This window comes from Dendrobates tinctorius, unplaced genomic scaffold, assembly GCF_039654945.1.
Source record: "Dendrobates tinctorius isolate UK_male_01 unplaced genomic scaffold, ASM3965494v1 ptg000196l, whole genome shotgun sequence".
Taxonomy (NCBI): domain Eukaryota; kingdom Metazoa; phylum Chordata; class Amphibia; order Anura; family Dendrobatidae; genus Dendrobates; species Dendrobates tinctorius.
Genome location: NW_027361863.1, coordinates 11,430,534 through 11,574,712, shown reverse-complemented (window position 1 = coordinate 11,574,712; position 144,179 = coordinate 11,430,534). Strand labels below are relative to the sequence as shown.

General features: G+C 46.9%; 2 protein-coding genes across 3 annotated transcripts; one reads left to right on the top strand and one right to left on the bottom strand.

Annotated features, from left to right (window-relative positions):
• Positions 1 to 45,005: 45,005 nt before the first annotated feature.
• ARMH3 (armadillo like helical domain containing 3) lies at positions 45,006 to 123,588 on the bottom strand. 2 transcript variants are annotated; one of them, XM_073552888.1, is made up of 26 exons: positions 123,431 to 123,588; positions 107,246 to 107,361; positions 96,394 to 96,450; positions 96,120 to 96,266; positions 88,311 to 88,418; positions 81,331 to 81,423; positions 79,380 to 79,454; positions 78,483 to 78,569; positions 76,275 to 76,331; positions 76,145 to 76,188; positions 75,409 to 75,469; positions 72,525 to 72,571; positions 72,346 to 72,421; positions 70,294 to 70,387; positions 70,104 to 70,205; positions 69,560 to 69,618; positions 68,690 to 68,755; positions 67,569 to 67,638; positions 67,390 to 67,450; positions 65,740 to 65,828; positions 64,792 to 64,874; positions 64,518 to 64,644; positions 64,094 to 64,169; positions 50,700 to 50,778; positions 46,652 to 46,768; positions 45,006 to 46,294 (listed from the first exon to the last, which is right to left on the bottom strand). In XM_073552888.1, exons 2-26 carry the CDS (start codon positions 107,345 to 107,347, stop codon positions 46,202 to 46,204), a joined length of 2,070 nt encoding a protein of 689 aa, XP_073408989.1. In that variant the 5' UTR covers positions 107,348 to 107,361; positions 123,431 to 123,588; the 3' UTR covers positions 45,006 to 46,201. The 2 variants fall into 2 exon arrangements, with proteins under 2 accessions (XP_073408989.1, XP_073408990.1); XM_073552889.1 differs by lacking the exon at positions 123,431 to 123,588 and adding an exon at positions 123,365 to 123,398.
• A 119-nt stretch (positions 123,589 to 123,707) lies between these two features.
• On the top strand, positions 123,708 to 133,415 carry HPS6 (HPS6 biogenesis of lysosomal organelles complex 2 subunit 3). The gene is made up of 2 exons (XM_073552887.1): positions 123,708 to 124,438; positions 129,688 to 133,415. The coding sequence occupies exons 1-2, from the start codon at positions 123,887 to 123,889 to the stop codon at positions 131,533 to 131,535; spliced, it is 2,400 nt and encodes a 799-aa protein (XP_073408988.1). The 5' UTR covers positions 123,708 to 123,886; the 3' UTR covers positions 131,536 to 133,415.
• Positions 133,416 to 144,179: the final 10,764 nt, after the last annotated feature.

Below are 144,179 nucleotides of genomic sequence, written 5' to 3'. Positions count from 1 at the left end.
CCTGTATTATACTCCAGAGCTGCACTCACTATTCTGCTGGTGTTGTCACTGTGTACATACATTACTGATCCTGAGTTACATCCTGTATTATACTCCAGAGCTGCACTCACTATTCTGCTGGTGCAGTCACTGTGTACATACATTACATTACTGATCCTGAGTTACATCCTGTATTATACCCCAGAGCTGCACTCTCTATTCTGCTGGTGCAGTCACTGTGTACATACATTACATTACTGATCCTGAGTTGCATCCTGTATTATACTCCAGAGCTGCTCTCACTATTCTGCTGGTGCAGTCACTGTGTACATACATTACAATACTGATCCTGTACTGATCCTGAGTTACATCCTGTATTATACCCCAGAGCTGAACTCTCTATTCTGCTGGTGCAGTCACTGTGTACATACATTACATTACTGATCCTGTACTGATCCTGAGTTACATCCTGTATTATACCCCAGAGCTGCACTCACTATTCTGCTGGTGCAGTCACTGTGTACATACATTACATTACTGATTCTGAGTTACATCCTGTATTATACTCCAGAGCTGCCCTCACTATTCTACTGGTGCAGTCACTGTGTACATACATTACATTACTGATCCTGTACTGATCCTGAGTTACATCCTGTATTATACTCCAGAGCTGCACTCACTATTCTGCTGGTGGAGTCACTGTGTACATACATTACATTACTGTTTCTGAGTTACATCCTGTATTATACTCCAGAGCTGCACTCACTATTCTGCTGGTGCAGTCACTGTGTACATACATTACATTACTGATCCTGAGTTACATCCTGTATTATACTCCAGAGCTGCACTCACTATTCTGCTGGTGCAGTCACTGTGTACATACATTACATTACTGATCCTGTACTGATCCTGAGTTACATCCTGTATTAAACTCCAGAGCTGCACTCACTATTCTGCTGGTGCAGTCACTGTGTACATACATTACATTACTGATCCTGAGTTACCTCCTGTATTATACTCTAGAGCTGCACTCACTATTCTGCTGGTGCAGTCACTGTGTACATACATTACATTACTGATCCTAAGTTACATCCTGTATTATACTCCAGAGCTGCACTCACTATTCTGCTGGTGCAGTCACTGTGTACATACATTACATTACTGATCCTGAGTTACATCCTGTATTATACTCCAGAGCTGCACTCACTATTCTGCTGGTGCAGTCACTGTGTACATACATTACATTACTGATCCTGAGTTACATCCTGTATTATACTCCAGAGCTGCACTCACTATTCTGCTGGTGCAGTCACTGTGTACATACATTACATTACTGATCCTGAGTTACATCCTGTATTATACCCCAGAGCTGCACTCACTATTCTGCTGGTGCAGTCACTGTGTGCATACATTACATTACTGATCCTGAGTTACATCCTGTATTATACCCCAGAGCTGCACTCACTATTCTGCTGGTGCAGTCACTGTGTACATACATTACATTACTGATTCTGAGTTACCTCCTGTATTATACTCTAGAGCTGCACTCACTATTCTGCTGGTGCAGTCACTGTGTACATACATTACATTACTGATCCTAAGTTACATCCTGTATTATACCCCAGAGCTGCACTCACTATTCTGCTGGTGCAGTCACTGTGTACATACATTACATTACTGATCCTGAGTTACATCCTGTATTATACCCCAGAGCTGCACTCACTATTCTGCTGGTGCAGTCACTGTGTACATACATTACATTACTGATTCTGAGTTACCTCCTGTATTATACTCTAGAGCTGCACTCACTATTCTGCTGGTGCAGTCACTGTGTACATACATTACATTACTGATCCTGAGTTACATCCTGTATTATACTCCAGAGCTGCACTCACTATTCAGCTGGTGCAATCACTGTGTACATACATTACAGGGGAAGAGTCTTGAGGAGATCATTTGCATATTCCCAGTGCCTTCTGGGATAAGTGAAGAGTCTCCGCGAGCTCAACGATCACTGGGTTTTGGCCGTTGCAGCTGAAAAGAGGAAATCGGAAAACCAGGGGAAGAGTCTTGAGGAGATCATTTGCATATTCCCAGTGCCTTCTGGGATAAGTGAAGAGTCTCCGCGAGCTCAACGATCACTGGGTTTTGGCCGTTGCAGCTGAAAAGAGGAAAACCGGAAAAACCGCGCGCATCTTTCATCGTTTTTAAGAAATCTCAAGATGGAAGAGGCCAGGAGCCATTTGGTGAGCTGCATTTCTTGCTACATGTTCACAGACTTACCAGTGGAAAAGCCAAACTTCACATGCCACAAATGCAAGCTTGTGTCCCTGTTGGAGGAAAAGTTGCAAAATCTCGAAGAGAGGTTAGCTACGTTGAAGATCATTAAGGAAGGTGAAGAGTTCTTGGACAGAGCAGAATTATCTCTTCATGTTACAGAAAGAGAAGAAGTTCGAAGTGCACCTGAAGAAACAGAGGAATGGAGACATGTGACCCAGAGAAGCAGGAGGATCAGGAGGCAGTCAGCACCCATACTGCTCAGAAACCAGTACCAGGCTCTCACGCAGGAAAATGATGAAGAAATACATCAGGATAAGACTTTGCCACCAAACAGCAACCTTGTACGCCTTCAGAGTCCTCCGGGATGGAGAAAGGAAAATGATGTGAAGAAGAAACGGAGAGTGGTGGTCATGGGGGATTCCCTGCTGAGAGGAACAGAGGCCGCTATCTGCAGACCGGATATAACTTCAAGAGAAATGTGCTGTCTTCCAGGTGCAAAAATTAAAGATGTGTCTGACAGGATATCAGGACTCTTCAGACCTACAGATGACTACCCATTCCTGCTACTACATGTGGGGACAAATGACACCGCAAGAAACGACCTGGAAACCATCTGCAGAGACTTTGAAGACTTAGGCAAGAAAGTGAAAGAACTGGGAGCGCAGGTGGTCTTCTCTTCCATCCTCCCAGTGGATGGCCATGGAACAAGGAGGTGGAATAAGATTCTGCAGGTGAACAACTGGCTACGTCGATGGTGCCGTCAGCAACGATTTGGATTTCTGGATCACGGAGTGAACTACTTATACGATGGACTACTTGCTAGAGATGGGATGCACCTTACGAAGACTGGAAAGCATGTATTTGGAAGTCGCCTTGCTACACTTGTAAGGAGAGCTTTAAACTAGAACAACATGGGAAGGGAAGCAAAAGACCAGAAAAAGCCATACACCTGACAAATGCTATTGAGAACTCTGCTAATAGAAGTGGAAAGGAAGAACAAAGACGAAAGAATCTAATTAATAAAAACATTGGAGAAAGAGAAACCAATCACAAACTAAAATGTTTCTATACTAATGCACAAAGCATGGGCAACAAACAAGGAGAATTGGAACTACTAACACAGGAAAAGAAATATGATGTCATTGGAATCACTGAAACTTGGTGGGACGATACACATGATTGGAATACAAGACTAGAAGGATACAACTTATTTGCAAGAAACAGACTTGATAAACGAGGAGGGGGTGTCGCATTGTATGTTAGAAACGCATATATCTGCACAGAGATTGAAGCTTCAGAGACTGGGAGTTCTGTGGAAACTGTTTGGGTAAGAATACAAGGACAGAACAATGGAAAGGACACCATTGTAGGCATTTACTACAGGCCGCCTGTGCAAGCTGAAGATATGGATGAACTCTTTATGCATCAAATGGCCAAGTTCTCCAAAAAATATGACATAGTTGTCATGGGAGATTTCAACTATCCAGACATTTGTTGGGAATCTCTCTCAGGCAAAACTAACAGGTCAAGGAAATTCTTATCCTCTCTTGCTGACAACTTTATCTTCCAAAAGGTAGGGGAGAAAACAAGGGGAACTGCTACCTTGGATCTAATCCTTATAAACAGGGAGGAAATGGTTGAGGAGGTAAAAGTGGCTGGAACCCTAGGAGGTAGCGACCATGCTATTTTAGAATTTTGGATAACTAGAGGCGGAAGACCTGTGAAGACTCAGACGTCAAGGTTAGATTTCAGAAAGGCAGATTTTAAGGGATTCAGAAAGATAATTGGAGGGATCCAATGGCTGGATATCCTTAAAGACAAAAATGTCCAGGAAGGATGGGAAATCTTGAAAAATGAAATTCTCAAAGCACAGTTGTTAACAATTCCGAAAAGAGGGAAGAATAGGAAGCATTTAAGGAAACCAGGATGGGTGAACACAGAACTTAAGCACATGCTAAAAAGGAAGAAAAAAATGTTTATAAAATGGAAAGAGGGAGGCATATCTAAAGAAGAATATAATGCTGTCTGCAGAATCTGCAGGGCACAAATCAGATTATCTAAAGCTGAAAATGAATTGAGGCTTGCAAGAGATGTCAAAAGCAATAATAAAGGATTTTGGGGATATGTCAAAAGTAAAAGAAAAGTCAAAGATGCTATAGGATTTTTACAGGATGAAAATGATGAAATGGTAAGACAGGATGTTGAGAAGGCTGAACTTTTAAATTCCTATTTTGCATCTGTTTTCTCTCAGAAAGGAAATGTAACACCAACTGTTATTCACTGTCCTATTAAGGGAATAGAAGAATCCAGGATATCTATAAACAGAAAGATAGTGAGGAAACACTTAGCTAACCTAAATGAATTCAAGTCTCCAGGTCCAAATGAATTACACCCCAGAGTACTGAAGGAGATAGCAGAAGAAATTTCTGAACCACTCTCCATAATCTTTGAAAATTCTTGGAGAACAGGAGAAGTGCCAGAAGACTGGAGAAGAGCAAATGTTGTTCCTATCTTCAAAAAGGGGAAGAAGGTGGACCCAGGCAACTATAGGCCGGTGAGTCTGACTTCTATACCAGGAAAGATCTTTGAACAAATTATTAAACAACATGTAAGTCAATACCTGGATAAGAATGAAGTGATCAAACAGAGTCAGCATGGGATTGTAACTAATAAGTCATGTCAGACTAACTTAATTTCCTTCTATGACGGTATCACTGATTGGGTGGATCAAGGAAATGCTGTAGATATAGTATATCTTGACTTCAGCAAAGCATTTGACAAAGTCTCTCATACAATCCTTATTGAAAAAATGACTAAGTATGGAATGGACAAGGCAACTGTTAGGTGGATTCATAGCTGGCTTAGTGATCGGACCCAAAGAGTGGTCGTAAATGGCTGCACATCCAGTTGGAAGAATGTCTCAAGTGGGGTACCACAGGGCTCTGTCCTGGGCCCTGTATTGTTCAACATCTTTATCAACGATTTAGATGAAGGAATTGAGGGTAAACTGATTAAATTTGCTGATGACACAAAGCTAGGAGGGATAGCTAATACTAGAGAAGAGAGAGAGAGGATTCAAAAAGATTTAAATAAACTGGAGAAGTGGGCAGTAACTAGCAGAATGGTTTTTAACAGGGAGAAATGCAAAGTACTACATCTGGGCAATAAAAATGAAAAAAGCATATATAGAATGGGAGGAATAGGGCTAAGTGACAGCACATGTGAAAAAGACTTGGGTATACTAATAGATCACAGACTGAATATGAGTCAACAGTGTGATGCAGCAGCAAAAAAGGCAAATGCAGTTCTAGGATGTATTAACAGAAGCATACAGTCTAGATCACGTGAAGTCATTATTTCCCTCTACTCCTCTTTGGTCAGACCTCATCTGGAATATTGTGTCCAGTTTTGGGCACCACATTTTAAAAAAGACATCAACAAACTGGAGCAAGTTCAGAAAAGAGCGACCAGAATGGTGACCGGTCTGCAAACCCTGTCTTATGAGGAAAGGTTGCAGGATTTGGGAATGTTTAGTTTGCAAAAGAGAAGACTGAGAGGAGACTTAATTGCTGTCTACAAATATCTAAAGGGCTGTCACATTGTAGAAGGATCAACTTTATTCTCATTTGCACAAGGAAAGACTAGAAGCAATGGGATGAAACTGAATGGGAGGAGACACAGATTAGATATTAGAAAAAACTTTTTGACAGTTAGAGTGATCAATGAGTGGAACAGGCTGCCATGAGAAGTGGTGAGTTCTCCTTCAATGGAAGTCTTCAAACAGAGGCTGGACAGACATCTGACTGGGATGATTTAGCGAATCCTGCTTTGAGCAGGGGGTTGGACCAGATGGCCCAGGAGGTCCCTTCCAACTCTATGATTCTATACATTACTGATCCTAAGTTACATCCTGTATTATACTGCAGAGCTGCACTCACTATTCTGCTGGTGCAGTCACTGTGTACATACATTACATTACTGATCCTGAGTTACATCCTGTATTATACCCCAGAGCTGCACTCACTATTCTGCTGGTGCAGTCACTGTGTACATACATTACATTACTGATTCTGAGTTACCTCCTGTATTATACTCTAGAGCTGCACTCACTATTCTGCTGGTGCAGTCACTGTGTACATACATTACATTACTGATTCTGAGTTACCTCCTGTATTATACTCCAGAGCTGCACTCACTATTCTGCTAGTGCAGTCACTGTGTACATACATTGCATTACTGATCCTGAGTTACATCCTGTATTATACTCCAGAGCTGCACTCACTATTCTGCTGGTGCAGTCACTGTGTACATACATTGCATTACTGATCCTGAGTTACATCCTGTATTATACTCCAGAGCTGCACTCACTATTCTGCTGGTGCAGTCACTGTGTACATACATTACATTACTGATCCTGAGTTACATCCGGTATTATACTCCAGAGCTGCACTCACTATTCTGCTGGTGCAGTCACTGTGTACGCACATTACATTATAGGCACACTTGGTATGCTCATGGCGCAGCGCACTGCAGGGACATTATAATAACATTTAGAGCCATGCCAGCTGCACGGATTAGGAGTAGTTATTGACCCACATTGCGGGTGATTAGAATGCCAGTATAAATGGCTATCACTGCCATCTGGTAAAGAGATTTCCATGGGTTGATGCGGGATTACATAATTTATGAGATCAAATGCTCTTAATCGCTCTGGCTGATCCCCGCTTTTGTTCCTCTTTTGCAGTGCAGGGGGGAGCACATTGGGAGAATGAAGTTTTTGGTTTCCCATGAGAGGTCTACTCTAAGGTTACTGTAATTATCGTTAATTATGCATCGTGTTTGCGTCCTCGGCCTCGTATGTTACTATGTGATACTGTACAATCCAGATCAGAGGCAAAATAATACACAATACAAACACTCAGCTGCGGAGCAGTTAGGACACCTTTGACAGGACGAGAAAGGGGCAGAGATGCAGGATAATTTTTTTTACAGATGTAGCAGAGCTGAATGCGTAATTATCGAGTTTGTTACGAATTTCCCCAAAACTTGGGATTCTGGAAAATCTGAAAGTTCTGGAATTCGATTTTCATGAATCCATCAAAGCGGCAGCTAGATGGCTACAATTATAGAAAGGGTTAAAACAATTCAATACATTATACTCGTCTTTCCTTATCCCCATCTGTCTTACACCTTTGCTTCTGCTGCTGCACCTCTCCAGTCTTCAGTGCTCATCATCAGATCTTCCTGCAGTGAAACCAGTGATTGGTTGCAAAGGGTCCCATATGGGGCCACAAATGTCATTGATCGCGATGATATGCATGCCCCCCACTACTATACAGCCGTATCAGGCCAATCACAGGCCTTGGCGCCGGAAAACCCAGTGATCAGCTCGGAGGACGGGGATCTGCTGTGACAAAGGTGTTGTAAAAACAGGTGAGGGTCTAATAATGGTGATGAGTATAATGGCATATCACAACGTACCTCATTGTCAGTCAATAGGGGGCTACTGATGGCCAGATCTCATTGCTGGATTGGGTCTTTTTAATAATATAGGTCTTCCTGGCTAAATATATAATCTCAGTTTTTATTAATTCTGCCACATTTATTTGGATCACTTAGTGAGTCAAATGCAAGCTGGGAGCTCCTACTACTGGTGGCTGCCGACATACACTTTATCTTCTGTAATTTACCATAAATATGTATTATTATTTTTTTTACCAAGTGAAAATGCCGCTGTTCTCCTGAATCCGGCATTGTTTTTCTTTTGTTTCTGCGCCTCTCCGTTCCTGAGATATGGTCCTTTTCTTCCCTGTATATAAATCTAGTCTTTTTAGCCAACTGGGTGTGGTGCTTTAGAGTCCGCCCACGAGGAAGTGCTGTGGACCACGCCCATTTGCATAACAAGAATAGATTTATATATAGGGAAATTGGGGCCATATCTCAGGAACGTCAAGCCGCAGGAACAAAAGAAAGACAATGCCGGATTCAGGAGAAAATCAGCATTTACACCAGGCAATGCATATATATATATATATATTTATTTATTGCAAGTGATAGATTCTCATTACCTCATGTGTTTTAGTGAATGGAAGCAGTGACTGGAAGCAGTGAATGGAAGCAGAGGCTTTGGAACGCTGCAGCATAAAAAAAAAAAATTCAGCATTTATTTCTATTAATTTCAGACCTATATAGATTACATGAAAATGATGTAGATACACTTCCCAATCCTTGACTACCATCATTAACCTCATGAATGCACTACATCTAAATGACCCTCAAGAGAGGAAAGATTAACTCCTATATCAGTGTGGAGCACCATGAACACTACAGATCTCACCTGAAATCTTAAACAAGTATGAACCACCACATGCTAATAATACATGTCACCAAATAAGTAGGATTTATCATAGAATTTAATGTCTGCAAAATGGCATCTTGGGTCCACAGAAGGATTCATTGAATATAAAAGTCTTTACACTTTGCATATTGCCTTTCAGGCGAAGCTGGGCAACACATTTTTCTTAAAATCCCTGGAGATTGGGGTATTTAAAAAAAATTCAGTATATTCCTGCTGCCACCATTAGAGGGAGCTCAACGCAAAAAGATTTTTCCACTTCAGCTCCCCCTAGTGGTGGCAGGGAGTAGATAAAATTTTAAAGTTTTGCATTAGGACAAAGCGATATATAATAATTGATAAATATTAACTAACTTGGTTGACCTAAATAAACAGTAAATATTTTTTTTCTTCCCCAGACATTTTGGTGAAGTCAAGGGGATCCAGCGTTTTTCGTATCTAACGTGCCTGGTTTTCTTTGGAAGCGTGCCGCGCATTATTTCTAGCGGTCTTGAGGATAAACATGGCTGTAAACGTTGCATCCTGTAGACAGATTCCACTTTCTGCACCATCCTCCACCTCCCCCGATCCTGTCATGTATTCCACACAAGATTGCTTTCCATCTGTCACCAATTCCACACACCATCGCCCGCCGCAAACCTTGTGTAATATCACCGCCATCTGTCACCGAGGCTGTCTGATGCTACTTCATGACTCTTGCTGGTGGCAGCAGCTGCCGGCTTCATCCTTACAAGACGACGACACATTGCTAAAATACGACTAAGATGGATAAACGAGTAGAAAACACCAGATTATGATGTACAGGACGTATAGCGACGATATTACCTTTACCAGTTTCTTGGTGATTTACGGCAGCTAGTGTACGTGAAGAATGCGAAAACCGCGCTTCAATATGTCATTTCTAGGCTGCGATATCATCGCTTGAAGTTACAGGCCCGAAGCCTGAGGCTGCAGTACTGAGGCTTCCGGATGACATCACTCCGCCTCCTGGGCTCTGCTCCGTGCTGTGTTGTCATGGAGACCTTGACAGTCTATAGCCATGTTGTCACTACATAACGGTGTCATGTTCCTGATACGACATGCGGATAGACTACGGATCAGCCGTAATAAAGTCCAATGTCTGTCTGTCGTGCCAGATGCTGCGCTCAGGGCCTTCATACAAAACATTCATCCTCACAGACCCCCAAATCCAGCCTCCTTTCACCAGACCCATGGTGCTTGCAGTCCTCTGGGGGGTGTCTTGTTCTGTCTGTTGGGCGGGGGTCTCCTTTTCATGAAGGATGTCAGGCCCTGCTTACTCTACAGCAGGGTTCCCCAACTCCAGTCCTCAAGGCCCACCAACAGGTCATGATTTCAGGATTTCCTTTGTATTGCACAGGTGATGCAATTATCACCCGGGCAATACTAAGGAAATCCTGAAATCATGACCTCTTGGTGGGCCTTGAGGACTGGAGTTGGGGAACCCTGCTCTACAGCACCTGCCAGACCCTCGTGGTCCTGACTCAGCCAGGAGACATCTTACTGCCCCTCTGACATCGCCTTATTGGGGTATTTGGGAGTCACATCCATTGGGGGTGGGAGTCCTAAGTCCATGTTCTCACATGGGAAGTGGATGTGTGATTGTGGGCGCCATTGTACTGCGGGGGGCTGGAAGGTGGAACATCGCCCAGGGATGCAAAGTGCTACCTGGTGACCTAAAAGGCCTTCGATTGGACCCATTTCCATGATAATATGGTGGAGTCCACAGTCTACAAGAAGAGAAGCAGCAGCGAGGGGCCAACTGTGTGCCGCTCATCGGCCGCAGACATACTACACACTCGACTCCACTACATCATACACCTCCGGGGGGCTGGAAGGTGGAACATCGCCCAGGGATGCAAAGTGCTACCTGGTGACCTAAAAGGCCTTCGATTGGACCCATTTCCATGATAATATGGTGGAGTCCACAGTCTACAAGAAGAGAAGCAGCAGCGAGGGGCCATCTGTGTGCCGCTCATCGGCCGTAGACATACTACACACTCGACTCCACTACATCATACACCTCCGGCACTGCTACACCTGCTGCCTACAACACAGGTGGCACCACATCCATGGAGGTGATACACGTCCCCCCCAGCGCAGGTTTTCTGTGCATTAATAAGAATCTCAGGACCGGCTTACAGGATAAACCCACCGCTTCCATCCAAGGAAAAGGTCCGGGGAAGGGGGGGCCGCATTTCCATGGAAACCTGAAATGGCTAAAAATAAACATCGGAGGATCAGCGCTGAAGCGGGATCTCTGAATGAAGCTGCTTGAAAAAACCTGCACGGTGCGATGGACGCCAGCTTCATAAGGAAGACTTTACATATCCTGCCCATTGTAGTCAACGGAGCCGGCAACCGTCATCTAAAGGGTCCGATTTTAACCTGTTGGAAGAAATATAACTAGCAGCACCAGATGGGTCAAGTTCACGCTTATTTCCCTTCTATCAAAATAATAACGCTGCTGTTCAGCTGTACTTTTCTTACTTGAATGCATGAATTTTGGGCTAAAAAACATTTTTTTGTAATTTGGTTTCATTAAAAATTTTGCACCATTTGCCTTCTACATCCTCTGTGCTGCACTGTGTATTGCCGGCTGCAGAATGAGTTAACTAAGAATCCATCAGTGAGCTCCTTCTAACACTCTGATGGGCAGCGTCTAACTTTTTTTTTTATCCGAACTCCTCTCAGCTAATTTATGACCACAGACCACATCAAAGAGAAATGCGCAGGGAAACAAAGAGCCTGTAAAAGCAAAATGATGCAAAAATGGACAACCCCTTTAAGGATGCATTTTTTTTTTAATTTATTTTTTTTAACTGTGCCAGAAAATGACGTTATAACTTTTATTTTCGATGATCATGATGACACCAATTTATTATTTGCCGTGTTTTGAGTCACATTCTTTTTTTATGTCGTGATATTAGTTGCTGTTTTTTTGCACCCAATTCTTGAAAATGGCGCATGCGGTTCATGAAAAAAAATGTGTCTTTCTTTGTTCTATCTCGTATTGGTTTTGCGTCTTTTTAGCGCAAAAAGTCAAACGTTTAGCAAAAAATTGCACCAAAAAACTGACATTCTCAAACACCACAGAGGGGGGACCGGAGTGAAAAGCTGAGACAAATTTTGCATTTTTTTTTTTAAAGTCGGCCATAAAGAATTAGAAAAAAACATTAAGAATCACAAAGTGGAGAAAAAGGCACAAATAGAATAATGAATTGGGTGAATAAAAGGCACAAAACTAAACAAAAAAGAGGCATAAAGGCCTTAATTTGTGTTTTCTAATCTATTTTTTTGGAAAGGAAATCTGGCAGTTTTTATTATTTATTTGCAACCTATTAATAGTGTTAAAGGGGTTTTCCAGTACTGACACATGGCAAACCCCCTGATCAGCTGACACCTATGTATAAGTCATCAATATGCAAGTATCAGACAACCCCTTTAAGGCTTTTTTGCCTTTTATGTAAATAAAGCTGAAATAAAAAACTAAGGGTATGTGCACACAGTGCGGATTCTGCCGTGGATTTTTCCGCACAAATACCGCAGCTCTTGGCAGAAAACGCAGGTGGGTTTTTGCCGTGGATTTGATGCGGTTTTTCAGTGCGGATTTGTATGCATTTTTGTAAGCTAAATAAAGTTATTTAACAAAAAAAAATGATTTGTGATGTTATTTCTGTCAAACCTCCTCTTTTACATTTGTCCAACCCACCCTCCATTACACACAGATTGACAGAGAGATAGATCTATCCATATATCCATCTATAGATATATCCATAGATATTTCCATATATATATCCATAGAGTTTTCCATAGATATATCTATAGATATATAGCCATATATTTAAAAAAAAAAAAATAATAGCGTGAGCTCCCACGCAATTTTCTGGGCCGGGGGAAAGCCGACGGCCGGTGGCCAATATTTGTAGCCTGGGAAGGGGGTAATACCCATGGATCTTCCCAGGCTATGAATATCAGCCCACAGCCTTTACTGGCTATTAAAATAGCGGGACCACCCCAAAAAAAATGACATGGGGTCCCCCTATATTTTATAGGCAGAAAGGCTGTGCAGACAGCTGCGGGCCAATATTCATAGCCTAGGAAGGGGCCATGGATATTGGACCCCCCCCACTACAAATACCAGCCCGAAGCTGCCCCAGAAATGGCACATCTATATGATGTGCCAATTCTGGCACTTAGCCCCTCTCTTCCCACTCCCGTGTAGAGGTGGGATATGGGGTTAATGTCACCTTGCTCTAGGAAGGTGACATTAAGCCCGGTTAATAATGGAGAGGTGTCAATAAGACGCCTATCCATTATTAATCTTTTGAAAGGGTTGAAAAAACAAAACACACACATAAGAAAATAGTCTTTTAATGAAATAAAACACAACATGGTTTTCATATTTTTATTGTACTCTCAGATCCAAGCGACGCCCTCGGTCTCCTATAATAAAAGTAAAATAATAAACCAACCATATACTCTCTGTCCGACGCAGTCCAATTAATAACGAGGGTCCCATGACGATCTCCCCTATAGAACAGTGACATCAGGTGATGTCACTGCTCTATAGGGCCTCCCAGTGATGAACTGACAGGAGACAATGGCTCCTGCAGTCCATCACTGAGGTTACCTGAGTTCAGGCTCACTTTACAGCACTGCTGCGTGAGAATTCAGGTTAGGGTTACGGGACCTCTTTCAACGGAGGGACACACAGCAGAGGATTACCTCCGCCTGTCATTTCATTGCTGAAGCCCCTGGAGAGCCGTCACATCAGCTGATGTGGCAGCTCTCCACGGGAGATCGTCGTGGGACACTCGTTATTAATTGGACTACGGCGGAAAGGTGAGTATAGGTTGGTTTATTATTTTATTTTTATTACAGGTGATCGATGGCTTCGGGGAATTAGGTGATTGGTGAGTATGTACTCTGTTATGTGTTGTATGTATGTTCTGTATGTTACATGTTGTATGTTCTGTATGTTGGGTTTTTTTTACATTCAACACATTAGCCGAATGATGGGACTACTACTGTCCCATCATTGGCTAATGTGTCACTCATTGTCAGGGTAGCAGACATAGCCTGATGGGACTTGTAGTCCCATCGGATGATACCTGCATACAAACACACACACCACCGCAGACCCCCCCTTGCACAGCCAATGACCCCCACACAAGCCTGGCAGACCCCCCCACACAGCCGATGACCCTCGCACAAGCCCGGCAGACCCCCCCGCACAGCCGATGACCCCCGCACAGGCCCGGCAGACCCCCCCGCACAGCCGATGACCCCCGCACAGGCCCGCAAACCCCACACACAAACACACACACAGGCCCATACACGCACACAGTCTCCGCCCACACACATACACACAGTCACCGCCCACACTCTTCCCTCCTCCCGATCTGCGTTTTATCTGCAGCAAAACTGCAGATCTTTTTTAGACCTGCGGTTTTGCTGCCGAAGTGCCCGACTCAATGCAAGTCAATGGGTGCAGAAATGCTGCAGTTTCCACGCGGATTTTTCCGCAGCATGTGCACAGCGGTTTTTATTTTCCATTGCCTAACACGTACTGTACATGGCTTGCGGATCTGCAGCGGATCCGCAGAGGCAAATCCGCTGAGGATCCGCAGCCAAATCCGCACTGTGTGCACATACCCTAACGCTAACTATATAATATTACTAAAAATTAATAATAACGATTATATAATCAAAAGTTGGCAACTTTACAAACTTTCGCAGTTTTCATGACCTCAGCTTGCGGGTAGTAAATGACACCAAGGCAGCGGTTGAATCTGTGCCCTGGTACCTGGGGGTCCGAAATCCCCCTCTTAATGAACAGTATCCAATATTTTACATCCACAAGCAGCCGAGATCTTGGAAATGGTGAAGAAGCAAAAAGCACAAGGACAATTCCTTTAATATCAACGACACCGGGGGCAGGAACAGCAATCAATGGCGGGATTTTACAAGCGCAGAGACGCGACAAGATAAGAAGCCTTAATATAATGAATAATAAACTGATTTCCCCTGCTAAATTATAGACGGCGGATCTGTGGGTTGCGGCATCTATAATACATGACTACAGGTTTGTAAATAAAACAGTTCTTTGTCTCGATGGCAAAAAAAAGAGCGATAAAAAAACAAGGATAATCCATGCAGGACGCTGTGAGCGTCACCCTGCAGGTCAGGATCACAGCGGTCAGTTCCGTGCCGGGCTGACAAAGGGACATTAACTCCAGGAGAACCAAATCAGAGAGAAAGAAAATCAGTTTCTTCCCAGTAAATATCAATTTATCTCCAAGAGTTAATTGATCAATAAGATTGTGGCTGCCTGTAGTCGTCACTAGGGGGAGCTCAAGCACTAAACTGCAGACAGATAAATTATTCAATGGGAGTTGTCTTCAGAGAGCTCCCCCTTATGGAAGCTGCAGGTATTGCATCATCATCTTGCAAAGGAACTACTTCACAACTCCTAAAACTAAATAGATATAACATTTACAAATCTGGGAAAACCCAAGTGAAAGCCTGTTCTGGTATCCATACGAGTTGCTACCCAGCACTTCCAATGTGAGAGATCCTTCGCTCATGTGGTGGCAAACAATATGGGGTTAAATGGTACTGTCATGCACACACATGATGGAGTCAGCGCCCTTAATAATGTCAATCATGAAGAACTAATAATTAATAAGATCCGTACAATGTACAATTTTGCCACACAGTGCACATAAATAATGCTGCCACGCTGTATAGATAATATATACAGTGGGGAAGATAAGTATTTGATACTCTGCCGATTTTGCACGTTTTCCCAACTACAAAGAATGTAGAGGTCTGTAATTTCTATCGTAGGTACACTTCACCTGTGAGAGACAGAATCTAAAAATAAAAATCAGAAAATCACATTGTATGATTTTTACATAATTAATTTGCATTTTATTCCATGAAATAAGTATTTGATCACCGACCAACCAGCCAGAATTCTCTCTCTCACAGACCTGTTAGTTTTTTCTGCAAGAAGCCTCCTACTCTGCACTCATTACCTGGATTAACTGCACCTGCTTGAACTCGTTACCTGTATAAAAAACACCTCTCCGCACACTCAATCACACTCCAACCTCTCCACCATGGCCAAGACCAAAGAGCTGTCTAAAGACATCGGGGACAAAATTGTAGACCTGCACAAGGCTGGGATGGGCTACAGGACAATAGGTAAGTAGCTTGGTGAGAAGGTAACAACTGTTGGCACAATCATAAGAAATGGAAGAAACACAAGATGACTGTCAGTCTTCCTCAGTCTGGGGCTCCATGCAAGATCTCTCTTCGTGGGTAAGGACGATTTTGAAAAAGGTCAGGAATCAGCCCAGAACTATATTATAAAAAATTGAACGCTACAGAAAGAAAAACATCCAGCTTAAATTGCAGACGACGGACTCAGCGCTGACAAGATCGGTCTAGTGAACAAAGGACACTATAGATTGACAGAGTTCCCATTGCTTACAGTACAAGGGTCTTCCAAAAACCAAAAGAAAAAGGTCAGTGTAATTGACTACCGGTAAGCTAAAAAGGGTAAGGCCGGGATCACACTACAGCGAGATACGGCCGAGTCTCGCAGGTTAAAACCAAGCTCTGGCGCCGACACTCCGGAGCAGAGAGTGCAGCCACACAGCAATACATGGAGCTACACGCTCCGCTCCGGAGTACCGGTGCCAGAGCTTGGTTTAAACCGGCAAGACTCGGCCGTATCTCGCTGTGGTGTGACTCCGGCCTAAAGGGAATATTCATGCCATTTCTTGTGGGAGAGAAGGGAAAGGGGTATTGGTAAGATTCCTGGTGGGCGAGGAGAGGAAAGAGTATTGGTAACATTCTTGGTGGGCGAGGAGAGGAAGGGGTATTGGTAACATTCCTGGTAGGCGAGGAGAGGAAGGGGTATTGGTAACATTCCTGGTGGGCGAGGAGAGGAAGGGGTATTGGTAACATTCTTGGTGGGTGAGGAGAGGAAGGGGTATTGGTAACATTCCTGGTAGGCGAGGAGAGGAAGGGGTATTGGTAACATTCTTGGTGGGCGAGGAGAGGAAGTGGTATTGGTAACATTCTTGGTGGGCGAGGAGAGGAAGGGGTATTGATAACATTCTTGGTGGGCGAGGAGAGGAAGTGGTATTGATAACATTCTTGGTGGGCGAGGAGAGGAAAGGGTATTGGTAACATTCCTGGTGGGTGAGGATAGGAAGGGGTATTGGTAACATTCCTGGTGGGTGAGGATAGGAAGGGGTATTGATAACATTCCTGGTAGGCGAGGAGAGGAAGGGGTATTGGTAACATTCCTGGTGGGCGAGGAGAGGAAGGGGTATTGGTAACATTCTTGGTGGGTGAGGATAGGAAGGGGTATTGATAACATTCTTGGTGGGCGAGGAGAGAAAGGGGTATTGGTAACATTCCTGGTGGGCGAGGAGAGGAAGGGGTATTGGTAACATTCCTGGTGGGTGAGGATAGGAAGGGGTATTGATAACATTCTTGGTGGGCGAGGAGAGGAAGGGGTATTGGTAACATTCCTGGTGGGCGAGGAGAGGAAGGGGTATTGGTAACATTCCTGGTGGGTGAGGATAGGAAGGGGTATTGATAACATTCTTGGTGGGCGAGGAGAGAAAGGGGTATTGGTAACATTCCTGGTGGGTGAGGAGAGGAAGGGGTATTGGTAACATTCTTGGTGGGTGAGGATAGGAAGGGGTATTGATAACATTCTTGGTGGGTGAGGAGAGAAAGGGGTATTGGTAACATTCCTGGTGGGTGAGGAGAGGAAGGGGTATTGGTAACATTCTTGGTGGGTGAGGAGAGAAAGGGGTATTGGTAACATTCCTGGTGGGTGAGGATAGGAAGGGGTATTGATAACATTCTTGGTGGGTGAGGAGAGAAAGGGGTATTGGTAACATTCCTGGTGGGTGAGGAGAGGAAGGGGTATTGGTAACATTCTTGGTAGGCGAGGAGAGGAAGGGGTATTGGTAACATTCTTGGTAGGCGAGGAGAGGAAGGGGTATTGGTAACATTCCTGGTGGGTGAGGATAGGAAGGGGTATTGATAACATTCTTGGTGGGTGAGGAGAGAAAGGGGTATTGGTAACATTCCTGGTGGGTGAGGAGAGGAAGGGGTATTGGTAACATTCTTGGTGGGTGAGGAGAGAAAGGGGTATTGGTAACATTCCTGGTGGGTGAGGAGAGGAAGGGGTATTGATAACATTCTTGGTGGGCGAGGAGAGGAAGGGGTATTGGTAACATTCTTGGTGGGTGAGGATAGGAAGGGGTATTGATAACATTCTTGGTGGGCGAGGAGAGGAAGGGGTATTGGTAACATTCCTGGTGGGTGAGGATAGGAAGGGGTATTGGTAACATTCTTGGTGGGTGAGGAGAGGAAGGGGTATTGGTAACATTCCTGGTGGGTGAGGATAGGAAGGGGTATTGATAACATTCTTGGTGGGCGAGGAGAGAAAGGGGTATTGGTAACATTCCTGGTGGGTGAGGAGAGGAAGGGGTATTGGTAACATTCCTGGTGGGTGAGGATAGGAAGGGGTATTGATAACATTCCTGGTAGGCGAGGAGAGGAAGGGGTATTGGTAACATTCCTGGTAGGCGAGGAGAGGAAGGGGTATTGGTAACATTCCTGGTGGGTGAGGAGAGGAAGGGGTATTGATAACATTCTTGGTGGGCGAGGAGAGAAAGGGGTATTGGTAACATTCCTGGTGGGTGAGGAGAGGAAGGGGTATTGGTAACATTCCTGGTGGGTGAGGAGAGGAAGGGGTATTGGTAACATTCCTGGTGGGTGAGGAGAGGAAGGGGTATTGGTAACATTCCTGGTGGGTGAGGATAGGAAGGGGTATTGATAACATTCCTGGTAGGCGAGGAGAGGAAGGGGTATTGGTAACATTCCTGGTGGGTGAGGATAGGAAGGGGTATTGATAACATTCTTGGTGGGTGAGGAGAGAAAGGGGTATTGGTAACATTCCTGGTGGGTGAGGAGAGGAAGGGGTATTGATAACATTCTTGGTGGGCGAGGAGAGGAAGGGGTATTGGTAACATTCCTGGTGGGTGAGGATAGGAAGGGGTATTGATAACATTCCTGGTAGGCGAGGAGAGGAAGGGGTATTGGTAACATTCCTGGTGGGTGAGGATAGGAAGGGGTATTGGTAACATTCCTGGTGGGTGAGGAGAGGAAGGGGTATTGATAACACTCTGGGTGGGCGAGGAGAGAAAGGGGTATTGGTAACATTCCTGGTGGGTGAGGAGAGGAAGGGGTATTGATAACACTCTGGGTGGGCGAGGAGAGAAAGGGGTATTGGTAACATTCCTGGTAGGCGAGGAGAGGAAGGGGTATTGATAACATTCTTGGTGGGCGAGGAGAGAAAGGGGTATTGGTAACATTCCTGGTGGGTGAGGAGAGGAAGGGGTATTGATAACACTCTGGGTGGGCGAGGAGAGAAAGGGGTATTGGTAACATTCCTGGTGGGTGAGGAGAGGAAGGGGTATTGATAACATTCTTGGTGGGTGAGGAGAGAAAGGGGTATTGGTAACATTCCTGGTGGGTGAGGAGAGGAAGGGGTATTGATAACATTCTTGGTGGGCGAGGAGAGGAAGGGGTATTGGTAACATTCTTGGTGGGTGAGGAGAGAAAGGGGTATTGGTAACATTCCTGGTGGGTGAGGAGAGGAAGGGGTATTGATAACATTCTTGGTGGGTGAGGAGAGAAAGGGGTATTGGTAACATTCCTGGTGGGTGAGGAGAGGAAGGGGTATTGATAACATTCTTGGTGGGCGAGGAGAGGAAGGGGTATTGGTAACATTCTTGGTGGGTGAGGAGAGAAAGGGGTATTGGTAACATTCCTGGTAGGCGAGGAGAGGAAGGAGTATTGATAACATTCTTGGTGGGTGAGGAGAGAAAGGGGTATTGGTAACATTCCTGGTGGGTGAGGAGAGGAAGGGGTATTGGTAACATTCCTGGTGGGTGAGGAGAGGAAGGGGTATTGATAACATTCTTGGTGGGTGAGGAGAGAAAGGGGTATTGGTAACATTCCTGGTGGGCGAGGAGAGGAAGGGGTATTGGTAACATTCCTGGTGGGTGAGGATAGGAAGGGGTATTGATAACATTCTTGGTGGGCGAGGAGAGGAAGGGGTATTGGTAACATTCTTGGTGGGTGAGGAGAGAAAGGGGTATTGGTAACATTCCTGGTGGGTGAGGAGAGGAAGGGGTATTGATAACATTCTTGGTGGGTGAGGAGAGAAAGGGGTATTGGTAACATTCCTGGTGGGTGAGGAGAGGAAGGGGTATTGATAACATTCTTGGTGGGCGAGGAGAGGAAGGGGTATTGGTAACATTCTTGGTGGGTGAGGAGAGAAAGGGGTATTGGTAACATTCCTGGTGGGTGAGGAGAGAAAGGGGTATTGGTAACATTCCTGGTGGGTGAGGAGAGAAAGGGGTATTGGTAACATTCCTGGTGGGTGAGGAGAGAAAGGGGTATTGGTAACATTCCTGGTGGGTGAGGATAGGAAGGGGTATTGATAACATTCTTGGTGGGCGAGGAGAGGAAGGGGTATTGGTAACATTCTTGGTGGGTGAGGAGAGAAAGGGGTATTGGTAACATTCCTGGTGGGTGAGGAGAGGAAGGGGTATTGATAACATTCTTGGTGGGTGAGGAGAGAAAGGGGTATTGGTAACATTCCTGGTGGGTGAGGAGAGGAAGGGGTATTGATAACATTCTTGGTGGGCGAGGAGAGGAAGGGGTATTGGTAACATTCTTGGTGGGTGAGGAGAGAAAGGGGTATTGGTAACATTCCTGGTGGGTGAGGAGAGGAAGGAGTATTGATAACATTCTTGGTGGGTGAGGAGAGAAAGGGGTATTGGTAACATTCCTGGTGGGTGAGGAGAGGAAGGGGTATTGGTAACATTCCTGGTGGGTGAGGAGAGGAAGGGGTATTGATAACATTCTTGGTGGGTGAGGAGAGAAAGGGGTATTGGTAACATTCCTGGTGGGTGAGGATAGGAAGGGGTATTGATAACATTCTTGGTGGGCGAGGAGAGGAAGGGGTATTGGTAACATTCTTGGTGGGTGAGGAGAGAAAGGGGTATTGGTAACATTCCTGGTGGGTGAGGAGAGGAAGGAGTATTGATAACATTCTTGGTGGGTGAGGAGAGAAAGGGGTATTGGTAACATTCCTGGTGGGTGAGGAGAGGAAGGGGTATTGATAACATTCCTGGTGGGCGAGGAGAGAAAGGGGTATTGGTAACATTCCTGGTGGGTGAGGAGAGGAAGGGGTATTGATAACATTCCTGGTGGGTGAGGAGAGGAAGGGGTATTGGTAACATTCTTGGTGGGTGAGGAGAGAAAGGGGTATTGGTAACATTCCTGGTGGGTGAGGAGAGGAAGGGGTATTGATAACATTCCTGGTGGGCGAGGAGAGGAAGGGGTATTGGTAACATTCCTGGTGGGTGAGGAGAGGAAGGGGTATTGATAACATTCTTGGTGGGCGAGGAGAGGAAGGGGTATTGATAACATTCTTGGTGGGCGAGGAGAGGAAGGGATATTGATAACATTCTTGGTGGGCGAGGAGAGGAAGGGGTATTGATAACATTCTTGGTGGGTGAGGAGAGGAAGGGGTATTGGTAACATTCCTGGTGGGTGAGGAGAGGAAGGGGTATTGGTAACATTCCTGGTGGGTGAGGAGAGGAAGGGGTATTGATAACATTCTTGGTGGGTGAGGAGAGAAAGGGGTATTGGTAACATTCCTGGTGGGTGAGGAGAGGAAGGGGTATTGATAACATTCCTGGTGGGCGAGGAGAGAAAGGGGTATTGGTAACATTCCTGGTGGGTGAGGAGAGGAAGGGGTATTGATAACATTCCTGGTGGGCGAGGAGAGGAAGGGGTATTGGTAACATTCCTGGTGGGTGAGGAGAGGAAGGGGTGTTGATAACATTCTTGGTGGGCGAGGAGAGGAAGGGGTATTGATAACATTCTTGGTGGGCGAGGAGAGGAAGGGATATTGATAACATTCTTGGTGGGCGAGGAGAGGAAGGGGTATTGATAACATTCCTGGTGGGTGAGGAGAGGAAGGGGTGTTGATAACATACTTGGTGGGCGAGGAGAGGAAGGGGTATTGATAACATTCTTGGTGGGCGAGGAGAGGAAGGGGTATTGGTAACATTCTTGGTGGGCGAGGAGAGGAAGGGGTATTGGTAACATTCTTGGTGGGTGAGGAGCGGAAGGGGTATTGATAACATTCCTGGTAGGCGAGGAGAGGAAGGGGTATTGGTAACATTCTTGGTGGGCGAGGAGAGGAAGGGGTATTGGTAACATTCTTGGTGGGTGAGGAGAAGAAGGGGTATTGATAACATTCCTGGTAGGCGAGGAGAGGAAGGGGTATTGGTAACATTCCTGGTGGGTGAGGAGAGGAAGGGGTATTGGTAACATTCCTGGTGGGTGAGGAGAGGAAGGGGTATTGGTAACATTCCTGGTGGGTGAGGAGAGGAAGGGGTATTGATAACATTCTTGGTGGGTGAGGAGAGGAAGGGGTATTGGTAACATTCCTGGTGGGTGAGGAGAGGAAGGGGTATTGATAACATTCTTGGTGGGTGAGGAGAGGAAGGGGTATTGGCAACATTCCTGGTGGGTGAGGAGAGGAAGGGGTATTGGTAACATTCCTGGTGGGTGAGGAGAGGAAGGGGTATTGGTAACATTCTTGGTGGGCGAGGAGAGGAAGGGGTATTGGTAACATTCTTGGTGGGTGAGGAGAGGAAGGGGTATTGGTAACATTCCTGGTGGGTGAGGAGAGGAAGGGGTATTGGTAACATTCTTGGAGGGTGAGGAGAGGAAGGGGTGTTGGTAACATTCCTGGTGGGCGAGGAGAGGAAGGGGTATTGATAACATTCTTGGTGGGCGAGGAGAGGAAGGGGTATTGGTAACATTCCTGGTGGGTGAGGAGAGGAAGGGGTATTGATAACATTCTTGGTGGGCGAGGAGAGGAAGGGGTATTGATAACATTCTTGGTGGGCGAGGAGAGGAAGGGGTATTGATAACATTCTTGGTGGGCTAGGAGAGGAAGGGGTATTGGTAACATTCCTGGTGGGTGAGGAGAGGAAGGGGTACTGGTAACATTCTTGGTGGGCGAGGAGAGGAAGGGGCATTGGTAACATTCCTGGTGGGCGAGGAGAGGAAGGGGTATTGATAACATTCTTGGTGGGCGAGGAGAGGAAGGGGTATTGGTAACATTCTTGGTGGGTGAGGAGAGGAAGGGGTATTGATAACATTCTTGGTGGGCGAGGAGAGGAAGGGGTATTGATAACATTCTTGGTGGGCGAGGAGAGGAAGGGGTATTGGTAACATTCCTGGTGGGTGATGAGAGGAAGGGGTATTGGTAACATTCCTGGTGGGTGAGGAGAGGAAGGGGTATTGATAACATTCCTGGTGGGTGAGGATAGGAAGGGGTATTGATAACATTCTTGGTGGGCGAGGAGAGGAAGGGGTATTGGTAACATTCTTGGTGGTCGAGGAGAGGAAGGGGTATTGGTAACATTCTTGGTGGGTGAGGAGAGGAAGGGGTATTGGTAACATTCTTGGTGGGAGAGGAAGGGGTGTTGGTAACATTCCTGGCGGGCGAGGAAAGGAAGGGGTATTGGTAACATTCATGGCGGGCGAGGAGAGGAAGGGGTATTGGTAACATTCTTGGCGGGCGAGGAGAGGAAGGGGTATTGGTAACATTCCTGGCGGGCGAGGAGAGGAAGGGGTATTGGTAACATTCTTGGCGGGCGAGGAGAGGAAGGGGTATTGGTAACATTCATGGCGGGCGAGGAGAGGAAGGGGTATTGGTAACATTCCTGGTGGGCGAGGAGAGGAAGGGGTATTGGTAACATTCTTGGTGGGTGAGGAAAGGAAGGGGTATTGGTAACATTCCTGGTGGGCGAGGAGAGGAAGGGGTATTGGTAACATTCCTGGTGGGCGAGGAAAGGAAGGGGTATTGGTAACATTCCTGGTGGGAGAGGAGAGGAAGGGGTATTGGTGTATTGATAACATTCTTGGTGGGCGAGGAGAGGAAGGGGTATTGGTAACATTCCTGGCGGGCGAGGAAAGGAAGGGGTATTGGTAACATTCCTGGTGGGCGAGGAGAGGAAGGGGCATTGGTAACATTCTTGGTGGGTGAGGAAAGGAAGGGGTATTGGTAACATTCCTGGTGGGCGAGGAGAGGAAGGGGTATTGGTAACATTCCTGGTGGGCGAGGAAAGGAAGGGGTATTGGTAACATTCCTGGTGGGCGAGGAGAGGAAGGGGTATTGGTAACATTCTTGGTGGGTGAGGAGAGGAAGGGGTATTGGTGTATTGGTAACATTCTTGGTGGGCGAGGAGAGGAAGGGGTATTGGTAACATTCTTGGCGGGCGAGGAGAGGAAGGGGTATTGGTAACATTCCTGGTGGGCGAGGAAAGGAAGGGGTATTGGTAACATTCCTGGTGGGCGAGGAGAGGAAGGGGTAATGGTAACATTCCTGGTGGGCGAGGAGAGGAAGGGGTATTGGTAACATTCCTGGTGGGCGAGGAGAGGAAGGGGTATTGGTAACATTCCTGGTGGGCGAGGAGAGGAAGGGGTATTGATAACATTCTTGGCGGGCGAGGAGAGGAAGGGGTATTGGTAACATTCTTGGCGGGCGAGGAGAGGAAGGGGTATTGGTAACATTCCTGGTGGGCGAGGAAAGGAAGGGGTATTGGTAACATTCCTGGTGGGCAAGGAGAGGAAGGGGTAATGGTAACATTCCTGGTGGGCGAGGAGAGGAAGGGGTATTGGTAACATTCCTGGCGGGCGAGGAAAGGAAGGGGTATTGGTAACATTCTTGGCGGGCGAGGAGAGGAAGGGGTATTGGTAACATTCCTGGTGGGCGAGGAAAGGAAGGGGTATTGGTAACATTCCTGGTGGGCGAGGAGAGGAAGGGGTAATGGTAACATTCCTGGTGGGCGAGGAGAGGAAGGGGTATTGGTAACATTCCTGGTGGGCGAGGAGAGGAAGGGGTATTGGTAACATTCCTGGTGGGCGAGGAGAGGAAGGGGTATTGATAACATTCTTGGTGGGCGAGGAGAGGAAGGGGTATTGGTAACATTCTTGGTGGGCTAGGAGAGGAAGGGGTATTGGTAACATTCTTGGTGGGCGAGGAGAGGAAGGGGTATTGGTAACATTCTTGGTGGGCGAGGAGAGGAAGGGGTATTGGTAACATTCCTGGTGGGCGAGGAGAGGAAGGGGTATTGATAACATTCCTGGTAGGCGAGGAGAGGAAGGGGTATTGATAACATTCCTGGTGGGCGAGGAGAGGAAGGGGTGTTGGTAACATTCTTGGTGGGCGAGGAGAGGAAGGGGTGTTGGTAACATTCCTGGTGGGCGAGGAGAGGAAGGGGTATTGGTAACATTCCTGGTGGGCGAGGAGAGGAAGGGGTATTGGTAACATTCCTGGTAGGCGAGGAGAGGAAGGGGTATTGGTAACATTCCTGGTGGGCGAGGAGAGGAAGGGGTGTTGGTAACATTCTTGGTGGGCGAGGAGAGGAAGGGGTATTGGTAACATTCCTGGTGGGCGAGGAAAGGAAGGGGTATTGGTAACATTCCTGGTGGGCGAGGAGAGGAAGGGGTGTTGGTAACATTCTTGGTGGGCGAGGAGAGGAAGGGGTATTGATAACATTCTTGGTGGGCGAGGAGAGGAAGGGGTATTGGTAACATTCTTGGTGGGCGAGGAGAGGAAGGGGTATTGGTAACATTCCTGGTAGGCGAGGAGAGGAAGGGGTATTGGTAACATTCCTGATGGGCGAGGAGAGGAAGGGGTGTTGGTAACATTCTTGGTGGGCGAGGAGAGGAAGGGGTATTGGTAACATTCCTGGTAGGCGAGGAGAGGAAGGGGTATTGGTAACATTCCTGGTGGGCGAGGAGAGGAAGGGGTATTGGTAACATTCTTGGCGGGCGAGGAGAGGAAGGGGTATTGGTAACATTCATGGCGGGCGAGGAGAGGAAGGGGTATTGGTAACATTCCTGGTGGGCGAGGAGAGGAAGGGGTATTGGTAACATTCTTGGTGGGTGAGGAAAGGAAGGGGTATTGGTAACATTCCTGGTGGGCGAGGAGAGGAAGGGGTATTGGTAACATTCCTGGTGGGCGAGGAAAGGAAGGGGTATTGGTAACATTCCTGGTGGGCGAGGAGAGGAAGGGGTATTGGTGTATTGATAACATTTTTGGTGGGCGAGGAGAGGAAGGGGTATTGGTAACATTCCTGGCGGGCGAGGAAAGGAAGGGGTATTGGTAACATTCCTGGTGGGCGAGGAGAGGAAGGGGTATTGGTAACATTCCTGGTGGGCGAGGAGAGGAAGGGGTATTGGTAACATTCTTGGTGGGTGAGGAAAGGAAGGGGTATTGGTAACATTCCTGGTGGGCGAGGAGAGGAAGGGGTATTGGTAACATTCCTGGTGGGCGAGGAAAGGAAGGGGTATTGGTAACATTCCTGGTGGGCGAGGAGAGGTAGGGGTATTGGTAACATTCTTGGTGGGTGAGGAGAGGAAGGGGTATTGGTGTATTGGTAACATTCTTGGTGGGCGAGGAGAGGAAGGGGTATTGGTAACATTCTTGGCGGGCGAGGAGAGGAAGGGGTATTGGTAACATTCCTGGTGGGCGAGGAAAGGAAGGGGTATTGGTAACATTCCTGGTGGGCGAGGAGAGGAAGGGGTAATGGTAACATTCCTGGTGGGCGAGGAGAGGAAGGGGTATTGGTAACATTCCTGGTGGGCGAGGAGAGGAAGGGGTATTGATAACATTCTTGGTGGGCGAGGAGAGGAAGGGGTATTGGTAACATTCTTGGCGGGCGAGGAGAGGAAGGGGTATTGGTAACATTCCTGGTGGGCGAGGAAAGGAAGGGGTATTGGTAACATTCCTGGTGGGCAAGGAGAGGAAGGGGTAATGGTAACATTCCTGGTGGGCGAGGAGAGGAAGGGGTATTGGTAACATTCCTGGCGGGCGAGGAAAGGAAGGGGTATTGGTAACATTCTTGGCGGGCGAGGAGAGGAAGGGGTATTGGTAACATTCCTGGTGGGCGAGGAAAGGAAGGGGTATTGGTAACATTCCTGGTGGGCGAGGAGAGGAAGGGGTAATGGTAACATTCCTGGTGGGCGAGGAAAGGAAGGGGTATTGGTAACATTCCTGGTGGGCGAGGAGAGGAAGGGGTATTGGTAACATTCCTGGTGGGCGAGGAGAGGAAGGGGTATTGATAACATTCTTGGTGGGCGAGGAGAGGAAGGGGTATTGGTAACATTCCAGGTGGGCGAGGAGAGGAAGGGGTATTGGTAACATTCCTGGTGGGCGAGGAAAGGAAGGGGTATTGATAACATTCTTGGTGGGCGAGGAGAGGAAGGGGTATTGGTAACATTCTTGGTGGGCGAGGAGAGGAAGGGGTATTGGTAACATTCTTGGTGGGCTAGGAGAGGAAGGGGTATTGGTAACATTCTTGGTGGGCGAGGAGAGGAAGGGGTATTAATAACATTCTTGGTGGGCGAGGAGAGGAAGGGGTGTTGGTAACATTCTTGGTGGGCGAGGAGAGGAAGGGGTATTGGTAACATTCTTGGTGGGCGAGGAGAGGAAGGGGTATTGGTAACATTCTTGGTGGGTGAGGAGAGGAAGGGGTATTGGTAACATTCCTGGTGGGCGAGGAAAGGAAGGGGTATTGATAACATTCTTGGCGGGCGAGGAGAGGAAGGGGTATTGGTAACATTCCAGGTGGGCGAGGAGAGGAAGGGGTATTGGTAACATTCCTGGTGGGCGAGGAGAGGAAGGGGTATTGGTAACATTCTTGGTGGGCGAGGAGAGGAAGGGGTATTGATAACATTCTTGGTGGGCGAGGAGAGGAAGGGGTATTGGTAACATTCTTGGTGGGCGAGGAGAGGAAGGGGTATTGGTAACATTCCTGGTGGGCGAGGAGAGGAAGGGGTATTGGTAACATTCTTGGTGGGCGAGGAGAGGAAGGGGTATTGGTAACATTCTTGGTGGGCGAGGAGAGGAAGGGGTATTGATAACATTCTTGGTGGGCGAGGAGAGGAAGGGGTATTGGTAACATTCTTGGTGGGCGAGGAGAGGAAGGGGTATTGATAACATTCTTGGTGGGCGAGGAGAGGAAGGGGTATTGATAACATTCTTGGTGGGCGAGGAGAGGAAAGGGTATTGGTAACATTCTTGGTGGGCGAGGAGAGGAAGGGGTATTGGTAACATTCTTGGTGGGCGAGGAGAGGAAGGGGTATTGGTAACATTCTTGGTGGGCGAGGAGAGGAAAGGGTATTGGTAACATTCTTGGTGGGCGAGGAGAGGAAGGGGTATTGGTGTATTGATAACATTCTTGGTGGGCGAGGAGAGGAAGGGGTATTGATAACATTCCAGGTGGGCGAGGAGAGGAAGGGGTATTGATAACATTCTTGGTGGGTGAGGAGAGGAAGGGGTATTGGTAACATTCTTGGCGGGCGAGGAGAGGAAGGGGTATTGGTAACATTCCTGGTGGGCGAGGAAAGGAAGGGGTATTGGTAACATTCCTGGTGGGCGAGGAGAGGAAGGGGTATTGATAACATTCCTGGTGGGCGAGGAGAGGAAGGGGTATTGGTAACATTCCTGGTGGGCGAGGAGAGGAAGGGGTATTGATAACATTCTTGGTGGGCGAGGAGAGGAAGGGGTATTGATAACATTCTTGGTGGGCGAGGAGAGGAAGGGGTATTGGTAACATTCCAGGTGGGCGAGGAGAGGAAGGGGTATTGGTAACATTCCTGGTGGGCGAGGAAAGGAAGGGGTATTGATAACATTCTTGGTGGGCGAGGAGAGGAAGGGGTATTGGTAACATTCTTGGTGGGCTAGGAGAGGAAGGGGTATTGGTAACATTCTTGGTGGGCGAGGAGAGGAAGGGGTATTGATAACATTCTTGGTGGGCGAGGAGAGGAAGGGGTATTGGTAACATTCCTGGTGGGCGAGGAGAGGAAGGGGTATTTATAACATTCCTGGTAGGCGAGGAGAGGAAGGGGTATTGATAACATTCCTGGTGGGCGAGGAGAGGAAGGGGTGTTGGTAACATTCTTGGTGGGCGAGGAGAGGAAGGGGTGTTGGTAACATTCCTGGTGGGCGAGGAGAGGAAGGGGTATTGGTAACATTCCTGGTGGGCGAGGAGAGGAAGGGGTATTGGTAACATTCCTGGTAGGCGAGGAGAGGAAGGGGTATTGGTAACATTCCTGGTGGGCGAGGAGAGGAAGGGGTGTTGGTAACATTCTTGGTGGGCGAGGAGAGGAAGGGGTATTGGTAACATTCCTGGTGGGCGAGGAGAGGAAGGGGTATTGGTAACATTCCTGGTGGGCGAGGAGAGGAAGGGGTGTTGGTAACATTCTTGGTGGGCGAGGAGAGGAAGGGGTATTGATAACATTCTTGGTGGGCGAGGAGAGGAAGGGGTATTGGTAACATTCTTGGTGGGCGAGGAGAGGAAGGGGTATTGGTAACATTCCTGGTAGGCGAGGAGAGGAAGGGGTATTGGTAACATTCCTGGTGGGCGAGGAGAGGAAGGGGTGTTGGTAACATTCTTGGTGGGCGAGGAGAGGAAGGGGTATTGGTAACATTCCTGGTAGGCGAGGAGAGGAAGGGGTATTGGTAACATTCCTGGTGGGCGAGGAGAGGAAGGGGTATTGGTAACATTCTTGGTGGGCGAGGAGAGGAAGGGGTATTGGTAACATTCTTGGTGGGCGAGGAGAGGAAGGGGTATTGGTAACATTCTTGGTGGGTGAGGAGAGGAAGGGGTATTGGTAACATTCTTGGTGGGTGAGGAGAGGAAGGGGTATTGGTAACATTCCTGGTGGGCGAGGAAAGGAAGGGGTATTGATAACATTCTTGGCGGGCGAGGAGAGGAAGGGGTATTGGTAACATTCCAGGTGGGCGAGGAGAGGAAGGGGTATTGGTAACATTCCTGGTGGGCGAGGAGAGGAAGGGGTATTGGTAACATTCTTGGCGGGCGAGGAGAGGAAGGGGTATTGGTAACATTCATGGCGGGCGAGGAGAGGAAGGGGTATTGGTAACATTCCTGGTGGGCGAGGAGAGGAAGGGGTATTGGTAACATTCTTGGTTGGTGAGGAAAGGAAGGGGTATTGGTAACATTCCTGGTGGGCGAGGAGAGGAAGGGGTATTGGTAACATTCCTGGTGGGCGAGGAAAGGAAGGGGTATTGGTAACATTCCTGGTGGGCGAGGAGAGGAAGGGGTATTGGTGTATTGATAACATTCTTGGTGGGCGAGGAGAGGAAGGGGTATTGGTAACATTCCTGGCGGGCGAGGAAAGGAAGGGGTATTGGTAACATTCCTGGTGGGCGAGGAGAGGAAGGGGTATTGGTTACATTCTTGGTGGGTGAGGAAAGGAAGGGGTATTGGTAACATTCCTGGTGGGCGAGGAGAGGAAGGGGTATTGGTAACATTCCTGGTGGGCGAGGAAAGGAAGGGGTATTGGTAACATTCCTGGTGGGCGAGGAGAGGAAGGGGTATTGGTAACATTCTTGGTGGGTGAGGAGAGGAAGGGGTATTGGTGTATTGGTAACATTCTTGGTGGGCGAGGAGAGGAAGGGGTATTGGTAACATTCCTGGTGGGCGAGGAGAGGAAGGGGTATTGGTAACATTCCTGGTGGGCGAGGAGAGGAAGGGGTATTGATAACATTCTTGGTGGGCGAGGAGAGGAAGGGGTATTGGTAACATTCCTGGTGGGCGAGGAAAGGAAGGGGTATTGGTAACATTCCTGGTGGGCAAGGAGAGGAAGGGGTAATGGTAACATTCCTGGTGGGCGAGGAGAGGAAGGGGTATTGGTAACATTCTTGGCGGGCGAGGAGAGGAAGGGGTATTGGTAACATTCCTGGTGGGCGAGGAAAGGAAGGGGTATTGGTAACATTCCTGGTGGGCAAGGAGAGGAAGGGGTAATGGTAACATTCCTGGTGGGCGAGGAGAGGAAGGGGTATTGGTAACATTCCTGGCGGGCGAGGAAAGGAAGGGGTATTGGTAACATTCTTGGCGGGCGAGGAGAGGAAGGGGTATTGGTAACATTCCTGGTGGGCGAGGAAAGGAAGGGGTATTGGTAACATTCCTGGTGGGCGAGGAGAGGAAGGGGTAATGGTAACATTCCTGGTGGGCGAGGAGAGGAAGGGGTATTGGTAACATTCCTGGTGGGCGAGGAGAGGAAGGGGTATTGGTAACATTCCTGGTGGGCGAGGAGAGGAAGGGGTATTGATAACATTCTTGGTGGGCGAGGAGAGGAAGGGGTATTGGTAACATTCCAGGTGGGCGAGGAGAGGAAGGGGTATTGGTAATATTCCTGGTGGGTGAGGATAGGAAGGGGTATTGATAACATTCTTGGTGGGCTAGGAGAGGAAGGGGTATTGGTAACATTCTTGGTGGGCGAGGAGAGGAAGGGGTATTGATAACATTCTTGGTGGGCGAGGAGAGGAAGGGGTGTTGGTAACATTCCTGGTGGGCGAGGAAAGGAAGGGGTATTGGTAATATTCCTGGTGGGTGAGGATAGGAAGGGGTATTGATAACATTCTTGGTGGGCTAGGAGAGGAAGGGGTATTGGTAACATTCTTGGTGGGCGAGGAGAGGAAGGGGTATTGGTGTATTGATAACATTCTTGGTGGGCGAGGAGAGGAAGGGGTATTGGTAACATTCCTGGTGGGCGAGGAGAGGAAGGGGTATTGATAACATTCCTGGTAGGCGAGGAGAGGAAGGGGTATTGATAACATTCCTGGTGGGCGAGGAGAGGAAGGGTTATTGGTAACATTCTTGGTGGGCGAGGAGAGGAAGGGGTGTTGGTAACATTCCTGGTGGGCGAGGAGAGGAAGGGGTATTGGTAACATTCTTGGTGGGCGAGGAGAGGAAGGGGTGTTGGTAACATTCCTGGTGGGCGAGGAGAGGAAGGGGTATTGGTAACATTCCTGGTGGGCGAGGAGAGGAAGGGGTATTGGTAACATTCCTGGTGGGCGAGGAGAGGAAGGGGTATTGGTAACATTCCTGGTGGGCGAGGAGAGGAAGGGGTGTTGGTAACATTCTTGGTGGGCGAGGAGAGGAAGGGGTGTTGGTAACATTCCTGGTGGGCGAGGAGAGGAAGGGGTATTGGTAACATTCCTGGTGGGCGAGGAGAGGAAGGGGTGTTGGTAACATTCTTGGTGGGCGAGGAGAGGAAGGGGTATTGATAACATTCTTGGTGGGCGAGGAGAGGAAGGGGTATTGGTAACATTCTTGGTGGGCGAGGAGAGGAAGGGGTATTGGTAACATTCCTGGTAGGCGAGGAGAGGAAGGGGTATTGGTAACATTCCTGGTGGGCGAGGAGAGGAAGGGGTGTTGGTAACATTCTTGGTGGGCGAGGAGAGGAAGGGGTATTGGTAACATTCTTGGTGGGCGAGGAGAGGAAGGGGTATTGGTAACATTCTTGGTGGGTGAGGAGAGGAAGGGGTATTGGTAACATTCTTGGTGGGTGAGGAGAGGAAGGGGTATTGGTAACATTCCTGGTGGGCGAGGAAAGGAAGGGGTATTGATAACATTCCAGGTGGGCGAGGAGAGGAAGGGGTATTGGTAACATTCCTGGTGGGCGATGAGAGGAAGGGGTATTGGTAACATTCTTGGTGGGCGAGGAGAGGAAGGGGTATTGATAACATTCTTGGTGGGCGAGGAGAGGAAGGGGTATTGGTAACATTCTTGGTGGGCGAGGAGAGGAAGGGGTATTGATAACATTCTTGGTGGGCGAGGAGAGGAAGGGGTATTGATAACATTCTTGGTGGGCGAGGAGAGGAAAGGGTATTGGTAACATTCTTGGTGGGCGAGGAGAGGAAGGGGTATTGGTAACATTCTTGGTGGGCGAGGAGAGGAAGGGGTATTGGTAACATTCTTGGTGGGCGAGGAGAGGAAAGGGTATTGGTAACATTCTTGGTGGGCGAGGAGAGGAAGGGGTATTGGTGTATTGATAACATTCTTGGTGGGCGAGGAGAGGAAGGGGTATTGATAACATTCCAGGTGGGCGAGGAGAGGAAGGGGTATTGATAACATTCTTGGTGGGCGAGGAGAGGAAGGGGTATTGGTAACATTCTTGGCGGGCGAGGAGAGGAAGGGGTATTGGTAACATTCCTGGTGGGCGAGGAGAGGAAGGGGTATTGGTAACATTCCTGGTGGGCGAGGAGAGGAAGGGGTATTGGTAACATTCCTGGTAGGCGAGGAGAGGAAGGGGTATTGGTAACATTCCTGGTGGGCGAGGAGAGGAAGGGGTATTGGTAACATTCCTGGTAGGCGAGGAGAGGAAGGGGTATTGGTAACATTCCTGGTGGGCGAGGAGAGGAAGGGGTGTTGGTAACATTCTTGGTGGGCGAGGAGAGGAAGGGGTGTTGGTAACATTCTTGGTGGGCGAGGAGAGGAAGGGGTATTGGTAACATTCCTGGTGGGCGAGGAGAGGAAGGGGTGTTGGTAACATTCCTGGTAGGCGAGGAGAGGAAGGGGTATTGGTAACATTCCTGGTGGGCGAGGAGAGGAAGGGGTGTTGGTAACATTCTTGGTGGGCGAGGAGAGGAAGGGGTATTGGTAACATTCTTGGTGGGTGAGGAAAGGAAGGGGTATTGATAACATTCCTGGTGGGCGAGGAGAGGAAGGGGTGTTGGTAACATTCTTGGTGGGCGAGGAGAGGAAGGGGTATTGGTAACATTCTTGGTGGGTGAGGAGAGGAAGGGGTATTGATAACATTCCTGGTGGGCGAGGAAAGGAAGGGGTATTGATAACATTCCTGGTGGGCGAGGAAAGGAAGGGGTATTGGTAACATTCCTGGTAGGCGAGGAGAGGAAGGGGTATTGATAACATTCCTGGTGGGCGAGGAGAGGAAGGGGTATTGGTAACATTCCTGGTGGGCGAGGAGAGGAAGGGGTGTTGGTAACATTCCTGGTGGGCGAGGAGAAGAAGGGGTATTGATAACATTCTTGGTGGGCGAAGAGAGGAAGGGGTATTGGTAACATTCCTGGTGGGCGAGGAGAGGAAGGGGTGTTGGTAACATTCTTGGTGGGCGAGGAGAGGAAGGGGTATTGATAACATTCTTGGTGGGCGAGGAGAGGAAGGGGTATTGGTAACATTCTTGGTGGGCGAGGAGAGGAAGGGGTATTGGTAACATTCCTGGTAGGCGAGGAGAGGAAGGGGTATTGGTAACATTCCTGATGGGCGAGGAGAGGAAGGGGTGTTGGTAACATTCTTGGTGGGCGAGGAGAGGAAGGGGTATTGGTAACATTCCTGGTAGGCGAGGAGAGGAAGGGGTATTGGTAACATTCCTGGTGGGCGAGGAGAGGAAGGGGTATTGGTAACATTCTTGGCGGGCGAGGAGAGGAAGGGGTATTGGTAACATTCATGGCGGGCGAGGAGAGGAAGGGGTATTGGTAACATTCCTGGTGGGCGAGGAGAGGAAGGGGTATTGGTAACATTCTTGGTGGGTGAGGAAAGGAAGGGGTATTGGTAACATTCCTGGTGGGCGAGGAGAGGAAGGGGTATTGGTAACATTCCTGGTGGGCGAGGAAAGGAAGGGGTATTGGTAACATTCCTGGTGGGCGAGGAGAGGAAGGGGTATTGGTGTATTGATAACATTCTTGGTGGGCGAGGAGAGGAAGGGGTATTGGTAACATTCCTGGCGGGCGAGGAAAGGAAGGGGTATTGGTAACATTCCTGGTGGGCGAGGAGAGGAAGGGGTATTGGTAACATTCCTGGTGGGCGAGGAGAGGAAGGGGTATTGGTAACATTCTTGGTGGGTGAGGAAAGGAAGGGGTATTGGTAACATTCCTGGTGGGCGAGGAGAGGAAGGGGTATTGGTAACATTCCTGGTGGGCGAGGAAAGGAAGGGGTATTGGTAACATTCCTGGTGGGCGAGGAGAGGTAGGGGTATTGGTAACATTCTTGGTGGGTGAGGAGAGGAAGGGGTATTGGTGTATTGGTAACATTCTTGGTGGGCGAGGAGAGGAAGGGGTATTGGTAACATTCTTGGCGGGCGAGGAGAGGAAGGGGTATTGGTAACATTCCTGGTGGGCGAGGAAAGGAAGGGGTATTGGTAACATTCCTGGTGGGCGAGGAGAGGAAGGGGTAATGGTAACATTCCTGGTGGGCGAGGAGAGGAAGGGGTATTGGTAACATTCCTGGTGGGCGAGGAGAGGAAGGGGTATTGATAACATTCTTGGTGGGCGAGGAGAGGAAGGGGTATTGGTAACATTCTTGGCGGGCGAGGAGAGGAAGGGGTATTGGTAACATTCCTGGTGGGCGAGGAAAGGAAGGGGTATTGGTAACATTCCTGGTGGGCAAGGAGAGGAAGGGGTAATGGTAACATTCCTGGTGGGCGAGGAGAGGAAGGGGTATTGGTAACATTCCTGGCGGGCGAGGAAAGGAAGGGGTATTGGTAACATTCTTGGCGGGCGAGGAGAGGAAGGGGTATTGGTAACATTCCTGGTGGGCGAGGAAAGGAAGGGGTATTGGTAACATTCCTGGTGGGCGAGGAGAGGAAGGGGTAATGGTAACATTCCTGGTGGGCGAGGAAAGGAAGGGGTATTGGTAACATTCCTGGTGGGCGAGGAGAGGAAGGGGTATTGGTAACATTCCTGGTGGGCGAGGAGAGGAAGGGGTATTGATAACATTCTTGGTGGGCGAGGAGAGGAAGGGGTATTGGTAACATTCCAGGTGGGCGAGGAGAGGAAGGGGTATTGGTAACATTCCTGGTGGGCGAGGAAAGGAAGGGGTATTGATAACATTCTTGGTGGGCGAGGAGAGGAAGGGGTATTGGTAACATTCTTGGTGGGCGAGGAGAGGAAGGGGTATTGGTAACATTCTTGGTGGGCTAGGAGAGGAAGGGGTATTGGTAACATTCTTGGTGGGCGAGGAGAGGAAGGGGTATTAATAACATTCTTGGTGGGCGAGGAGAGGAAGGGGTGTTGGTAACATTCTTGGTGGGCGAGGAGAGGAAGGGGTATTGGTAACATTCTTGGTGGGCGAGGAGAGGAAGGGGTATTGGTAACATTCTTGGTGGGTGAGGAGAGGAAGGGGTATTGGTAACATTCCTGGTGGGCGAGGAAAGGAAGGGGTATTGATAACATTCTTGGCGGGCGAGGAGAGGAAGGGGTATTGGTAACATTCCAGGTGGGCGAGGAGAGGAAGGGGTATTGGTAACATTCCTGGTGGGCGAGGAGAGGAAGGGGTATTGGTAACATTCTTGGTGGGCGAGGAGAGGAAGGGGTATTGAAAACATTCTTGGTGGGCGAGGAGAGGAAGGGGTATTGGTAACATTCTTGGTGGGCGAGGAGAGGAAGGGGTATTGGTAACATTCCTGGTGGGCGAGGAGAGGAAGGGGTATTGGTAACATTCTTGGTGGGCGAGGAGAGGAAGGGGTATTGGTAACATTCTTGGTGGGCGAGGAGAGGAAGGGGTATTGATAACATTCTTGGTGGGCGAGGAGAGGAAGGGGTATTGGTAACATTCTTGGTGGGCGAGGAGAGGAAGGGGTATTGATAACATTCTTGGTGGGCGAGGAGAGGAAGGGGTATTGATAACATTCTTGGTGGGCGAGGAGAGGAAAGGGTATTGGTAACATTCTTGGTGGGCGAGGAGAGGAAGGGGTATTGGTAACATTCTTGGTGGGCGAGGAGAGGAAGGGGTATTGGTAACATTCTTGGTGGGCGAGGAGAGGAAAGGGTATTGGTAACATTCTTGGTGGGCGAGGAGAGGAAGGGGTATTGGTGTATTGATAACATTCTTGGTGGGCGAGGAGAGGAAGGGGTATTGATAACATTCCAGGTGGGCGAGGAGAGGAAGGGGTATTGATAACATTCTTGGTGGGTGAGGAGAGGAAGGGGTATTGGTAACATTCTTGGCGGGCGAGGAGAGGAAGGGGTATTGGTAACATTCCTGGTGGGCGAGGAAAGGAAGGGGTATTGGTAACATTCCTGGTGGGCGAGGAGAGGAAGGGGTATTGATAACATTCCTGGTGGGCGAGGAGAGGAAGGGGTATTGGTAACATTCCTGGTGGGCGAGGAGAGGAAGGGGTATTGATAACATTCTTGGTGGGCGAGGAGAGGAAGGGGTATTGATAACATTCTTGGTGGGCGAGGAGAGGAAGGGGTATTGGTAACATTCCAGGTGGGCGAGGAGAGGAAGGGGTATTGGTAACATTCCTGGTGGGCGAGGAAAGGAAGGGGTATTGATAACATTCTTGGTGGGCGAGGAGAGGAAGGGGTATTGGTAACATTCTTGGTGGGCTAGGAGAGGAAGGGGTATTGGTAACATTCTTGGTGGGCGAGGAGAGGAAGGGGTATTGATAACATTCTTGGTGGGCGAGGAGAGGAAGGGGTATTGGTAACATTCCTGGTGGGCGAGGAGAGGAAGGGGTATTTATAACATTCCTGGTAGGCGAGGAGAGGAAGGGGTATTGATAACATTCCTGGTGGGCGAGGAGAGGAAGGGGTGTTGGTAACATTCTTGGTGGGCGAGGAGAGGAAGGGGTGTTGGTAACATTCCTGGTGGGCGAGGAGAGGAAGGGGTATTGGTAACATTCCTGGTGGGCGAGGAGAGGAAGGGGTATTGGTAACATTCCTGGTAGGCGAGGAGAGGAAGGGGTATTGGTAACATTCCTGGTGGGCGAGGAGAGGAAGGGGTGTTGGTAACATTCTTGGTGGGCGAGGAGAGGAAGGGGTATTGGTAACATTCCTGGTGGGCGAGGAGAGGAAGGGGTATTGGTAACATTCCTGGTGGGCGAGGAGAGGAAGGGGTGTTGGTAACATTCTTGGTGGGCGAGGAGAGGAAGGGGTATTGATAACATTCTTGGTGGGCGAGGAGAGGAAGGGGTATTGGTAACATTCTTGGTGGGCGAGGAGAGGAAGGGGTATTGGTAACATTCTTGGTGGGTGAGGAGAGGAAGGGGTATTGGTAACATTCCTGGTGGGCGAGGAAAGGAAGGGGTATTGATAACATTCCAGGTGGGCGAGGAGAGGAAGGGGTATTGGTAACATTCCTGGTGGGCGATGAGAGGAAGGGGTATTGGTAACATTCTTGGTGGGAGAGGAGAGGAAGGGGTATTGATAACATTCTTGGTGGGCGAGGAGAGGAAGGGGTACTGGTAACATTCTTGGTGGGCGAGGAGAGGAAGGGGTATTGGTAACATTCCTGGTGGGCGAGGAGAGGAAGGGGTATTGGTAACATTCTTGGTGGGCGAGGAGAGGAAGGGGTATTGGTAACATTCTTGGTGGGCGAGGAGAGGAAGGGGTATTGATAACATTCTTGGTGGGCGAGGAGAGGAAGGGGTATTGGTAACATTCTTGGTGGGCGAGGAGAGGAAGGGGTATTGATAACATTCTTGGTGGGCGAGGAGAGGAAGGGGTATTGATAACATTCTTGGTGGGCGAGGAGAGGAAAGGGTATTGGTAACATTCTTGGTGAGCGAGGAGAGGAAGGGGTATTGGTAACATTCTTGGTGGGCGAGGAGAGGAAGGGGTATTGGTAACATTCTTGGTGGGCGAGGAGAGGAAAGGGTATTGGTAACATTCTTGGTGGGCGAGGAGAGGAAGGGGTATTGGTGTATTGATAACATTCTTGGTGGGCGAGGAGAGGAAGGGGTATTGATAACATTCCAGGTGGGCGAGGAGAGGAAGGGGTATTGATAACATTCTTGGTGGGCGAGGAGAGGAAGGGGTATTGGTAACATTCTTGGCGGGCGAGGAGAGGAAGGGGTATTGGTAACATTCCTGGTGGGCGAGGAGAGGAAGGGGTATTGGTAACATTCCTGGTGGGCGAGGAGAGGAAGGGGTATTGGTAACATTCCTGGTAGGCGAGGAGAGGAAGGGGTATTGGTAACATTCCTGGTGGGCGAGGAGAGGAAGGGGTATTGGTAACATTCCTGGTAGGCGAGGAGAGGAAGGGGTATTGGTAACATTCCTGGTGGGCGAGGAGAGGAAGGGGTGTTGGTAACATTCTTGGTGGGCGAGGAGAGGAAGGGGTGTTGGTAACATTCTTGGTGGGCGAGGAGAGGAAGGGGTATTGGTAACATTCCTGGTGGGCGAGGAGAGGAAGGGGTGTTGGTAACATTCCTGGTAGGCGAGGAGAGGAAGGGGTATTGGTAACATTCCTGGTGGGCGAGGAGAGGAAGGGGTGTTGGTAACATTCTTGGTGGGCGAGGAGAGGAAGGGGTATTGGTAACATTCTTGGTGGGTGAGGAAAGGAAGGGGTATTGATAACATTCCTGGTGGGCGAGGAGAGGAAGGGGTGTTGGTAACATTCTTGGTGGGCGAGGAGAGGAAGGGGTATTGGTAACATTCTTGGTGGGTGAGGAGAGGAAGGGGTATTGATAACATTCCTGGTGGGCGAGGAAAGGAAGGGGTATTGATAACATTCCTGGTGGGCGAGGAAAGGAAGGGGTATTGGTAACATTCCTGGTAGGCGAGGAGAGGAAGGGGTATTGATAACATTCCTGGTGGGCGAGGAGAGGAAGGGGTATTGGTAACATTCCTGGTGGGCGAGGAGAGGAAGGGGTGTTGGTAACATTCCTGGTGGGCGAGGAGAAGAAGGGGTATTGATAACATTCTTGGTGGGCGAAGAGAGGAAGGGGTATTGATAACATTCCTGGTGGGCGAGGAAAGGAAGGGGTATTGGTAACATTCTTGGTGGGTGAGGAGAGGAAGGGGTATTGGTAACATTCTTGGTGGGCGAGGAGAGGAAGGGGTATTGGTAACATTCTTAGTGGGTGAGGAGAGGAAGGGGTATTGGTGTATTGGTAACATTCTTGGTGGGTGAGGAGAGGAAGGGGTATTGGTAACATTCCTGGTGGGCGAGGGGAGGAAGGGGTATTGGTAACATTCTTGGTGGGTGAGGAGAGGAAGGGGTGTTGGTAACATTCTTGGTGGGCGAGGAGAGGAAGGGGTGTTGGTAAAATTCTTGGTGGGCGAGGAGAGGAAGGGGTGTTGGTAACATTCTTGGTGGGTGAGGAGAGGAAGGGGTATTGGTAACATTCCTGGTGGGCGAGGAGAGGAAGGGGTATTGGTAACATTCCTGGTAGGCGAGGAGAGGAAGGGGTATTGGTAACATTCTTGGTGGGCGAGGAGAGGAAGGGGTATTGGTAACATTCTTGGTGGGTGAGGAGAGGAAGGGGTATTGATAACATTCCTGGTGGGCGAGGAAAGGAAGGGGTATTGATAACATTCCTGGTGGGCGAGGAGAGGAAGGGGTATTGGTAACATTCCTGGTGGGCGAGGAGAGGAAGGGGTGTTGGTAACATTCCTGGTGGGCGAGGAGAGGAAGGGGTATTGATAACATTCTTGGTGGGCGAAGAGAGGAAGGGGTATTGATAACATTCCTGGTGGGCGAGGAAAGGAAGGGGTATTGGTAACATTCTTGGTGGGTGAGGAGAGGAAGGGGTATTGGTAACATTCTTGGTGGGCGAGGAGAGGAAGGGGTATTGGTAACATTCTTAGTGGGTGAGGAGAGGAAGGGGTATTGGTGTATTGGTAACATTCTTGGTGGGTGAGGAGAGGAAGGGATATTGGTAACATTCCTGGTGGGCGAGGAGAGGAAGGGGTATTGGTAACATTCTTGGTGGGTGAGGAGAGGAAGGGGTGTTGGTAACATTCTTGGTGGGCGAGGAGAGGAAGGGGTGTTGGTAAAATTCTTGGTGGGCGAGGAGAGGAAGGGGTGTTGGTAACATTCTTGGTGGGTGAGGAGAGGAAGGGGTATTGGTAACATTCCTGGTGGGCGAGGAGAGGAAGGGGTATTGGTGTATTGGTAACATTCTTGGTGGGCGAGGAGAGGAAGGGGTGTTGGTAAAATTCTTGGTGGGCGAGGAGAGGAAGGGGTGTTGGTAACATTCTTGGTGGGTGAGGAGAGGAAGGGGTATTGGTAACATTCCTGGTGGTCGAGGAGAGGAAGGGGTATTGGTGTATTGGTAACATTCTTGGTGGGTGAGGAGAGGAAGGGGTGTTGGTAACATTCTTGGTGGGCGAGGAGAGGAAGGGGTGTTGGTAAAATTCTTGGTGGGCGAGGAGAGGAAGGGGTGTTGGTAACATTCTTGGTGGGCGAGGAGAGGAAGGGGTATTGGTAACATTCTTGGTGGGCGAGGAGAGGAAGGGGTGTTGGTAACATTCCTGGTGGGCGAGGAGAGGAAGGGGTGTTGGTAACATTCTTGGTGGGCGAGGAGAGGAAGGGGTGTTGGTAAAATTCTTGGTGGGCGAGGAGAGGAAGGGGTATTGGTAACATTCTTGGTGGGCGAGGAGAGGAAGGGGTATTGGTAACATTCTTGGTGGGCGAGGAGAGGAAGGGGTGTTGGTAACATTCTTGGTGGGCGAGGAGAGGAAGGGGTATTGGTAACATTCTTGGTGGGCGAGGAGAGGAAGGGGTATTGGTAACATTCTTGGTGGGCGAGGAGAGGAAGGGGTATTGGTAACATTCTTGGTGGGCGAGGAGAGGAAGGGGTATTGGTAACATTCTTGGTGGGCGAGGAGAGGAAGGGGTATTGATAATATTCTTGGTGGGCGAGGAGAGGAAGGGGTATTGATAACATTCCTGGTGGGCGAGGAAAGGAAGGGGTATTGGTAACATTCTTGGTGGGCGAGGAGAGGAAGGGGTATTGGTAACATTCTTGGTGGGCGAGGAGAGGAAGGGGTATTGGTAACATTCCTGGTGGGCGAGGAGAGGAAGGGGTATTGGTAACATTCCTGGTGGGCGAGGAGAGGAAGGGGTGTTGGTAACATTCTTGGTGGGCGAGGAGAGGAAGGGGTATTGGTAACATTCCTGGTGGGCGAGGAGAGGAAGGGGTATTGGTAACATTCCTGGTGGGCGAGGAGAGGAAGGGGTGTTGGTAACATTCTTGGTGGGCGAGGAGAGGAAGGGGTATTGGTAACATTCTTGGTGGGTGAGGAGAGGAAGGGGTATTGGTAACATTCCTGGTGGGCGAGGAGAGGAAGGGGTATTGGTAACATTCCTGGTGGGCGAGGAGAGGAAGGGGTATTGGTAACATTCTTGGTGGGCGAGGAGAGGAAGGGGTATTGGTAACATTCCAGGTGGGCTAGGAGAGGAAGGGTTATTGATAACATTCTTGGTGGGCGAGGAGAGGAAGGGGTATTGGTAACATTCCTGGTGGGCGAGGAGAGGAAGGGGTATTGGTAACATTCTTGGTGGGCGAGGAGAGGAAGGGGTATTGGTAACATTCCTGGTGGAAGAGGAGAGGAAGGGTTATTGATAACATTCTTGGTGGGCGAGGAGAGGAAGGGGTATTGGTAACATTCTTGGTGGGCGAGGAGAGGAAGGGGTATTGGTAACATTCCTGGTGGGCGAGCAGAGGAAGGGGTATTGGTAACATTCCTGGTGGGCGAGGAGAGGAAGGGGTATTGGTAACATTCCAGGTGGGCTAGGAGAGGAAGGGTTATTGATAACATTCTTGGTGGGTGAGGAGAGGAAGGGGTATTGGTAACATTCTTGGCGGGCGAGGAGAGGAAGGGGTATTGGTAACATTCCAGGTGGGCGAGGAAAGGAAGGGGTATTGATAACATTCCTGGTGGGCGAGGAGAGGAAGGGGTATTGGTAACATTCTTGGTGGGCGAGGAGAGGAAGGGGTATTGGTAACATTCTTGGTGGGCGAGGAGAGGAAGGGGTATTGATAACATTCCAGGTGGGCTAGGAGAGGAAGGGGTATTGGTAACATTCCTGGTGGGCGAGGAGAGGAAGGGGTATTGGTAACATTCTTGGTGGGAGAGGAGAGGAAGGGGTATTGATAACATTCTTGGCGGGCGAGGAGAGGAAGGGGTATTGGTAACATTCCAGGTGGGCTAGGAGAGGAAGGGGTATTGGTAACATTCCTGGTGGGCGAGGAGAGGAAGGGGTATTGGTAACATTCTTGGTGGGCGAGGAGAGGAAGGGGTATTGGTAACATTCCAGGTGGGCTAGGAGAGGAAGGGTTATTGATAACATTCTTGGTGGGCGAGGAGAGGAAGGGGTATTGGTAACATTCCTGGTGGGCGAGGAGAGGAAGGGGTATTGGTAACATTCTTGGTGGGCGAGGAGAGGAAGGGGTATTGGTAACATTCCTGGTGGAAGAGGAGAGGAAGGGTTATTGATAACATTCTTGGTGGGCGAGGAGAGGAAGGGGTATTGGTAACATTCTTGGTGGGCGAGGAGAGGAAGGGGTATTGGTAACATTCTTGGTGGGTGAGGAGAGGAAGGGGTATTGGTAACATTCCTGGTGGGCGAGGAGAGGAAGGGGTATTGATAACATTCTTGGTGGGTTAGGAGAGGAGGGGTATTGGTGTATTGGTAACATTCTTGGTGGGCGAGGAGAGGAAGGGGTATTGATAACATTCTTGGTGGGTTAGGAGAGGAAGGGGTATTGATAACATTCTTGGTGGGTTAGGAGAGGAGGGGTATTGGTGTATTGGTAACATTCTTGGTGGGCGAGGAGAGGAAGTGGTATTGATAACATTCCTGGTGGGCGAGGAGAGGAAGGGTGCAGCTCTTCAGGGCCTTGTTCTCAGGGTTGGTGGAGGTCCCAGTGGTCGGACCCCCAGCTTCTGGGAAGTCATCTTCTATCCTATGGATAAGGGGTGGATTTTTATTATTGGTAAATAAATACCCTTTAACTTTGGCCTCATAAATCCAAGAATTCTTGCTTAGATTTGTATTTTATGATTTTGAGTGGTAAATAATTCAGTAACTGTCGGGTGTAATGACTTCAATAAACTTTATGCTTTTTGTCTAAGATACTTTTAGTTTTGATAAATTTACGTAATAACCAGAGACACCGTGTGCGATCGTTTCATCGGCTGTGAGCACACTGCCCTCCGGTGGGGACTGGGCGTACAGAACTCAGGAGAACACAAATTCAAGACATGCACATAATTCTAGAATCATAATCCTAATAAGCCACCATGAACAGTGTCATGTAATGGGTCACTCCAGCATGTCTGGAGACTTCTCGTGTCATTAGCTCTACAGCTCCTTTGTGTGTTCCTGTGATTACAAACTACAAAAATAACTGAGTCTGTGGGAATCTTAATATTTGTCCCTTCACCCCGGAGAGCATTTGTGAGGTCAGACTCTGAAGGTTGGGGGAGAACATGATCACAATCTCCAGTCTAGGTGATTGGTTATGGAGCGGTCACGTTCCCCCTCCATGTCTATATGGAGCTTGTGCACTGGGCACAGTCATGAGGAACAGAAAAGGGAGAACACCAAACTGTTCCCACAAATGTGAAGCCACAATTGTCCACGTCATCTTGTGCTGAAGATTAAGATTTCCCTTTACTGGAACTAAGAAACCGAGGCCGCCCCCTGATAACAGCCCATAGCATTATCCTCCTCCACCATCTGTAGAGGGGGCACAATGCAGTCAGGGGGTAACGTCCTCCTGGAATCACCAAACCCAGACTCCTCCATCAGACGCAGATAGAGAAGTGTGATCCGTCACTGCACAGAACACGTCTCCTCCAGGGTCCAGTGATGGCGGCTTTACACCACTCCATCCGACGCTCGGCATTGTGCTTGGTGATGTACGGCTGCATGCAGCTGCTCAGCCATGAAGCTCCCAGTGGGGGTGAAGTGTTTGTGCTGCTGTTATACCATAGGAGGTCTGGACTCTGCAGTTATGGGGTCCGCAGAGCAGTGGTGACTTTTCTGCACCTCTTCTCAGCACTCGGCCCCCCGATCTGTAACATTACAGCATCTCTACTTTGTGGCTGAGTTACTGAGACTCCTTCCACCTCACAATAATATCACTCACAGGTAATGGGGGAAGAAATGTCATAAACGGACTTGTTCCCCCGGTGGCTCCACGCTGGTATCAGGAGCTCTGCACCACTGGTAGCTCTGTCACGTTAGTTTAGGGAGATGGCACGTCGGTGGGGCCGGAGGTTATACACTGGGGGTGAGGGGCTGGAGATTATATACCGAGGTTATTCATCGGGGCAAGGGATCAGATGGTATGCACCAAGGGCCGAATATTATACCGTGGGGGCCACATATTATACACGGTGGGCGTTTCATGTCACTTCGAAACTTGTTGACTGAAAACCACAAGCTTAATAATTTTCTGTGAATTGATGTCTTCAATAATCGGCAGATCAGGAGGAATCCACTTTTACAGAAACACACAACAGTTTTGGAGCAATCTCCAGGTCTTCACACTCCACTGACAGTTTGGTGGGCAGTAGCTGAGCGTGGAGCCGGCGTTGTCACAGACAGGGGGCGTCTCCGAATGTGATATGACGGGCAGACACCAAACCGCCGGCGGCGAGCCCTTCCAGCGACTCGTACTGCTTCCCGGTCACCCGACAGATAATAATTGAGATCATTAGTCAGTATAAGGTAGAAGACAAGTTGTGATTTTATTTCCACCTTCTGGAGGTCACGGTATCATCATCATCATCATCAATTACCCTGAATACAGGAAGGCAGATCTCTCCAATCACATCTCCAGGTAGCGGAAACTTCTGGAGCGAATCTTATACATGATCGATTAAATAAAAGACAGAAATTCTAGTAGTTATAACATACAGGACAGAAAGGAGTAAAAGAAACACAAAGCAATAAATTAAAACACCAAAAGTTCAGCTGGAAGACCTAACCCCCACCTGTATGGACCGACTGACCACGAGACGGCGGTGGACCGGGCGGACCAGTGCACGGCTCACGGCTGGAAACTTATTCTTTCCTGGTGGCTTCAGGCAAGTAATAGGGATGATCCCTACACTGGCTACATAGGAGGAGATGCACCACACAACGTCCATCTCTCTGGTGGTCTTTGAAGACCCTCAGACTCTTGGGTCAACGATGATGGCGCTCAGCCTAAAACGTTTTGTCTATATGACGGCAGTTTTGTACAACTTGTTAGATGGCTCCTTGAGCCCCTGCAGCGCCAACAAAGGGAATAATAGGTATTACACAGGGTCTATAGGAATTAATGGGTGGTCTGTGTAATCCAGGACAGGGCGAGAGACGCTCCACTGACTAATGGATGGAGATACAAAATAAAGGACGCCTTATCTGGTCTGTAAGGAGTTACCCCAAACTTCACACCAACTAGGAAGTTTAGAGGGGCAAAAACAAGAAAACGCCTCTGAAGTGTTCATCCGTCACCACGAGAAGGAACCTTAATACGGACCTTGGAAATAATTTACACAGAAGCACATCTTGTTTTGCCAAAGATGCGACCTTCACAGAAAATAACATTATATTAGCAGAAGGTTTTATTGGTCACAAAACATAAGGGGATGAGCTCCGTTTCACCGATCCTGCTGACGTTTCACTCTCAGTATTCCGTGGCATTGAATCTTCAACAAAAAAAGAAAAGCTTTATGGGAAAATCAAGTTCATCTTAGGACGTCTCCCCGCTTAATCTTCACATCCTCTGCGGAGCGGACGCAGGGGGAGACTTCAATACTTGCCCGTCCATAATAATCCAACGTTGTGTAGAAAAGGAGTGCTATCCGCAAGTGTCGCCCCCTGGTGGGGGATGGTGGTGGGCACTAGTCCCGGTGACTGAACATTACAGGAGGTCTCAGGAGATGGTGGAGAATTCTTTCAGTAGTGTCTCTTGGCTCAGGGTGTTTAACGAGAGGTTTCTCCGTACGTTAATGCTAATGGATCGAGCCTGGAAGATAAGGAGCGGTCACTTATGTTTTGGCTGCAGTCCTGTATAAGATTGATTTTTACATTAGATTAAAAAAAAATATCACAGAAGCCATCAGGTTACCGGCTACCTGCAGTCTGATAATGGCCGGTTACCTAGATCCATGTGCTTCTCTCCGGCTGCAGAGACCAGCCTTCCTCTACTATTGGTATAGGGAGCGCACTGTCAGTCTTCAGGAGCGCACTGTCCCCTTCGGGAGCAAGGGCAGCAGTGCACTCCTGAACACAAAGGAGGAGAACACCCCAATATGGTCCCCAAACATCATCTCATATCTCAGATTCCTGCATGTGAGGAGATGGGATAACGGGACAAACTTACCAACTCCTTAAAGAACGCGGCCTCTTTGTGCTGCTCGGAGTATCGTTCATACTGGTCGAGTCCATCCTGAAGTTTCAAGGTCAGGGTGTCGTAGTTGGAGCGTACGACTTCTAATACCTGACGGTCACATGTAGAGCGTAGAGGGAAAATGACACCAAACATTATATTATGGGATGGAAATCACCCCGCTAAAGTGCGGCTGCCATTAGATATAGTCTGCGCAAGAACATTAAAGGGATAAGCCCTCCATTACCAATGGTAACAGGAGGTCCTCGGTATCTTGGCATTCCATCTTGGTACTCTATGAAGTCCAGCCACCGGCCAGGCTTCATAGCAGACTGATTTGTACAAGGGGACAGACAATTGGAAGAACTCAAGTCCGCTAAATATTAAAGAATTAAAAAAAAAAATTATATACATGTTGTATATTTAGTAATAATAATAAATTATTAAAGAACATATATACAGTGCCTACAAGTAGTATTCAACCCCCTGCAGATTTAGCAGGTTTACACATTCGGAATTAACTTGGCATTGTGACATTTGGACTGTAGATCAGCCTGGAAGTGTGAAATGCACTGCAGCAAAAAAGAATGTTATTTCTTTGTTTAATTTTTTTTTTAAATTGTGAAAAGTTTATTCAGAGGGTCATTTATTATTCAACCCCTCAAACCACCAGAATTCTGTTTGGTTCCCCTAAAGTATTAAGAAGTATTTCAGGCACAAAGAACAATGAGCTTCACATGTTTGGATTAATTATCTCTTTTTCCAGCCTTTTCTGACTATTTAAGACCCTCCCCAAACTTGTAAACAGCACTCATACATGGTCAACATGGGAAAGACAAAGGAGCATTCCAAGGCCATCAGAGACAAGATCGTGGAGGGTCACAAGGCTGGCAAGGGGTACAAAACCCTTTCCAAGGAGTTGGGCCTACCTGTCTGCACTGTTGGGAGCATCATCCGGAAGTGGAAGGCTTATGGAACTACTGTTAGCCTTCCTCAGCCTGGACCGCCTTTGAAAGTTTCCTCCCGTGCCGAGGCCAGGCTTGTCCGAAGAGTCAAGGCTAACCCAAGGACAACAAGGAAGGAGCTCCGGGAAGATCTCATGGCAGTGGGGACATTGGTTTCAGTCAATACCATAAGTAACGTACTCCACCGCAATGGTCTCCGTTCCAGACAAGCCCGTAAGGTACCTTTACTTTCAAAGCGTCATGTCAAGGCTCGTCTACAGTTTGCTCATGATCACTTGGAGGACTCTGAGACAGACTGGTTCAAGGTTCTCTGGTCTGATGAGACCAAGATCGAGATCTTTGGTGCCAACCACACACGTGACGTTTGGAGACTGGATGGCACTGCATGCGACCCCAAGAATACCATCCCTACAGTCAAGCATGGTGGTGGCAGCATCATGCTGTGGGGCTGTTTCTCAGCCAAGGGGCCTGGCCATCTGGTCCGCATCCATGGGAAGATGGATAGCACGGCCTACCTGGAGATTTTGGCCAAGAACCTCCGCTCCTCCATCAAGGATCTTAAGATGGGTCGTCATTTCATCTTCCAACAAGACAACGACCCAAAGCACACAGCCAAGAAAACCAAGGCCTGGTTCAAGAGGCAAAAAATCAAGGTGTTGGAGTGGCCTAGTCAGTCTCCTGACCTTAACCCAATTGAAAACTTGTGGAAGGAGCTCAAGATTAAAGTCCACAGGAGACACCCAAAGAACCTAGATAACTTGGAGAAGATCTGCATGGAGGAGTGGGCCAAGATAACTCCAGAGACCTGTGCCGGCCTGATCAGGTCTTATAAAAGACGATTATTAGCTGTAATTGCAAACAAGGGTTATTCCACAAAATATTAAACCTAGGGGTTGAATAATAATTGACCCACACTTTTATGTTTAAAATTTATTAAAATTTAACTGAGCAACATAACTTTTTGGTTTGTAAGATTTATGCATCTGTTAATAAATCCTGCTCTTGTGTGAAGTTTGAAGGCTCTAACTTATTTGCATCCTATCAAACCTGCTAAATCTGCAGGGGGTTGAATACTACTTGTAGGCACTGTATATATATATATATATGTTCTATAATAATATTTTACTAAAAAAAGTGTTGATTTTTTAATAATATTTCTAGAATTATATAAATTCCTAAATAATATAGATATATATAGCGGATTTGAACATACAATTGTCTGACCCCTTGTAATATTTGTGTGTGTATATATATATATATATATATATATATATATATATATATATATATATACACATATATACACACACACACACACACATACATACAGTATCTATAGATAGATATACAGCTCTGGCAAAAATTAAGAGACCACTGCAAAATGTTCAGTTTGTCTGATTTTTCTCTTTATATTTTTGAGTAAAATGTAAATTCCTCTTTTGTTCTATAAACAACTGACATTTCTCCGAATTTCCAAGCAGTAAATTTTGTATTTATTTTCAGAAAATGAGAAATGTTTAAAATAACAAAAAAATGCAGAGTGCTTGTAGATCTCAAATAATGCTCAGAAAACAAGTTCATAATCATTTAGAAACAACAATACTAATGTGTTAACTCAGGAAGAGTTTGTGGAATAACCATGATTGTTAATCACAGCTTTCATGTGTCTGGGGTCCTTTTGTAGGTCACTTGATGTCATCCTGCGGTTGCTGAGTGACATTCGAATAAGATGACGGTCATCCCGGTCAATGGAAAGTCGTTTTCACCCTCTGCAGGTCTGTAGCTTTGTTGTCCCCAATGTCTGATGCTTGACCTTGTTGTAATGGACTGCCATCTTAGAAATTTTAAGGATGAAGGCAACATGACGCTCACTGTATCCCTCTGCTAGTAAAGCCAGAATTGAGCCCTTCTTTTCCTCACTCAAGACTTTCTTCTTTTCAACTCCTTCGGCATGGTGAAAAGTTATTTTTTCATTCCTATTACTTTTGGGATATTACTAGCACTCGTTTTGCCATCCAGCTTGTCCTATTGCAGGAGGATTGTGAAAACCACAGCAGGGTTTTTTTTATACTTTCCTTCATTAAATAAGATTTGGTTCAGGTGATCACCTAATCAGAAGCACCTGAAGTAGAATGAGGTGTACTCTGGTTGGAATTCAACTGACACTGGAATGGAATGGCTGTCAGACATGGAGAGAAGCTGATTTTTATAAAACTGTGCAGTGGTCTCTTAATTTTTGACAGAGCTGTATATATGTGTGTGTGTGTGTGTGTGTATATACACACACACACACACACACACACACACACAGTATGTATTTAAGAATAAAACTTTTTTAACACACTTTCATTTTTAGGGTATGTGCACACGGTGCGGTTTCTGCTGCGTTGTACAGTACCTTTATTTCCTATGGAAATAATAAAACGCAGTGCACATGCTGCGGATTTTTCCGTGCGGTTTTGCTGTGGTTTACAATCCGCAGCATGTCAATTCTTTAGTGCAGAAACGCTGCAGTTTCCATTATGAGGTGTAAAACTGCAGGACTTTAGTCCTGCAGATATATCTGCGGTTTTCACTACAAAAGGCAAAAAAACGTCGTGTGCACATAGCCTTAGACTTTATAGGGGACTGAACCTCAAGTTGTAATTTCTGAAATATATACAAAAAAAAAAAAGTTATGTCCACAAAAGTTTAATATGAGGAAAAATGAAGTTATTTGATGTCTACTGTTACTTATAAGGCATCATGAAAAAGTAACACTTCTGGAAAACAATACAATTAAATAATAACTATGTTGTGCATATCCCAAAATTATACCATTAAAAACTACAGTGAGACTCACAAACTCTTTCACAGATTCAAAAACAGGAGAAAAAAAAGGTCTGGGAAGGTTGGGACACAACTTTTAAACTCAATACTGTTCAACTTGTCATTATACAATAAATATATAAAAAAAAATATAGATGCTAAATCAGGAAAATCCCTTTAAGTAATTACATCCCATGTCTCCACCCCTGAGGAAGAAAGGTCCGCCTCCGCTTAGATTATGAAACCATACAAAAACAAACAAACCCTACCTGTTCCTCTGATAATTGAGAGATGTGATTCACAGCAGCGTAGGACTCTATTTTTGGGTTAAAGTGATTTATAATGGCCCTAGATAAAAAAAAAAAATATATCTATATATATATATAAAACTAATTTATATCAATACACAACGCGATATATTCTGCAGCTGAGCGCACAACAATTGGAAGGGATGTCTCCTTTACGATATCTGATTTCCATCAAGTGACAGACACGTTTTTAGCATTGGGGTAGTGCTTATATGTAACCAAGGCACTTCTGTTGCCTGAAGTTTATCATTTACTTTTTGCACCACCCCTTCAAATAAAAAAAAAAAAAATGTATGCTGCCTTCCCAGCAACAAACTGACATTGTTATCACACGTACAGCAGCATAACTAGCGCCTGATGGGCCCCAGTGCAAGATTTAGACCGGTCACGCCCAACCTGAACAAAATTATATACACATAAAGACGTCCTCCATCCTGGTGTATATGTCACCCGTTCTGTGCTGTTCTGTAATGTATAGAAGAAAACCATTATACTCACCAGGGGCGTACATAGAAGTCATGGGACTCCATAGTAGATGTATAATGCACAGCCCATAGTCATCCCTATAGTATAATGCACAGCCCATAGTCCTCCATATAGTATAATGCACAGCCCATAGTCCTCCATAAAGTATAATGCACAGCCCATAGTCCTCCATAAAGTACAATGCACAGCCCATAGTCCTCCATAAAGCATAATGCACAGCCCATAGTCCTCCATAAAGCATAATGCACAGCCCATAGTCCCCCATAAAGCATAATGCACAGCCCATAGTCCCCCATAAAGCATAATGCACAGCCCATAGTCCTCCATAAAGTATAATGCACAGCCCATAGTCCTCCATAAAGTATAATGCACAGCCCATAGTCCTCCATAAAGTATAATGCACAGCCCATAGTCCTCCATAAAGTATAATGCACAGCCCATAGTCCTCCATAAAGTACAATGCACAGCCCATAGTCCTCCATAAAGCATAATGCACAGCCCATAGTCCTCCATAAAGCATAATGCACAGCCCATAGTCCCCCATAAAGCATAATGCACAGCCCATAGTCCCCCATAAAGCATAATGCACAGCCCATAGTCCTCCATAAAGTATAATGCACAGCCCATAGTCCTCCATAAAGTATAATGCACAGCCCATAGTCCTCCATAAAGTATAATGCACAGCCCATAGTCCTCCATAAAGTATAATGCACAGCCCATAGTCCTCCATAAAGTATAATGCACAGCCCATAGTCCTCCATAAAGTATAATGCACAGCCCATAGTCCTCCATAAAGTATAATGCACAGCCCATAGTCCTCCATAAAGTATAATGCACAGCCCATAGTCCTCCATAAAGTATAATGCACAGCCCATAGTCCTCCATAAAGTATAAAGAACAGCCCATAGTCCTCCATAAAGTATAATGCACAGTCCATAGTCCTCCATAAAGTATAAAGAACAGCCCATAGTCCTCCATATAGTATAATGCACAGCCCATAGTCCTCCATATAGTATAATGCACAGCCCATAGTCCTCCATAAAGAAAAATGCACCCTCCATAGTCATCCATAAAGTATAATGCAGGGCTGTGGAGTCGGAGTCGTGGAGTCGGTGCTCATTTTGGTGGAGTCAGTATAAAATGGACCGACTCCGACTCCTAAAATATATAATAAAGTGGGTACAGTAGTTCAATGCAGAATGTGCTGAATATTTTTTCATAGGAATTTGGGAAAGTTATGAAATGTTCTATAAATGACTGTTCTATTCCTGATCTAAGGCTCCATTCACACACAGCGTTTTTCCTGCGTTTTTTGAGGATACATTTTTCAGTTCCAAAAGCAGATCAGCTTTTTAAAAAACTGCATCACCTGAAAGGTTTTTGAGCTCATAGATAATGTTTTCAATAGCAAAAGCAGATTAGAAATCTGCTCTATCTATATATCCATATCTGGCTATCCATATCATATCTGTACCAAAAAGAATGAAAGCCGGATAGCACACAGACTAACACTCCTTTTTTTTTTTACCACCAGTCAGGGACACCTCATAGCTGCCCAAAAGGACGCCCAGGACAGGCATTGCTCGTCTTCAGTAACATCAACATCAACGGATAGTTGGAATAAACAGACTGCATTCATCACATCTTCTTAAGGTGCAGGCTTTATTTTCAAGTGTAGGGGTGTGAAGTTCTGCAGCAGCTGAGGTGTGCAGTATGAAATTCTGCGGAACAGTATGAGATTCTGCCGCCCCCCCCCCAGGTTTGATCCTGGCTACGCCCATAGTGTGCATGTAGCCTGAGGATCTAGGCTTTATCTTAGCCGAGATAAGTCATAGTGTGTGTGTGTGTGTGTGTGTGTGTGTATATATATATATATATACTAGATTATGGCCCGATGCTATCGCATCGGGAGGATGCGATAGCATCACACCTCTTGCCATGTTAACCCTCAACACACACACTCCTCAACACACACTCCTCTCACCTTTCACCATCTCCACTCACTCTTTCACTCCACATACGACCCCTTCTCTCACTCCGTCTCTCAAACTCACGCCGTCATCGCCGCTGCTCCACGATCCCCGACATCTTCTTCCGCCGGCGCCATCCTGGATCCAGACGTTGTCCACGCCGGCGACATGTTCTTACGGCGACGCCATCTTGAGTATCGTGAAATCCCGCGATAGTCAAGATAGCGTCGCCGGAAGAACATGTCGCCGGCGTGGACGACGTCGGGATCCAAAATGGCGTCGGCGAAATCTCGCGAGTTTTCGCCGACGCCATTTTGGATCCCGACGTCGTCCTCGCCGGCGACATGTTCTTGCGGCGACGCCATCTTGACTATCGCGGGATTTAGCCGATCCAAAATGGCATCGCCGCAAGAACATGTCGCTGGCGTGGACGACATCGGGATCCAAAATGGCGTCGGCGTAATCTCGCGAGATTTCGCCGACGCCATCTTTTTGGATCCCGAGTCGTCCACGCCAGCGACATGTTCTTGCGGCGACGCCATCTTGAATCTCGCGGGATTTCACGAAATCCAAGATGGCGTCCCGCAAGAACATGTCGGCGGCCTGGAGAACGTCTGGATCCTGGATCGCGGCGGCGGAGGAAGATGTCGGGGCAGCGACGATGACGGTGTGAGTATGAGAAACGGAGTGAGAGAAAGGAACGTATGTGGAGTGAAAGAGTGAGTGGACGTGAGTGGAGGTGAAAGGTGAGAGGAGTGTGTGTTGAGGCGGTGTGGTGTGTTGAGGGTTAACGTGTGTGTGTGGTGACGTCACCGGTTACAACTGGACGGAATTTGTTACAACCGGAAGCTGGTTAGGGCATTTATTATTATAGATGATGAGGAAGAAGCCGTCTGTTGTTGGCGGTGATGGCGTGTAGAGGCTTCTTCAGCCAATGTAATAGATTTAGAGTTAGGGGATTCGTGTGTGAGACGACGGCGTTTATAAGCCTTAATCTTGTCAAGTCGATGCTGTTTTTCCTCAGGAGTCTCATTAGCACGGCGTTGTTTTTGTCGTAGTGCTAAAGCTGCTTTCCTTTCACTGGCATTGGCATACTGTGCATCGGTATTGAATGGTGGTATTGATAGGGCAGAAACAGATTGCTGATTAGTTATGTCAGTGAACGGCATATGGGATGAAGTGTAGCAGTAAATTGTTCCACATGCTGATGTGGAAGCATCCTGTTGTGAGTCTAATAATAATGATGAGGAAGAGGCCGTCTGTTGTCGGCGGTGACGGCGTGCAGAGGCTTCTTCAGCCAATCTTATGGATTTAGAGTTAGGGGATTCGTGTGTGAGGTGACGGCGTTTATAAGCCTTAATCTTCTCAAGGCGATGGTGTTTTTCCTCAGGAGTCTCATTAGCACAGCGTTGTTTTTGTCATAGTGCTAAAGCTGCTTTCCTTTCACTGGCATTGGCATACTTTTTGTTATGACTCATGTTGGCACAGGTAAAGGAGTCTATTTGGCAGTTATCTGGCAGTGAAGAAGGCGTCCTGGAGTATTGTAGAGTACACAGATACTAATTGACCCTGTAATTGCCCAGCAGTAGTTATGAAGTGGTAGTGGCAAATTGGCCCTGTAGTTAGACACCGGCAGAGGAGCAAGGCAGCAGTAGTTATGGCGGTAGAGGCAAATTGGCCCTGTAATTAGACACCGGCAGAGGAGCAAGGCAGCAGTAGTTATGGCGGTAGAGGCAAATTGGCCCTGTAATTAGACACCGGCAGAGGAGCAAGGCAGCAGTAGTTATGGCGGTATTGGCAAATTGGCCCTGTAATTAGACACCAGCAGAGGAGCAATGCAGCAGTAGTTATGGCGGTAGAGGCAAATTGATCCTGTAATTAGACACCGGCAGAGGAGCAAGGCAGCAGTAGTTATGGCGGTAGAGGCAAATTGGCCCTGTAAATTAGACACCGGCAGAGGAGCAAGGCAGCAGTAGTTATGGTGGTAGAGGCAAATTGGCCCTGTAATTAGACACCGGCAGAGGAGCAAGGCAGCAGTAGTTATGGCGGTAGAGGCAAATTGGCCCTGTAATTAGACACCGGCAGAGGAGCAATGCAGCAGTAGTTATGGCGGTAGAGACAAATTGGCCCTGTAATTAGACACCGGCAGAGGAGCAAGGCAGCAGTAGTTATGGCGGTATAGGCACATTGGCCCTGTAATTAGACACCAGCAGAGGAGCAAGGCAGCAGTAGTTATGGCGGTAGAGGCAAATTAGCCCTGTAATTAGACACCGGCAGAGGAGCAATGCAGCAGTAGTTATGGCGGTAGAGGCAAATTGGCCCTGTAATTAGACACCAGCAGAGGAGCAATGCAGCAGTAGTTATGGCGGTAGAGGCAAATTGGCCCTGTAATTAGACACCAGCAGAGGAGCAATGCAGCAGTAGTTATGGCGGTAGAGGCAAATTAGCCCTGTAATTAGACACCGGCAGGGGAGCAAGGCAGCAGTAGTTATGGCGGTAGAGGCAAATTGGCCCTGTAATTAGACACCAGCAGAGGAGCAATGCAGCAGTAGTTATGGCGGTAGAGGCAAATTGGCCCTGTAATTAGACGCCAGCAGAGGAGCAATGCAGCAGTAGTTATGGCGGTAGAGGCAAATTAGCCCTGTAATTAGACACCGGCAGGGGAGCAAGGCAGCAGTAGTTATGGCGGTATAGGCAAATTGGCCCTGTAATTAGACACCGGCAGAGGAGCAAGGCAGCAGTAGTTATGGCGGTAGAGGCAAATTAGCCCTGTAATTAGACACCGGCAGAGGAGCAAGGCAGCAGTAGTTATGGCGGTAGAGGCAAATTAGCCCTGTAATTAGACACCGGCAGAGGAGCAAGGCAGCAGTAGTTATGGCAGTATAGGCAAATTGGCCCTGTAATTAGACACCGGCAGAGGACAAAGGCAGTAGTTATGGCGGTATAGGCAAATTAGCCCTGTAATTAGACACCGGCAGAGGAGCAAGGCAGCAGTAGTTATGGCAGTATAGGCAAATTAGCCCTGTAATTAGACACCGGCAGAGGAGCAAGGCAGCAGTAGTTATGGCGGTAGAGGCAAATTGGCCCTGTAAATTAGACACCGGCAGAGGAGCAAGGCAGCAGTAGTTATGGCGGTAGAGGCAAATTGGCCCTGTAATTAGACACCGGCAGAGGAGCAAGGCAGCAGTAGTTATGGCGGTATAGGCAAATTGGCCCTGTAATTAGATACCAGCAGAGGAGCAATGCAGTAGTTATGGCGGTAGAGGCAAATTGGCCCTGTAATTAGACACCAGCAGAGGAGCAATGCAGCAGTAGTTATGGCGGTAGAGGCAAATTAGCCCTGTAATTAGACACCGGCAGGGGAGCAAGGCAGCAGTAGTTATGGCGGTAGAGGCAAATTGGCCCTGTAATTAGACACCAGCAGAGGAGCAATGCAGCAGTAGTTATGGCGGTAGAGGCAAATTGGCCCTGTAATTAGACGCCAGCAGAGGAGCAATGCAGCAGTAGTTATGGCGGTAGAGGCAAATTAGCCCTGTAATTAGACACCGGCAGGGGAGCAAGGCAGCAGTAGTTATGGCGGTATAGGCAAATTGGCCCTGTAATTAGACACCGGCAGAGGAGCAAGGCAGCAGTAGTTATGGCGGTAGAGGCAAATTAGCCCTGTAATTAGACACCGGCAGAGGAGCAAGGCAGCAGTAGTTATGGCGGTAGAGGCAAATTAGCCCTGTAATTAGACACCGGCAGAGGAGCAAGGCAGCAGTAGTTATGGCAGTATAGGCAAATTGGCCCTGTAATTAGACACCGGCAGAGGAGCAAGGCAGCAGTAGTTATGGCAGTACAGGCAAATTGGTCCAGTAATTAGACACCGGCAGTAAACAGGCATAGGACCAAGGCAGCAGTAGTTATGGTGGTACAGGCAATGCCAAGCGTCCGCACAGCAAGTCGGCGTGAGGTAAATGACGCAATTTCACGAATGCAAGATGGCGTCGGCGAAATCTCGCGAGATTTCGCCGACGTCGTTAACACCTCTTGCCATGTTAACCCTCAACACAACAAATGCCAGCAGCTGACTATGAGGGTGCATTATACTATATGGAGGACAATGGGCTGTGCATTATACTTTATGGATGACTATGGAGGGTGCATTATACCAGGGCTGTGGAGTCGGTAAGCCAAACCTGCGACTCCGACTCCTCAATTTCCCTTACACCGACTCAGACTCCCACATATATTGCTAATATTTAAGTGAAAAATTTTTTGTAGTACAATGTGAACATCAGACATTTAATCATTTCCATGATCCAATAATCAAGATATTTAGATAGAACATAAGATCTATTTATTGGAATACAACTTTAGAACACAAAAAACTGTAATAAATTGTAAATATGTAATACACTGTATACATGTACATGTATACGGCACAGGCCAAAGTTCGTACACACCTCATTCAAAGAGTTTTCTTTATTTTCATGACTATGAAAATTGTAGATTCATTCTGAAGGCATCAAAACTATGAATTACCACATGTGGAATTATATAATTAAAGTGTGAAACAACTGAAAATATGTCTTATATTCTAGATTCTTCAAAGTAGCCACCTTTTGCTTTGATTACTGCTTTGCACACTCTTGGCATTCTCTTGATGAGTTTCAAGAGGTAGTCACTGGAAATGGTCTTCCAACAGTCTTGAAGGAGTTCCCAGAGATGCTTAGCACTTGTTGGCCCTTTTGCCTTCACTCTGCGGTCCAGCTCACCCCAAACCATCTCGATTGGGTTTAGGTCTGGTGTGTGGAGGCCAGGTCATCTGGCGTAGCACCTCATCACTCTCCTTCTTGGTCAGATAGCCCTTACACAGCCTGGAGGTGTGTTTGAGGCCATTGTCCTGTTGAAAAATAAATGATGGTCCAACTAAACACAAACCGGATGGAATAGCATGCCGCTGCAAGATGCTGAGGTAGCCATGCTGGTTCAGTATGCCTTCAGTTTTGAATAAATCCCCAACAGTGTCACCAGCAAAGCCCCCCCACACCATCACACCTCCTCCTCCATGCTTCACGGTGGGAACCAGGCATGTAGAGTCCATCCGTTCACCTTTTCTGCGTCGCACAAAGACACGGTGGTTGGAACCAGAGATCTCAAATTTGGACTCATCAGACCAAAGCACAGATTTCCACTGGTCTAATGTCCATTCCTTGTGTTCTTTAGCCCAAACAAGTCTCTTCTGCTTGTTGCCTGTCCTTAGCAGTGGTTTCCTAGCAGCTATTTTACCATGAAGGCCTGCTGCACAAAGTCTCCTCTTCACAGTTGTTGTAGAGATGTTTCTGCTGCTAGAACTCTCTGTGGCATTGACCTGGTCTCTAATCTGAGCTGCTGTTAACCTGCGATTTCTGAGGCTAGTGACTCGGATGAACTTATCCTCCGCAGCAGAGGTGACTCTTGGTCTTCCTTTCCTGGGGCGGTCCTCATGTGAGCCAGTTTCTTTGTAGCGCTTGATGGTTTTTGCCACTGCACTTGGGGACACTTTCAAAGTTTTCCCAATTTTTCGGACTGAGTAACCTTCATTTCTTAAAGTAATGATGGCCTCTCGTTTTTCTTTACTTAGCTGCTTTTTTTCTTGCCATAATACAAATTCTAACAGTCTATTCAGTAGGACTATCAGCTGTGTATCCACCAGACTTCTGCACAACACAACTGATGGTCCCAACCCCATTTATAAGGCAAGAAACCCCACTTATTAAACCTGACAGGGCACACCTGTGAAGTGAAAACCATTTCCGGTGATTACCTCTTGAAGCTCATCAAGAGAATGCCAAGAGTGTGCAAAGCAGAAATCAAAGCAAAAGGTGGCTACTTTGAAGAACCTAGAATATAAGACATATTTTCAGTTGTTTCACACTTTTTTGTTAATTATATAATTCCACATGTGGTAATTCATAGTTTTGATGCCTTCAGAGTGAATCTACAATTTTCATAGTCATGAAAATAAAGAGAAAATAAAGAAAACACTTTGATTGAGAAGGTGTGTCCAAACATTTGGTCTTTACTGTGTGTGTGTATATGTGTGTGTGTGTATATGTATGTATATATATATATATATCTATAATAATAAATGCCCTAAGCAGCTTCCGGTTGTAACAACTTCCGTCCAGTTGTAACCGGTGACGTCACCACACACACACGCACATGTTAACCCTCAACACACCACACCGCCTCAACACACACTCCTCTCACCTTTCACCTCCACTCATGTCCACTCACTCTTTCACTCCACATACGTTCCTTTCTCTCACTCCGTTTCTCATACTCACATCGTCATCGTCGCTGCCCCGACATCTTCCTCTGCCGCCGCGATCCAGGATCCAGACGTTCTCCAGGCCGCCGACATGTTCTTGCGGGACGCCATCTTGGATGTCGTGAAGTCCCGCGAGATTCAAGATGGCGTCGCCGCAACAATATGTCGCTGGCGTGGACGACATCGGGATCCAAAAAGATGGCGTCGGCGAAATCTCGCGAGATTACGCCGACGCCATTTTGAATCCCGATGTCGCCCATGCCAGCGACATGTTGCGGCGACGCCATCTTGAATATCGCGGGACTTCACGACATCCAAGATGGCGTCCCGCAAGAATATGTTGCTGGCGTGGGCGACATCGGGATCCAAAATGGTGTCGGCGTAATCTCGCGATGGTGGTCGCTGATTGGCTGCATTGGTCATGTGACATCAAGTTACGTATCCGTCAGGAGACAGTGCCGATATCGCTGGAATGGCGCCGGTGAGGGAAGAGGGCAGCGTCGGACTGGAACACCTTGGGCCCACCAGAGAAAATCATTCTTGGGGCCCACTATGTAGCTGCATAGAGTTAAATACCAGACCACCAATTATGCGGTAAAACACGCTAATATCCGGGTATAAGGTTGTACATGTCTTAATTATGTAGCAGGAGTTGGGGTAGCCCCCTCATAGAATATAAAGCAGCCCCCCTCACATAGTATAATGCAGCCATCTCATAGAATATAATACTGCCCCCCTCATAGGGTATAATACTGCCCCCCTCATAGGGTATAATACTGCCCCCCTCATAGGGTATAATACTGCCCCCCTCATAGAATATAATACTGCCCCCCTCATAGGGTATAATACTGCCCCCCTCATAGGGAATAATACTGCCCCCCTCATAGGGAATAATACTGCCCCCCTCATAGGGTATAATACTGCCCCCCTCATAGGGTATAATGCACCCCCTCATAGGGTATAATACTGCCCCCTCATAGGGTATAATACTGCCCCCCTCATAGGGTATAATGCACCCCCTCATAGGGTATAATGCTGCCCCCTCATAGGGTATAATACTGCCCCCCTCATAGGGTATAATACTGCCCCCCTCATAGGGTATAATACTGCCCCCCTCATAGGGTATAATACTGCCCCCCTCATAGGGTATAATGCACCCCCTCATAGGGTATAATACTGCCTCCTCATAGGGTATAATACTGCCCCCCTCATAGGGTATAATACTGCCCCCCTCATAGGGTATAATACTGCCCCCCTCATAGGGAATAATGCTATATAGATATATAGATATAGAGTTAGATAGATATAGATAGAAAGATAGATGTAGAAATAGATAGATATAGAGATAGATAGTAGATAATGGATAGAAAGTAGATAATGGATAGATATAGATAGATTCATAGAGATAGATAGAGATAGATAGAGATAGATATAAAGATAGATATAGAAAGAAATATAGATAGATAGATCGATAGGTAGATAGATATAGAGATAGATAGAAAATAGATAATGGATAGATAGATATAGAGATAGATAGCTATAGATAGAAAGATATAGAGATAGATAGATATATAGAGATAGATAATAGATAGAGATAGATAATAGATAGAGATATACAGATATAATAATAATAATAATAATAATAATAATAATAATAATAATAATAATAATAATATAGACATATATAGATAGATATATAAATATATATAGATAGATGGCTATAAATAAAAATAGATATAGAGATATATATAGAGATAGATATAGAGATAATAGATATAGAGATAGATATAGAGACAGATAGATATAGAAAGATAGATATAGAGATAGATATAGAGATAATAGCTAGATATAGAGATAGATAGATATAGAGTTAGAAAGATAGAAAGATATAGAGAGAGATATAGAGATAGATAGATGGATAGATAGATAGATATAGATAATAGATAGATATAATAGATAGATATAGAGATAGAGATAGATGGATAGATCAATAGATAGATAGATAAAGAGAGAGAGAGATAGAGAGAGATAGATAGATAATGAGATATAGAGATAGATATAGAGATATAGTGTTAGATAGAAAGATAGATATAGAGATATATAGATAGAGATAGATATGGATATAGAGATAACAGATAGATATAGAGATAACAGATAGATATAGAGATAACAGATAGATATAGAGATAACAGATAGATATAGAGATAACAGATAGATATAGAGATAACAGATAGATATAGAGATAACAGATAGATATAGAGATAACAGATAGATATAGAGATAGATAGATATAGAGATAATATATAGATAGCTATAGAGAGAGATATAGAGATAGATATAGAGAGAAACAGATATAGATATAGAGATAGATAGATATAGAGATAATAGATAGATATAGAGATAGATAGATATAGATATAAAGATAGATAGAGAGAGAGATAGATATGGAGAGAGATAGATACAGAGATCGATAAATAGATAGAGAGATAGATATAGATAATAGATAGAGATAGATAGATAATAAATATAGAGATAACAGATAGATATAGAGATAGAGTAAGATAGAAAGATATAGAGATAGGTAGATATAGATAATAGAGATAGCTAGATAGATAGACATAATAGATAGATATAGATATAGATATAGAGATAGATAGAAAGATAGATATAGAGATAGATGTAGAGATAGAAAGATAGATATAGAGATAGAGCGATAGATAGATAGAGATAGATATAGATAATAGATAGAGATAAATAGATAGATAAAGATAGATAGATATAGAGATAGATATAGAAAGATAGATAGATATACAGAGAGATAGAGATAGAGATAGATAGATATAGAGAGATATAGAGAGAAATAGATATAGCGATAATAGATATATATAGAGATAGATAGATATAGAGAGAGATAGATACAGACAAAAGATATAGAGATAAATAGATAAAGATAGATATATAGATATAGAGATAGAAAGATAGATATACAGAGAGATAGATATAGAGATAGATAGAGATATATAGATAGATAGCTATAGAGAGAGATATAGAGATAGATATAGAGAGAAATAGATATAGAGATAGATAGAGATAGATATATAGATATAGATATAAAGATAGATATAGAGATAGAGCGATAGATATACAGAGAGATAGATATAGAGATAGATAGAGATATATAGATAGACAGATATAGAGAGAGATATAGAGATAGATATAGAGAGAAATAGATATAGAGATAGATAGAGATAGATATATAGATATAGATATAAAGATAGATATAGAGATAGATATAGATATAGAGATAGAGCGATAGATAGCGAGAGATATAGATATAGAGATAGATAGATACAGAGAAAAGATATAGAGATAGATAACGGATAGATAAATAGATAGATAGGTATAGAGATAGATAGATATAGATATTAGATAGAGATATATATAGATAAAGATAGATAGATATAGATGGTAGCTAGATAGATAATAAATATAGAGATAATAGATATAGAGATAGAGTAAATAGATATAGAGATAGATAGACATAATAGATAGATATAGAGATATATATAGAAAGATATAGAGATAAATAGATATAGAGATATATGTAGAGATAGAAAGATAGATATAGAGATAGATGTAGAGATAGAAAGATAGATATAAAGATAGAGCGATAGATAGAGATAGATATAGAAATAGATAGATATAGATAATAGATAGAGATAGATATAGAGATAGATAGATATAGATAATAGATAGAGATAGAAAGATAGATATATATAAGAGAGCTAGAGAGAGAGATATATAGAGATATAGATAGATAGATAGATAGATAGAGACAGATAGAGAGAGCGAGAGAGATATAAAAAACAAAACAAAACACAATACTCACCTCTCCTCCTCGCTCCCACGCTGATCCCGGCTTCAGTGTCAGGAGCTGCCCCCTCTGCCAGACACACAGCGGGTGCGCGATGTAGTGACGTCATCGCGCACTGGCTGTGAGCCAGGAGCAGAGAGGACTGAGGACGGCGCCGGCCCTGATGCAGAGCAGCTTACTGGGCTGGGGGCGGGGCCTCTGGGGGGTGGAGACTGTGAAATGATATTCACTGCTTCGCAGTGAATATTCATTTCTCTTTAGCAGCGGGGACAGGGGCTCCTGCCTCCTGACACCCGCTGCTGCTCCGCTGGCAGGGGCCCCCATAGCAGCTGCATGGTGTGCGACACACCACTGGCTGGGGGCCCCTGGAGCAGCGGGGGCCCTAGGCAACTGCTGGCCCTGTATGCCAGCAGGTGCCAGGGCCCACCAGATGCCAGGGCCCACCGGAGAATCCTCCGGTTCTCCGGTGGGCCAATCTGACGCTGGAAGAGGGTATGTTTTATTTTATCTTGGGCACTTTAGCATTTGAGAAGTCCAGTGGTGAACAAACCATTTAAATGTAAAAGACATGGAGAAGTTGAACAGCCTGGACAGCCCAACTTTGGCTGCAAGCCATGGACTGGTACAAGGCACGGGCCGCCCTCCGTCCAATAATATATTAGGCTACTAAACCTTTAACCCAAACCACGGTGATGGATTATTACAAGCAGGCAGCGGTCGGCTCCAATACCTGATATTGACCAGCGCGTGGGTGACTTTGCTGGCTGGTTCCTTCCATTGTCCTGTGTTGGTTGAAAGACGAAGCACTGAAAAAAAAAAAAGAAATACATTGATTACTCGCATCTCTGCATGCAGTCAGTGTATGAAAACTTTCTTTTATATTCCTCCAGAACATTCAGGAACAAGACGAAGGGTGCGCGGTGCAACCTGCCCAAAGCATGGGTGCCCGCAAAGGAAGAGTGCGCGGTGCTTGCAAAGGAAGCGTGCGCGGTGCTGCAACAACAGCACTATTTCAGATTTTTCCTGCAGAGCAGCACTCCTCCAACACCCACGGTGCAAGACACTTCCCCATTGACTACAATGGGAATGTACCAGCCAGATTTAATTCTCCTTTGGGCCCATGTAACTAAAGTGACCTCTGCGTCAGATCTTACCCATAGAGTAAAGGTTGTCAAATATCTGATGCATGCGAATGATCTCATAGTACAACTCGTCGTAGCTGCTGGGGGTCGGAAGGAAAGTATCCCCGTATGTGATAAACATGTTGAACAGATTCACCACCTGTGAAAGGAAAAACAACGTAAAAAAATCAGGGACAGAATGTCTGACGGTGGGGAAGAGGACTTAAAACTCGCCGAATCGAGGTTTGAAAGCAAGCCTCTGATTGGCCGCACATAAGTACAAGTCAGGACATAAATACGCACTTACCATCAAAGCCAACGTGAAGATGTTGTGTTTAGCCAGGAGAACGGTCTCATAGGACATGAGGAATTTAAGTAAATTAATCAGAGCTACAAGGAGGAACAGAAATAATAAAGTAAGACAGAGGATATGAAGACATTACTATATTTTAGCTCAAGAGATGAACTTTTACTCTTTATTCTAGGGCTAAAATGATTTAACACGGCCCTGGATACAGTCTTATGCCGCTGAAATTCACATCTCCGATATCAGAGGGACAGGAAGGCTCTCCTTATTTTATAATCTAAGCGGGGGCGGATCTCGATGTCTTGCTCAGGGGCGGAGACGTGTGGTGTAATTCCTTAAAAGGCGTTTTCCCAGTTACAGGAGACACAGGAGGGGAGCGGGAGACACAGGAGGGGAGCGGGAGACACAGGAGGGGAGCCGGAGAGACACGGGAGGGGAGCCGGAGAGACCCGGGAGGGGAGCCGGAGAGACCCGGGAGGGGAGCCGGAGAGACACGGGAGGGGAGCCGGAGAGACACGGGAGGGGAGCCGGAGAGACACGGGAGGGGAGCCGGAGAGACACGGGAGGGAAGCCGGAGAGACACGGGAGGGAAGCCGGAGAGACACGGGAGGGAAGCCGGAGAGACACGGGAGGGGAGCCGGAGAGACACGGGAGGGGAGCCGGAGAGACACGGGAGGGGAGCCGGAGAGACACGGGAGGGGAGCCGGAGAGACACGGGAGGGGAGCCGGAGAGACACAGGAGGGGAGCCGGAGAGACACAACTATCGAGATCCGCCTACAATACTAGGACTAGGCTGAGGCAGGTACTGATAGGCACCACAAGCACACGGACAGCCTATACTTAGCGCCCAGGTCATCAGTGTGAGATAGGTGAGGGTCCAGAACATAACAGAGCTGCAGACACCGCACCACTGGGTTCAGATAAACATAGACGGGGCTGCCACACACCTGCCCACAGCTCTCTCCAGGTATAATGGAGCCGCACCCGGCACTTCTTCTGGTAACACAGGTGTTTGTGGATGATCTGTATGCAGCGTCTACAATGACACAATCTGATTATTTACAATCGTTCCCCTACACATTAGTGCAGATCACCGAGAACTGATCCACCTCACAAACAAATCCCAGCATTACAGTCTCAACGTGACAAATGGCTAAGGCTAAGTGCACACGCTGCGGATTTTTTATCTGCGGAACCGCAGATAAAATGACCTGCGGATTGGCCTGCGGTTTTCCCTGCGGGTTATCACCTCTACAATGGAGGAGATGGTAAACCGCAGCAGAATCCGCAGAAAAGAATTGATATGTCAATTCTTTCTGTGGATTCAAAACCGCAGCTTTTCCGCAGTTAAAAATCCGCAGCATGTGCACAGGAGAATGTAAATCCCATAGGATAACATGCTACTGTATACTGTCTGCAGAACTGCTGCAGATCCGCAGCGGCCAAAACCGCAGCAAAAACCGCAGCGTGTGCACATAGCCTAGAAGGTGCTGGAAATAAAGCAAGAAATGTTGCAATTTTTTAATCTATTGTTTACAGATCATTGCTTAAGTTACCGTCCACCTCTGCAATCTATCAGCGGTGGCCAGTGTCCTAGGCAAGGAGCACAGCAGCGACCACAAGTTCTTTCCAATCGAGTGCTGCTCTGAAGCTGGCCTGGATTGCTGGATGCAGCCACGCTCAGCGCCCCTGCGCCACTCCAACGTTGTAGAGGCAAAGTTATCTCTGCTACCAGCAACAATCTGGAAAGCGGCTCCCCCCCAGCAAGCAGGAAGCCGAAAGACAGGGGTGGGTTGCACTCCTGAAGATTTATGTTGAGAAACACCCAGGAAGGTCCTGGGACCGTCACTGACCTGCAGAATGTGCCAAGGGTGCTTTTTCTGGCAGCCCGATAAAAAATGGATAGAGCGGCAGACAGACCCCACCAATCAATAAGTTACCACTTGTGTATAAGTGATGTCCTGCTTTTATCGGATACTACCCTTAAAGGGAATCTGTCACCCTTTTTTTGCCCTATTGGCTGCCGGCATAGACATCGGGGGCTTATCTACAGCATTCTGTAATGCTGTAGATAAGCCCCCGATGTAACCTGAAAGAGAAGTAAAACACGTTATATTATATTCACCGGGGGGTGGGCGGTCTGGTCCGACGGGTGTTGCGGTCCGGTACGGCGCCTCTCTTCTTCATGCGATGACGTCCTCTTCTCCCGTCCTGTAATGGCTCCAGCGCAGGCGCATTGCTCTGCCCTGTGGAGGGCAGAGCAGACTAGTGCAGTGCGCAGGTGCCAGACCTCTCCCGACGCCTGCGCACTGCAGGAATCTGCTCTGCCCTGTTGAGGGCAGAGCAGTGCGCTTGCGCCGGAGCCATTACAGAACGGGAGAAGAGGACGTCATCGCAAGAAGGGAGGTGCCGGACCGGACCGCCCACCCCGGTGAGTATAATATAACGTGTTTTTCTTATCTTTCAGGTTACATCGGGGGCTTATCTACAGCATTACAGAATGCTGTAGATAAGCCCCCGATGTCTATGCCGGCAGCTGAAAGGCCAAAAAAAGGTGACAGATTCCCTTTAAAGTTAACGCTGTGAGCTCAACTTACACATACAAGTCCATCGGAAACTCCTTCATCATGTGGGTGACGATGAATTCCACCATCAGGTCTACAAGGAAAAGGCAAAAGTTTTTGCAAAAAAATATATTTACATTGCTGATACTGTCAATGTTGGGGGTGAGAGTGGCCGATCCATGGTATGCAATCATGGCAATGAAGCGGCTCACCTAACACCGCGCACACCAACGGTCGGCAGGGGATGTTCTTGTCGGCGGCTTTTTTCCGATGTCTCATGGGCTGCAAGACATAAAAAAAGTAAGTGAACATGGATGAGAAAAAGAGCTGAGAAATGATCAGTCCTGTGCTGATAAAATAAAATAACAATATAATATTATTTTTATTTACTTAATGAAAAATAATAATGTATGGCTGTAATTGTACCAACGTGAAGAATCACAATTTTTTTTTTATTTTTCCATCGAGCTAGGAGCTGGGAGAGGGCTTGTTCTTTGCTTTATGACCTGTAGTTTTCATTGATGCCATTTTTGGGCACACACTGTCTTTTTCTTACTCTTTATTGCATTGTTTGAATGGGGAAGTGAAATCAGTAGAAAACTGCAAATCTGGCTTTTTTTTCTGGGATTTACTGTGTAGAGAATTTTACAGACATGATGATACTTATAGTATTGTTTTTATTATTTCGCATTTTTTGCAATCTTTTTTAGTAGTTTTCAAAACTTTTTTTTTTAGTCTCCTTAAAGAAAGCTGGGATCATTTTATCACTTATACTATTTTCTGCAATACTATAGTACTCTGGGGGCTTCGCCGCTAGGACCGCCGTGATCATGACAGTGGATGTCACGAGCTGGTAGAGCAGCGCACAGTTGATTCAATTTAGTGCCGGCCTTGGATGCGGTTTCATTTAATCCTTAAAGGTTGCAGCCAATTTTAGTATTTTTCTTCAAGGAAGCACAAGTTCTTATTTTTCCATAGACAATAGTACAGTATGTAGTTATTCATAGTTGGGCATTATTGGACAGTGTTCACACAAACAAGCAGTTTTGAAATTTATTGCTCACTAAAATTTGCAGCCGTTCCTGAGATATTAACCCCTGAGTGGCGAGTAATGCTCATTTTACTATTCTCTAACATTTGCTAACCGGTCTCTGAAAAATTCCAGACAACCCCTTTATAGTGTAGACAGCGTTTATGGAGCGCGAGAAGCAATTGGCGATGTCTATGACTTTAGGAAATGCAGTCGTTTATTCGATCATACGGCCTTCCCACGGATCCCTCCGCGTCTCACTGATGTCTTTCCTGGCGACATTTCAGAAGTGACGGCACTCACCATTTTGTGGAGGTTGACCCGGAAGTTCATGTTGTCGTCATGTAGGAAGGCGTTGGCGTACTGGTCCTGTGCAGACACAAAATGTACAGACATTTACTAGCGGCGTCCTTGGGGTGTATCTAGAAGCCTACGATGCAGTGCGGCTCTGCTGGTAGAACAAGCCCTCTTAAAGGGATTTCTCCACTTGGAGCGTTGATCCCAGATCCACAACACGAATATGGACACAATGTGATTGCTGCATTGTCCGAACCCAAGTCCGGTAATCACCAAAAGTGAACAGTGCAGTGAAAAAGGTATAAAAAATTTTTTAAAAAAAGCTGAACCGTTTTTAACAGCAGTTGTCAGAATTATGAATGCTGCTCTGGAGTATAACAAAGGCTGCATTTAACAAGGAAATGGTTTTATAATACATTCCAACCACGTGACACAACTCTGCCACCTAATGCACAAATAACTGATCTAAAAAAGGTACAATATAGTGAAAACTGGGGAGTCCACGATCAGAATAGCGGGGGTCCAAGCTGGTAGTGCAGGGAGTAGTCCATGATGGCGGAGGAGGCCGTTTCATTTAATGGGGAACCGGTCACCAGATTCCTGCTGCCCAAACCTCAGGCAGCACGAAAAGAAGCACAACTCCGCAACTATGCTGCACACCAGTACGACGGCGGCACCGAACGTATAGAGGGGTTTATTATTATTTTAGTAACTTAAAAAAGAATTCTGTACTTTGTAAAACAATAAATAAATAAATAAAATTGGGTTGCGTCATTGTTTTCGGAGAACTGTAACTATTTTTTTTTTTTGGTTATTTGTGTGTTGATGGAGCCGTGTGCAACCCTGCTATGGGGTCACAACCGAAAGGCGACTCACCTCGGCGATGCAGGTCAGGATGATGAGGCAGAGCTTCCCGCTATTGAGCCGGTGTTCATCTACAACACAACGCACAGCAGTGAGAACAGGAACACGCAAAATGGCTGCACGGGAGCGAGTACGGAAAATATTGTGCGATCGCAGAGATCCAGCTGTTATGGAACTACAAGTCCCAGGGCATGCTGGGAGTTTTAGTTTTACAGCAGCTAGTGTGCCAAATGGTGCCGACCTAGAGTGTACAGACATGTCCTTGTGTTACGGGATATTTTATGTATATGTTACTGAATAATGACAAGCGGTTTATTTCCTCCGCCACAGAGCGCTGAATGAGCGCCATACAGTGGATAGAAGCTGTGGCGCTGCGTCTATCGGACCTGCCGATAATATGATTACCGGGGGGGTCTGATGTCCTAGCACACCCAAAACAATTCTATCACTGTAATCTAACCGTGTATTAAGCTGTTGTCTGGGGAAGGCGATCTATGTTAAATGTGCACACCCCTCCCATTGTTTAAATCCACTTTCGGAGATGAGCAGCGTTCACCTTTTGTGTCTTGCATAACGATGGAGCTGTACTTCAGGAAGGTGATGAGCAGGTTACTGCTCTGGACGTCGGCGTCCAGCGGCAGCTCCACGGGACTGATGACTGCGGGGACAAGAAGGAGAGAAGAGGCTTTTATCCACAAGCTGTACATACAAGTGCTGTATATAAGAAGCAGGACCGCATACGCTACCATCCGAGGAAGGAGGAGTGGTGCCCAGTGGGGTGGTGGGCGTCGTTGGCAGAGGGGTGGTGGGCACCGTGACTAATCCCATCTCTGGATGGCTCTATATAAAAAAAAAAAACGACATTGTAAATGAAAGAAAAATGTAGATATCTGCAAAAAAAAAAAAATAATAATATAAATACAGAGAATACAGGGCAGAAAACAATGAAAGAAAGCTACTGACAAAGGTAAATAAGTCACCACTACACTAGGGGGCGCTAACTGCAGATGTGATACTGCATTCAATGGTAGCAGTTAGTGCCCCCTGATGGGGACTGTCCACTACTTTTGGCTGTGTGACTACGAGCAGCCGATGTCAGTGCATCATCATCGGAATTCTGATTCAAAATCATTCCCCGTTTTGTGTATGCAGCTCTTGTGCTCCATGTTACTCTAAGCCAGCAGCAGGCCGCCACCTGCTCACTGATAGAGCTCTCCCTCTCTCAGCTGTTGGCCACATCGGCTCATTTTGATGCCAGGCTGACCCAAAGACCCGCCTTCACTTCCTGTAGAGACAAAGACCCGCCTTCACTTCCTGAAGAGACAAAGACCCACCCTCACTTCCTGAAGAGACAAAGACCCACCCTCACTTCCTGAAGAGACAAAGACCCACCCTCACTTCCTGAAGAGACAAAGACCCACCCCCACTTCCTGTAGAGACAAAGACCCGCCCTCACTTCCTGTAGAGACAAAGACCCGCCCTCACTTCCTATAAAGACAAAGACCCACCCTCACTTCCTGAAGAGACAAAGACCCACCCTCACTTCCTCTAGACAAAGACCCACCCTCACTTCCTGTAGAGACAAAGACCCGCCCTCACTTCCTGTAGAGACAAAGACCAGCTTTCACTTCCTGTAGAGACAAAGACCCACCCTCACCTCCTGTAGACAAGGACCCACCCTCACTTCCTGCAGATGCAAAGACCCGCCCTCACTTCCTGTAAAGACATAGACCCGCCCTCACTTCCTGTAGACAAAGACCCGCCCTCACTTCCTGTAGAGACAAAGACCAGCTTTCACTTCCTGTAGAGACAAAGACCCACTCTCACTTCCTGTAGACAAAGACCCACCCTCACTTCCTGTAGAGACAAAGACATGCCCTCACTTCCTATAGAAACAAAGACCTGCCCTCACTTCCTGAAGAGACAAAGACCCACCCTCACTTCCTGTAGAGAAACAAAGACCCGCCCTCACTTCCTATAGAGACAAAGACCCACCCTCACTTCCTGGAGACAAAAACCCGCTCTCACTTCCTAGAGACAAAGACCCGCCCTCACTTCCTGAAGAGACAAAGACCCGCCCTCACTTCCTACAGAGACAAAGACCCACCCTCACTTCCTGTAGACAAAGACCCGCCCTCACTTCCTGTAGACAAAGACCCGCCCTCACTTCCTGTAGAGACAAAGACCCGACCTCACTTCCTATAGAGACAAAGACCCTCCCCCACTTCCTGTAGACAAAGACCCGCCCTCACTTCCTGTAGAGACAAAGACCCGCCCTCACTTCCTGTAGAGACAAGACCAGCTTTCACTTCCTGTAGAGACAAAGACCAGCCCCCACTTCCTGTAGAGACAAAGACCCGCCCTCACTTCCTGTAGAGACAAGACCAGCTTTCACTTCCTGTAGAGACAAAGACCAGCCCCCACTTCCTGTAGAGACAAAGACTCACCCTCACTTCCTATAGAGACAAAGACCCGTCCTTATTTCCTGTAGAGACAAAGACCCGCCCCCACTTCCTGTAGAGACAAAGACCCTCCCCCACTTCCTGTAGAGACAAAGACCCTCCCCCACTTCCTGTAGAGACAAAGACCCGCCCCCACTTCCTGTAGAGACATAGATCTGCACTCACTTACTGTAGAGAGAGACAGATCCGCAAATTTGCAATGAAAAAGATTGGTTGAATACGACCTTCAATATTTTTTTTTTTTTTTTTTTTTTTTTTTAGAGTGGTGTCCCTTTTAAAATTTAGGGATTGCCCATCACATGGATCCAATCCTGCGAGGATGTAATATTTACTGACCTGCGCCAGGACAGTGATGAAATTCCTATTCAGGTGCACAGCTTCGTAAAGTGCGAGTAGAATGGCTTCGTTAGTTCTGCACGAGAAGAAACAACATCCATTATAGAGAAAACTCTGCAGGGTAACATGAGCTGCGCTACAGCTCTGGTGGGCGACATAATAGGGAATAACAAACTTACTGCACAGAGATTTTCTCATCTGCATCAGCAATGAACATGCTGCCCACCTGTGGAGACAGAGAGAATTGCAACTGCTCAGATATGAATTTGTATCACATGGGAACACCTAACTGTGGACGAATGTCTGCATCATACACTGTAAGGATAAATATAGTGGCATGTAAAAGTTTGTGCACCCCTGGTCAAAATTACTGTGATTGTGAACAGTAAAGCAAATTGAAGATGAAATTAGTCAGTGAGCTTGTTCTAATAAGACAGGTAATAATAATAACTGTTACCCATCTTCTCTCTTTGCTGATTAATTGTCACAACTTTGAGCTCAACTTTGATGTAATCATAAATAAGCTAAAAATGAGCTCAGAAAAAGGAAGAGAATACTTATAAACTAGTGTTAACTAGCTCACTGACTCACTGCCAGTAATAGACGGCAAACGGTGCCACATATTCAATAGCACCCATTTGCAAAAGTGATTTTTAGCCACAGATACATGCTTTTAAGTTAAAACAAAAGAAAAAAAGACTTATTCCTTAAGTATTATGGAGGAGCATCGGGGCACTGAAGCAGCGGCATGGAGGAGCGGCGGGGCACTGAAGCAGTGTCATGGAGGAGTGGCGGGGCACTGAAGCAGCGGCATGGAGGAGTGGCGGGGCACTGAAGCAGCGGCATGGAGGAGTGGCGGGGCACTGAAGCAGCGGCATGGAGGAGCAGCAGGGCACTGAAGCAGCGGCATGGAGGAGCGGCAGGGCACTGAAGCAGCGTCATGGAGGAGTGGCGGGGCACTGAAGCAGCGGAATGGAGGAGTGGCGGGGCACTGAAGCAGTGTCATGGAGGAGTGGCGGGGCACTGAAGCAGCGGCATGGAGGAGTGGCGGGGCACTGAAGCAGCGGCATGGAGGAGTGGCGGGGCACTGAAGCAGCGGCATGGAGGAGTGGCGGGGCACTGAAGCAGCGGCATGGAGGAGAGGCGGGGCACTGAAGCAGCGGCATGGAGGAGGGGCGGGGCACTGAAGCAGCGGCATGGAGGAGCGGCGGGGCACTGAAGCAGCGGCATGGAGGAGCGGCGGGGCACTGAAGCAGCGTCATGGAGGAGTGGCGGGGCACTGAAGCAGCAGCATGGAGGAGAGGCGGGGCACTGAAGCAGCGGCATGGAGGAGAGGTGGGGCACTGAAGCAGCGGCATGGAGGAGCGGCGGGGCACTGAAGCAGCGGCATGGAGGAGCGGCGGGGCACTGAAGCAGCGGCATGGAGGAGCGGCGGTTCACTGGGGCAGCAGTATGGAGGAGCGGTGTTGAACTGGGGCATGGAGGAGAGTCGCGGAACTGGGTCAGCAGTATGGAGAAGCAGCGGGGTGCTGGGGCAGCAGCGCGGAGGAGCGGCGAGGCACTGGGGCAGCGGCATGGAGGAGCGGAGGGGCACTGGGGCATCAGCATGAAGGATAGGCGGGGGACTGTGACATCAGCGTGAAGGATAGGCGGGGACTGGGGCATCAGGGTAAAGGATAGGCGGGGGACTGGAGCATCAGGGTAAAGGATAGGCGGGGGACTGGAGCATCAGGGTAAAGGATAGGCGGGGGACTGGAGCATCAGGGTAAAGGATAGGCGGGGGACTGGAGCATCAAGGTAAAGGATAGGCGGGGGACTGGGGCAGCAGTGTGAAGGATAGGCGGGGGACTGGGGCATCAGCGTGAAGGATAGGCAGGGGAGTGGGGCATCAGCGTGAAGGATAGGCGGGGGACTGGGGCATCAGGGTAAAGGATAGGCGGGGGACTGGAGCATCAAGGTAAAGGATAGGCGGGGGACTGGGGCAGCAGTGTGAAGGATAGGCGGGGGACTGGGGCATCAGGGTAAAGGATAGGTGGGGGACTGGAGCATCAGGGTAAAGGATAGGTGGGGGACTGGAGCATCAGGGTAAAGGACAGGTGGGGGACTGGAGCATCAGGGTAAAGGATAGGCGGGGGACTGGAGCATCAAGGTAAAAGATAGGCGGGGGACTAGGGCAGCAGTGTGAAGGATAGGCGGGGGACTGGGGCATCAGCGTGAAGGATAGGCAGGGGAGTGGGGCATCATCGTGAAGGATAGGCAGGGGACTGGAGCATCAGGGTAAAGGATAGGCGGGGGACTGGGGCAGCAGTGTGAAGGATAAGCGGGGGACTGGGGCAGCAGTGTGAAGAATAGGCGGGGGACTGGGGCATCAGCGTGAAGGATAGGCAGGGGAGTGGGGCATCAGCGTGAAGGATAGGCGGGGGACTGGGGCATCAGGGTAAAGGATAGGCAGGGGACTGGAGCATCAAGGTAAAGGATAGGCGGGGGACTGGGGCAGCAGAGTGAAGGACAGGCGGGGGACTGGGGCATCGGCGTGAAGGATAGGCGGGGGACTGGGGCAGCAGTGTGGAGAAGCGGTCGGTAAGCAAGTGCACATGGTTTCTTTTAAAGCATGCTAGGGTCCTTTATAAAATAAAGACAGTGGATATCCCCTTTTAATAATTTCAAAGATAACTGTATCCTGTATCACCTCCTGACAACAAATTCATGGTGTAGGAACCACGGGCGGTATGAGTCGGATCCCCCTCTGTTATTGCAGCCGTTTATGAGTCACTCTGAAAGGCTGCAGCGGGGGACTATGGGTCTAGGACCCCAGCGTCTTCCCCTGGTCCTGCTCCCCCCTAAACTGGCAGGTCTACATGTGTGTGTATAGGGGGAGCGAGCTCAGGAGACATTATTCTGGCTTTCCAAATGACACAGACGGAGTACAATTCATGCTCCGCATGGTCCAGGCAGCACTAATCTGCCATCAGGTTCCTAATGAAGACATTGCGGTCGTTTTCCTTTCAGCGATAATTGACGTGATCTTAATAATCTACATTAGAAGAGTTTTGTGGTAATCACCATATTTGTCAGTGCCGAGAAGAAGCCGGTTTGGTTCTCCTCCTCCTTGTCCCTGTATTGCCTGAGGAGGAAAGAAAAAAAAACTCCACTAAGACTGCGATATAACAGGGAGCATGTGTCGTGCTGAGGGTCCTATGACACAGTGAGGGTCCTAAAACGGGCAGATTTCTGACCTTAGTGAACGTTCGGCTGCTCCTTGGTCTGTATTAAAGGGATTGCCCAGGACTGACAAACTGGTGACCCAAAGGATAGGTCATCAATATAAGACCTTTGGGGAATTGACACCCCCCACAACACCTTAACCGATCAGCTGAAATATGCTCCGAAAACGACAGTATATAATTGATTGGTAGCTTCAGTGCAGCACTAGACAGCGGCCAGTGAGTGATGTATGGGGCCCCGTACATCGTTCCTGCCCTGTACATCGGTTACATTCCTACGTATTCTCAATGTCAGTCCTGGACAACCCCTATAACTCAAACAGAAACTGCATGTGTGAGCTCAGCCTAAATCAGAAGTGCAACCAAAAGAAGATCTAATACTCCATATTGTTGGATCCAATTTTGACTTTGGCTAGAAATACAACCTAACCAAAGTACCGTAAAAAACACTGACCAGACGCACCTCTTTGAGGAGCATTTATCACATCTGGGGCGTTACTATCTACCCTTCCGCTCCTAATGCAGAGACATATCTTACGATACAGCTAAAACCTGGCGCGTTTTTGTCTACGTACGTGTTGTATTCAAATAACGCCCGGGCGATGACCAGTCCCATGCCCTGGAACGACAGTGAGCAAACAATGTATTACCCAGATACATGCCAGGAAGGGTCCTAAGTGGCACAAATAATCGGATTATACTCACATTCAAAGTCCCCTCGTCATCCACGATAGATAACTTCACAATGTACGGGTTCACAGACTGGGAGGGAAAGAACGGAGAAGGATTTTGTCCATTGTGAAGTATTCCCATCCCATAATGTCTGGGCACATTAGTAGGAGACACCATTACTTTATGATCAGTGGGTACTTCAAAAGCCTCACCATATTTTACCCCACTAAACAGCAAACTGGAGCTCGGACCCGCACCCTCAAGATCAATGTTGATCCTGGAGCTTGAATCCTCTCGCTCCGGATTGGTGGGGGTGCCGGAGATCGAACCCTCAACCTTAGGTTCGGTGAGGGTCATCCTCACCCTCAGGATTGGTGGAGTCATGGAAGTCTGGCCCTCACTCATGATTGGTGGGGGTCCTGGTGCAAAAGTTATGTTATATTTTACTAATCTGCCAGGGCATAAAAAGATTGGAATGTCTTCTTAATAGAAAAAATAAACATGGCTGTCACTGACGGTGGATTATCACAACCTGACATCCAGTAAGTGGTGGTCACTGTTATTACAATAGAACAAGGTAGAAAGACGACGTAGGCACCGCTTATCTCAAACAGTATCTACTGTAAAAAGTCTACCTTTGGCCACATGAGAACGGTCAGCCAGGTGTACACTCAGCAGCAGCTGTTTCTCTAAACAAACGTTCTCTCCCTCAAGAGAGTTGGAAAAAAAAACAAAATAATAAACAACCACAATACTCATCTGTCCGACGTGAAGGTAATCAACGCTGTCCCATGACAATTCTGATGATTTGGAGAGTAGTCATATCAGTGATGCAACCGCTCTCCCCGCCAGCCGTCTCACACTGAGACAGGAGAATAATCATGCTCCTGCAGTTTGTAGCGCTGAGCTGCCGTGAGAAAGTTCACCTGAGTTGATAGCTGATGAACCCCGGTGACCTCACTTGTGGCACCGCTTGCTGCTTCAGAAAGTTCTCACTGATTTGACAGCTCTTCAAATCATCCGAATCATCATGGGACAGTATGAATCATCTTCACGTCGGACAGGCGAGTGACACTGCTGTTTATTATTTTTCTTCAGGTGACATGGGCTTCAGTGGATTACGCGAAAAGGTGAGTATTATGGTCGTTTATTAATTTCTGCTCTTTACAGGTGATATGGGCTTCAATGGATTAGGAGGAAAGGTGAGTATAATTGTGATTTTTTATTTTTATTTCAAATAAAGCAGTTTGTGCCATTATTTTATTCTGGCTGTGTTTTTATAGACGCCTCTCCATTACTAACCTGTGGGCTTGATGTCAGCGACCATAAAATAGCCCACATTAACCCCACAACTATTAGTCCACTTCCCACCAGACCAGGGAAAGTGGGAAGAGACAGGAAAAGCGCCAATAATAGCCAATCTAATATATGCGTCTTTTGTGGGGCGCCTGCGAGCTGCTATCTTTAGGCTGGGGGGGCATATCCATGGCCCCTTACCAGCCCCCAGCTGTTTGCTTTAGCTTGATTGGTTGTCAAAAATGGGGGGGACTCCATGCCGTGTTTTTAACTAGTTGTTTAAATATTAAAAAATAAACAAAACTGCATGATACCCCTGTATTCTTGATAACCAGCCGTAATAAAGCTGACAGCTGAGGGTTGTAGCCCGCAGCTGTCTGTTTTGCTTGCACTGGGTATCAAAAATAGAAGAGATCCCACATCATTTTTTTTAATTATTTATTTATTTATAGCACAGGCGGTGGCTGATGAATACTCATCAGTGGCATCTGCTATAACTTTTATCAGCGACAGCAGGCGCAGGCTGATGGGAGTAGTACTCTCACATTAGCTGTTGCCTGTGACAGGCGGAAACCTTTTCACATCTGGTCAGAGCTACTGGCTCACGCGATCATTTGACAACATGGGAACCGCAGCTCTCAGTAATGATCTTACCGCCGATCAGAGCTGCCGGTGTTTCTCTCGCTGTCACACAGATGACAGGGTGGGAAACAGCCGATATTCGGGGTGTCAAACCTAAACAGTAATACGGACTTCCTGGAGAAGTTGGTGTTTGGGGTCCGTGCACTAACACTAGGCATTCGATATGGACCCTGAATTTTACTGTTCGGGTTCGCCAATCTCTAATTGTGAGCTCTTCAGGTGACCTGGACTAATACTGTGTTATACATTGCAGATATTCTTCTATACAGATTCGTTCTGTCAGGGGGCTGGAAAATCACGCACTTCGTATTTTCTGTAGTTCACTAGGAGTGCCAGCAATACCACAGCATCGTAGCCATGTTCACGGCGGCTGGGAGGATGGGACAGAACCTAAACAAAAGGAAAAAAGAAAAAGGATCACAATATAAAACTATAAAAATATTATAATAATTACAATACACAGACTGATCATAGAAATACAAGAACTATTGGAATTTGCCCACTGTAAACATCCTCATTGGACAAACCACATGTTTATAAGTGGCTGACAGACCCTCTGCTGCGGCTTTTTTCCCCCAAATAAGGATCTGTTGGGTTAAATGAAATCGAGAGCAATAAACCATAGGGCTAAAGTGGAGCAAAAAGATTTGAGTAGCCCGTCATCTAAAAGGGCCTTTGGAGACGTCCTTTTCCCAGCTAGCCTTTAATATATATGCATAACCAGCATAATACAATGTATGATGCTACAGAGTCATTGCCAAAAGTGCTGGCACCATTGAAATTGTTGCAGAAAATGAAGTATTTCTCCCAGAAAATGTTTGCAGTTATTCTTGTTTATTTCCTGTGTCTGTATTAGAACACCACAAAAAAAAAACTGAGTGAAAAAAATGCAAATCTGACATAATTTCACACAAAACCCCAAAAATGAGCTGGACAAAATTGCTGGCACTTTCAAACTAGATAAAAGGGGAGAAATTGACTCAATCTTTGCATTGTGTGTCTGTGTGTGCAACACTAAGCATGGAGAACAGAAAGAGGAGCCGAGAACTGTCTGAGGACTTGAGAATAAAAATTGTTGAAAAATATCAACAATGTAAGAGACGTTGATGCAGTTCTTGGCATACAACAAAGCTAAGATAAACGGAGTACAGAGCAGGGGAAACCACAGCAGACAACATTACTGTACACACGGGAACGTACCTGTAAGATTGCTTCAAATATACTATTGATCATGACGTATTCCAAAATGGTGTTCTGGCTGATGTTATCAGTGACCTGAAACACGGGAAAGGAACGTCATAATATAATAATAATATTGTAATCACCTAACTAGTGGAATTACATCAGGACCTGCTGTCTCTCATCAGGGATTCTTATATTTGATATTATAATTGCTTTATTATTCTTTGCCATTTATTATTCCAAGAAGAGTAGCGTATTGGTGGAGAAGATTTATTATTTAATGTTACGCTCCATGTCTCTACTATAACCTGGTCTTTCATAGCAGCCCCAGTTACAGGGGTAAGGAGCACTGATGGTGACCGGCCACTATCAGGGCCACTGTGAAGCTAATTACACATCGGATTATTACACAGGCGATCATGTGATTGCCAGGACGAGATGAGACAGCCGCATTATTGCATACACAGTCTTTACTGAAGCACATCTATGACTCGGCTTTGGGCGACTACTGGCTGCAAGATGGAGCTAGTGAATTAGTACTAGAAAGAGGACTGGTGGAGAAATACTGGTAGAGGGGGATTGGTAGAAGAGGAGGAGGGGAGATTGGTAGAAGAGGAGGAGGGGAGATTGGTAGAAGAGGAGGAGGGGAGACTGGTAGAAGAGGAGGAGGGGAGATTGGTAGAAGAGGAGGAGGGGAGATTGGTAGAAGAGGAGGAGGGGAGATTGGTAGAAGAGGAGGAGGGGAGATTGGTAGAAGAGGAGGAGGGGAGATTGGTAGAAGAGGAGGAGGGGAGATTGGTAGAAGAGGAGGAGGGGAGATTGGTAGAAGAGGAGGAGGGGAGATTGGTAGAAGAGGAGGAGGGGAGATTGGTAGAAGAGGAGGAGGGGAGATTGGTAGAAGAGGAGGAGGGGAGATTGGTAGAAGAGGAGGAGGGGGATTGATAGAAGAGGAGGAGGGGAGATTGGTAGAAGAGGAGGAGGGGGGATTGGTAGAAGAGGAGGAGGGGAGATTGGTAGAAGAGGAGGAGGGGAGATTGGTAGAAGAGGAGGAGGGGGGATTGGTAGAAGAGGAGGAGGGGGGATTGGTAGAAGAGGAGGAGGGGGGATTGGTAGAAGAGGAGCAGGGGGGATTGGTAGAAGAGGAGCAGGGGGGATTGGTAGAAGAGGAGGAGGGGGGATTGGTAGAAGAGGAGGAGGGGAGATTGGTAGAAGAGGAGGAGGGGAGATTGGTAGAAGAGGAGGAGGGGAGATTGGTAGAAGAGGAGGAGGGGAGATTGGTAGAAGAGGAGGAGGGGAGATTGGTAGAAGAGGAGGAGGGGAGATTGGTAGAAGAGGAGGAGGGGAGATTGGTAGAAGAGGAGGAGGGGGGATTGGTAGAAGAGGAGGAGGAGGGGGGATTGGTAGAAGAGGAGGAGGGGGGATTGGTAGAAGAGGAGGAGGGGGGATTGGTAGAAGAGGAGGAGGGGAGATTGGTAGAAGAGGAGGAGGGGAGATTGGTAGAAGAGGAGGGGAGATTGGTAGAAGAGGAGGAGGGGGGATTGGTAGAAGAGGAGGAGGGGAGATTGGTAGAAGAGGAGGAGGGGAGATTGGTAGAAGAGGAGGAGGGGGGATTGGTAGAAGAGGAGGAGGGGGATTGGTAGAAGAGGAGGAGGGGGGACTGGTAGAAGAGGAGGAGGGGAGATTGGTAGAAGAGGAGGGGGGATTGGTAGAAGAGGAGGAGGGATTGGTAGGAGGGGAACTGGTAGAAGAGGGGGACTGGTAGAAGTGCTGGATTGGTGGAAGTATTGCTTCTTCATATCCAGATCTAGTGCAGAAATGGAGGGTGCAAGATATGGATCCTCTCTTAGTATCCCTATATCATGCTTGCACCTTCAGAGACAAATAAAATACAACCCAGAGGATCAACCAAGCATGGCGCTCTTTTGCCGCTTATTAACGGACGTCATGGTCTCGCTAGAACATTACTCACAGTGACTAAGCAAAGGAGCAGCTTCAGGCAGAGACTCTTCAAGCTTTCGGAGCCCTCGCCACACATCAGGATATCCAGGCTTTCCATCAGATTCTGTGGGAAACCATTGCTGGCACGTTACAATCGTAAGACTTAATTAGTAGGAAATAAGAATAATTATTGCTATTACTATTACGCTATTTGGAAACCATACGTGTACAGTATATAGGCCTGCTCCACTGTCAATGCACAGTGTGGGTCTACAGCTTGATCAGTTTGTGGCAGGGTGGATTGATTTAAATCACGCCGATTTAAATCATGATTTAAATCACGATTTAAATCAAAAGATTTTTTTCTATTTAAATCGGATCGATTTAAATCATGATTTTAATCATGATTTAAATCACTGATTTAAATCAAAAGGTTTTTTTTTAATATAAATCACGATTAAAATGATAAGTGAGAGCAGTGTGCATGTGCGCCCATAGTTACACGGACGAAACTAGGGGCAACGATCTAACGCCAGGGTGAGGGGGGGACCCCAAAGTAAGTAAAAATCTTTTTTGTTTTACTATATGGCAATAGGTAGGTGTTTAAAAGCAGCATGTCTTAATTGTATAAACTATTAATAGCCTCCACATTTTGTTCATACTGCCCCTTTAATTCCACACTTCTAGCTTGGTTTCAGTTTTGGTTTAGTTTCTTTTTCCCTGCATTCAGTTGACATGCCCAAACTTGTTGGATAGTCAGCAGTACTTGGCTCAGGCTGTAGTAACATCAGCAGTGCTTGGCTCAGGCTGTAGTAACAATCAAACTTCATAAGTGATCTGTGTGAGCCATGGCAGCAGGTCGTAAGAGAGACCCTATTTGGGTTCATTTTGTTGAGATGCCAGCAGCAGATCTTGGAAAGAAAGGTGCAAGAGCAAAGTGCAAATACTGTCAAAAGGATATCCAAGGACTTGTTTGCCGTTTGAAATCACATTATGAAAACTGCAACCAGAAGGGAAATGAAGATGTTGATAGTGATACAACTAATGTCAATGAACCCCCACAGCTTCTTATGCACCAGGAGCCTAGTACTAGTGGTAAGTCTGGCAATTAATTTACAACCTATTTTTTTAACAGACATTTTACTGGGATGGTTAAAGTCTATGAAAAGAAAAATTTCTAGCACTGGTAGTTCTGGAGTATAGAATTTAAATTTATGTTAAGGCAATATTTCACAGAAAATTAACGCTAAAGGACATGTGCACCTTTATTTTTTTTAAGGTGCACATGTCCTCCCCCCGCAGCGCTCTTACCTCCGATCCCCGCAGCGCTGAGATCCGTGGCTTCGTTTTGACCATCCGCCTCCCGTCCTCCGGTTGCGGCCTACTCGCAGTGATCCAGCGGCGTGACGTCAGCGGGCCGCACGCTCCATTGAAATGAATGGAGGCGCGCTCGCGGACGGGCAGAACGAAGCCACGGATCCCCGCAGCGCTGACATCGGAGGTAAGAGAGCTGCGGGGGGAGGACATGTGCACACTGTGACTGGCTGCACCTTAAAAAATAAAGGTGCACATGTCCTTTAAGTAAAAATAAAGTGTGTATACGCTTATTTTTTTTTTATTGTAGGCTGCAATTCACTTTTGAAGTCTGCCAAATTGACCATTTTAAAAAAAAAACATTTTTAAAACTTTTGTGACATAATTTTTTTCAGTTGCTGAGGCTCTGATATTAGTTACCAGTATTACAGCAACCTCACCGGAAAACTTGAGTAGCATAACTTTTGAGACAGCCCTTATAGGACGAGGACCATTACATTGTTCAAAAAGTTTGTTTCAATATTTTCGTTATATTTCTTCAAATACGCAGTCGATTTATATTTTTAATTTCTGTGCTTTCAGGGTCAAATATGGCTTGTGCTGCACGTGACAATCAATATCTGGGTACAACTTCAACAAAGCAGCCCAAAAAAAAAAACTTTGCGTGCAAAGTGTAGAAAAATTCATCTTAAAGACTACGATGAGCCAGAAAGAACATTTTGATGAATTAATTGCCAAATTCATATTTGCAACCAATTCTTCTTTCCGACTAGTTGAGCACCCATTGTTTGTACAAATGATCGAAGGAATTAGACCAGGCTACAAACCACCAAGTAGATTTGATATCTCAGGAAAACATCTTCAGGCTGTATACGACATAGAAAGAGCGGCTTGTACAAAATATTTGAAAGACAAGGTTGTTAACATGAGCTTGGATGGTTGGAGCAACATCCACAACGACCCCATAATTTGCACTTGTGTCACAACAGAAGATGGTGAAACTTACCTTACAGACACAATCGACACATCTGGAAATTCACATACTGCTGAATATTTACTTGAAATTGCTAAGAACTCAATTCACCAATGCCAAGAACAGTTTGGATGTAAAGTAAGGAGCTTAGTTACTGATAACGCAAGCAATGTGGCAAAAATGCGAGCGGAACTGGCACAGGATGACACAAATGTCATTACATACGGTTGTTCTGCCCATTTGTTGCATCTTTTGGCAAAAGACCTGCATATTTTGGGTGTCAAGGAACATGTTGTAGAAATTGTTAAATATTTCCGCAATAATCATTTTGCACATGCAACCTACAAGGAAATGGGAGGACTGAAGTTGGTTCTACCACAAGATGTTAGATGGAATACCTTGGCTGACTGCTTGGAACTGTTTATTAACAACTGGTCAAAATTACTGTCCATTTGCGAAACACATCGGGATAAAATTGATGCTAATATACGAAGCAAAGTATTAAATCTTGGTGTGAAGAGAAATGCCGAGGACCTTTTGGAAAGGTTAAAGCCAATATCGATTGCGTTGGATAAAATGCAGAAAGATACTGCAACCATAGCTGATGCCACAGAAGTTTGGAAAGATTTAGAATGTTCTCTAGATCTCTTGAACCTCTCAAACAATGTAAAGGTTGCAATACAGCACCGCAAGGACCAAGCATTAAAAGAAGAACACTATTTAGCCAATATCTTGCATCCCATCTACAGAGGGAAAAAATTATCTGAGGCGGAAATCAACTCTGCAATGGAGTGGCTCGCCAATACTAACCATGACATTGTGGCAACTGTGCTGAAATTGAAGTGTGAATCTGCACCATTTCAAAAATACATGTTTGCAGATAACGTCGTTAATGAACTAAAACCACTGGACTGGTGGAAGTCGCAATCACTTGTTCTTCCAGCAAAGATAATAAATCTAGCTACTCAGCTACTGACTGCATCGGCTTCATCCGCAGGAGTAGAGAGATTGTTTTCTTCATTTGGTTTTGTGCACACAACAGTCCGAAACCGCTTAGGAACTGCTAAAGCAGGACAACTGGTTTTCCTATTAAAAGTCCTAAATAAACAGTAGGCTTAAAGGACTGATGTATTCACTGAAGATGTTTGCTTACTTCAAACGTTAGAGATAGGCTATTGTTAAAAAGTACTTACTCTCTGTAGTTCAATTCTGAGTGTTTAATAGTGCAAATAAAAATTATTAGGTTTCATAATCAACTGTTTTAATATTTTTATTTGTGTAAAACAATTAGATTTGCAAAGTTTTGCTTGTGTACAACTTGATTAAAAAATCTGATTTAAATCAAATGATTTAAATCAAAAAAATCTGATTTAAATCAAAAAAATCTGATTTTTTTGATTTTTTTAAAAAAAATCAAGATTTTTATCCACCCTGGTTTGTGGGCCCATCCATAAAAGACGTGGACCCAAATGAGAAGTGGTTTATGGAGTTTATAAACCTAAATACTGCTCAATGAACGCGGAGGAAGCACCATTGTGGTGCCAGGCCGGGTGTCCCTAAGAACAATGTCGGTGGGTTTTTTTTCCTGTAAATGCTGAACGGCCAAAAGAAAAAAAACACCTCATATTTAAAGGGAAGGTGCCGTGTTTTTTCATAATTTAATGTAAAAAAGAAAATATTATAAAAAGATATTGTCCCCTAAGCATGACTCGGTGGTGTGTATGGATTTTTTTTTTACTGTATTAATGCAGCCACTGGGGGCTGCCATCTTACCTTTCTGGCTGCTGAACGACACTTTCCATGCTCATTTACGGCAGTCCCTGGGCATAAGACATAACATTCGGTTCCCGACTCCTATCTCTATCATTGCAGCAGCAGCAGCTGTGAACTGGACACGCCTCTGTGGGCAGCTCAATTCACAGCTGTAGGTGTGGCCAGGCGCCATCTTATTAGAGCCCAGTGCTTTCCTGTTAGCTTCATTTACACTTTATTGCAAGCCCTGGATGCTGTACTGTTCCAGCATAACGGCTTGGATGTTCACTCTGCACATACCAGCTGTAGGAGAGGAACCAGGACGAGCTGCTGGAGACCGAGCTGCTCTTTCCAAAACACCCGACCAGCTGCAGCCCCTGCACTTGCAAAACATAGGAGGAGCTGCTCCCTGCTGTTTCAAAACACTTGGCCATCTGCTGGACATCTAATCCTCTCCTGTGTGATACTGACTGCAGAGCCGTGTATCTAATCCTATCCTGTGTGATACTGCCTGCTGAGCCGGGTATCTAATCCTCTCCTGTGTGATACTGTCTGCTGAGCCATGTATCTAATCCTCTCCTGTGTAATACTGACTGCTGAGCCGTGTATCTAATCCTCTCCTGTTTGATACTGTGTGCTGAGCTGTGTATCTAATCCTATCCTGTGTGATACTGTCTGCTGAGCCGTGTATCTAATCCTCTCCTGTGTGATACTGTCTGCTGAGCCGTGTATCTAACCCTCTCCTGTGTGATACTGTCTGCTGAGCCGTGTATCTAACCCTCTCCTGTGTGATACTGTCTGCTGAGCCGTGTATCTAACCCTCTCCTGTGTGATACTGTCTGCTGAGCCGTGTATCTAATCCTCTCCTGTGTGACACTGTCTGCTGAGCCATGTATCTAATCCTATCCTGTGTGATACTGTCTGCTGAGCTGTGTATCTAATGTTATCCTGTGTGATACTGACTGCTGAGCCGTGTATCTAATGCTATCCTGTGTGATACTGACTGCTGAGCCCTGTATCTAATCCTCTCCTGTGTGATACTGCGTGCTGAGCCGTGTATCTAATCCTATCCTGTGTGATACTGCCTGCTGAGCCGTGTATCTAATCCTCTCCTGTGTGATACTGTGTGCTGAGCCGTGTATCTAATCCTCTACTGTGTGATACTGACTGCTGAGCCGTGTATCTAATCCTCTCCTGTGTGATACTGACTGCTGAGCCGTGTATCTAATGCTATCCTGTGTGATACTGACTGCTGAGCCGTGTATCTAATGCTATCCTGTGTGATACTGACTGCTGAGCCGTGTATCTAATGCTATCCCGTGTGATACTGCTCTCCTGAAATACTCTGTACTGCTGTCACCCTGCTCCATATATCTCTCTCTGTGCCCCCCATAGACCAGCGCACTGCTCTCCTGAAATACTGTGTGCTGCTGTCACCCTGCTCCCAGAATCCTTGCTGCCTGCCATCCTCGGTGACCGAAGACCCCATTCCTCTCCTTAGATCCTGTCCTGGCGATGTGTGAAAGCGAGGCGACAGGGGTCTGATATATGGTGGAAGGAGCAGGGCGACAGCAGCACAGAGTATTTCAGGAGAGCAGTGTGCTGGTCTGTGGGGGGCACCCTGTTCGGTGCCAGGGATTGTACATAGTCTGACAAGATATAGAATAAACGGGCACCAACCACAATATCAATTTAGGTGGGATCACCTAGTGCATATAAATAGATTGACATGAAAACACATGAAAAGAAGAAAGTATATGCACACAAATAGGGATCACCACAAAGATATGAAAAAAGTATCAATTTTATTAATGGACACAACAAACAGACACTTTGTGGTTAAAAACAATTAAAAAGTCTGAACAACCAGACATTAATAACAAAACAAAGACAATGGGTCATTTTGATAAATAGTTAAATGCTATGGGTCCCAAGACCAACCATACAGTATAATGCCAGGTATCTGCTAGTTACCATAACCTAGGGTCTATCAAATCAATTGTTATGACAATCATGACCTTAAATCAAAAAATACCATATTATCAATAACTACTATGGTTACATAGAAATTCTACATATACCATGGACAGAAAATTGAATGCTTATCATGTTGCCAACACAAATAAACATACATTAATAAGTCCCTTTCCCTAGCATGATTAATGTATGTTTATTGTCATAACAATTGATTTGATAGACCCTAGGTTATGGTAACTAGCAGATACCTGGCATTACACTGTATGGTTGGTCTTGGGACCCATAGCATTTAACTATTTATCAAAATGACCCATTGTCTTTGTTTTGTTATCAGTGTCTGGTTGTTCAGACTTTTTAATTGTTTTTAACCACAAAGTGTCTGTTTGTTGTGTCCATTAATAAAATTGATACTTTTTTCATATCTTTGTGGTGCTCCCTATTTGTGTGCATATACTTTCTTCTTTTCATGTGTTTTCAAGGGATTGTACATAGAGCGCTGTGTTTTATACACATGGATGGACCGTCTGCTTGTCTGCTCCACAGAAATCCAGGAAACAAGTCTGCTGATTGATGGCCTGTTCTGATCCAGACTTTGCATGCAAAGACAGTCAGTAACTTTGCAGGCCCCATCAAAATGGCGACTCACTGTGTTCCTAGATGTCATCCTCTCTTTTCCCTTAGCAAACACCCAGAAGGGGAGGAGACGAGTGACACCACACCCATGTCAGCAGACTCCGCCCATAATTACTGCAGGGTAGTAATGTGAGCTAGTTGCACTAGGTTTTTGTGCCAAACTTCAGTATCTGCTCCCCCTAGTGTTAACAAGTGGAAATGCCAAACTTTTTAAAATTATTTTTCATATTTTACGAAATTAAAAACAAATGATAATATTTTTTAAGAAAATGTAAACATTAATTCTTTACATTTTTTCAAATGCTGAAAAAAATTTTTTTGGATGTCACCTTCCCTTTAAGTGTCCTTTGCCCCCCTCTCACCTTCATACGAAGCTCAGCCTTGTCAAAGCCCATCAACAGGTTAATAATATCAAAGCCAGATGTCGGCTTGTTCTTCTGATGGACACCACGAATGAGGGCACACAGCGTCTAGAAAAACAATGGAAAGACATCAAGTAAACCCAAAACAGACCCGAAAAAATGTCTTCTAGGAAAATATTACATGGATTTCATGAGACATAAATATCTGATGTGTGAGGGATGAGGGTCTAGCCTACATGTGGGTTTGAGCCTGATGAAGGATCCTAGTTCAGGAGCGAAACATGGATTCTTGTGAGTACTCACCGTAAAATCCTTTTCTCCGAGACGCTCATTGGGGGACACAGGTACTGTGGGTGTATGCTACCGCCATCTGGAGGCTGACACTAGGCAAACAACACAAGGTTAGCTCCTCCCCCGCCATATACACCCTCGCCCTGAATGCGGGCGGAAACCAGTTTAGTGCAAAAGCAGTAGGAAAACAATAACAATCAGCCTTAATGCAGAAAAACAATATGTCAGGCAAAGGACCACCCTGACATTCACAAAAGAACATATAATAATTAAATAAACGAGAGCCAACTTGGCTAACCGGGTGAGTGCAGTGTTCCCCAATGAGCATCTTGGAGAAAAGGATTTTACGGTGCGTACTCACAAAAATCCATGTTTCTCCTTCGTCTCATTGGAGGACACAGGTACTGTGGGACGTCCTAAAGCAGTCCCTGGGTGGGAGATTGACTCACCGATCCAAGCTGCATGCACCACTGCTGCTTGGAGAATCCTTCTACCCAGGCTCGCCGAAGCCCGAGTATGGATACTGTAATGTTTAGTAAATGTGTGCAGGCTGGACCAGGTCACTGCCTTGCATACCTGTTCCGCCGAGGCCTGATGCCGAAGCGCCCAAGAGGCGCCCTTTGCCCGAGTAGAGTGCGCTTTGATCCCTGATGGAACTGGCGCACCTCTGATGCGATAGGCCTCCTGAATAGTTAAACGGATCCATCTGGCTATGGTTGCTTTTGAGGCCGCGAGTCCCCTCCTGCGCCCCTCAGGGAGCACGAACAGCGTATCCGTCTGGCGAAAAGGTGCCATAAGCGACACATACCTCCTGAGTGCTCTCACCAGGTCTAAGGTGTGAAGAGCTTTCTCCACGCGATGCACCGGTGCCGGGCAGAACGAAGGCAAGACAATATCCTCACTGATGTGGAAAGAGGACACCACCTTCGGAAGAAAGGGGGGAGCTGGTCTAAGCACCACCTTTTCCTTGTGGAAAGCGAGAAAAGGTGCTCGGCAAGACAGAGCCGCCAACTCCGAGACTCGCCTAACGGAGGTAATGGCTACCAAGAATACCACCTTCCAAGAGAGGAACGAAAAGGAAATATGTTGTAGCGGCTCAAAAGGCGCTTCCTGCAGAACACTCAGGACCAGGTTAAGGTCCCAGGTGCCCATCGGCGCCTTATAGGGAGGTACTAGATGAGAGACTCCCTGGATGAAAGTCTTTACCTGCATATTAGTAGCAATCTTTCGCTGGAAAAGGACGGACAACGCCGATATCTGTCTCCTAAGGAAGCTCGGGGCTAGCCCCGAGTCTAGGCCTGATTGAAGAAAGGCCAAGATGTTGGGAATAGAGAATGTCAGGGGCGAACGACCCCACTCTTGACACCAAGTGAAGAAAACTTTCCAGGTGTGGTGGTAAGTTCTCGTCGAGGTCGGTTTCCTGGCGCTAACCACTGTAGCGACCACCTTACGCTCAAAACCTGCTTGAGTTAGAATCCAAGATTCAACGACCATGCCGTCAAACACAGGGCCCCTGAGTTCGGGTGGAAGATCGGTCCCTGGTGCAGTAGATCTGGGCGCTCTGGCAGTCGCCATGGGACGTCGGTGAGCAGCCACACAAGATCTGCGTACCACGCCCGTCGGGGCCAGTCTGGTGCCAGCAAAATTGCTGGGACCCCCTCTGCTTTGATCTCCCTGACGACCCTCGGAAGCAATGGCAATGGGGGAACAGGTATGGAAGGTGAAACTGGTTCCATGGTAGGACCAACGCATTCACCCCGAACGCTCGTGACCGAGCGACGAACACAGGCACCTTGGCGTTCATCCTGGACGCCATCAGATCCACATCCGGTGTTCCCCTCCGCTGGCAAATTTGCTGGAAGACCTCGGGGTGCAGGGCCCATTCCCCAGCCACGACCTCTTGTCGGCTGAGGAAGTCCGCTGCCCAATTTTCTATGCCTGGGATGTAGACTGCCAAAATTACTGACTGGTTCTTCTCGGCCCAATGAAGCACATGTGCTATCTCACGCATGATTGCCCTGCTGCGCGTGCCCCCTTGATGATTTACATAAGCCACCGCCGTGGCGTTGTCTGACTGTATCCGAATGGGCCGTCCTGCTAGGAGGTGCTGGAAATGCTGCAGCGCCTGCCAGATCGCTCGTATTTCCAACAAGCTGATCGGGAGACGAGCTTCCTGTTGCGACCACCGGCCCTGGGCCGTGTGGTGGCGAAAAACTGCTCCCCAACCAAGGAGACTGGCGTCGGTCGTGACCACTAGCCAGTGGTCTGGGGGAAACGGTTTCCCCTGAAGAAGGGAGGATCTGGTCGTCCACCACTCTAGTGATTGCCTGACCTGAGAGGATAGCCGGCACCGCTGATCGAGAGTGAACAGGTTCTTGTCCCATGCTAACAAGAGAGCGTGCTGTAGGGGTCGAAGATGAAATTGAGCAAACGGAATTGCTTCCATTGCTGCCACCATCTTCCCTAGTATCCTCATCCCAAACCGAATGGTGTGAGGGACCGGCTGCTGGAGCTTCTGGACTCCTTGTCGGAGCGCTAGGGCTTTGTTTTGAGGGAGAATTACCAACCCTTGGGAGGTATAGAAGACCATTCCTAGAAAAGCAATCCTCCGAGCTGGGACCAGAGATGATTTCTTCCTGTTGACCAACCAACCTAAGCGGGAGAGTGTATCCAGTGTAATGCTGACATTCTCCTTGCACGCCCAAAATGAGGGACCCTTCACCAAGAGGTCACCCTTCACCAAGAGGTCATCTAAGTATGGCAAAACGACTATGCCCCGCAAGTGTAAGACGGCCATCACGACTGCCATTACCTTTGTGAACACTCTGGGTGCGGTGGCTATCCCGAATGGATGGGAGTGCTGCGAATTGCAAGTGTCGACCATTGATGGTGTACCGAAGAAACTTTTGATGCGGAGGAAAAATGGGAACGTGCAGGTAGGCATCCTGGATATCGGCTAAGTACTCTCCCTGCTCCATGGCTGATATAACAGAATGGAGAGATTCCATCCTGAAAAGTTTGACTCTGATGAACCTGTTTAGGAGCTTCAGGTCCAAAATCAGTCTGACTGTCCCGTCCTTTTTGGGGACCGCGAACAGATTGGAATAAAAACCCTGAGCTTTTTCGTGCTCTGGTACGGGAACAATGACTCCGTTGTTTTGGAGTGAATTGATGGCCCCTAGCAGCGCTTTCGCCCGGGGCTCCACCTTGGGAAGTCGGGAGAGGAAAAACAGTGTTGGAGGGTACCTGATGAACTCTATTTTGTACCCTTAAGTCACCAGTTCCACCACCCATAAGTCGTGTGCTACCTCGGCCCAGATATGGCAAAACAAGAGCAGGCGGCCGCCCACCCTGCTGCTGTCGCCTACCAAGGGCCCCGAGTCATTTGGCTGAGGGTCTCTGGGCCCTGGCTCCTCTCGACCTGGGCTGGCGAGCGCGCATCCTTCCCACTGGAATGGGTCTATATGAGACCTGTCGCTCCCAATCCTGGTTGGAGCGAGGTGGGCCGGCCGAACTGGCTGCTGCCATCCATCCGGTGTTGCAGAAGGCTCGAAAACGTGTCGGAACCTGGCAAAAAGGCTGTTTCGCCTTTTGCTGCGGGAGGAAGCTGCTTTTCCCTCCTGTCGCATCGGAGATGAGCCGATCCAACTTCTCCCCAAACAGGCGACCTCCCTGATAGGGCTTGGAAATTGAATCGGCTCGCCAAGTTCTCAACCAGAGGGCTCTCTTAATGGCTACCGCGTTAGCGGCTGCAAATGCCGCACAATTAGCCGCATCCAAAGAAGCATTAATTAAGTAGTCTCCAGCCATAGCAATCTGACTTGCGACCTCAGACATCTCCGCAGGTAGGCTTCTATCCTGCAAGGCGTTATTCAAAGACTCTGACCATGACATCATGGCCTTGGCTACCCACGTCGCTGCAAACGAAGGGGCGAGCGCCGCACCTGATGCCTCAAAAACTGATCGTGCCAAGCCCTCTATGAGCCGATCCGTGGGGTCCATAATGGACGAGCGGCTAGGCGCTGACAACAAGGAATTCGAGGCCAGGCGCGACACTGGCAGGTCCACCACTGGGGATTCCGCCCATTTCTTACAAAGTTCAGGGGCAAATAGGTATCTTGCCACTATAGACTTCTGGCCCGAGAAGCGCTTGACTGGGCGTTCTCTGTGGCGCTGCACTATATCCTCAAATTCTGGGTGAGTGCCAAATACTCTATGCGGGTGCTTGGCCCACTTAAAGGCTACCTTATGGCTCGCGGCCAAGGTAGCATCATCTTCAATCCCCAGTGTTTGATTGACAGCTTCAATGAGGCTGTCCACTGTCTCCCAGCATCCCGTGGGTATCTAGATCAAGTGGCTCCTCTGAGTCACGATCTAAACTCTGCCTGCTCCCGCTCACTGGTGAAGGGGAGCGTGATGCTGAACTCCCCATTCGCCGAGGCACCGGATAGGCCAGGAGACCTCGTACGGGTTCGTTTCCTTCTCCTCTGTCTGGCATGGGAACGGCTCCTGCAGGCTGAAGGTACCTGTGAGGTGGAGGACCCTTCCCAGATAAGCGAGCCACTATCCTTGCCTCCCTTTGGGGCGTGAAAGGGACTTGATCGCCTTTGTAAGCGAGGCCATAGACTGGGACAATGATAGCGCCCATTCCGGAGGATTCGGCTCTCTGGATTCAGTCGCCGAGGGGGGCTCCTGGGCGCGTTCGGAGTTGCAGGCCTCGCACACTTTGGCGCTCTGCGCTTGTGGAAACGGGGCCTTTCAAGCAGTGCATGCAGCGTAGAGAAAAGTGTGCGTCTTCCCTTTCCCGGCCATATTGTGCCTGCCAGGCGGTTTATATATCCAAAAAAAAAAAAAAAAAAAAAAAATTTTCTTTTGCCTCAATGCGAGGGAGGGGTGAGGGAGGGGAGGCCCCCTTGCTATTTTAGCGGCCTCCGCAGCGAAGCTGCACTCACCCAACCTGCGTCCCCTGACTGCGCGCCCGACCTCCTGCACCTCCGTGGGGCAAACCGACCTCTTTCCTGGTCGCGGCCTACCCCGCACTGAAGCCGGGGCCTGGATTTACAGTTCCGCACCGCGGCGGTGATGACGGCGAAAAAACGCAGCTACTCTTCCTACTATGGACACGAGGAGTGCCTTAGGGAGACGCACACCGCTGCCTGCCGCTGCCCAGGAGTCCCCCGCACGCCCGTACCTTAAATGCAGCTGTCCACTTCACTCCAGGTAGGCCCTTCAGGACGAACAACAAACCAGGGAGCGGGGGGTGGTGTGGGGATCCTGGACCCTAACTCCGTCCAGCTTCAGCCGAGGAGAGGGACCGTCCTCCTCCTTGCAGCACCTTCGTCTTGCGTTGGTGGAGCAGTGGGGGCCACTCGGACCGTCTTGTGACTCTGAATAGCCCATGGTTTCTCTACCTAGGGGTGGTCAGGGCTAGGTCCGGCATCATGTCCCACGTCGCGGGAAAGAATACGTGGAGGGACACTCACACTTGCTCGCCCGTTGTTGGTTTGGGGAAATCGGACCCTTTCAATAGGATCCGTTGCCCCGGTCTCATCTTCTTAGAAAAAATAAAGAAAAGAAAAAAACTAAAATAAAAAATTCTGGGGAAATTGCCCAGATTTGTCCCATGGTGCGGGAAAGGATACGTGGAGAAGATACTCGACACGTGCTCGCCCGTTGATTGTTTGGGGAAATCGGACACTTTCAATAGGATCCGCTGCCCCTGTCTAATCTTCATGGAAAAAAAAAAAGTCTGGAGAAAAAGGACCAGACGTGTGCCTCCATAAACACTAAGCAAAAAACTGGTTTCCACCCGCATTCAGGGCGAGGGTGTATACAGCGGGGGAGGAACTAACCTTGTGTTGTTTGCCTAGTGTCAGCCTCCAGATGGCGGTAGCATACACCCACAGTACCTGTGTCCCCCAATGAGACGAAGGAGAAAATGCATTTGTCTTAATAAACCGTCTGGAATAAAAACCTAGCAAAAAATAATTTTAACAACACCTCTATTAATCCTCAATTTTCCATTCACACAAATGCCCCAGGATTAGGATCTTCAGTTTTTTAAGGCATAAATTTATGGACTTTCGTGTGCTGCTCGACAAATTACCACATCCAAGCTGTGTTGAAGGATTAACCATTTAATACCCAACGCGTTTCGAAGTATACAGCACTTCAGGCAGGTGGTGTCAGGCTCAGCAAGCCAGTGGTTTGAATAAGCCGCTGCTGCAGGAGATGACGTCATGATGTAATCTCCTGCAGCAGCGGCTTATTCAAACCACTGGCTTGCTGAGCCTGACACCACCTGCATCTTCAGCAGCAGATGGCCGTCTGTCTCCCCTGCCTGAAGTGCTGTATACTTCGAAACGCGTTGGGTATTAAATGGTTAATCCTTCTACACAGCTTGGATGTGGTAATTTGTCGAGCAGCGCATAAAAGTCCATAAATTTATTCCTTATAAAACTGATGTTTTGGCGGCCACAGAGTGGACCCTTGGACGTGCAGCAGGCTGACTATTGAATTTACGTGCTTAAATCTCTCCTGTAAAGGGTGAGTATAATTATTTCATCTTTCCTTAAAGTTAACCCAGGTAAGACCTTATTGCGCTCTTTCCTCCTATAGTGTGTATTCATTGAGGATTGGGATCTTATCAGATTTGTAGAACAGGAGTCTCTGGACGGTATCCAGGTGGAGCGCTGGACTCGTGCATGGAACTGTCCTACATAAAAGCCAATGACTGAGGGAGTGCCAGTGGCTGCACCACATCAAAAGCAAAGGACAGCCATGCCCTGGTGATCGCACCCAGAAAAGCATTGGTGACCAATACAAGGAAACTCTCCATTATAATAGATTATAAGGGATAAGAGCATGGTTGTCTGTAGCTCCTTATTCCTTCCAATACTACTTCCACTCAAAAGAAAGCCTGCTAGTCCGGCTTCTCCCACCCACTCGTAGGGAAAGATTGCGAGTCCGGCTTCTACCACCCACTCACTCAGAGAAAGCCTGCTAGTCCTGCTTCCTCCAACCACTCAGAGAAAGCCTGTGAGTCCTGCTTACTGCACCCACTCAGAGAAAGCCTGTGAGTCCTGCTTCCTCCACCCACTCAGAGAAAGCCTGTGAGTCCTGCTTCCTCCACCCACTCAGAGAAAGATTGCGAGTCCTGCTTCCTCCACCCACTCATAGAAAAAGTCTGCGAGTCCTCCTTCCTCTGCATACTCATACAGAAAAAGCCTGCGAGTCCTGCTTCTCACACCCACTCAGAGAAAACCTGTGAGTCCGCCTTCTCACACCCACTCATAGAGAAAGCCTGTGAGTCCTACTTCTCCGTGCCATGACAGCAAGTATTGAGATTGTAATAATATAAAAAAAAAAATCTTGGCACGTAGACAGCTTATATCCACTTTATAATCAGCAGCTGACCTAATTGTGTAAGTTTTATGGACCAGTATCATGGCGACTAGTCCCAGTAATGCAGTGGATATATTCAGAACTGCTTCCTGCCACCACGTATTGCTGCAGTACCTGTAATGAGTTAACCACTCGTATCTGGTGCTCGGCCTTCAGAACCTGGATGCAATGCTGGAATAGACTGTTAACATTATCCTTTATCTTCATTAGCTCCTCTCCATCCAGAGATTCTAACTTGGCTTCCAGATATTCCAGATTCACCTGGTCAGTGCAGAATTACAAAGGGTTAAAGACGCCACAATCTCGAGGAGGTCAGAATATTGTAAGGCTTGTGATGCCTTACACAGAAGGAAGACAGTAACACTACTTCATATCCTGGAGGTTTTACCTTCATAAGAAAGAGCTCATCCCAAAATCGGGGGTTGGATTTGGTTGGATCATCTTTCTGCAAAACAGACAATAAGTAAGATTGGTCAATACAAACTGTATTATACTCCAGCACTGTATTCACTAGTGTCTAACTTAGATAGAATAGGCCTGGTCTTTTAAGAAAGACAGACTGAAGTTGGGCTCTACTATGTCTCACTATTCTGGTAGCGTGAGCCTTCCTGCATCTGTCCTTTGTATGTAATGGGTGTTGTTTCAAATGCTGCTGAATGTCAGGAAATTAGTCCAAAAATCTTGAAATTTTAATCCATATGTATCAAACAATTAAAATCTATATGTTGGCGATAGAAAAGACGCTAACTCTGAGGTCAGGGGCATACATAAAAATCACGGTGCCCCATTGCAAAGCATTAATTGGGCACCCTCCCTCCCAGCAAAAAAAAAAAAAAAAAATTTTCGGCAGAGTCACAGGAGAGCATATCTCACAACTTTGCAGAATTTACAAAGCAACTTTCTTCCTACTGAAGCCCTAGAAAGTATGATGCCAACAAAAGTGACCCACAATGTATGATACCCCTACAGTGAATTCCTCCACAGTACCCTCCACACGCACAGTATGATGACCCTACTGTACTCCACCTCAACTCCCCCAGCAAAGTATGGTGACCCCAACACAGTATGATCCCCCAACTGTTACCTCCACATAGCCCTCCATGCAGTATAACGGGCCTACATACAGTATAATGGCCCAACACCTCACCACACTGTGTAATGGCCCCACAAGCCCTCCAAACAGTATAACGGCTCCCACACAGCCTTCCACTCAGTATGATGGACCCCACACAAACCGTCACACTGTATAACTGCTTGCATACAGAATAATGGCCTGATACATAGTCCTCCATAAAGTAAAAAGGCTCCAACATAGCCCTCCAAATATTATAATAGTCCCCACATAACCCTTCATATAGTACAATGGGCCCCATAGTCCTCCATATTGTATACTGCACTCCATAGCCCTCAATATAGCATAATGCACTCCCCATAGTCCTCCATATAGTATAATGCCCCCCATAGTCATCTATTTAAAGTAATGCATTACCCATAATCCTTCATATAGTATAATGCAATCCCCATGGTCCTGTAAATAGTATAATGCCCTCCCCATGGTCCGCCAAACAGTTTAATGAACTCCCCGTCCATCTGATCCACCATATAGTATAATGAACTTAACCACAGTGCTCCATATAGCATAATGCCCTCCTCATAGTCTTCCATATAATATATATCAATCCCCACAGTCATCCATATAGCATAATGCACTCCCCTTAGTCTTCCATATAGTACAATGCATGCCACAGTACTACATATAGTATAATGTACAGCCCATAGGCCTATATAAAGTATAATACACTACCCATAGTCCTAAAACAGTATAATACACTCTCCATAGTCCTCCATACAGTAAAATGCACTCACCATAGTTCTCCATATAGTATAATGCACTCCCCATAGTACTTCATACAGTATAAGTCACTCCCCATAGTCCTCCATATTGTACTGCATTCCCCATTGTCCTCCATAGTCTCTACAGTATGTGCTCCCAATAGTCCTCCATACAGTATACTGCCCTCCTAATAGTCCTCCATAAAGTATACTGCACTGCACATAGTCCTCCATACAGTATATTGCACTCCCCATAGTTCTCCATACAGCATAATGCACTTCCCATAGTCCTCCATATAGTATTATGGCCACTACAATGTAATCATTGATGAAAAAAAAAAAAACAATACTCACCTCTCCTTTTTATTCTCCCATAGTGAGCGTTCTGAAGCGCATGCATATCTCAGCACAGCAGGCACCATGCAGTGACGTCATTGCGCCCGCTGAACTAAGACAGCAGACGCCGAGGACGAAGACTCAGCTGACGCTCCATATTTCATCATTGCTATCAACTGTATTGGCATCAAGGATGCGGTACAGTTGAACTTGCGATGACGGGCAGGGGCCTGGTGCCAGAGCTGGAACAGATACAGACACACCCTCCATACACTCCACCCCGCAGGACACACCCTCCATACACTCCACCCCGCGGGACACACCCTCCATACACTCCACCCCGCGGGACACACCCTCCATACACTCCACCCCGCGGGACACACCCTCCATACACTCCACCCCGCGGGACACACACTCCATACACTCCACCCCGCGGGACACACACTCCATACACTCCACCCCGCGGGACACACACTCCATACACTCCACCCCGCGGGACACACACTCCATACACTCCACCCCGCGGGACACACCCTCCATACACTCCACCCCACGGGACAGTTCCTCTATATGATAGGCAAGGTCTGAATGTGCGACAATATCTCATACTTCAGTACGATCTATAATTTTTTTTTCATTTTTTTTTTTTTTCCTTAATGCGTTTTTTCCGTGTTTGATTTTTATCAGCTTGAATATGCATTGGAATAAAAGTCTGCCATCCATGGTATTAATTCTTTTCTGTCTGTATATTGTCTTTTCATGATGTATTGCTTTTATTTCATATGGTGCATGCACGTTGTTGAAGTGCTTTCACAAAGAGTTAAACCTCCTCACCTTGTGATTTCATTATTAGCACTGACTTTTTCACCTGTTTGCTTCACAAAAGGTTTTTAAGCCTCCAGTCCGACAACTTATACTAACCATGATTTAGACCGGAGTGTCGAAACGCGTCGGCTGGCAGCCCTCTGGGATCCATATGTTGTCCGCATTGTGCCTGTTTTTATGAATTTTTTTTTTCCATTAAAGACTGAGTTTTAGATTTTTCTACGCTGGAGTACCTTTTGTTCTTCATTCTTTGCAACTTGCAGGCCCAGGTGGCTCCGTGCGTGGAACTCATTCTTGGAAAGAGACTGCACATGGTGAGCCTGCGTCTCCCGTTACCCAGTCCCCCTTTTTTCACATATCCCAGCATGTTGGAGGTTTTTAGATTTACAACAGCAGGAGGTGTGAGACAATTTATACTGTAATGCTAGGGTGGGCTTTTTAAAAAAAAAAAAAAAAAAAAAAAAGCTGTAAAGCAACCAGTTTATGTGTAGCACAAGTTTTTACAGCGTGATGAGAGATGTAGTTCCTCAACATTTGAAGATCACCAATTCCGGCCTATAATGAGTTCCTTTAATTTGTCCCATAAGTGGATTGATAATAACAGCTCAGGCCGTTCTGAGGATCACATGCAGGACAACAACCCTCATTATTGTAGTGGCGCAGAACAATAACACTTTTGAAGACCCAATCAGCCTGCTCATCATGAGGTCGTCGCCCCATCAAACCTATCATTTATCGGAATAATGAAGAAATACCATGGTAACTAGAGGATCTCAAAGTTCTAGTTGCCATGGATACCTCTGACAATTTGCATATGTACATGAAGCGAGTCGGAATATGCACCAGCAGAAATTGGTCAAAAGTCCGGCGGACATTCTTTACCCCGTCCACAGGAAATCATTAACCCCTTAGAGACCCGACACTTTTCGTTTTGCCATTTGGATTTTCTTTACTTCCTTACCAACTACCATAACTTTTACTTTATAGCCAGATCAGGGCTTTTTTTTTTCTTTTTTTTTATGCGGGACGAGTTGTAATTTTGTATCACACTATTCATTTTACTGAAAACTGAGCAAAAAAAAAAAAAGGAGATTTTTGTGTACTCACCGTAAAATCTCTTTCTCTTAGCCTTTAATTGGGGGACACAGAACCGTGGGTGTTATGCTGCTGCCCACTAGGAGGCGACACTATGCATAATCTGAAAAAGATTAACTTTGGCTCCTCCTCTGCAGTATACACCCCTGGACGGCGTCAGCCTTCTCCAGTATTGTGCCAAAGCATAAGGAGGAACGTAATCAAATAACATAACCATGCCTGTAAGAAGGCTACTATGTACGAGCTCAAAGAACAATATGAGAACTCAACAGTAAACAACGGCCCGTAAGGGCAACAGGGTGGGAGCTGTGTCCCCCAATTAAAGGCTAAGAGAAAGAGATTTTACGGTGAGTACACAAAAATCTCCTTTACTCTGTCGCCTAATTGGGGGACACAGAACCGTGGGACGTCCCAAAGCAGTCCCTGGGTGGGAAGCAGTGGACGAATATTGTGTTAACAGTTCCCTAGACTTGGGGTACTGCCGCCTGCAGAACCAGTCTACCCAGGCTCGCATCCGCTGAGGACTGGGCATGAACACTGTAGTGTTTCGTAAACGTGTGTAGGCTAGTCCAAGTGGCCGCCTTACACACTTGTTGTGCCGAAGCCTGATGCCGAATGGCCCAGGAGGCTCCTACTGCCCGTGTAGAGTGTGCCGTGATACCGGCCGGAAGAGGGGAACTGTTAAGTCGGTAGGCCTCATGTATGGTGGACTTGATCCACCTGGCAAGGGTAGCCTTGGAAGCCGGCAGCCCCTTGCGACCACCTTCCGGAAGAATGAAGAGGGAATCAGATTTCCGGAAAGGTGCAGTCCTGGACACGTAAATCCGCAATGCTCTGACGAGGTCAAGCGTATGCAGAGCCTTCTCCACTCTATGAACCGGAACCGGGCAAAGGGATGGCAGTGAAATCTCCTCATTGAGGTGAAAGTTGGACACAACCTTCGGAAGGAAGGATGGTACCGTGCGGAGAACCAACTTGTCCTGGTGAAAGGCTAGGAAAGTCCGTCTGCAGGAAAGTGCTGACAATTCCGACACTCTGCGTAACGAGGTGATCGCCACTAGAAAAACCACTTTCTGAGACAGAATTGAGAGTGGAACTCCTCTAAGAGGTTCGAAGGGTGGAGCTTGCAATGCTGTCAGGACCAGATTGAGGTCCCACGTATCCAGCGGACGTTTGTAGGGAGGAACCAATCGGGAAACTCCCTGGATGAAAGTCCTTACTTGCGGTTTAATAGCAATGCGCTTTTGAAAAAGGACTGAAAGCGCCGACACCTGACTCTTAAGTGAACTTAGGGATAGCTTGGCATCTAGGCCCGATTGAAGAAAACCTAGTACCTTCGGGAGGGAATAAGGGAGTGGGACTTGTCCATGAGATTCGCACCAAGAAAAGAAAGCTCTCCAGGTACGATAATAGAGCTTGGCGGAGGCCGGCTTCCTTGCCCTGATCATAGTTGCAATGACTGCCGGTGAAAAACCTGCCTGGGTTAGAATCCAGGTTTCAAGGGCCATGCCGTCAAATTGAGAGCCCCTGAATTCTGGTGGAAGAACGGACCTTGAGACAGAAGGTCGTGACGGTCGGGTAGACGCCAGGGGGCGTCTGCTGTAAGTTGGACGATGTCGGCGTACCATGTACGTCTGGGCCAGTCTGGCGCGATGAGGATGGTCGGAACTCCCTCTTGCTTGATCTTCCTCACGACACTGGCGATTAGGGGGAGGGGTGGAAAAATGTACAGGAGTCGGAACTGGGACCAATCCTGGACCAGGGCATCCGCTCCGAGCGACCGCGGGTCGTGTGTCCTGGCCATGAAATTGGGGACCTTGGTATTGAGATGGGATGCCATTAGGTCCACCTCCGGGGTTCCCCAGCGTTGACAGATCTGGCAAAAAATCTTGGGATGGAGAGACCACTCCCCCGAGTCCATTCCTTGCCTGCTGAGGAAGTCGGCTTCCCAGTTTTCTACACCCGGAATGTGTACCGCAGAAAGTACCGATCTCGTGTCTTCCGCCCAGCGGAGGATATGAGCCACTTCTCTCATCGCCTGGGCGCTGCGGGTCCCGCCTTGGTGGTTCACGTATGCCACAGCCGTGGCATTGTCCGACTGTATCCGTATGTGCGAGGCTGCAAGCAAGTGATGAAAGGCTCTCAGTGCCAAGAGAATGGCCCTGATTTCCAGAACATTGATGGGCAATGTCACTTCCCTCGGTGACCACTTGCCCTGTGATGTAGGTGCACCGCCCCCCAGCCTGTCAGGCTTGCATCGGTAGTCAGGATCTTCCATTGTCCTGAGAGGAATGGCTTCCCTCGTGTAAGCGAGGTTGGTTTGAGCCACCAATGCAGGGACCTCCTGGTTGATGACGTCAACCTGAACTCCCTGTCGAGGGAGAAGGGGTTCCTGTCCCAAGATCTGAGTATGGCTAGTTGAAGGACCCCGAGGTGAAACTGGGCAAATGGCACTGCCTCTATTGCTGCTGCCATCCGGCCGAGGACTCTCATGGCAAACCGGAGAGATCGAGGAGGACTGCGAAGGAGTGTGCGAACTCCCAGACGGATGGCCAGTGTCTTGTCCTTGGGAAGGAGCACCAGGCCCCTGGCGGTGTCGAATACCATTCCCAGGAATGTTAGAGTCTGAGTTGGGATAGTCGACGATTTCTGTAGGTTGACTAGCCATCCCAGGCGACTCAGAGTGTCTAGTGTGATTGAGACACTGACCTCGCAGTCTTTGAAAGTGGGAGACTTGATGAGGAGGTCGTCCAGGTACGGGACGACTAGAATGCCTCTTGAGTGCAGGACGTCCATGATGGCCACCATGACTTTGGTGAACGTTCTTGGAGCCGTGGCGAGTCCGAACGGAAGGGCGACAAACTGGTAGTGGTTTTGGTTGACCGCGAACCTGAGAAACCTTTGGTGGGCGGGAGCAATTGGTATGTGGAGATACGCATCCTGTATGTCTATGGAGGCGAGGTATTCTTCCTGGTCCATGGATGCAATGATGGACCGGAGGGACTCCATGCGGAAATGACGGACCCGTACGTAATTGTTGAGCTGTTTTAGGTCCAGTATGGGTCGGACGCCGCCTCCTTTCTTGGGGACTACGAACAAATTTGAGTAGAATCCTCGGAATCTCTCGTTCGCGGGAACCGGCACCACAACTCCTGATTGAAGGAGAGAGGAAACCGCTTGGTGGAAAGCACAAGCCTTTTCTGGTGGTGTTGGAGGAATAGAAAGGAAGAACCGGTTCGGTGGAACGGAAGTGAACTCTATCTTGCATCCGGAAGACACTATTTCCCTGACCCACCTGTCTTCTGTAATAGGCAGCCAGACTTGCTGAAAGAGTAAAAGTCGGCCGCCTACTGGTGGGGTGTCTTCCGGAGGTCGCGAGTCATGATGAAGCGAAGTTCTGAGGTTTTCCTCCCTTGGGTTTCGCTTGGCCTGCTTTCGACTGCCAAGCCCTGTCCGGTCGCTGCTGCGTCCGTGGGTTGTCCCTGCGTGGAGAACGGTTACGGTTTTGCACTGGGCGCGAAACGGACCAGCCCGAGGAATTCCGAAAGGATCGGAATCGCGTCTGGTTTCTTCGTTTAAACGTGCGTTTCGGTTTTAGTTGAGGGAGAGAAGTACTCTTACCCCCAGTGGCATTGGCTATCATGGTGTCCAACTTTTCGCCGAAAAGTCTTCCAGTAAAATACGGAAGTCGCATGAGGGACTTCTTTGAGGCCGCATCCGCTTTCCATTCTCGCAGCCAGAGGATGCGTCGGATCGTGATGGCGTTTGATGCTATTCCCGCTACACCTCTGGCGGAATCCAGGGCTGCATGAATCATGTAGTCTGCTACCACTGCTATCTGGACCGCTTGGTCCGAGAGCTCAGGATTTGAAGCCCTCCTGTAGTTTTTTGGCCCAAGCCAGGATGGCCTTGGCTGCCCAAACTGAAGCAAACGCAGAGCCCAGAGAGGCGCCTGCCGCTTCGAAAATAGAACGAGCCATGCGTTCTACTTGCCGGTCTGCTGCGTCCCTGAGGGTTGAGCTATCCGGCAGAGAGAGTAAAGTCTGCGCTGCTAGCCTAGAAACCGGAGGGTCCACTTCAGGTGGATCTGTCCATTGTTTGGTGTCTTTCTGTGGGAAGGGGTACTTCGCTTCCAAATATTTGCGATTAGCGAATTTTTTCTCAGGCTGCGCAAACTGTTTGGTAAGTATTTTCTCAAACTCATGGTAATTAGGGTAGACCTTAGGTGGTTTCTGAACACTTTCGAAGCAAATCCTATGTTCTGGAACTTCCGGGGCCGACTCTGGAATTTTTAGCACCCGATGAATGGCAGAAATTATGTCCTCAACTAGCGCTGTATTGCTAGGGGGAGAAGGTACGACGGACCTGTCCGTTTCGTTATCTGAGTCGGAGTCACAGATGCCCTCCGAATCCTGTGCCTCGCTAAGGTGATCCCTGGAGGGCGACCTGGGGCGGGGGTCTTTTGTGGTGGGGGATCTCTGTGGTAAATTGCACTGTCTGTCTGTGGCAGAGGACTGCCCAGGAGACCTGGAATGACGCTGTCTCTCCCTGGAGGGGGACGACCTTGTGCTATAGTGCAACTCAGGTGATCGAGACCTGTGGGTCCGCTTACGTCTGTGAGTGTCGGAAGCAGCATGTTCCTGAGACAGGCTGTCCGTTTGCTGTGTAACGTCCATAGCCGGAGCCCGACTCTGCAGAGCTTGCAGCAATGTAGCAGTTAGGTTGTCTATGGACTGTGTCATGGACTGAGACATCTGAGTTGCCCATTCCGGTGTGGCCTGTGACACTGAAGCGTCAGTAGGGACTCCCTGGGGTTCTGACCCAGAGTTCTGGATGCAGTCCCAGCAGTGCGGATACGTGCTGCCACTAGGGAGCGTGGCTTTGCAGGCTGTGCAGAATGCATAGAAACATTCCTCCCTGGTTCTCTTCCTTGAGCCCGGCATAGTGCACAGAGGCTGGCTATCAGGGATCGTTCAGGGGTGGCTACGCAGAGGGAACCCACAGAGAGCCTTCTAGGAAGTATAGATTCACAGCTGAGTAATGAGAACCCAGCTGTGAGCTTACCCCACCGGTGTGCCCCTAGGTCCAGCGCCGACAGATCCCAGTTCTGTGCCCCCCGGAGACCGCTGTGATGCTTCTCTCCTGGATCTCATCCAGAAAAAATGGCCACCGGGACTCTGAGGAGAGGGAGGAGGGGGCAGAGAGCTGAAAAGGGCACGCTGGGCTGTGTAAAAACGCCCCCTTTCTGCCTCAATCCGCCCCTTCTATGACACTCCAGTGTGTCATTTTGGTCATCCGGGGGGCGGGCCGGGGGCGGGGAAAAGGCGGCGGCTTCGGCTAGGCCGAAGCCGCGGTCTAAATTAGAGGCCTGATGCCCAGGAGGGCTCCAGAGCGGCGCGGTAGTCCGGGGGGGGGGGCGGATTTGTACCAGACCCCCCCAGAATGGTCGACTGGATAGCGGTGGGGGTAGCAGGGGTAGCGGTTTCTGTATGTGGGGGCCCTGAAGCGCTATGGAGCCGCTGCTGCTGCAGAGACAGGGATGCAGAAAAGCCCTGTCTCTGCTGTGCCATCCAGTCCGCACCCTCCCCCGGCCCCAACAGGATCCCTCAGCCGGCCTGGGGTCCCTGGAAGCTGCGGAATGCTGCCTGATCTCCGACCCTACCTGAGGCGTCTCAACCTAATGCCCCCTGCGGGTGATTAGGGAGGGTGCGTCTGTCACCGTCAGGGGGTCTTCATCCTCGCCTCAACCTCAACCCAGACCCCTTAAAGGGGTTGGGGAAGGAGGGGGGTCTCGACCTCGAACCAGGACCCGAGGGACTGGGGAGGGAGCGACATGGGGAATAGCCACCTCGACCTCAACCGGGTACCCCTAATAGGGGACCGAGGAGGGAGCCATGCCGGGAGTCTCGCTGGAGACCCACTTTTCTTCATCTGTATTTCCGGACGAAAAAAGGAAAAAAACGGAAGAAAAAAGGTGTGCCTCCTTGCGACACTAAGCAAAAACTGGAGAAGGCTGACGCTGTCCAGGGGTGTATACTGCAGAGGAGGAGCCAAAGTTAATCTTTTTCAGATTATGCATAGTGTCGCCTCCTAGTGGACAGCAGCATAACACCCACGGTTCTGAGTCCCCCAATTAGGCGACAGAGTAAAAAAAAAATTCCAAATGATGTGAAATTGAGAAGGATCGGCATTTATGCCTTTGTTTTTTGTTTCCACAACTTTTATTTTGCGGTAAATAAAAACAACTTTGTTTTACAGGTCGGTACGGTCTTATATACCTTTTTTTTTTTTAAACTATATTATTAATCTAAACATTTGCTATTTTTACTATTTACTGTAATTTAAAAAAATAATAGTTTCAGCTGCTTTATTTTGGGCGACTATTTTTTTTATTTTTAGCACTAGTTTGGCATCCGCACAACTTTCTTATTTTTTTTTATTAATTTTTTTTTTTCCCCAGGTAATTTAAACAGAAATCTGCAATACTGACATTGATGTTTTTGTTTTCTGCCTCCACATTCACCGTGTGCAATAAATAAAAATATTTTAATGATTTGCTAGTTTGAAAAATTGATATCCAATGTGTTATTTTCATTTTATATATATATATATTTTTTTTTTTTTTTTTTTTTTTTTTTCCGCCATTAGTGTTTGGATAAAAATTGGATGAATTTAAAGGGCTATTCTCATGGTGATAAATGGTTATAAAAATGGTTGTAAAAAAACAATCATCTTCATCCGCCCTGCTCCTCTTTGATGGACTCCTCTGGCTTTATAGAGGTGGATAGAAACCAAACCGGTGAGCACGGTGCACTGACCTGCTTGGCCACACCGAGGGTGCACATAGCACCTGTGCTTGGTTTGCACAGTCACTGCTTGTTTTTTAAGCAGATATCTATGGCAGAGCTTCTTCCTCTGTGAGGAATTTATTACTTTATTACTGACCGCAGCATCTAAAGGGTTACTCTGCCAGGATCGGGAATAACTCTGATCCCAGCCGTCACACCAGGATGCTGGGGTAGGTTACCGCCGGCACCACACCTGTTAATGGCGCCGACGTAGGATCCAGCATCACAATTAGGACGTCTTTTTACGGGAAAAGGTTTACATGGTTCACTTCACAACAAGTAAGAATAAAATAAGCGGCTTACCGTAAAGATCTCATCGTACATCAGCACCACCTTCTCTTTCAAAGGCTTCTTGTTGGCCGATGATTTTCGGAGGAGCCCGACTTTCTTCTCTACTTGCGCCATGGTTTACGCATAATCTGGAGAAATAAAGGAAAACGCTGGAATTAAGCAAAAGAATTAATCGATGCGACGTCATCGCTGCAGACAAGCAAACGAAGACCAAGTGGGGCAACGATGGATTTATCGCATAAGGACAAGAAATTTTACTTTTATCACATTTCTCCCGTTGTCACTTGCTGTTCTGAGTGGGGCAGCCTGCTTATCTAGGCTCAGGCAGGGACGGAAGGACTGTCACTGAGGTTATTACATTCAGATTCACGGCAGGCTGTAAAGTGAGCTGTTATTGTAGAGATTGTGCTGACATCTAGTGGCGATTATGAAAACTGCATAACTTGCACTTTTTCATATAATGCAGATTAACCCTTCAAGCCGACGTCGGGATTTTCACAGCACCAGCTTAGTAAGCGTCCATGTAGTGCCTTATGGTTCTGTGACATGACGGTATCACACCTATCAGGCTTAGATACTTTAACCTCAGCTGAGTGGATCACACATAATCGGTGTAGCTGTACCATCTCAGCAAAGTATCACACAACAAGCTCAGATACACTGCTTAACAAACATTATCAAACCTCACAGACTTAGATACAGAAGTTCAGCAGGTAGAAACACAAAGTATAGGTGTAGATGCAGTATCTCAGCAGATAGTACCACACGTGACAGGCTTAGACACGCCGGCCCAGCAAACAGTATCAGACGCAGGGTTATATGAAGTGGTTCAGCAGACGGTATCACACGTGATGTGCTTAGATACACTGCTGAGAATATAGTATCACAGCCAGGCTTAGATATACCGTCAGTATCATACATTATAAGATTAGATACACTGCTAAACTAGTATTATAAATGATAGAATTAGATACACAGCTCAGTAGAAAGTATCATATACATGCTTAGATACACCATCTCAACCGATAGGATTAGATATGCCGGCCAAACAAACAGCATCAAAGACAGGTTTACATTAAGAGGTTCAGCAGACAGTACCACACATGATATCAGAAGCCTCTATGACTTGTTATACGACTAGATACACTACTAAACCAGTACCATAATCTGCTAAGCAGGCGGTACAGTTGTGCTCAAAAGTTTACATACCCCGGCAGAATTTTTGATTTCTTGACCTTTTTTCAGAGAATGTGAATGATAACACCAAAACGTTTTCTCCACTCATGGTTAGTGGTTGGGTGAAGCCATTTATTGACAAACTACTGTGTTTTCTGTTTTTAAATCATAATGACAACCCAAAACATCCAAATGACCCTGATCAAAAGTTTACATACCCTGGTGATTTTGGCCTGATAACATGCACAGAAGTTGACACAAATGTGTTGGAATGGCTACTAAAGGTAACATCCTCACCTGTGACCTGTCTGCTTGTAATCAGTGTGTGTGCATAAAAGCCGAGTGAGTTTCTGGGATCCAGACAGACTCTTGCATCTTTCATCCAGCCACTGACGTTTCTGGATTGTGAGTCATGGGGAAAGCAAAAGAATTGTCAACGGATCTATGGGAAAAGGTAGTTGAACTGTATAAAACAGGAAAGGGATACAAAAAGATATCCAAGGAATTGATAATGCCAGTCAGCAGCGATCAAACTGTGATTAACAAATGTTAAATCAGGGGCTCTGTAAAAACAAAACCACGGTCTGGAAGACCAGCAAAAATGTCGTCCACAACTGCCAGGAAAATTGTTCGGGATGCAAAGAAAAACCCAGAAATAACAGCTGAAATACTGGACTCTCTGAAAACTAGCGGTGTGGCTATTTCAAGATGTACAATAAGGAGGCACTTGAAAGAAATGGGCTGAATGATCGAGTCACCAAAAGAAAGCTATTACTGCGCAAATGCAGCAAAGTATCTTGCCTACAATACACAAAAGAGCACAGAGATTAAGCCTCAAAACATCTGGAACAAGGTAATTTGGAGTGATGAGACCAAAATGTAACTTTTTGGCCACAACCATAAACGCTACATTTGGAGAGAGGTCAACAAGGCCTATGATGAAAGGAACACCATTCCTACTGTAAAGCATGGAGGTGGATCGCTGATGTTTTGAGGATGCGTGAGCTACAAAGGCACAGGATACTTGGTCAAAGTTGAAGGAAAGATGAATGCTACACATTATCAGCAAATACTGAAAGCAAATTTACAATCATCAGCCCAGAAGCTGCGCATGGGACATACTTGGACGTTCAAATATGACAACGATCCAAAACACAAGGCCAAGTTGACCTGTCATTGGCTACAGCAGAACAAAGTGAAGGTTCTGGAGTGGCCATCTCAGTCTCCTGGCCTCAATAACATTGAGCCACTCTGGGAAGATCTCAAGCGTGCAGTTCATGCTAGACAGCCCAGGAATTTACAGGAACTGGAGGTTTTTTGCCAAGAAGAGTGGGCAGCTTTACCATCTGAGAAAATAAAAAGCCTCATACACAACTACCACAAAAGACCTAAAGTTGTCCTTAATGTTAGAGGGGGCAATACACGGTATTAAGAAATGGGGTATGTTAGCTTTTGATCAGGGTCATTTGGATGTTTTGGGTTGTCAGTATGATTGAAAAAGAGAAAACACAGTAGTCTGACAATAAATGGCTTCACCCAACCACTAACCATGACTGGATGTGGTCACAGGAGGAAAATTGATGACAAATCAAAGAGACGGATAATACGAATGGTAACAAAAAAAAAAAAAAAAAAGAGTCCAGAAAAACTTCTAAACAGGTAAAAGGTGATCTTCAAGCTCAACAAACATCAGTGTCAGATCGCACCATCTGTCGTTGTATGAGCCAAAGTGGACATCATGGGAGAAGACCAAGGAAGAAACCATTGTTGAAAAAAAAAATCATAAAAAATCCAGACTGGAATTTGCCAAACTACATGTTGACAAGCCACAAAGCTTCTGGGAGAATGTCTATGGACAAATGAGACAAAAATGGAACTTTCTGGCAAGGCATATCAGCTCTATGTTCACAGTCGGAAAAATGAAGCCTCTCAAGAAAAGAACACAGTCCCTACTGTGAAACATGGAGGAGGCTGTTATGTTCTGGAGCTGTTTGCTGCATCTGGCACAGGGTGTCTAGAATCTGTGCAGGGTACAATAAAATCCCAAGACTATCAAGGGATTCTAGAGAGAAATGTGCTGCCCAGTGTCAGAAAGCTTGGTCTCAGTCGCAGGTCATGGGACTTGCAACAGGATAATGACCCAAAACACACAGCTAAAAACACCCAAGAATGGCTAAGAGGAAAACATTGGACTATTCAGAAGAGGCCTTCTATGAGCCCTGACCTAAATCCTATTGAGCATCTTTGGAAAGAGCTGAAACATGGCGTCTGTAAAAGGCAACCTTCACACACGAGACAGGTGGAGCAGTTTGCTCTTGAGGTTTGGGCCAAAATACCTGTGGAGAGGTGCAGAAGTCTCATTGACCGTTACAGGAATCGTTTGATTGCAGTGATTGCCTCAAAAGGTTGTGCAACAAAATGTTAAATCATTTCTGTCCAGGCCTATTTCATAAGTTTTATTTTTTTTAAATTCTGTGGAAGCATGGCTGAAAAGCAACGTCTGACTGTCATTTGTTCATTTTCATAGATTTTTTTATTATTACTTTTGTCAGATTCAAGTTATTTCTGTCACCATTGTGGGTTTTTCTGTCATTAAACGAGGGGAACCAACAATTATGACCACGAGTGTACATCACCTCAACCAATATGCAACCACCAACATGCATGACAGGATTAGATACACTGCTAATGATCGGATTATAAGCCCCAAGCTTGCACGCAGTCATTATTCTGCGCCCCCCCCCCATTGGCCACAGTGCGGTCAGGACTCTTGCTTGCACAGAACGGAGGATTACTTGTCCGCAGATCAGATCGCCCCCCCCCCCCCCCCCGGATAACGACATCTCATAATCTCATTACACAAATGTAATCAAAGAGAGATCAGCGGATACTGATCAGCGGTCCTGAGGGGGGGCTCTGCATGAGATACGCTACTGAACAACAATTATTTCCACTTGTCCCCCGGTCTATAGACTCCGCACATCTTACATATCGCAGCGGCGGATTCTGCGGTGTCATCATCATTCCCCCGCACAGAAGTTACCAAGTCACGACTCTTTCACACGGTTGTTTGGGAGAAATGCCGAAAGTCAGAAAGCCCCCTGACCCCACACCCACTAATCTGATACCGAGGACCTATCCCAAGGAATGAGTCAGTAATAGTAACATCCCGGACTGTCCCTTTAAGAGGTTAAAGGGAATAGGTCATCAGAATATAACCTACTGTTTAAAAAAAAAAAAACACTATGACTCCTGTATCGCGGCGATCGTACTGACTCAGAGGATAAGGCGCTCATCATTTATATCACATGATACATGGCGGGAAAATTTTTTTAAAAAAAATGTTGCTGTTTTTCAAGCAAATTTTTCCTTAAATATCTTTTCAGACATTATTTTCATACATCTTTGTAGTTGTGATACTTCATGTTAGTGGTAAATTTAGGACGATATTTTTTGCATTCATTTGTAAAAATATTGAAAATTTGGAAAAAAAAAAAATGTTGAAAATTTCAGAAATTGTCAAACATTTAATTTTTATGCTCTTAAACCTGTTACATCACGCCAAACAGTTAATAAATAACATTTCCCACGTGTCTACTTTACAGCTACAACATTTTTTAAACATATTTTTTCTTGGGAAGTTATAAGGATAAGAAGTTGATCAGCGATTTCTTATTTTTTCCAACAAAATCTACAATTTTTTTTTTTTTTTTAAGGGACCACCTCACATTTGAAGTGACCTTGAGGGGCCTTCATGACAGAAAATAACCCCCAACTGTGACACCATTCTATAAACTGCACCCCCCTCAAGGTGCTCAGAACCACATTCCAGAAGTTTATTAATCCTTCAAGTGCTTCACAGGAATAAAAAAAAAAAATGAAAAATTTTACTTTCCCATAAAAAAAGTTACTTTAGCCACAACTTTTGCATTTTCACGAGGAGAACAGGATAAAATGGACCCCAACATTTCTCTCGAGTACACCGATATCACAGATGCGATGGAAAACTACAGTTTGGGTGCACGGCAAGGCTCGGAAGGGAAGGGGCACCGTTTTGACTTTTGGAGTGCAAAATTCGCTAAAATAGATTGCTGACGCCGTGTCTCCCACAAGTGACCCCATTTTCGAAACTACACCCCTCAAGGAATTCATATAGATGTGTAGTGAGCAACTTAAACCCCCAGGTATGTCACAGAATTTTATACCGTTTAGCTGTGAAAATGTTGCTACAAAAATATTTTCAGCCTCAAATTTTTTTATTTACACAAAAGTAACAGGAGAAAATGGACCCCAAAATTTGTTGTGAAATTTTTCCTGAGGACAGAGATACCCCATATGTGGAGGAAAACTACTGTTTGGGCGCATGGCAGGGCTCGGAAGGAAAGGAGCACCATTTTGGCTGGAATAGGTGGGGACGCCATGTCACAATGTGCCAAAACAGCAGACGCCTCCACAAGTGACCCCATTTTGGAAAATACACCTCTCAAGGAATACATCTAGTAGAGTAGAGAATATTTTTAACCCTCAGGTGATTCACAGAATTTTATAACTTTGGGCAGAGAAAAAGCAATATTACTATTTTTCGACTAAAATGTTGCTTTGGCCCCAAGTTTGTAATTTTCAAAAGGGATAATAGGAGAAAATGGACCAAACGGTTTCTTACACAATTTCTCCCGAGTACATCAATAGCCCATAAGTGTTCAAAAACTATTTTTGAGGCACAGTGAAAGCTGAGAAGGGAAGGAGCGCCATGTTGTACTGCAGGAGCGTCACACAACTTTATACCATTGGGCGGTGAAGAAAAAATAACTACATTTTTATCTCAAAAAAATTGTTTCGTCCCAGATTTTACATTTTTACAAGGGCAAAGGGGTAACAATAGCACCAAAATTTGTAACACAATTTCTGCTGAATGTGGCAATACCCCCATATGTGGCTCTACATTACTGCTTAGCCATACGGAGAGACATGGGAGGGACGGAACGCAGATTTTCCTAGAATAGATTGCAGACTCCATATTCAGAGCCCCCAAGTGCTAGAAGAGCAGAATCCCCCCCCTCAAGTGACCCCATTATGAAAATTACATCACTCTGGGAATTTATCTACAGGGGTAGTGACGATTTTAACTCCATGGGGGTTTTCCAGAAACAAGCAGTAGTAGATGTTGCCAAGTGAAAATTGCCAAGTGTCGTTGTAGTGACCGGTACGCTGTAGTGACCAGTACGTTGTAGTGATCGGTACGCTGCAGTGACCGGTACGTTATGCCCAGGCCGTGCTTCTGGAGACACGTACCTGTAAATTAGGCGGGCTCTCATCACTACGGAAATGCCAAACATCTGGACGCTGTATGTGGTTTAGGTACACTGGGGCTCAGGAGGGGGGGAGCAATAGGATTTCAGTGCACAGAGTTTGCTGGATTTGGTTTTTTTTGGTGGAGGGAGGGGGTTGTGGGGGACAAGAAGCTGTAGCGCTTTTCCAGAACCTTTGTGCTACTAGTAACGTGGTCTAATCACTGGTCTCATGCATTGCAACGCCTGAGACCTGTCACCTTTACACTGATAAATCGCCTGTTAGGGGATGTGCACACGTTAATCATTTGTTGCAGAAATTCCTGCACCATTTCTGCATCTCTTGGCAGGAAAAACACGTTTTTGCTGGGTTATTTACGTGTGCTTTTGGTGCAGATTTTCCCCCCTCATTAGCACGGGTGAAATCTGCAACAATAATGCTGAAATAATTGACACGCTGCTGATTATGTCAGTGGTGAGAGAAATCGCTCTGCACCAGAATCCCAGCGCTTGCAGGATTCTGGGGGTCCTAAGCACTGCAAGACCCAAGACAGTAGAGAAACATCGGCGCCACACAAAGCCCAGAAAGCGCCATTATTTATTCCCAGCTGGCAGTCGTGGAGGAGTTAATAGAGTTGGAGTGAGACGATTTGTCGGACCCAGTCCAGCAGTCTTAACGTTAACCACTTCAGGACCGGTCATTTTTCATTTTTTTGCACTTTCATTTGCCACCTCCACCCTCCTACTTCTAGAACCATTACTTTTTTTTTTTTTTTTTACTTTTCTATCAATGTTATTGTTCCCTCCCGCTGTAGTCAGGGCTGTGGTGTTGGTAAGCCAAACCTACGACTCCGACTCCTCAATTTCCCTTCCACCGACTCCACCTCCCACATATATTGCTTATATTTAAGTGAAAAATTTATTGCAGTACAATGTGAACATCAGACATTTAACCATTTCTATGATACAATAATCAAGATATTTAGATAGAACATAAGATCTATTTATTGGAATACAACTTTAGAACACAAAAAACTGTAATAAATTGTAAATATGTAATACACTATGTAGTATCGATTACATATATATATATAAAAAAAACACTATGTATACTATGTATATATATATATATAACACTATGTAATAAACTATGTAACTGGCAAAAAACAGTTTTCAACAAAAACATACTAAATAACATTTGTGCAGTCTATGAATTTGTCCTAAGAAATAGAATTGCCTCCATCAGATCCTCCTTCATAGATGACCTCACATCTGACCTAATAATTTTAAGGCCAGAGAACAACCTCTCTACAGTAACTTGGGTTGGAGGCAAAGCCGTAACCACATGGGCAACATCTCTAACAATTTCCGGGTATAAAGGAATTGCCTCATGCACAGTCAGTTTTGATGAACGGTTGAATTTTTCTATTTCTTTGAGAACAAGTGAAACATTTTGCTGAAATATGGTCAATCTGCTGCTATAGGAGACAGAGTGAAATCTTTTTCCTTGCAGCAGCGCTTTGCCTGCTCCATATCATCCAAATACTTGTCAAAGTCAAACTCCTCATCTGATGAGGATGAAGATATGGCAGCAGTAGCACTGTCAGGACCTGAGTCCTCTTGCGCCTGGCAGTCCTCCTTTTCCTTTAGTAAGCTGTTGATCATCAAGCAATATACGATGACTTGGGTCCACATAAACAGCTGCCAGAAGAATGTTATTTTCCAATAGCTGTGTCTCTCTCCGTTTCATTGAAGCAGCAATGCCATCTGCGATTAAATCTCCTCTTTGGGACAGGCAAAATAGCAAGTTCTTCCACTCCCTTATGAAAATGCCAGGAGTTAAATCCTCAGCTTGTAATTTTTTAGTCACAGTAAATAGGTGATCAAGCAATTCCTTCAATTCAGCCACCTGTGTCCATTGACCTTCATTTAGGGTTACCTGAGGGCTCGCCATATCTATAAGAAACGGTTTCAGCCAGGATCAAAACTAGGGGTGGGGGGGGCAGAACCTCATACTGTTCCGCAGAATCTCATACTGCACACCTCAGCTGCTGCAGAACCTCATACTGCACAAACCTACACTTGAAAATAAAGCCTGCACCTTAAGATGTGGTGAATGCAGTCTATTTATTCCAACTATCAATTGATGTTGATGTGTTACTGAAGACGAGCAATGCCTGTCCTGGGCGTCCTTTTGGGCAGCTACGAGGTGTACCTGACTGGTGCTAAAAAAGAGGAGTGTTAGTCTGTGTGCTATCCGACTTTCATTCTTTTTGGTACAGATAAGATATGGATAGCCAGATATGGATGAATGGATAGAGCAGATTTCTAATCTGCTTTTGCTATTGAAAACATTATCTATGAGCTCAAAAACCTTTCAGGTGATGCGGTTTTTTAAAAGGCTGATCTGCTTTTGCAACTGAAAAACGTAACCTCAAAAATCGCAGGAAAAACGCTGTGTGTGAATGTAGCCTTAGATCAGGAATAGAACAGCCATTTATAGGACATTTCATAACTTCCCCAAATTCCTATGAAATAATATTCAGCACATTCTGCACTGAACTACTGTACCCAATTTATTATATATTTTTAGGAGTCGGACCATTTTATACCGACTCCACGGCCCTGGCTGTAGTGGAGCTTTAGTTTTTATTTATACCGTGTAGAGGTACAGGTGGAGTTTTGATCGCTTCTTACTGCATTTTTTTTGAGCCATGAGGAGACGGGGAAAAAAAAAAAAAGGATTTGATTTTTCCTCATGACGTTTATTGCACGGATCAAATAAATAATTTTCTATTTTGAAAACCGAGAATTTTACAGACAGGACGAATATACTTATTTTATTTCCTTTTTTTTACTTTTATTTTAATATTTGCTAAAACTTTTTTTCTTTAAGGTTTTACTTTATGTTTTACACCCTTTAAAGGACTTGAAACGTGAGATCATTAGATCGCTTGTTCCAGTATACATAGCCATCGGCTGGGCTTCATAGGAGGGCGAAGATGGTGCCAATAGGGGCTTCGACAGACCCCGAGCGGCCGCAGCACCCCGCCGGCTCTCCACTGTGTAGACGATGAGGGGGCAGATGGGCGCCGCAGTGATTGTGCCATGCAGTTGTATCTAAACCTCGCTGTCAGACACTGACAATGGCGCGTAACGAGTCATCCAGGCCTGGAATGAGCAAGTTGGCGACATACTGTAACACCTTTTTCCATTCAAGAACAAGTTCTTAGAACCTGAATGCCGCATGGAGATTGATGACAACTTGTCTTGTCAGAATCCCCCAAAGGTGTTCGGTTGGGTTCAGATCAGGAGACACTTGGCCACTGAGCCACTTTCACCCTGTTCTTCTTCAGAAATATGACGGTTGGTTGTTTATTATCATTGTCATGTTGGAAAAGTGCACGTCTACCAAGGGCACGGAGCAATGGCGGCATCTTCTCTCTCAACATAGAGCAGCACATCTGCGAATCCATGATACCATTAATGACATGTAGCCCCCCCCCCCCCGACACCAGCAGCTCATGCAGCCCCACATAATGACGCTGTCACCACCATGTTTCACTGTAGGTATCAGGCATTTTTCTTTGCACTCCTCACCTTTGCGACACCATACAGTTTTGAACATACCAGTTCCACACTAGTTCCAAAAGCCTTGGACTTATCACTCCAGAGTCCCAGCGCTCGTCATTGTTTTTCAGCATGGACCTGGCAAATCGTAGGCAGATTTTTTTTTACACATGAGCTTTAAGAGCGGCTTCCTTCATGTATGACATCAATGCATGCTGTTTCTCTGCAGCGGACGCCGGATTGTGTCACGGGAAACAATCAGGTGCACTGAACATGTATGTCCATTTTCTTCAACCCTTCTCATCAGAACATGCTCCTATTTAGGTAGTAACTTCTGTAGTCGCCTGGTCTGTGAGATGCCTGCAGTTCCATCTTTGCTACATTTCTGTATCACTTTTACTCCAGTATCTGACTGATAAGTAAAGCTTTGCAGCTCTTCTTGTAACCTTCTCCTTTCTTGGTCTGGAGATATTTCTCTTCCATGTGGTGCCATTGCTGTCTTATGACATTTCTCTTCTGTGTGGTGCCATTGCTGTTTTGTACCATTTCTCTTCTTTGTGGTACCATTCCTCTTCTTTGTTCTACCATTGCTGTCTTGTGAAATTTCTTCTTCTGTGTGGTGCCATTGCTGTTTTGTACCATTTCTCTTCTTTGTGGTACCATTTCTCTTCTTTGTGGTACCATTGCTGTCTTGTGAAATTTCTTCTTCTGTCTGGTGCAATGGCTGTCTTATAACATTTCTTTTACATCATTGCTGTCATATATATCCAAAGAGAAAAAAAAAGTAATGCTGGATCCTTGAATTAAAAATATCCTTGTTTTCATTTGAAAATCATTTAAAAAAAATTAGATCAGGGTAGTCAGTAACTGGTTGATGCAAGAACATTAGTCAACTAAGGCTCATGCCGAAATGCGCTAACCAGTTACTGACTACCCTGCATTCCTTTTTTTCTATTTGGATATATTTATTCACCCAGCCAATGGGGGCTGTGTTCCTTATTTGCATGGATCTGTCAGGTCAAAGGACTTTCTGGTGAGAAACATACCCTCTACTGATTTTTAGATTGCTGTCTTATAACATTTCTCTTCTGTGTGGGGCTGTTGCTCTCTTGTGACATTTCTCTTCCATGTGGTGCCATTGCTGACAGCATGAAAAGAGAAGGGGTTTTCTTTGATAAGTATCGGCCCTATTATAGTCGCATTTGCCGCACTCCTGTGTAGTGAATAATCACACCTACATGTGGGTGAACAGTTAATAATTTGCTAAACTTAACCCCTTTCTGTCATGTGACGTACTATCCCGTCCATGTGCCCTGGGACTTAATTCCCAGGGATGGGATAGTACGTCACAGCGATCAGCGGCGCCCACGTGGTGAGCGCCGCTGATCGCGGCCGGGTGTCAGCTGATTATCACAGCTGACACCCGGCACAACATGTCAGGGGAGGTCACGCCCCCGACACGTTAACCCCTTGCACACCGCGATCAAACACGATTGCAGTGTACCCGGGGTTAAAGAGAAGCATCGGCAGGGAGGGTGCTCAATCCGTGCTTCCCTGAGCCCCCCACAGCAGCGCAATGTGCAGCGCTGCTGTGGGGGGCTCCATCCCTGCAGGTCCCCGAATCCAAGATGGCGACGGGGACCTTCGGGAGCCTGCAGGGAGCTGACTTCCTCATGCCTGCAAAGCGCAGGCAAGGAGGAAGCCTTGAGCAGTGCCTGTGACAGATCGCTGATCTGTCACAGTGATCTGTGATGTGACAGATCAGCGATCTGTCACAGGACAGTGATGTCCCACCTGGGACAATGTATTAAAATTAAAAAAAAAAAAAGTGTAAAAATAATTTTAAAAAAAATCGCTAAATAAATTGAAAAAAAAAAATATTCCCTAATAAATTCATTTTTTGGAAATAAAAAAAACAAAAACAATAAAAGTACACATATTTGGTATCGTCGCGTCCGTAACGACCCGCCCTATAAAACTGTCCCATTAGTTAACCCCTTTAGCGAACCCCTTTAAAATAAAAATAAAAAATGAAGCAAAAAATAATGATTTATTATCATACCGCCGAAAAGTGCAATAACGCGCGATCAAAAAGACGCATATAAATATGCATGGTACCGCTGAAAACGTCAGCTTGTCCCGCAAAAAACGAGCCGCCATACAGCGTCATCAGTGAAAAAATAAAAAAGTTATAGCTCGCAGAATAAAGCGATGCAAAAATATTTTTTATATAAAATTGTTTTCATTGCATAAAACCGCCAAAACATAAAAAAACGACCTAAATGAGGTATCGCTGTAACCGTACCGATCCGAAGAATAAAACCGTCTTATCAATTTCACCGCACGCAGAATGGTGTAAGCGCACCCCCCAAAAGAAATTCATGAAACGCTGGTTTTTGTTCATTCTGCGCTCCAAAAATCGGAATAAAAAACGATCAAAAAAGTCACGTGCCCGAAAATGGTACCAATAAAAACGTCAACTCGTCCCGCAAAAAATTAGACCTCACATGACTCGGTGGATCAAAGTACGGAAAAATTATAGCTCTCAATATGTGGTGATGCAAAAACTACTTTTACAATAAAAAGCGTCTTTTAGCGTGCGACAGCTGCCAAACATAAAAACCGCCATAAATAGTAAATCAAACCCCCCGTTATCACCCCCTTAGTTAGGGAAAAATAATAAAATTAAAAGAAAATGTATTTATTTCCATTTTCCCATTAGGGCTAGGGTTAGGGCTAGGGCTAGGGTAGGGTTAGGGCTAGGGTTAGGGCTAGGGTTAGGGCTGAGATTAGGGTTAGGGGTGTGTTGGGGTTTGGGTTGGAGTTAGAATTGGGGGTTTCCACTGTTTGGGCACATCAGGGGCTCTCCAAATGCAACATGGCGTCTGATCTCAATTCCAGCCAATTCTGCGTTGAAAAAGTCAAATGGTGCTCCTTCCCTTCCAAGCTCTGCCATGCGCCCAAACAGTGTTTTACCCCCACATGTAGGGTATCAGCCTACTCAGGACAAATTGCAAAACAACTTTTGGGGTCCAATTTCTCATGTTACCCTTAGGAAAATAAAAAATTGGGGGCAAAAATATCATTTTTGTGGGAAAAAATGTTTTGTTTTTTTTATTTTCACGCCCGGGCGTTATAAACTTCTGTGAAGCATTTGGGGGTTCAAAGTGCTCACCACACATCTAGATAAGTTCCTTAGGGGGTCTAGTTTCCAAAATTGGGCCACTTATGGGGGGTTTCCACTGTTTAGGTACATCAGGGGCTCTCCAAAGGCAACATGACACCCGCAGACCATTCAATCAAAGTCTACATTCCAAAACGTCACTACTTCCCTTCCGAGCCCTGACGTGTGCCCATACAGTAGTTTTCTCCCACATTTGGGGTTATCAACGTACTCAGGACAAATTGGACAACAACTTTTGGGGTCCAATTTCTCCTGTTACCCTTGGGAAAATAAAAAAAATTGGTGACTAAAAGATCATGTTTGTGGAAAAAATACAATTTTTTTAATTTCACGCACGGGCGTTATAAACTTCTGTGAAGCACTGGGGGGTTCAAAGTGCTCACCACACATCTAGATAAGTTCCTTGGGGGGTCTAGTTTCCAAAATGGGGCCACTTGTGGGGGGTTTCCACTGTTTAGGTACATCAGGGACTCTCCAAACGTGACATGGCGTCTGATCTGAATTCTAGCCAATTTTGCATTGAAAAAGTCAAACGGTGCTCCTTCCCTTCTGAGCACTGCCATGCGCCAAAAGAGTGGTTCCCCCCACATATCAGGTATCAGCGTACTCAGGACAAATTGCACAATAACTTTGGCAGTCCAATTTCTCCTGTTACCCTTGGTAAAATAAAAAAAATTGAACCTGACTTATTTTTTTTGTGAAAAAAAGTTAAATGTTCATTTTTTTTAAATATTCAAAAAATTCCTGTGGAGCACCTGAAGGGTTAATAAACTTCTTGAATGTGGTTTTGAGCACCTTGAGGGGTGCAGTTTTTAGAATGGTGTCACGTTTGGGTATTTTCTATCATATAGACCCCTCAAAGTGACTTCAAATGTGATGTGGTCCGTAAAAATAAAATGGTGTTGCAAAATCCGTAAAAATAAAATGGTGTTGCAAAAATGAGAAATCGCTGGTCAACTTTTAACCCTTATAACTTCCTAACAAAAAAAAATTTGGGTTCCAAAATTGTGCTGATGTAAAGTAAACATGTGGGAAATGTTACTTATTAACTTTTTTGTGTGCCATATCTCTGTGATTTAATGGCATAAAAATTCAAAGTTGGAAAATTGCGAAATTTTCGCCAAATTTCCATTTTTCTCACAAATAAACGCAAGTTATATGAATGAAATTTTACCACTAACATGAAGTACAATATGTCACGAGAAAACAATGTCAGAATCACCGGGATCCATGGAAGCGTTCCAGAGTTATTACCTCATAAAGGGACAGTGGTCAGAATTGTTAGGCTGAGTTCACATGTTGCATTTTTTTCGCGTTTCCGTGGCGGTTTTAACTGCGCGATTTTGCCGCGAAAAATAAGCATCCCATGCATTCCTATGGGATTCCGCAATGCTGTGCTAATGCTGCGGTTTTTACCGCGGCGAAATCGCTTCGAGGTAAAAACCGCAGCATGCTCATTAATTTAGTGGAATTGCGGAGATCCCGCAACCCATAGGAATGCATTGTTCTGCTTACTTCCCGCATGTGGCTGTGCACACCATGCGAAAAGTAAGCAGAACAATTGCGGATGGTACCCACGGTCCGGAGGAGAGGAGACAGTCCTCTGGGCTTTGGGTACCATATCCCTGTAAAAAATAGAATTAAAATAAAAAATATTGCTATTCTCACCTTCCGGCGTCCCACGCAGCCTTCCCGCCTCTCTCTACGCTCCCGGTCCCAGTAAGCCTTTGCGAAAATGCCCGCGATGACGTCTGTTCTTGCGGGATTGCGAAGTCTCGCGACGTCATAGCGGGCATTTTCGCAAAGGATTACTGGGAACGGCTGCGCGGGACGTCGGAGGGTAAGAATAACACCTTTTATTTTTTTATTACATTCAATCTTTTACTACTGATGCTGCATAGGCGGCCTCAGTAGTAAAAAGTTGGTCACACTCGTCAAACACTATGTTTGACGAGTGTGACCAACCTGTCAATCAGTTCTCCAAGCGATGCTACAGATCGCTTGCAAAACGCTAGTTTTTCCGTGGGAAAATCACGCGAATTTTAAATGCGATTTTCCCATGGAATGGAATTCCGGAATTCTCGCGGTAATTTCCGCGAGAGTTCCGGTACGTGTGAACTTAGCCTAAAAATTGGCCCGTTCATGAAGGTGCAAACCACCCTTGGGGGTAAAGGGGTTAAACTTTCATTGGGGTGTACTCATTTTTGCAATAAAATCTTTCATGAATTTGGAAACTAACAACGCCCACTTACACTCACTGGCCGTCACTTGTAGAATAATATCCCACACAAAATGCTGATTCTGAAAGGCGACTAATGTGTTGGGGTGTACTCATTTAGAGATTACACCGAGAACTATAAGGCCTGTTTCACACTTCCGTTTTCAACCATCAGTCAAAATCTGCCGTTTTTTTCCCCATTGACTTGCATTACCGGTGGATCTTGCCGGATGGCCATCCGTTGGATCCGTTTTTTTGCGGATCCGCCAATTTTTTGCGTCCGCCGACATGTCTGGACGGACCATGCAATGTTTTGTTTTGCTGCAGGATCCGCATTTTACAGTGCGCATGCCCGGAGGAAGGAAGTCAGCCGGAAATTTAACCCTGAAATCCTTTCTGGCGGACGGAAAAACCTCTCTCTCTCTCTCTCTCTCGCTCTCTTTTTCCCGGGCTGCGGTTCCTTTAAAATTCTTCATTCGGCGGATCCGTCAAAATAACGATCCGGTGGCATCCGTTCACATCAGTTAGGGACGGATCCGCTTTCCGCCATTTTGGCGGATTTTAACTGACACAAAAAAAACTGATGTGTGAAAGAGGCCTAAGCGGAATTGCTGGGACTTGTGGTTCTCCCTGACAGGAAGCCACACGCTGCCCAGCATGGTTCCCGGCCTACACCTCCGCGCTCCGGCTCCTACCTCTGCCCCTTCCCCCGGCTCCTCCATAGAGCTCAGCCTCCACCCGGCTCCCCGCACACTACTCACCAGCACAGTATATCCCCCCGACAGGCAGCACAACCACCGCAGCTCCGGCCGGGCATCAGCCAGGATACAGGACTGGAACCCGGCAAATGCAGGAAGAGGGGTGATCCGAGCCATGCTCAGGATATTTCCTTCTCCCAACTACACACTGCCTCCCCTGTTTACATGTTTAATGGTACATTCCAAAGAGACCACGCCCTCCAGCCCGTCAACTGACGACGACAAAATATTTTCTACAAGCCACGCCTTCCTGTCTACAAAACCACGACGCCATTGGTCCCTGGTCACGAGTCCAACCCTATTGGGCTGAAGCGGTCCAATTAGGTTAAACGTTGCTTAGCGCTCCGCCTCGCCCTCCACAGGTGATCCCGGAAGTCAGGCGGGGGTCGGTCTCGTGATGAGGAGAAGAGGGAGCAGCAGACGGGAGCGGTCATGTCGGTATAGCGGGCGCTGAGCGGGATGGCGCGGCTCGTGCCTCCGCTGCTGGCCTCGGATTACAAGGAGTTCGGGCGGCAGCAGCTGCTGCGGGAGGCGCTCCGTGCCCGGCCCGGGGAGTGCCGGCTCCTCTGCAGCCCGGACCGGAGACACCTATTCCTCTGGCTGCTGCAGCAGAGGCGGCTGCTGTCCTTCCCGCGGCTGCCGGCCGAGGCTCCGCTCCCCGGGGCGCAGCTGGAGCAGAGCTGGCCGGCCCGGGACTCCCCGCAGCTGTGCGGCCTGCTCTTTCCGCAGTGCTCCCGGCAGGACGACTGGCTGCTGTGCCTGGTGTGGGAGAGCGGCCGGGCGGACGTGTGGAGCCCTCCGCGGGGGGCCGGCGGCCGGATGTGGCTCCTCCTGCGGAGCCTGGAGCTGTGCAACAGTCCGCGGGCCCGGGTGGTGGCGGTGGCCGGCGGAGGAGGAGGAGAGCTGGTGTGGTGCGAGGAGAGAGCCCCGAGCAGGCCCGCAACGCTGCAGCCAACCGGGCGCTCCATGTACTGCGTGTGCCGGAGAGCGCTGCACCTGTGTGCGAGACAGGTGAGAGGGGGAGGGGATGTAGTGTGCAGCTCCCATATATACTGTATACATGTACTATACAGCCCCCCCATATATATACACTGTATACAGCCCCCATATATACTGTGTTCATGTACTATACAGCCCCCCCCCCGGGCGCTCCATGTACTGCGTGTGCCGGAGAGCGCTGCGCCTGTGCGAGAGACAGGTGAGAGGGGGAGGGGATGTAGTGTGCAGCTCCCATATATACTGTATACATGTACTATACAGCCCCCCCCCATATATATACTGTATACAGCCCCCATATATACTGTGTTCATGTACTATACAGCCCCACCCCATCCCCGGGCGCTCCATGTACTGCGTGTGCCGGAGAGCGCTGCATCTGTGTGCGAGGCAGGTGGGAGGGGATGTAATGTGCAGCCCCCCATATATCTATACTGTGTACAGCCCCCATATATACTGTGTACTATACAGCCCCCCCCCAGGCGCTCCATGTACTGCGTGTGCCGGAGAGCGCTGCACCTGTGTGGGAGACAGGTGAGAGGGGGAGGGGATGTAGTGTGCAGCCCCCCATATATACTGTATACATGTACTATACAGCCCCCCCATATATATATGTATACTGTATACAGCCCCCAAATATACTGTGTTCATGTACTATACAGCCCCCCCCTGGGCGCTCCATGTACTACGTGTGCCGGAGAGTACTGCGCCTGTGTGCGAGACAGGTGGGAGGGGATGTAGTGTGCAGCCCCCCCATATATACTGTATACATGTACTATACAGCCCCCCCCATATATTATATATACTGTATACAGCCCCCATATATACTGTGTTCATGTACTATACAGCCGCCCCCCCCCCCCCCCCGGGCGCTCCATGCACTGCACCTGTGTGCGAGACAGGTGGGAGGGGATGTGTGCAGCCCCCCATATACATATACTGTGTACATGTACTATACAGCCCCCCCCCGGGCGCTCCATGTACTGCGTGTGCTGGAGGGTGCTGCACCTATGAGAGACAGGTGAGAGGGGATGTAGTGTGTACATATACTATACGTGTGAGGGGGTATATACTGTGTACATGTACTAAACAGCCCCCCCCCCCCCCCCGGGCGCTCCATGTACTGTGCGTGCCGGAGGGTGCTGCGCCTGTGAGCGAGACAGGTGGGAGGGGATGTAGTGTGCAGCCCCCCATATATATACTGTATACAGCCCCCATATATACTATGTACTGTGTGTGCCGGAGGGCGCTGCGCCTGTGTGCAAGACAGGTGAGGGGAAGGGGATGTAGTGTGCAGCCCCCCATATATGTACTATACAGCCACACACAACACACACCCCCCCCCCCGGCTGCTCCATGTACTGCTCGTGCCGGAGGGCGCTGCGCCTGTGTGCGAGACAGGTGAGGGGAAGGGGATGTAGTGTGCAGCCCCTATATATATCTACTCTATATAGCTCCCATATATACTGTGTACTATACAGCCCCCCCCGGCGCTCCATGTACTGCGTGTGCCGGAGGGTGCTGCGCCTGTGAGCGAGACAGGTGAGAGGGGGGGTATGTAGTGTACAGCCCCCCCCGGGCGCTCCATGTACTCTGTGTGCCAGAGGGCGCTGCGCCTGTGTGGGACACAGGTGAGAGGGGGAGGGGATGTAGTGTGCAGCCCCCCATATACTGTGTACATGTACTGTACAGCCCCCCCGGGCGCTCCATGTACTGCGTGTGCCGGTGGGCGCTGCGCCTGTGTGCGAGACAGGTGAGAGGGGGTTATGTAGTGTGTGGCCCCCCAGATATGTACTGTATACATAAACTGTACAGCCCTCCCGGGCGCTCCCATGTACTGCGTGTGCCGGAGGGCGCTGCGCCTGTGTGCGAGACAGGTGAGAGGATGTACTACTCCCCCTATATATACTGTACTATACACCCACCCCCACGTATACATGTATTATACACTCCTATATATATATATATATATATATACTGTACAGTACACATGTATATATGGGGGACTGTAAGTAACACATGTGTATATATGGGGGTGGGGGAGCTGTATATAGCACATGTTATGTACAGCTCCCATACATACTATATACAGTACATGTGTTAGAGATAGCCTCTATATATGTATGTGGGCTGCATATAATGTGTGTACGGTATATATGGGTGGGCTGCATATAATATGTATATGGGTGGGCTGCATATAATATGTGAATACGATTGACAAAGGAGATGACAGTCATTACAACAAAGGTTAATTCCTTAGGGTGCTTCCAAATTGAAATTCAATGAAGCTTTATTGGCAGAACTAAATACACATTAGTTTTGCCAAAGCAAGTGTACAAAAGGGGATAGGGACTGTAGGGATGTTGGGTAGGGACTGTAGGAAAGGTGGATGGGGCAGATCCAGGGTGGGGGCTGTAGAAGTCCATGGCATATCATGGCTGTCTTTCTCACAGTCTGACATTCGCTCACGTACCGCTATCTCCACTGCTCTCTCTTCTTCCCCCAGCAGGATATGTTTTCTCTTCCTACTTCCACATTGCACTTTTCTGCATTCTTGGTGCTCCTGTCAGGGCTTGCATCTATCCCCCTCCCTCGCGTAACGGAATTTGGATGTATTGCCTACGAGGCCATAGACTGAACTGGTGCTGACAGTCAGTGTGCGATCTGATGTGCACCATTTTCGGGAGTTAGTAGACGTCTGGGTGTCCACCTTCAGTAGGCGAATACCCCTGAAAATGATGCACCACAGGGTGCACGGTGACCGAGCGCACCTTCACTCTACCGCCACCATGATGGTGTATTGTGAGCAGACTGACTGCAGTTCTTTGCTCACAGTGGATAACCACATCCTGATTATTGGGTGCTCCCACTCTGTATGTAAATGACCTCTGGCCAGGTGCTGTCACCCCCTGATGGTTGTGATACAATTGGGGAATTCCTTGTCATTTCGAGAGCTATTGTACTTTAAGCTTTTGTAACCATTGATAGGAGCCTCCAGGTTACACTTCTAAGGTCCTTGTACAAACAAAGGCTAACTTATAGCCTCAGAACACTGATATTTAGCCATGCTCCATTCTATCTGCATATCTTATATACACAGTACTGTACACAGCAGGTAAGAGGAGGCGGTGCAGCAGCCAAGTGTGTGGATACTGAGCCTACACACCCTGTTTAAAATGTCAGGGTTTTTTTTTTTTTTTTTTAGTTTAAGGCTACTTTCACATTGGGGTTTTTTGCGCAGCACACTGTGCGCAATAGAAACGCACGCAAAAAAGCGCATCATGCGTTTTTGCATGCATTTGCATTTTTTTATGCGCATTCTCTAGGTGTTAAAACCAGTGTGTACACATTTTTACGCCAAAAATGCATGCGCACTAAAACGCAGACGAACGCATGTCCATGCTGATGCCTGCGTTCCCAGACTGTAATGCGTTATTTTGTCGTATTCCGTGCGCATGCATTTTTTTTTTTTTTTTTTTTTTTATGCCTTTCGGCGGACCCAAAAATGCAACAGGTTGCGTCTGGCACTCCTAGGCGCACACCCTGAAAAAACGCATATGAGCGAGTGCAAACGCAAGACTATGCGCCCCCCCCATGTTAAACATAGCGACGCATGGCGCACTATGCGCTGCGCAAAAAAGTTAATGTGAAACCAGCCTAAGAAAACTAATGCTAAAAATAATTTTCAGACCTTTATCTAACATTCTGTTCATCATCTGGCCAAATCCATACAGTAACAAACCAAAATAATTTTAATTTTGCAGGTCTAAAATGATTCTCCTTGGTGGTGCGATTCCTCCATGTCATAAACCTGACATTTTAAAAAGGTGTCTTCATGACTTTTTATATTCAGTACATGTACAGCTTTGCATGTAATTATATAAGACAGGGATGGATCGGTCCTGGATAGTAATAAGTGTTTATCAATTATCAAAATACAAACCATTAACAGGGTAAATCTCGTCACTATTTGGTGACCACTCTTTGCCTCCATCACGTCTTGTCTCTTGCAGTTGTGCGGATCCTTCTGTCTGTGTGATCCCAGGCAGACTGGATGATGTGAGGTCAGGGCTTTGTGGGGGCCGGATCATCACCCCCAGGACTCCTCATTCTTAATAACATTGACCAGGTGTTCGGAGTCGTTGTCTGGCAGCAGGATAAACTTGGGGCCACTCAGACGCCTCCCTGATATTACATGATAAATATTTAGCACTGGGGACACTACTAATCCTGACCACATCTCCGTTTGCTGAAATGCAGGACCTTCCACCATGCTTCACTATCTTCTACAGACACACACATCGTTCAGCTCTCCAACCTCTGGACAATAAACTTCTGTCACTGCCAAATATTCACATTGTGACTCCATTCAGAGACTGAAAGGTGTGGGGGTTTTTTTTTTTTTTTCCTGCACTGCTTTCATGAAAACCACTTCGGTCCTGACTTCTCTGCCCAGTAGATTGACGTAGCTTGTTGTTTGGGTTTCTGCCAATTCTGAGCTGATGGTACAGCTGTACATCTGATTTGAAAGACAAGTAGCATGATGTGTGTGTCATCTGCTGCACTAAGTTTCCTTGGCAGACCACTATGTCTATGGTCCTCAATATTGGCTATTTCTTGGTGTCCTCCACGCTAAGAAATACTGTCAGATACTTATCCATCATATAATATCAGGCAGGCATCTGACTTTCTCAAAATTTGATTCTGCAGCCGGACGATGCCCAAACATCCAGCCAATATCATTAACAACGAGGAGTCCTGGAAGTGATGATCCGGCCCCCACAGAGAGCCCTGAACTCTCATCATCCAGTATGGGATCACATGTAGAGGCAAGCCTCGTACACATAAGATCTGGGGTCAGATCTCCTAGATGTTTGGAAGAACCTCCTGCCAAATTCTTCATGACTTGTGTACAAGTGATGAACACAAAGTGCGATCACCAGATACTGATGGGTTTTTTAGATTTCTTTTGTTCATTTGCTTTCCATCTTAATTGCTAATTTATTGACGCTATTTCTGAAAGCATTGTTTACTCGAGCATTGTTCCATACCCGCCTAAGACTTTTGCGCAGCACTGAATGTTTGTGCTCCCTCCCCTCCCCCCCCCTTCACCTTATTATATGCCTGTAGCTTGTGCCCCCTCATGTAGCCTGACCTATAGAGCGGGCTGCCTTACTCCTTTCTGTAGATCATCTGCCCCATCCTTCTGTGTAATCTTGGAAGAGTTTCTGATCAATATTCTCTTTCTGTTTTCTGGACCACAGGTGACCTTGGGCAGCATGAAGATCGTCCTCCATCACAGCCCCTTGTACTCCATGCTCTCCTCCTCCAGTCACGTCTTCATGATTCCAGACAGTGACTCTCATCATCCTCTTCTCATATATTCCCTCCTGGAGGACAAGATGACCATGACCACCCCAACTACAGGGCTGCTCCGCAGCAAGGCTGTGGCTGAGGGGGACTATAAGAAGATGCTTCTGGAATACGCCGGCTTACTTTCTTCTCAAACGTCCTCCGCAGTCCTGCATTCGGTGGCTACCGGGGACGGGCAACTGCTGCTGATGACCACCGCTGGGCGGATATATCTGGTGCATGAGGATGGGACTGTGAGACGGATCTTTGATATCGAGTCTGTGGCGGAGGCTCAAGTTAAAATGCAAATATTTGGGCAGACGTTGGCTTGTGCTGTGGATAAAATGGTGCTCCTCATAGAGCTCAGTACCGGGAGACTCCTGACAAAGCAGCTGCTCCACGTCGATGAAGTGTTCTTCCTGCGGGTATTGGATACTGAAGATGTCCAGCTGCTCACAAGAGATGGCATATATACCATGAGCTCTACCCCCAGCCCTGAAGACGATGGCAAGTCGGAGCCCTCGTTGTTGGATATGGTCTATGAGGAGGCCTGTAAGTACTACCAAAGAAGAAGCCTGAGTAACAACAAGTTGACGGTGGCGGAGTTAAAGAAAGGGGAGATATTCCAAGCCCCCATCACCCTGTCCGCCATCCTAAACCACTACCAGAAAGATGGCAAAGCCAAGGACCTAGCGCAGTATGCGGATCTGATGGGCAATATAAGCAATGAGCTGCAAAGCTTCGTCAGTCTGGAGCGCCTCAAGACCTGCATTATTACTGTGTCTGGAGACGACATTGAGAAGTACTGCGAGGAGCTAGTGGATCATGAGGTCACTCGACTATTCCAGACCGATATGGACCGGGACTGTCTTGTGTATTTTAACTCCTTGTTCCGCACCTTTCCAAAGGCGGCTTGGATGTCCGTAAGGAATAACTTTCAGTTTCTTCAGAACGGAGACGGTAAACTCGTCATCCGAGCCACTGCTGACTTATGGAAGAAGGTGCTGAGTCCGCTCCCGGCGGGGTCTAGGGACAGCTCTCCTAATGGGGTGTACCCACTTTTTGAGGTAGTATGTCAATCTTTGTGCACCTTTAAACCTAAGTGGCTTCCTGTTTTCGTCCAGCATGCCCAGGACTGCACGGGGTTAGCCTGGAACTTTACGTCCAAAGATAACTGTGAAGATGCGCCCCTGTATAAAAGGGCCTTATCTGTCCTGCGGAAGTGGAAGAAAAACACTAATATGGACCTGGAGGTGGACATCCTGCTGTGCAGTGGGCGACCACAGGCCATCATCCAGGCCATACATGTACTCATCGGCCTACAACAATGGTCACGGGTGATAGAGGAGACGCTGAAGTTCTCGCGGCTCAGTCCCCGCATCACTAAGGACATTTTCTTCACCCTCCTGACGGAGTTCGTCAGGCACCGGCACTTGGACTCTTATGTCGAAGAGCTGTGCGAGATCTGTCCAGAAGAAGTGACTGCCACTGACATCTTGAGGATTGTCCTACATAATCTACCCACACTTGAGTCTAATCCTCTTCCAATCTGCTGCAGTGCGGAATATCTGACGATCGGGTTACTCAAACCTATCCTAAATAAAGTTCTGCAGAACCAGATGAGAAGGGACGAGAAGTTTCCAACGCTAACGTTTCCTCCGGCCGCTCCACAACGGGCGGACAAGTGTGTAACCGATAGTCCTGTACAGAACGGGGACGAGCTGTCTCCCACTGACATCTACTCCCCCTATGCTTTATAAGTTATTTCATTATTTATGTTGTCGTAGTGGGGGGTCTCATTACTAAAGGACACTCTGCTGCTTGCAGTGAGGTTTTGTTTTCAGCTTCCGTTGCATCCTTGTCTAATCACTCGCAATGCAGATGTGGCAATCTGAACAAAAATTCGGGTCAGAGGGGCTCGGATGTTACAGCCAAAATGGTGACAGTATTATGTGGGGTATCAAGCCTTGGACAGCCACAGCATATGTCTTAATGACTGGTACATGAGGCTCTGACCCTCACCCCCAAACCTATCCCCAGAATGGGGGTCACTTGACCCCAGTATTGCACAGTAGGGTGGCTGGTTTATATGTGGCTGTTAATCACATCTATGGGAGCTGTACTTGCAATTGCAATGAATGTTTTCTGTAACTCATGAAAGTGAACATGGAGAGCCCTAGAGGTTCACAACCACTTCTGCACTCGACCTCCGCCTGGATCTGGTGGTCGACTCGCCCATTAAATAAAAACAGTAAATTTCCAAGGTGGGGAACACCCATGTTAATGTAAATCTCCTCCATTTTGTCAGTGTTCTGCTTTTTATTAATTTCCTATTAGATGTTTACAGCGGAGACGGATCCCCTGCAATGAGATAAATGCCAATAACACAGGAGTGGGATATTTATGGCCTACTGTCACATTGTGAGGGTCTAACCCACCCCCCCACCCGATCGCCTGGGTAGTGGGTCTGTGTCCTCATCGTTCTGAGCCCCTTTAAAAAAACGGATACGCTACTCTTACCTTTTATTTGACATGTGGACAAAGTGCTCCCTCTAGTGGTGGCAGCGGGCAGTCAATTGTATGGGCTCCGGAGGATTTGGAGCTCTGTGTCAGAAAAGCAAGGACAAATATATCTGGTAAATTTGAACCCAAAAGAACAAAATGGTGTTGATTTTCGTAGTCTCTTTTAATGTATTTGTCGGAGAATCTAATCGTTAGGCCTCTGATGGCGCAACTGCTGCCGGGTTAGTCTCTGCTGGTAACATGGAGACAATCCAGCATTGATCTGACTCGTGTGAGACCATAGACTGGCAATATGTGACCCCCCCCCCCTTTGTATGTTGGGGGTCTTATGATAGAGTTTAGATTTGCTCTGATGGCAGGACAGGGGGTGGACCCCCTTGGCGATACCCAAACCTTTTCTCTTTTTCCTCATCAGTATTGTTAGTTTTTGTTTGTTTTTTTTTAAGTGTGTTTTATGGAAGTAAAGATCAATAGTTGTATTGCAGCAATTCCACAACTTCCACGTATACGTCCTATTTCAGTTCCTCGCTGTTTTCAGGATCTCTACTGTCGGGGGAATGCTAGTAGTCCGGTTTATAGTGTGGGGCTTAAGAGGTCTGCAGATACGTATACATCTCACAGCTGAGGGTCTGTTACAGCTGCATCCATCCTAGACAATCAATACATCAGCCTCTCTACCTGCACTGATACATTGTAGCAAACCATCATGGTGGAAAAGTATTGGGTACACGGACTGATCTCATTGGCAACAAACCCTCAGTTGTAAGAAGTATTAGGTCAGTTTTAGATCACTGACAGCAAGCAGAGATCTTGAAGACAGCGAGGCATTAATACATAAAGTTGTTTATTTACGTAAAGCCCCCAAACTGCGGCTCATGGACGTGGGCTCAACTGAAGACTGTTACTGTCCGACTATGTCTGTGAGATCTCAACAATATGGATTCCCAGAGACCACCATAAAATACTAATTGCACTTGTCTTCCTGTTCTAGCATGGTCCGGGGAGCTGTGGCTGTGTATAGCAGCACGCGGTGCAGCGCGGCAGCTTGTAGATGACGCACATTTTTAATATTTCAGTGTTTTATGGTATTATGATCAATAAATACTTTTAAATGTAAGTTTCTTGATGTGTGGTGATTGTCTGCAGCCTGTCCCTTCAAGACCACAGTGGTCGTCAACATGCAGCAGGCAGGGCTTGATGATAGGAGTTGTAGGTTTTGCAGTCGTGGGTCAGGGTAACGGCTCATGGCTTCCAAACATGCCCAACGCAGGTTTTACTTCTGTCGCAACATGGAACGCAGCTCTGGGGGTATAAACTGCAGCTCTACTAAGTGGAATACTGTACCAACAGCAACAATGATTAATTACATAGGTAGAGAAGACCCTTAACCAGGAGTGTCCCTGCTAATGATGGAGGCATGAAAGAGGACTACAACTCCCAGCATGCCTTGACCACTCCACCATGTTATTAGACTGTCTCCCTGTGTTGGGAGGAGGTAATGTGACCTTCCCCCAAGGAGAGGATAATGGCTTTCCAGGAAACGTAACCAGAAATCAATTGACGGGAACTGCTGTAAGGAAGAACGGCCCTGACTGTTGGCGGATAATGTGCACAGATCGATGCAGCCTGACTGATGCGGATGACTGCTCCCGGGTCTGGGGGTCCCGATCTGTCCGGCACCGCGCCCGCTGCTGCTCATCAGCCATATCGCATGGACTTCTAACATTCCTCCAACATTCTGTCGCCTCTCGGCCACATTCCCAGCTCTGATCGCACAGCGGGAAAACTGATTTTTGTGCTTTGCAGGTTTTTTTTGTTTGCACAATGGAGCATGTTGCTTCTTTCTGCATTTTTCACCCATTGAAATGAATGGGTGGTGAAAAAAAAAAAAAAACGCAGGTATCCATCAGGTTTTATGGCTTTTTTTTTTTTTTTTGTACCAAAACCTGATTTTAACAGAATAAGACTTTTTTTTTTTGCAACACTAAACTTTATCCGCATGCACAAGAGACAAATCTAACAAGCTAAAACGACGCACAAAATGCAAAAACAAAAAACATGCTTTTTTTTTTTTTCTGTAGCTTATTTCCTGCCAAGAGATCAGGTTTTGCTGCAGAAGAAAAACACCCAGTGTGAACTACCCTTATTCTGGGGCTACACAGTGACTTTGACCACATTTGCAGAAATCGTGTTGTGCCACTGCTTTAACCCCAAGGATAAACAAGTAGCAAAAAAACTGAAACGACTTGGACTTTTCCTTGATACATTAATCAATTGCGATTTAAAAAAAAAAAAAAAAGTTGCAAAATGAAAGCGCTCCTCTCCCCCCAGTGGTAATTTTTAGCTACATCAGAATATTTTGAGCAAATTTTCCAACCTTCTAGACAGCAAGCATTTTTGATTATGTGCCCATATGGAGTCATGGGATCCTCCTATGTTCTACCCAACATTATATGGAATCACGGACTTTACGTTTTTGGGGATATTCCTCCCCAAGGCAGAAGTGTCGACTCTCCAGCTCCTCTGGAGCCGCAGTTTATATGTGACGTGTGTAATAAAATGGGTGATTTTATAAAAAAAAAAAAGTATTCTGGAAATTCCTAGAGGCGAGAAGACAAGAGGATGAGTGTAGTCAGAGCTCACGTCGGGATCTACGTAATGACCATTTTTATGTGGTGGCTTGATATTGTCTTCTGCAGAAGGCGGATGATGTGTGACCGGTTCATCCGTGCAGAGTAATGGGGTGAGGTGAGAGCGATGCTGGACGTACTGCGACCTGGACACATTTCAGGATGAAATGGATGGAGTAGGAAAAAAATCTGACTCCGTTCTTACCGAAACCTCAGCCGAGTTTATTATATGGCCCCAGAAAGAATATTACATGGTAGATGTTAAAGGGAGTTTGTCAGCAAGCACAAAATGACTGTTCAAAACAAGCACAGGTGCTCGAGGGGCCAAACGGTTAGGTGCCCCTTCTCACCTACTTGTTTTCCACCGTCCTCTTCCTTGATTGACAGCTCTAGCATTACAAGGAATGGCAGAGATGGAAAGCAAGGTGGCGGGAAGGTGCAGTAAACAGCTCAGCCATGGCAAGGGTGCTGCGAGTGCCTGTGCTTGGTTGGTCCAGTGCAGTCATATTATGGTGAGAGCGTTCCTTTAAATCAGTTGTAAGCGCATTATTTATTTTTTTCACAAGGTGGGTTGCAAAAGATAAAAAAATAAAAGATTCTGTAGTCTCCTTACACATCCCAAACCCCTACCTTTCCCGCCGCAGCACCGTTTATCAGATCACGCTCATGTCTTAATCAGTATTATGACACGAGTGTGCTCTGATAACCCTGTGTGCTCTGATCATCTGCTGATGATTGGCAGCAGCGGGGCGTTGCTGCAGCACAATGTGGAAACCGGTGAGCAGCGTTTCATTGTTTTGTTTTTTTAATAAACCTATCCCAACACTTACTTTAAAGCTCCACTCAAACCCCATCTATCTGTGCACCTCTTTTTTTTTTTTTTTAACTAACAGAATGAATTTGGATGAGTTGGTAATTTGCAAATGTGCATCTGTAGGAATTTTAGCCCGTATAAACTTACAAGCGCTCACCAGACAAACAAAGTGTTCATTCTTTGGCTGATTGGATTGTTTTTTGCTGGCAAAGAAAAAAAAAAAAACACAGCAGCAACACCTCGCCTGGTGAATGGCGAAGCAACCATTGGCACTCCTAAGTGTACCGTCACTGACCTATGGGGTTCAGTTTTAATAATAATTTTATTTCTATAGCGCCGACATATTCCGCAGCACTTTACATTTCAGAGGGGACTTGTACAGACAATAGACATTACAGCATAACAATAATCACATAGATCATAACAGATACCAAGAGGAATGAGGGTCCTGCTCGCAAGCTTACAGTCTATGAGGAAAGAGGTAGACACGAAAGGTGGGTGGTAACAGTTGCTTTTATTGTTTGGACCATCCCTAGTGTATGAATCGGGTGTTCCTGTTGCTGCATGAACCGGTTATCAGCCTAAGTGTGTAACATTACAGACACAGAGGGCTATTAAATGCATAAAGCATGTGAGAACATGATGCGGGGAACCTGGTTATGATAAAAAATGTTGAATGAGCCACACAGGGCTAGTTAGATAAATATGTTGAGGCGATAGGCCAGTCCGAACAAATGCATTTTTAGGTCACGCTTAAAACTGTGGGTATTGGGGATTAATCAAATTATCCTGGATAGTGCATTCCAAAAAATTGGCGCAGCACGTGAGAAGTCTTGGAGATGGGAGTGGGAGGTTCTGATTATTGAGGATGTTAACCTCAGGTCATCAGCAGAACGGAGGGCGCGGGTAGGGTGGTAGGCTGAGACGAGGGAGGAATGTAGGGTGTGCTGAGCCATGGAGAGCTTTGTGGGTGAGGGTAGTAAGTTTATACTGAATTCTGGAGTGGATGGGTAGCCAGTGTAATGACTGGCACAAGGTAGAGGCATCGGTATAACGATTGGTGAGGAATATAATCCTGGCTGCAGCATTTGGGACAGATTGGAGAGGGGAGAGTTTGGTAAGAGGGAGACCTATTAGAAGAGAGTTACAATAGTCGAGACGAGAATGAATAAGAGAAACAGTAAGAGTTTTTGCAGAGTCAAAAGTAAGAAAAGGTCGAATTCTAGAAATGTTTTTAAGGTGCACATAACAAGAGCGAACCAGTGATCGGATGTGGGGGGTGAATGAAAGCTCAGAATCAAGTATGACCCCAAGACAGCGGGCCTGTTGCTGGGGAGTAATAGTGGAGCCACACACGGAAATGGCAATGTCGGGTATAGGTACATTAGTAGAGGGAGGAAACACCAGGAGTTCAGTCTTTGACAGGTTCAGTTTCAGATATAGTGAGGACATGATGTTAGACACAGCGTTTAGATAATCGCCGGTGTTTTCCAAAAAGGCTGGCGAGATGTCAGGAGAAGAAGCGTATAATTGGGTGTCAGCATAGAGATGGTACTGGAAACCAAATCTACTGATTGTCCATTAGGGGCAGTGTACAAAGAGAAGAGGAGGGGGCCTAGAGCCGATCCTTGAGGAACCCCAACAGTAAGGGGAAGGTGAGAGGAGGAGCAGCCAGCTGTTTTGTGGGGTCCTCGCACTGTGGAGGAGAAAAAAAAATAGTCACATGAGGAAAGATTGTCACTGACACTCCAGAGCTCGGGCGTGGGGTATCGATGCTGCGTTGAGAGCTGATGGTTCCCCTCCGCTGACCCAGAACATCTATAAAACAAACAAGACTTCGTGGGTTTTAGGAGAGACTGGAAAGGACGGGGCCATGTCTCCATCCTGCCTTCTTTTTTACACTGTATTATTATGACCTCGGTATCCAGGTCTCCTAATTACAAGGCACAATGGCCACACTCACGCCTGGCACCTATGGCATGTTGGCTGCTTCCCAAGTATGAGAGGTGGATAAACCAAATCACATCGTGACCTTGGAACACAACAAGGAAGTAAAGTTTCTGGCTTCACCTGCTCGATGTTTCGGTAAGTACCTGGCACTAAACCCTGCCAGTCCAGTCTGAAGGAAGCGTTGCCTCTGGGCCGAGCGCGGCATCTTAGGTGCCCCATCCTCCCTCCTGATCTTGGATAATCGTACAAGGGTCGTTATTGGTAATTTATATGATATACACGTCCAAAGCCTCCTATCACTGGCCGACCGGTGACACAGACTTGTCGAAACCACCTGTCATATTTGCAGGTCATGATCCAATTCGAAGAGGTGGAAACAGGCAAGAAAACAAGAAATGAGGTTACTGACGCCTCTAAATGTTCCAACACACCTTCAATAGCTGTTCCCACTCGACCGTCGCTATCGCTCCTGATTCCAACATATTCATGAACACAGATCAGCTGAGTGCATGACCTGTATGGGGAGAGAGGAGTAAGCCGCTGCCAGACACTTCTACCCGTAGCTTACCTCCTGTGAGGCGGAAATGTAACATGGACAAATCTTTACATCATGGTAATTACACAGGTATTGTTTTCCATTGAAAGGTGAGTCCTGTAGGGAAGGAGGCGTTGAGCCCAGGACCACCATCATCAAAATCATCCCGGATGAAGCTGTGGCGCATGTGCCATAAGGATCCGGACATCAGATTTTGGTGCAGTGTCCCCGGCCTCATGGTGGGTTCTATAGTGTCCCTGGCTTAGGCTAGTTTCACACTAGCGTTCTTGGGCGCAGCGCACGGCTGCCGCTAAGCCCCGCCCCTGGCCGCGCCCCTCCGGTCAGTTCCTCCTCTGATTGCATGAGGCTGCATGCGATCAGCGTATCCTATATTTAGCGTTGGATACGCTGATCGTGCGCTGGTCTGATTTTGCTGGCACTGCGCCCCGCGCACAAAAACGCGCAGCGCCAGCAAAATCAGACCAGCGCACGATCAGCGTATCCAACGCTAAATATAAGATACGCTGATCGCATGCAGCCTCATGCAATCAGAGGAGGAACTGACCGGAGGGGGCGGGACTTAGTGGCGGCCGTGCGCTGCGTCCAAGAACGCTATTGTGAAACTAGTCTTACGTACATGTTCTATCCTTGTTTCTCATGGATAAAACTCGTGAATATCCATAGACAAATGGGCTCATCTATTTTTTGGCAAGTTGATCCTTAACACAGGTCAAAAAATGGCCACGCCTTTTTTTTTTTTCGCAGATACTTGTTCTGCAGAAAACACAGACATTCACCCATTATAGAGTTGGGAGGGACCTCCAGGGTCATTGTGTCCAACCCCGTTCTCAATGCAGATGTCACTAAACCATCTCGGACAGATGTCTGTCCAGCCTCTGAAGACTTCCATTGAAGGAGAACTCACCACTAGTGATGAGCGAGAATACTCGTTGCTCTGGTGTCCTCTGAGTATTTTGGCGTGCTCGGAGATTTAGTTTTCGTCTTCTCATCTGCATGATTTGCGACTTGTAGACAGGCTGAATACATGTGTGGAATGCCTGATTGTTAGGGAATTCCCACATGTATTCACATTGTCTACAAGTCGCAAATCATGCAGACAGGACGAGGAAAACTAAATCTCCGAGCACGCCAAAAAAACTCAGAGACCACCCGAGCAACGAGTATACTCGCTCATCACTACTCACCACCTCTCATGGCAATCAGATGGATCACAAAACACCCAGACAGCACATGGATGGCATCCTAGGATTTTCCATTTTTCACTGTTTGCTAGGAGAAGCTTGAGAAACCTCCAGCAGTTTTTTTGTTTTTTTTTGCATATATGAAAAAAAAAAATGAAACACTGATAGTAAAAACAAACCAAATACTGCCGAAAATCTGATCCAACGCAATGGGAATAAAAGGACAAGAAATAGGAAAAACCCAATGTGGCTAAACAAAGTAGTAAGTGGCAATTAACAGTAAAAAGAAAGCATTTAAACTACTAAAGCAGGATGGCCCCGCTGAAGCTCTAAAAAACTATAGGGAGGAAAATACTTTATCTTAAAAACTAATTAAAGCTGCCAAAAAGGAAACAGAGAAGCACATTGCTAAGGAGAGTAAAGGGCCTGTCACACTAAGAGATATCGCTGTGTGTGATACCTACGACCCGCTCCCCCGCTGGTTATCGCTGATCGCGCGAGAACGTCCAGGACTGTTTCTCGTCGTCAGCTTCCTGCGGCGCTTCCTGTGGAGAGACGAGCGTGGAGCCGGGCGGGAGGACGCAGGATCGCCTAGTGTGACAGGTAAGTAGCGACCCCCGACCCCTTAGATTTCGCTGGTGAGATCTGCCTGTGTGGCAGCTCACTAGCGACCACTTAGCGATGTACCAGCGATCCTGACCGCGTCATATCGCTGGTCGGGATCGCTGGTACTTCGCTAAGTGTGACAGTACCTTAAAACTAATCCCAAACTGTTCTTCAACTACATCAATAGTAAAAGAATCAATAGTGAAAGTGTAGGCCCCTTAAAAAACTGTGAGGAAAGTATGGTTGTAGATGATGAGGAAAAAGCGAATATATTAAACACCTTCTTCTCCACGTATTCACGGTGGAAAATGAAATATCGAGAGACAAAGAAAACCCGAAATTAAGGGTCACCAATCTAACCCAAGAAGAGGTGTGAAAGCAGCTAAATAAGATTATATTAGATAAATGTCCGGGTCCGTATGGCATACACCCACGAGTACTAAGAGAACTAAGTAATGTAATAGACACACCATTATTTCTTATATTTAGAGACTATAGCGACGGTGTCTGTTGCACAGGACTGGCTCATAGCAAATGTGGTACCAATATTCAAAAAGGGCTCTAAAAGCGACCCTGGAAATTATAGGCCAGTAAGTCTACCCTCTATTGTTGGTGAGATATGTGAAGGGTTTCTGAGGGATGTTATTCCGGATTATCTCAATGAGAATAACTGTTTAACCCCTTAATGACCAGGGGTATTTTTGGTTTTACATTTTCATTTTTCCCTCCCCTTCTTTCCAGAGCCATAACTTTTTTATTTTTCCGTTTATATGGCCATGTGAGGGCTTATTTTTTGCGGGACGAGTTGTACTTTTAAATGACATCATTGGTTTTACCATATCGTGTACTCGAAAATGAGAAAAAAATTCCAAGTGCGGTGAAATTGCAAAAAAAGTGCAATCCCACACTTGTTTTTTGCTTGGCTTTTTTGTTAGGTTCACTAGATGCTAAACCTGACCTGCCATTATGATTCTCCAGGTCATTACGAGTTCATAGACACCAAACATGTCTATGTCCTCTTTTATCTAAGTGGTGAAAAAAAATTCCAAAGTTTGCTAAAAAAAAAAAAATTTGCGCAATTTTCCGAGACCCGTAGCGTCTCCATTTTTCATGATCTGGGGTCGGGTGAGGGCTTATTTTTTCCGTGCCCGACTGACGTTTTTAATGATACCACTTTTGTGCAGATACATTCTTTTGATCGCCCGTTATTGCATTTTAATGCAATGTCTTGGTGACCAAAAAAACGTAATTCTGGCGTTTTTAATTTTTTTCTCGCTACGCCGTATAGCGATCGGGCTAATGCTTTTATTTTTATTGATAGATCGGGCGATTCTGAACGCGGAGATACCTAATATGTGTATGTGGGATTTTTTTTTTTACTGTTTTATTTTGATTGGGGCGAAAGGGGGGTGATTTGAACTTTTAGATTTTTTAAAAAAATTTTTATTTTTAAACATTTTTTTTTTTTTTACTTTTGGCATGCTTCAATAGCCTCGAAGCTTGCGCAACCCGATCGGCTCTGCTACATATGGGCGATGAGCAGATCGCCCATATGTGGCAGATTTACTGCTGTGCTTTCAGCGCCGACCACCAGGTGGCGCTGAAAGCCATATGCCTGGAACAACCATAGAGGTCTCATAGAGACCTCTGGTTGTCCAGGCAACGTGGCGCCGACCCCCGATCACGTGACGGGGGTCGGCGGTGACGTCATTTCCGGCCCGGCGGCCGGAAATGCTATTTAAATGCACGCTGTCAGCTTTGACAGCGGCATTTAACTAGTTAATAGGCGCGGGCGGACGGCGATTCCGCTCGCGCCTATTGCGGGCACATGTCAGCTGTTCATAACAGCTGACATGTCCCGGCTTTGATGCGGGCTCAGTGCCGGAGCCCTCATCAAAGCAGGGGAGATGTCTGATGACGGACTGTGTCCGTCATTGGACATTAAGGGGTTAACGCCATATCAGCATGGGTTTATGAGGAATCGCTCCTGTCAAACCAATCTAATCAGTTTTTATGAAGAGGTAAGCTATAGACTGGACCAAGGTGAGTCATTGGATGTGGTATATCTTGATTCTTCCAAAGGTTGGTACACAAAATGAGAATGCTGGGTCTGGGGGAAAATGTGTGTAAATGGGTAAGTAACTGGCTGAGTGATAGAAAGCAGAGGGTGGTTATAAATGGTATATTCTCTAACTGGGTCGCTGTGACCAGTGGGGACCGCAGGGGTCGGTGTTGGGACCTCTTCTCTTCAACATATTTATTAACGATCTGGTAGAAGGTTTACACAGTAAACACCAAGGTTACTTACTGGTAGCAGATTTTTCCAGAGCCCATGACGGCACACAAGAGAGAGGGGATCCGCCCAGTCAGGACAGGAACCCTACTGAAGATAAAAGGGGCGGTACCTCTCCCTCGCTTCAGTTGGATTACAGAGCATGAGAGGCCCCCCAGGTTAGTGCACATGGTAAAACTATCACCACATTATATCTAACTAAAATAAAAGCACCCACACTATAGTGCACACCAAAGGAGTGAAAAGGGGGGGATATACAGGTGCCGTCATGGGCTCCAGAAAAACCAGCTACCGGTAAGTAACCTTGGTGGTTTCCCGTCTCCCATGACGGCACACATGAGAGACTTTTGTAGAATAAGACACCTTAGGGAGGGACCACCGCTTGAAGCACCCTTCTACCAAAGGTTAGGTCAGTAGAGGAAGATAAATCAAGTCAGTAGTGCTTAAAAAAGGTGGAAGGTGAGGACCAAGTAGCGGCTTTACAAATCTGCTCAATCGATACCTCAGCCTTCTCTGCCCAGGAGGTAGCCACGGCTCTGGTGGAGTGAGCCTTGATGCCTTCTGGAACCGGAGCGCCACTTGCGGAGTAGGATAACATAATGGCCTCCCTGATCCATCTGGCAATGGTACTCTTAGCTACCCCGTACCCTTTTCTACTACCCTGAAAGGCTACAAAAAGGGACCAATCTTTCCTCCACTGACTAGTTACTGACATATATTGTAATATGGCTCGTCTTACATCTAATGTATGGACCTTTTTCTCCCCAGGGTTTCTAGGATTGTTACAGAAAGATGGCAAGGAGATCTCCTGAGTCCTATGAAACTTTTGGACTACCTTGGGGAGATAGGCCGGGTCTGGTCTTAGAACCACTCGGTCATCCAAGATCTGTGTATATGGAGGACATATAGATAGAGCTTGTAGGTCGCTCACTCTTTGGGCTGATGTTAAGGCTACCAGTAAGACAGTTTTAAGTGTAAGCAGCTTTGGTGACAGCTCTAGTAGTGGTTCAAAGGGATCTTTGGTTAAGGCCTCTAAGACTAGGTTGAGGTCCCAGGGTGGCATCTTTGGGATAATGACCGGCCTTGACCTGTCACAGGACTTTATGAATCGGGACACCCACCTATTGACTGCTAAGTTGCAGTTATATAGGGCCCCCAAAGCTGAAACTTGGCCTTTGAGTGTGTTAGTGGCTAACCCCAGTTGCAGCCCCGACTGTAAGAACTCTAGGATAGGTCCCACTGGCGCTACATCCCCCAAGGGTTCCCCCAGGGAGTCTAGGAACTTTTTCCATGTTCTACCATAGATTTGGGATGTTATAGGTTTCCTGCTTTTCAACAGGGTGGAGACTAACCCTGGAGAGAATCCCTGGCGACTCAGTAGCGCCTTCTCAAATTCCAGGCTGCTAGATGGAAGCCTTTCACCTGAGAGTGGACCACTGGTCCCTGGGAAAGCAGGTCTGGAATCTCCGGTAATATCCATGGATCTGTCACCGGCATGAGTCTCAGAAGGGAGAACCAAGGCCTCCTCGGCCAAAACGGAGCTATAAGAATTATTCTCGCTCGATCCTCCCTGATTTTCCTGACCACTACTGGGATCATTGTTATCGAGGGAAATGCATAGGCCAGGATGAACTTCCAGGGTATTTGTAGGGCATCGGGAGAGGGCAGGACCCCAGGCCGCGCTGCTTCTGCGCCCACTCAGACGCTGAGCCCCCAGGGGACCCACGGATGGCGCTTCCCTCTCCCGACGCCCAGGACCCTGCCTGTTCTTCCACGCCGGCACGAGAGAGGGGCAGGTACGTGATCTTCAGTACACGGGTCCCTGTCAGGACAGGAAACCCAACTGAAGCG

Coding starts and splice junctions, on each gene's coding strand:
- HPS6 (XM_073552887.1), top strand. CDS start 123,887: ATGGCGCGGCTCGTGCCTCCGCTGCTGGCCTCGGATTACAAGGAGTTC. Junction 124,439..129,687: donor TGCACCTGTGTGCGAGACAG/GTGAGAGGGGGA, acceptor TCTGGACCACAG/GTGACCTTGGGCAGCATGAA.
- ARMH3 (XM_073552888.1), bottom strand. CDS start 107,347: ATGGCGCAAGTAGAGAAGAAAGTCGGGCTCCTCCGAAAATCATCGGCC. Junction 76,189..76,274: donor ATGACGAGGGGACTTTGAAT/GTGAGTATAATC, acceptor CTGTCGTTCCAG/GGCATGGGACTGGTCATCGC. Junction 67,451..67,568: donor GTTGGTGTGCGCGGTGTTAG/GTGAGCCGCTTC, acceptor TTTTCCTTGTAG/ACCTGATGGTGGAATTCATC.